Genomic DNA, 144,179 nt, shown 5'->3' on the forward strand with positions numbered 1-144,179 from the left:
AGTTTGGTGTAATTTTGTGCCTGACAGTACTATCATGCAATAAATCATAACGAGTTCAAAAAGAGACTGATTCAATTGATAGACTTTTCTCATTTTCTCACTGTAATTGCCATTATAAGTAAGCACGCTGCAGTATGACAGCTACATAAATGTGAACATTACTATTATTTCTCCAGAAAATATATGGCTGTCACACCCAATTGTACTGCTTGACACGATGGTAATGGCCACCATAACCCTTGTCTCTTTCATCATGGCTTCCAGCTTGTCCGTCTTCCCATATTTTCTTGTACGATATTTTCAGTCTGTTTCTTGACAAATTTACCGTCCACAATAGAGAATTCCTACAACTTTTTTTTACTCATTTGCTACCAATGACAAAGCTAGACGTCCAAAAGAACGTTACTCCTACTTCAAAGTGATTGGATATCACCAAGTGATAAAATCATTTAAATTCACAGCTGAAATGACTAGATGCTCCTTGAATGGACTTTATGTTTATTTAACTTTTTCAAATCAAGACTTTATAAAACCACTAGCAACTACATTTTTGCAGTGGTGGACTGTCAGGGCCTGCAAGGCCTTCTCTGGTGGCCTAAAAATGTTTGAATCACAGACTGATGTTAATGATATTATGCACATGAATACTTATTTAATAATTCCAAATTGTCTGTCAGCTTCCTTTAATTGATTTTCCCCTGGTTGCGCTGTTTACAGATGTGTGTTTTCATATTGAAGCATTTAACCAATCACATTTCAGCCATTATTTGTTGCCAGGGTCAAAAATCTGCCTCAAGGCCTTCACAATCAGTTCTGCAGGCTCTGCTGCATAAAACAAGCGTTGATAAAACTGTTGCTTTAACCAATCAAATTTCGAGTTGGTGACACCAATGCCTTCTCGCAGGCGGCGGGATACATCATCACTTTCACCAATTATGAGTGGACTAGTCAGAGTTACCAAACTGTATCTGGAATGAGCTGCACAAGCAAATATATTGTTGTGTTGATTTAATAGCGGTTTTGTCAACCCACAATGGCTGAAGGAGGAGAAGAAATGGATTTGTTTGCAGATTTACTGTCAAAGCCATTTTCAAGACGGACTTTTCAATAAAAAAAACTCCGGAGCAAGCAAACCTGTCACAACCGGGAACAAACATTTTCAGCACTAAATTGAATAACAACTTATGCCATAAGTACGACAGGACAGGCTCGACTTTCAACATTAGCTTCGATAGCGATAGAAAAGAAAGAGGAAAGAAAGGAGGCTGGATTTTGTGTACAGATAAAAAGGATTTTTGGTGAGTAAAATATGGCTATATTCCTAAATAATATTTCAATTGTATGAGGTTATTATTGATGCTTTTTTTATGTGTCACAGCTGCAGTAAAGATTTTACAGCCATAAAATAGTTTTGGAGGGTTAGATTGATTCAGATATAGAATTGAAGGCGTCGCTTTGAAATTCACGGCCCGCCGCTGCATTTTTGCATGTGTTTTGCGTTGTTAAAATAACAAAAACAAGAGTAAACATCCCAAGAGTGCATTCTTCTCATTGGCTTCCATTGGCGGACCCCTTTTATCGAACGATGCTTTCCTCACAGTCTTTTCCTTGGCTTCTTTGCAGCTCCCCCTCATCAGTCAGACTTTGTATCATCAAAATCACTGCCTCTCCTCCATTATCACCCTTGAAGGTATCTCTGCCCGTTCTTTCTGTTTATCCGCTTCCTAATATTCTGCCATCAATCCATCTTTCCCTCTGCCTTTTTTCTCCATGATGTCTGAGTAGATTAGGAGGCGGCGAGACCATTCCATTACTGTAGGGTTACACTTTCCATCTCGCCGTCAGACATCGTGTCCTTGGAAAAGATGCCAAACGCATACACGATAAATGCCATCCATCTGCATGAGATTTGATTTCACCCTTCAACCGAAATCCAAATTCTACATGTCAACATTTGGACATTCTCTATGGAAATGTACCTGAATATGATACAGTAAACACTTTTTTTTCAGTTTTTGCAGTCTTCACATTCAACCTCTAGCATTTCAATGTAATGCATTTGTACAAGGCTAGTCAATGATCAAGCATCCCATCAAGGTTTAACCTGTCGACAGTCAATATTACAATAATTCCCAGAAAAGCATCAAAATGTCAATGTGACATTTGCAGAGGTCAGACCTGAAAACCAGAACTGAAATTACGTTACACTCAGCAATGATGACCTTACATGATTTGTTCAATGGGAGAAAATTGCAGTCGTTTCAATGCGTGTAGTCACAATTTGGATCATTCTTGTCCAAAATGGAAAAACCCTTAGAAAAACTGAAAATCTGTCAGTTTGTAGCAGCATTTTTTTCTCAGATGACAATTGGAAATAATCTCAGGTTATGGATTTAAAAGAATCCCATAAATGATAACAATATAAACTAACTTAGAGTTTTGGGCTTATCAGCAGATCTTAGGACACATTTATGCTAAAAAAAATCTGAAGAAAAAAATGCAAAGTTTTCATGTTGCTTTTATTTTAACCCTTCAAAGCCCAAAGCGCTGAATATTCAGTTTTGTATAGATCTAAAACACTGTTTATTTTAGCTTTTTTTTAAATATATTTTTAGATTTTACAAAATGTTTTTTAACTAAAAACAGAAAAAAAATATTAAAAAATTACAATTATTGATTTAAAAGGCAGAAAGTCAGGAAATTTAATATCTATCCATACTCTTGATTTTAATTTGATCCTAAAACAGAAAGTCAGCACTCATGATTTACTTACTCGGGCCGCACAAAATGATGCGGCGGGCCAGATTTGGCCCCCGGGCCGCCACTTTGACACCTGTGCCCTGTTTTGTAAAAAAAAATCTGTAAAATTTAAACTCTGAGAAAACGAATGCTCTTAATACCAATTCTACAGCATTGTCTGAAAAGTTAAACTTAAGCCGAGTGTGAAATTTCCAAGCAACCATCAACGTAGTGGCCAAGTTTCTTTGAAAGTATTTTTATTGTTTTAATATTTATGTTCCTATATATGTATACTTTATTTCTATAAACACCTGCAGGACCAATGTTGGCCTTGCGTGCGTGCATAGCAATATCCTTCTGGCTGACTTTATCAGGTCTAGAAACCCACTTGAAGACAAAAGGTGACAAGAGTCACCCCCTGCTGCTCCCTCTTGTCATTTGTCGGCGAGATAGCCCACCACAAAGCGAGTGACTTTTGCAACGAGAAAAAAAATCGCTGCTCCGGAACGGAGGTCACCCTTTTGTTTTCTCACGCGTGTTTATGGTTCCCGTGAAAGAAGCCAGGAAATAGCGACATGAATAAAACATGTGCAGGCGCAGTTGTGTCGAAGGCTGCCGGGCCAGTGTATGCTGGCTTATTATTTTGGGAAGTGATTGACACATGTTAATGACATGTGTTACATCAGCGGTTTGATGTTCTGCACTCGTTTGATGTTTAAAAAAAAAATAGAACAAGCATAAGGAAAAACATGGAGTCAACAAAAGTTCTGCTTTTTGGTTTCAACTTTTTGAGAGATGTTCAAAGAGTGGCTTCAGGGTCACATGGTGACTAAAAGATGATCCAATAAAGTGAATTCAGAATCGAAAAACTAGATAGTACTTTCTGAAAATGATGTTGATGATGGATGTCCAATCATGTGTCTCCATAGCTCGGATTTTTGTGGGTCTTTTAATGATTAAAAAATTATCCAAGATTGCTAATTAGGTGAGCGCCCGGCGGCTTCATAGCTCTAGGGTCCCGGGTTCAAATCCAGGTCGGTCCATCTGTGTGGGATTTGCATGTTCTCGCGGGGCCTGCGTGGGGTTTCTCTGGGTACTCCAATTTCCTCCCACATTCCAAAAACATTCATGGGAGGCTGATTGGACACTCTAGATTGCCCTTAGGTATGAGTGTGAGCGTGAATGGTTGTTTGTCTCCTCGTGCCCTGTGATTGGCTGGCCACCGATTCAGGGTGTCCCCCGCCTCGTGCCTGGAGTCAGCTAGGATGGGCTCCAGCACCCCCCGCGACCAATGTTCCCTCTAATTTTTTGTTTGTCTGGGCAGAAAGACAACCTCCCTGAGCACACAACATCATCATTGCTCGCTATGGGTACACACCAGTATCACACCTGACATAAGCAGGTGCATGTCTACTACACATAAATGATTTAGTAATAATAAAATGTAATGATTAATATCTATGAATGGGCAGCCCAGCGGATGAGTGGTCCGTGCATCGGCCTCACAGCTAATATATATATATATATATATATGGGATTTTATTGTGTGCGCTCCATATGATTTGCTGTGCGCAGAGAAGACGAGAGTAGTGCGCAATTGCGCATGCGCGCAGCTTAGAGGGAACTTAGCGACCCTAGTGAGGATAAAGAGGTTCAGAAAATGAGATGAGATGATGTCAATGACAGCTAGCGAGTAACCTCTCCTCTATATAAAGTACTCTTAACAAAACCGCCTTCCTCGCCTGAGCTGGGATAGGCTCCAGCACCCCCCGCGAGCCAAGGGAAGAAAATGAATGAATTAACTAATCAAGTAATAAAACCAGTAGAAAACCAAAAGGCACTATAATAGAACCTCTATGTTTTTTTCCGCTCAAACCAAATCAATATATTTTTTTGTCTTTGGCTTTTTTGAGTATTTTTTGTGAGTCATGATTGATTTTCAAAAATTGTCAGAAAGTAGCCACCAGCAACAGCATGTTCACAAATTAGTACTTCCAACAAAATAGCAGGCTATTTCTCTTTAGGGATGGTTTCCTATGGTGTTTGTTTCACATTAAATTGAATGTTATGATGTTGAAGTGGATTTGGAAGCTGAATTTTTAAAGGTTTCCGGACCTCTAAGTACAAAAACAGTTTCAAATGGCTGTTTCAATTTTATAGTCTTCTGAGGTTTGTTTTGTGGATCTAACAAAGATTAACATTCACTCATTTGTTCATTTTCTGTGCCACTTATCAGGCGGGGGAGCTGGAGCATAGCCAACTGTGAGCAGGTGGAGGACACCTTGAATTGGTGTCCAGCCAATCGCAGAGCACAAAAGGACAAACGACAAACAACCAGGCACGCTCACTCTGATACCTAGAGACAATTTAGAAGGTTCATTCAGCCTACCATGCTTTGTTTTGATCTTTTTATGTGAGTGGAAACCGTGGAAGAACACGCATAAATCCACAAAGGAAAGTCGGGACCCTCACTCTCCTGATTGACAAGCCCAATCTCATGTTACTGTGTCCAACCAGATGAACTTTCAAAAAATTCAGGACTTCTTAGTGTAAAAAATAAGCTTTAAGAAGCTGTTTTAAGTCAAAATTGAAGATTTGATGCTTTTCAGCATAAGATTTTTTTTTGGTTTTATAGTAGGTGTCAGGGGTACTCGGACGTTTCGTCGAAAGACTTTTGGTCCCCGGACGTTTGGTCCCTGGACGTTTGGTCCCTGGACGTTTGGTCGACCGGACGTTTTGTAGAACGGACGTTTGGTAGAATGGACGTTTGGTAGAACGGACGTTTGGTCGCCGGGTTGTTACTGTTGAAACCAGCTCTCAAAATTATAATCATGAGAGAGAGAGTGAGTTTAATATCTAAATATCTAATATCAAAATATCAACAGTAAACTCTCTGACCTGATTTGACAGCGAGCGAACCCGGCGACCAAACGTCCGTTCTACCAAACGTCCGTTCGACCAAACGTCCGTTCGACCAAACGTCCGTTCGACCAAACGTCCGTTCGACCAAACGTCCGTTCGACCAAACGTCCGGTCGACCAAACGTCCGGTCGACCAAACGTCCGGGGACCAAACGTCCGGTCACGGGTGTCAGGAGCAGCTCGTTTGTCCCTCCTGGCTTGCCGTTAGGTTCAAGCAGCTGCAAGTGATTCATGATTACTTCCGGATGTTTGTATTTAAACACCACGGAAGTGGTATTCATTGTCGGATCGCATTGCGTGATACTGCATACATCGCTGCAAAGGTACTGTCCTCCATGCTCCGGTTTTGTTTCGTTTTGGGATGTACAAGTCCTTGTTATTTTGTAACGCTTTTTGAGTCATTAAAGTTATTATCATGAGCACAGTTCGTCTCGTCCCCTTCTGCTTCCCTGCTACTGGGTCCAAATCCCTCCGATCGCCCCACAACGTCTCGGCGCGATCATAACAGTAGGTCTACTTATAATAAACATCCTTACCAAATTCTACATGACTAACTTAATCTGGACTTGGGGGTTAAAATATTAAAAAACAAAAAAACTATAGTAAATGATAATGTCACGTTTTAGCAGCACACTTAATGGAAAATTTTACTTATTGGCCAGCTTTTCATTTATAACAATCAAGTCGATAGAGTTTTGAGTCAAGAGTGTAGCCACTGAATGAATTCATGTCGTAAATCAACTATAGTTTCCGTTCCATAATTTCCCGTGGGAATTTTTCCTTCACTTCTCAGTTCCTCGGCTGATCTTGATGCATTCGTCTCTCTAATGCCTCCAAACACGGCCCTCTTGGGAAATGTGTTTTTTTCCCCTGCCTCCTTTTAATATTTTGCCAAGTCATAAACAACGCCATTCTCTGAGTGCAACTGGCCTCTATAACGTTTATTAGTAGTGCTAAGTCTTTCATTTTTTCACCCCTCCTAGACCAAATTAATTGTGTCTAGCACCGTGAACGGCACTAAAAGATGAGAATTCACAGCCACTCCCCCCAGTGAAAATTAACTGGATGTCAATCATTGTCAATATCAGTTAATTTTAGGTATTTTCCTGTCAGCTTTGGTCTCACTTCTTGTTTATTTCGGGTGTGCCAGTTCTGGGTCACTTTCTATTGATTTTAGGTCACTTCCTTTTCATTTTGAGAAACTTCAATGTCTTTCTGTTGATTATAGATCACTTCTTATTCATTTTGACGCATTTCTGGGTCACTTTCTTTTGTTTTATTGTTCAAAAATGAACCACCAATGGACATTTCATTAAAAATTGTATTTATTTTAGTTTCATTCAATCTCCCAGTTCCACATCTGTCAACCTCGGCCAATTGCTCCCCGTATTAATGATTGCAATTCCCCTTATTAAGTGATAATAAACCCTACAAGTGTTTGTTTGGTGTTAAATTGAATATTATGATGTGAAAGTGGATTTGGAAGCTGAATTTTTCCTTTGTTTTTTATGCAATAACTTCGGGGTGTGCAATAACAATGTGCAATATCTTAGATGGTGCAATATTTTAGAATTAACCTTGCCCCGACGTGACTTTTTATATTTTTATATTACTTATTTATGTTTTTAGGGGGAAAACGCACTTTGTGGAGTAGCACCACCAATTTCGTTATACGCAGCTGTGTATAATTGTCAGGAGCAGCTCGTTTGTCCCTCCTGGCTTGCTGTTAGGCTAGAGCAGCTGTGAGTGATTCTTGATTACTTCCTGATGTGGGTATTTAAGCACCACGGAAGTGGTAGTCATTGTCGGATCGTCCTGCGTGACACTGCATACATCGCTGCAAAGGTACTGTCGTCCATGCTCCGGTTTTGTTTCGTTTTGGGATGTACAAGTCCTTGTTATTTTGTAAAGCTTTTTGAGTCATCAAAGTTACTGTCATGAGCACAGTTTGTCTCGCCTCCTCCTGCTTCCCAGCTACTGGGTCCAAATCCCTCCAATCGTGCCACGACGTCTCGGTGCGATCGTAACAATAATGACCATAAAGGCTTTTGAGTTGATTTGTTTAAAAGTCTAAAATTTTCCCCAAAGTGGACCTAGTGCCCAATCAGTCGGTGAGCTTTTTTCATGCACTAAATTTTACTGTATTTTCTGTAGATGTCGCTGTATGGGGCTAATAGCTTGACGCTGCGGTTACATTGCTTGTTGACGCGTTGTGTGGAGGCATGACAAGATTAGCAGTCGACTTTGACGTTTTTCTTTTGGTTTTACAAAAAAACAGACTTTAAAAAAAAATTACGCCATACAAAAGTTGTTATACAACACACCCAATTTGAAATGATAAAAACAAAACATATACAATTTGAGAAAACCTCAACTAAGTTAACCGGTTTGCTTTTCAAATGTATTATTGTCGATTACTGAAATATAATCAATCACAACCCCCCCCAAAAAGTATTTGTCGTTTACTCCGGTTATTTTGTCTGACATTTTTATGTTACATTTGACCATTAAAGTGGAGGAAAAAATTCACACATACACATATTTGAGTACTTGTTATAGCTATTCTTTGATGCCTGATGCTCTTAGGGGGTCCCATGAGTCTTCGCATGCATCGGCTTTGACAGACATGCAGTTTATCCCGGGAGGATTATGACATGGAAAGTTCTAGACATGACAAGCACACGCACATGAAGCCACCCCAGAGGGATTAGAATACTGACAGACCTGCAAGTGACATCACATTTACCTCAGTGACCACATTGAAAGTGGCCCCTTCCTGACAAATCCTATTAAAAAAGAAGAAACGGTTGCAAGGTCTAATCCCCCTTCTTCCGATTGGAGCTTCACTGCATGATGACCCAAGTCGGAAACACATACATGACGGAAAGTTAACGCGTTTATAATCTTTGATCACGTGTTGGACAGAAAAGTCACTCAGTTGAAAGCACGTTGCATTATGTATGTATGTAATTAAAAAGATCCTAAATTGATTTATAGACATACAATTTACATGTAAACATTCAGATTCCATCTTGGGTGCTAATTTGAATCACGATTAATCATAATTAATGGATTGTATTGGATTGGATAACTTTATTCAACCCATATTCGGGAAATTTAATTGTCACAGTAGCAAGAGGGTGAGAATACAGACACAGGAAAATACATTTTAGACATAAATAGATGGGTAATAAATAAGTTAATAAATAAATAAATAAGTGTGTTGCTGATATATATATATATATATATATATATATATATATATATATATACATATATATATATATATATATATATATATATATATATATACATATATATATATATATATATATATACATATATATATATATATATATATATATATATATATATATATATATATATATATATATATATATATATATATATATACATATATATATATATATATATATATATATATATATATATACATTATATATATACATATATACATATATACATATATACATATATACATATACATATACCTATACATACATATTTATGTGTATGTATATTTATGTATATGTATATTTATGTATATGTATATAGTATATATGTATGCAACATGCTAATTTATTCATATATTTATTCATCTATTTATATATTCATTTATGCATGTATTTATTATTTATTAATTAACTTATTTATTACCTATCTATTTATGTCTAAAATGTGCTTGCATTCTCACCCTCTTGCTACTGTGACAATGAAATTTACCGAATACGGGATGAATAAAGTTATCCAATCCAATCCAATCAATTCACCAAATCATTAGATACATGATTGGACGTCCATCTTTGTCAATGGCACTTAATGACTTAATACCTGCTCTGCACCACTTTCAAACTATTTCCATCCAAATTCTCTTCAAAGAACAGAACGCAAGCTTCCCCCAGTGGAATGCTACTTTCGACTCAGATGGGTTAATTGGGGATAAAGATGATCAAAATCTTGATTAGACCGAATTAACACCTCAGTACAAAGGATTTTGGAAGAGGGTGATCAAATAAATAAATCCCCCCTTAGTCAACGTTTACTTTTCGAAGAAAGCCCGCTGAACAGAAGCTACATTCAGCTCACCCTGCAAAATAAATCCTGAATTTGTGTCTAGTAAAACATATCTCATCACAGTGAAAGTAAGATAGAATCCCGAAAAAAAGTAGAGTTTTTACTTTATTAGATTTTTGTTTGACTTGCTATGAGCAAAGAAAAGCTTCTTTTCTTCATTTTTTGAAGTGACATTTTTTCCAGTGAAGAAATCTTAAAGAGGCAGCCCGGTGGAGCGAGTGGTTAGCGTGTCGGCCTCACAGCTCAGGGATCCTGGGTTCGAATCCAGGTCGGTCCACCTGTGTGGAGTTTGCATGTTCCCCCTGGGCCTGCGTGGGTTTCCTCTGGGTATTCTGGTTTCCTCCTACATTACAAAAACATGCATGGTAGGCTGATTGGACACTAGAAAATTGTCCCTAGGTATGAGTGTGAGTGAATGGTCACCGATTCAGTGTCCCCCAGCCTAAGTAAGCTGGAATAGGCTCCAGCACCCCCGTAACCCTAGTGAGGATAATTTGGGTCAATTCCTATTGATTTAGGGGCTCTTCTGGGTCACTTTATGTTGATTTTGAGTTGCCTCCTGTTAAGGGTCACTTCCAACTATCGTGTTTTTCGCACTATAAGACGCACCTTCAATGATTGGCCTCAAAATTAACGTTCGTTTCCTATGCTATAAGGTGTGCCGGATAATTAGATGCAGTAGTAGGAGTACTGGCAGTAGTAGTATTAGGGGAGTGTGTTATACATCCACTAGATGGAGATGTGGTAGTAGAGGGTTGTGCTATACAGCCACTAGATGGAGCTGTAGCAGTACCACCTTGTGGACTTCCTGTGTGTGGCTCCTGTTTTTTACCTAGGTCTACAATGTCTTGTGTGTCTTGTGTCTGTCTTGCTACTAAAACCAAGACATTTCCTGAGTACGGGATAAAATAAAGTTCTAACCTAACCTAAACTAGTAGTAGTAGTAGTAGTAGTAGTAAGGGTTGCTGTGCTAAAGGGAATTTCGTAAAAAATAAATAAATAAGAAAAACGAATAATTTGAACTTTTAATAAATATGTATTGTTAGTCTTGTAGCAGAACTTATTATATTACATTAACAAACACTGAGACATCAATGCAATTCATGAAGAAATTTCTGTGTTCTTTAGATTAGTATTTTTTTTCCAATTCACATTGGAATTGACAAATATGTCTGTCAATTGCATTTTAAGAAACACAAAAACTGCAGATAAACTACGCAAACTGAAAAAAAAGAAAAACAAGAATGCTGTATATCAAATTTTGGCCAAACAATACATTTTTTCAAACACAAAATATGTGGTAAAAAATGTGGGTTGCCTTCCTTTCCTGTTTTTTTAATACTATTATATCAAGCGCATTATAATTGTAGGATTGTAGAAAAAAATGTTCACTAGGAAATTTCAAAGATGAACTGTTTTGTAATTAAAAATGAACGTTGCCATTATTTTCGTACCCGTTAAGATCAGGGCAAAGTTGAAAGAGCCCCTGCGAGACTTCTCATATACAATTTGACGCTATCACCGTTTTAATTCAGTTTCAGGTCTCAGTCACACTTCATCAAGCTAAATCCTGTCTGGTGCGGCAATGTAAGACAGAACAAATTAATACGACTACAAAGGAAATAGAGGCCTGTTGTAAGCCAAAACCAGCGATGCAAAAAAAGAAAGACGGAATTAACAAGAAAATTCCATTTCTGACACTAGGTCACATGGTCTTGAACTCATTGGCTGCCATTTACGCCACTAGACGTCCGCGTTAACGTCAACTCGATTTCACGTGGGCCGGACCATTTTAGATATAATATTTAGATTTTTTATAAATGGATTAAAAGAGCTGGATTAAAAGCCCTGAATATTAAGTTTTTTATAGATCTAAAACAATGTTTATTTTAGCTTTTTATAAATATATTTTTAGATTTTACAAAATGATTTTTGAACTAAAAACACAGAGAAAAATGATTAAAAAATTACAATCATTGATTTAAAAGGGGGAAAATCAGGAAATGTAATATACATCTATACTCTTCATTTTAATTTGATCCTAAAACAGAAAGTCGGCACTCATGATTTACTTTCCCGGGCCACACAAAATGATGCGGCGGGCCAGATTTGGCCCCCGGGCCGCCACTTTAACACATGTGGACTAGACCGTGTGACTCTTTTGAACATCTAAATTGGCTGTTTGGCACGCCAAAAAAAAGTAGCCAGAAAAAAATACAAATATTTTCAAAGGATCCTGACAGTGAAGGCATTTTTAAGCCTAAAGCACATGCAAAAAAAAAGGAAATAAAGAATTAATAGGTTGCTGCTCTCCCCTCGTAACATCAGCGTCTCTTGCCCGGCCAACCAAGTAACATCAATTACCATAAGAATGTCTAAAAAGCGTCCTGTAATTACCATTTTTTGAATGAGCAAAAAGTCTGTGAGATATTTGAAGTGAAGCCTGCTCGTTGCTTCTTTGTGTTCTATTTGTTCTGTGCAGTGAATCACAAAATGGGAAATTGGCTGTGTATGCAAATGAGCCACGTTGTTAATATAAAGTAAATGCACTTTTTCATCTCTATAAAAGTGACACGGATCCCATTTTGAGGCCTCAACTTGCATTAACTTCTGAACGCCTGAATTTACATTTAAAAAATATACAGCCATATCAAAAGAATACATACCTATGTACTACATGAGTATTGTATTCATAGAACAAAATAATAATTACACATCGTCAAATTCAAAATACATATAATTTCAAAATAATTTCTAGGTTTTTAAAATTTAAAAATAACTATAGAGTGTAGAATAACTCTAAATTCCATTAAGAAAAATACTATTGATTTTTAAAAATTAAAAAGGAGAATCTCATAAAAAGTTTTTTCTTGTTAAGTCTTATTTTCTATACTTTGCTCTATTTTTTAACCTTTTTTTAAGTTGGGTTTTTAATTTTGGGGGTTGTATATTTAAAATATAATGTATATAAATATAATGCACATGAATGTATATAAATCTAATTTACATGAAAACAACAGTAAAAATCATTAAAGAAAAATTCATTAATGATTTTTAATGCTGTTTTCATGTACATTATTAGCTCAGTGCTTTATTAAATATGTATATTTGTTCTCTAATACACTGCCATCCCAGTTACATGTATAGCATTCACAGACTGTGTTGTGGTAGTTAGTAAAAGTAGAATTAGATGTAAATTAAAAATTTGCCTTGACCACCGTCTAATTCTAGGCGTGCAAACCATTTTCACTTTCAAATAGATTGGACGTCTAGTGCCATCAATCAGTATATAATGAGTTAGTAAATGTAAATTCAGCCATCAAGAGGTTAAAACTCAGCATCTGACTGTCGTTCAATAGCTGAGAATTCCCATTTAACTGCAAAACTCCTTACAGACGTGAACAGAATAGTGGTTGGCATTAAGTGTGTAAATATATTTGTTTGTGACGCGGCTAGCATGAATTATTTAGCAGCTAGTATATCGAATAAAAGACATTATACAACCGTTAAAGAGACAGAGTCCTCTTGAAAGTGCGGCCTGGATTTGGAGGGATAAAATGTATGATATTTTCTGATTTATCCTTATTTACACCACTTGTGTGGGCCGCAGAAGTAAATCATGTGCATCGACTTTTATTTTTGCAAAACAAATGTAACATGGAATTTTTGTGATCCTCAATGAAAGATGGAAAACTACTTTTTTTTAAATTAAATGAACAATAACAGAAAATAATGTTTTTTCCTTTTTTAATTAAAAAAGGATAAACAATGAATAACACTTGAAACACATCCAATAAAACAAATCTAAATAAAAATGTAAATAAATGCAAAGAAAGAATAGTTGTTGTTTTTTTTAATAAAAAAAAAAATAAGTAGGAAAATAACTGCAACTAATAGGGTCATTAAAACAATAGGAACATTTCCAGTTGAAAAAAAACATTTTTCTTCATCTAGGTCACAAGTGTCAAAGTGGCGGCCCGGGGGCCAAATCTGGCCCGCCGCATCATTTTATGTGGCCCGTCGAAAGTCAATCATGAGTGCCGACTTTCTGTTTTAAGATCAAATTAAAATGAAGAGTATACATGTATATTACATTTCCTGATTTTCCCCCTTTTAAATCAATAATTGTAATTTTTTAATATTTTTTTTTCAGTTTTTAGTTCAAAAATCATTTTGTAAAATCTAAAAATATATTTTAAAAAAGCTAAAATAAACATTGTTTTAGATCTATAAAAAACGAAATATTCAGGGCTTTTAATCCAGTTCTTTTAATACATTTATATAAAAAAATCTAAATATCTAAAATGGTCCGGCCCACGTGAAATCACGTTGACGTTAAAGCAGCCCGCGAACCAACCCGAGTCTGACACCCTTGATCTAGGTCTTGCTTCCCAAAAGATTTAATTATCTAGTCTCTATTTTTTTTTAAAAATCTGTGTTCACTCCCCAAAATCTTGCTGTTAATTTCCTTTTGATTTTACTTGTACTTCATCTCATCTCATCTCATTTTCTGACCCGCTTTATCCTGACTAGGGTCGCGGGGGGTGCTGGAGCCCATCCCACCTGACTTCGGGCCAGAGGTGGGGGACACTCTGAATCAGTGGCCAGCCAATCACAGGGCACAAGGAGACAAACAACCATTCACACTCATACCTAAGGGCAATTTAGAGTGTTCAATCAGCCTACCATGCATGTTTTTTGGAATGTGGGAGGAATCCGGAGTACCCGCAGAAAACCCACGCAGGCCTGGGGTGATCATGCAAACTCCACACAGGTGGATCAACCTGGATTTGAGCCCAGGTCCCCCCACTGTGAGGCCGAGTCAGCCTTCGAAATTTAAAATATAAATTAGAATTAATACATTTTGTTGTCAATTCTAAAGAGCAAAAGCTGCATTATCGTCTGCAAAATTGCTGGCACTTGTGCGAGAAGGTAGAGTGCGACTCATTACCCATCAATTGTGTCATAAAATGCCAAGGAGCCACGTCGGCGCATTCAGGTCACGCCATTTGACGCTGAAGAAACCCAACGTCTCCGCGGCGATTCATTACCAGACGCGAATGCTCATTGGTCATGCATTAATGGCTTTCTTAGCATTTGCTCTGATTGCTTGATGAATCACCTGAAGTGGGACCACATTCATCCTTGTTGGAATGTGCGATAATTAGAGTCGGATCACAATTTGACCTCGCCACGAACTCCGGCAATCACCTACATTGAAAGTGCCGGCATTCAATCTTGTTCTAATCAGATATTTTGATTATAAGATATTATTACTACGTGGCTGGGTGCAATTGCTATGTTGTTATTTGTGATAACGGCGTACAGAGGTCACAAACACGAAGATTAAATTATTCACTCACCAATGGTTTGGTCAATTTATGTCACTGATAAAGCGCTGTTGTTACCGCATTGCAAATTGTTAGATTTGCATTAGAGAAAATAATTGGTTCCATAATCAGTTATTTGAATGGATTGTTTCATTAAAGCACACTTGAAAATGCAGCAATACCCAATGATTGATTTGGATTTAAGCGGGTGGTTATGGGTGTGAATTGAATTCCTATCTTTATTTACCTACACATGTTAAACATTTTCAATTTCATTTCTATTGTAAAATTATAAAATTTCATTATTTTTCACTTCATTTTCGAATCCTCCAAAGGTTCGCAGGGGGTGCTGGAGCCTAATCGGTGGCCAGCCAATAGCATGGCACGAGGAGACGGACAACCATTCATGCTCACATTCTTACCTAGCGGCCATTTAGAGCGTAAAACCACCCTACCATGCATGTTTTAGGAATGTGGGAGCAAAACGGAGTACCCGCAGAAAACCCACGTAAGCCCGGGGAGAGACGGACAACCATTCACGCCCACATTCTTACCTAGGGGCCATTTAAAGCGTAAAACCACCCTACCATGCATGTTTTAGGAATGTGGGAGGAAAAATGGAGTACCCTCAGAAAACCCACGCAAGCCCGGGGAGAGATGGACAACCATTCACACTCAGAATCTTACCTATGGGCCATTTAGAGCGTAAAACCACCCTACCATGCATGTTTTAGGAATGTGGGAGGAAAACGGAGTACCCGCAGAAAACCCACGCAAGCCCAGGGAGAGACGGACAATCATTCACGCTCACATTTCTTACCTAGGGGCCATTTAGAGCATAAAACCACCCTACTATGCATGTTTTAGGAATGTAGGAGGAAACTGAGTACCCGCAGAAAACCCACGCAAGCCTGGGGAGAGACGGACAACCATTCACGCTCACATTTCTTACCTAGGGGCCATTTAGAGCGTAAAACCACCCTGCCATGCATGTTTTAGGAATGTGGAAGGAAAACGGAGTACCCGAAGAAAACCCATGCAAGCCCGGGGAGAGACGGACAATCTTTCATGCTCACATTTCTTACCTAGGGGGCATTTATAGCGTAAAACCACCCTACCATGCATGTTTTAGGAATGTGGGAGGAAAACAGAGTACCCGCAGAAAACCCACGCAAGCCCGGAGAGAACATGCAAACTCCACTCATTGTGGACCGACCTGGGATTGACCATAGGACTGTAAAGCCAACACGCTAACCACTCCGCTGCAAATTTTCAAAATGCAATTTGTCCCGCAGTTTTTGTCAATTTCACATAATTTACACATAAAACAAAATCAAGGCGCACAAAGGACATTCAGTTCCGTCAAAGTTCGACAAACATTTCCCCCAAATATTTTCAATCGCAACTTTCATTCATTTAACTCACACACACAAAAATTGCATTCACCCGCATTGGTTTTGATGCAAAAATAATCTTAACCTGTGTCATTTTTTTAACAAAAATAAAAACATATTAGAAGAATGCACCAAAGCTTTACGTGTGTAAATATATTTGTTGTTTCCATTCACCCGCATTGGTTTTCATGCAAAAAAATAATCTTTACCTGTGGTCATTTTTTTTACAAAAATATAAACATATTTGAAGAATGCACCAAAGCCTTAAGTGTGTAAATATATTTGTTGTTTCCATTCACCCGCATTGGTTTTCATGCAAAAATAATCTTTACCTGTGGTCATTTTTTTAACAAAAATAAAAAAAGAATGCAGCAAAATCCAAAAAAGTGACTCAAATTCAATAGAAAATGCCCTTTGAATGCCCAAAAATTTATAGAAAGTGACGCAAAATTAACAAAAATTGACCAAAAATTTACTTAGTGCCTGCCACTGACAACAATAGACATCCAATGCATTTAATCCCGTATGACTGGCCTTTAATGCTTATATTTTCTATGCTTCCAAAATAATATCCATGATTATACATCACAAAACATTCAAGGCAGCTCAGCCTTTCTTCTGCTCATTTGCTCCGAAGAAATAACCTAATTTTTTCCATCACTTCACAGGTTTGAGGTTTGAGGCTTCATAGACGCTTTAATTTGTTTTTTTTGGTCTTTACTCTCAATGCTATGTTTTGAGGCTATTCATAAAACATTTTACTCTATTGTTTTGAACAACTTTTATCCAGCATTTTGCTTTATACTTTTTATTGTTTTGAACTCACTCTCTTAATAGTTGAATGCAGTTTGTGAAGATAGTTATGGTAACTGTCAAATGTCATGTGTAGTCAAGTTGGTGTTTTACAATTTGACGCCATAACTAAATTAAACTTTCTACAGACATTTTACATGCCTATCGCCAGAAATAAAACTGTTCCTGCAATGTACATTTTGGCCCAATTTTCGCTGATTACATTTTGGGATTATATATGCCATTGTAGTACGACCAATCAGCCTCAAAATGTCCCCAACTCCACTCAGCAGTTGGCAAATTCAACCACGTGTGAGTAATGCAATAAGACAATTGAAAGTACATCTTCTTATGAGATGAATTGTTTGCAGGTGTTTTTTTCCTAACTTGGATTTTTCATCTCAATATTTATTCCCACGCTTCAACTGTGAAGTCAAACGCAAAACTCACCTGTCACCAATTTTTCAGTTTTCACAAAACATTTTATTATGTAGGTCATGACACTCGTCTGAAACTTAAGACGAGCACAAGTTGCCATCAGAAAACTGATTTGCATTCATATCACACTCACTGTCGAGCGTGTCTATATAATTGGACGGTTAAGCAACAACGCCAGCTTCCCGAAAAGGAAACTGCCATGGCATTTCATGCTGATTTTTAACCCTTTCAGTCCACATAATATGCTTATCTCATGACGCCAAAGGGGCAGAATTCTTCTGTGTTTATTCTTAGTTGTTTTCATTTTCTGCCTTGAAAGTTCATTTTGTTCAAAGTGATGTATTAACAGTGGCGGGCTATCAGGGCCTTCAAGGCCTTCTCTGCTGGCCTAAGAAATATCTGAATCATATATTATATTTTGTCCATCAATACTTATGTCTGTTAGCTTCCTTAATTGCTTTTCCCCCTGGTTGCACTGCTTTCAGATGTGTTTTCATATTGAAGCATTTAACCAATCACATTTCAGCCATTATTTGTTGCCAGGGTCAGAAATCTGCCTCTAGGCCTTCACAATCAGTTCTGCAGGCTCTGCTGCATTAAACAAGCGTTGATAAGACTGTTGCTTTAACCAATCAGATTTCGAGTTGGCAACACCACAATGCCTTGTCGCAGGCATAGGGAGACGTCATTGCCTTCTCACAGGCGTAGGGATACGTCATCGCTTTCACCGACTATGATTGGCTAGTGATTAGCCAGAGCTACCAAACTGTATCTGGAGCGAGCTGCACAAGCAAACATATTGTTGTGTTGATTTAAAGCCATTTTCAAGGCAGACTATGCCAGAAATACGACAGGACAGGCTCGACTTTGAGCATTAGCTTCGATGTGTACAGTTAAAAAGGTTTTTGGTGAGTAAAATGTGGCTATATTCCTAAATAATATTTCAATTGTGGGCCTGGTTCTGATATCTGAAAAGCTTCAGTGTTTGTATTTAATCACTAAATGCTGCTAGAAAGTGGATTTTACCCGATTTTCGGGCAATGTTTGCCGGTATGCCATTGACGTTCATCGCTGTCTTTTCCCGGGAACATCACCCCCCTGGCCCGGTTGTAATGTTTGAAAAGCTCCAGTATTTGTATTTAATCAATAAATGCTGCTAGGAAGTGGATTTTACCCCATTTTTGTGCATTGATTTATTGATTATTTTTTATGTGTCGCAGCTGTAGCTGCAGTAGAGGTTTTATAGCCATAAAATAGTTTTTGAGGGTTGGATTGATTCGTTGAAGGCGCTAGAAGAAAATGCACGGACCGCCACTGTGTATTAACATATTTCGTGCTTTGACAACAGGATAGATGTCGAATTTTTTTTAACTGTAAGGACTGGCTGTTTTAGTGGCAATGAGAGTGCTAAACGTCCAATCCATTTTGAGTTATGGTCAAAACGGATTGGACGTCTACCACGGTCATTGTCAGCGAATGAGTTTATACAGAGCTGCTATGGCTAGCATTCAAAAAAATGAAAATATTTACATTTAGTTTCTGTTTAAAATATACATTTTTTGTTAGATCAAAATATGGAAAAAATATCAAAAATGTAAATATATAAAAATAGGTCAATAAGATTTTTTTTACATTGTATTCTTTGGTTTTTTTAAAAATACATATATCTTGACAAATAAAAAATATTGTTTTTCCATTTTATTCATCTTCCATACTGCTTATTCTCACAAGGTCGTGGGGGTGCTGGAGCCTATCCCAGCCAACCACATGGGACATCCTGAATTCATTGTTAGCCAATCAAAGGGCACTTTGAAACAGACAACCACTCACATTGACAATCACACTTCCACCAAGTGGGATTCGAACCCAGAACCCAGCACCATCCCTTTTTTTTAATGAAAATTAAAAAACATTTTAAAAATAATTGGAGAACATATAATCAATATGTTGACAATGATGCCCCTCTAATCCATTTTAAAAACACGCTTTCATCAATTAATATTTTACACGACTGAAGTATGTCATGCTTAATAATAATAATAATAATATGAAGAGAAACAACACGGTGAAAAATAAAAAAAATAAAAAAATTCACAAACATTGGCTCTATATGGATTTGGATTCATTGCTGCCTTACAGCCACAAAGCAATTAAACTGTAAAACAATCCTTTTCGTGTCCTATGTGGGAAGAAAAAAGTGTTCTGTATGCAAATTAAAGTTAGAGAATTTGTAGTACTGCCATCAAAGTGTTGCAAACAATTTTCAAAATTGTCCCCGTTTCTCTAGACACCTTGAGATCAATTATCTGTGAGTGCTTCACTGAAGGTCAAGAAACCCTCAACAAGCTTATTTCTTTTCTTTTTTTTTGTGCCCCCGCATCTCGCTGCTCATGCATTTAATCCCACCTCTTAAACGGCATCCTTAATCCTCCTTTAAAAACACCAGATGCTTGAATACAAATTCCTCAACACGACTTGTGGAGATGATTTGGTGCTTACTTTTAATGCAAAGTCAAGCGCAAGACTAGGCCAGAACGGAGTTGTCTCAAGTGTATGATCAACAAAACGATTGATTGTATTTGTTTTTCATCTTTAAAAACCTTAAAAGCCTTGTACAGTGGTACCTCGACATACAAGTGCCCCGACATACGAACAATTTGAGACATGAGTAAAATTTCGGGCAAATATTTATCTTGAGATATGAGACAAATTCTGATATACGAGTATACAGTGGACGCGAGAGGCTGCTCATAAGAACATTATGGGCACTGTCTTCTGGTCGCAATTCCCTCGTGTAATGTCTCTGCGAGCACTGGGCGGAGCGTTGCATTTTTTCAGTGTTTTTTTCCCATTAGTCAGTGCGAATGGCGGAGCTTGTTCGCTAATACGAGAGGAGTATATACTACTTCTCATTGGCAAGTGGTCGTTCGTTATCCTATTGTGAGGACATTTGTGTGCATCATTTTGGCAATATTTTGAAGGGAAGACAAAAGCAAACAACCCTCGATAGGTTGCATCTGAAAGTCAAGGTGGAGGCGGGGCAAATAGAGCCAACCTGGGAGAAGAAACATATCAAAATTTCAAATAAAATTAGAATGAAGTTTAGTGTAAGGTTAGATTAAACTTATTTTTGAGTGTCTGCATCGTAATCCAAGTTCATTTAAATTTGTTTTTGTTATGTTACGAGCGCATTGCCATGCAAAAAGATCCCCCCCCTCCCCTCTGTGAAATCCGTCTAATTTTAGTACTATTACACACATTTTAGTACTATTAAACCACTAGTTATTTTTTACTTTGTTAATGGCGAATTAGAACAAATAAAAATGTTTTTCCAATCCAATATCCTGTTTTTGGTGTTTTTTCAGATATTTGGAACGAATTAATTTGTTTCTAGTTCATTTCTATGGGAAACGTTCGCTTGAGTTACGAGTAAATCGACATACGAGCTCAGTCCCGGAACGAATTAAGCTCGTATCTCGAGGTACCAATGTGTATAAATTGGTTAAATTGGTTTAAATTGACTATAAAATCGTTATAGGAATTACATTTTCAGACAGTACATTTAATACCGATGGGAATACATTATGATTCACCGATAATGGCACTGAATGTGTCAACCTGACAGGCTATTAAACTAACTCTGCTTTAATATCTTTAGAAGTGACTGCTGGATTTTTATGAAATTTGGACTCATCATTTTTATTTTTGTAGTAATTTTACAGCCATCACAAGGATGCTTTTTTACCCCCCGGAAGGTTGGTGCAAACTCTGCCAATTCTGTGTATTTGGCCCACAATGGCTGTGCCAATTAGGAATGGCGAGAAAGCATTAAAAGAAATGTCTTCATTGGAAAAACGCGTAAAATTTGGCTTTTCTGGGAAACAGAGAAGTTTGACTTTGACACACAGTGCGGCAGGAAATGAAAACAATGATGACATCTTTTGCAAGATTTAAGGCTGGCAGAGCAAAGAAGTGACAAAACGTCAGTCATTCCTCAAATAACATTGCATTGGAAATGTGCCTGAAAGGAAGGTGAAATGGGAAAATTTCTCAAAAACTTCAGAGGCCTGAGCAAAATGTCTTTGATAGGCATGTTTCACCGCCATTGATGACTCATTAAATTCAATTTTGAAAAGGTTTTTATTGAGCTGAATCAACTTTTTATTTTTATTTGCCCTAAAAAAAAATAATCAACAATTTTTGCTCTATGATTATTGGTCTTTATTGAATATTATAGAGCTTTCAAATGTATTATTTTTTAAATAAAATTCCTTAATAGTTTTTTAGTATATATTTTTATTTGAATGCATTTTCTTTCGGTAATGTAAATGTGGTGTAATAATTTATAATCAAGGAATAAATAACTATTATTTTCTTATTTCTTTTTTTGTGAGCAAGTCTGTTTCACATATTTAATTTTTCAATTTGTTTTAAATATAGTTTAGATTTGTTACCAGTTTTTGAAAGTTCATTTGACCAAAAAGTACAATTTTCATCATTTTTATTGTGTAACTCAAACCAAAAAGACGTTAGAAAAATATCATTCTTAATATTAGATTAGATTAGATTAAAACCATACTCGGGAAATTCTCTTGGTTGCATTAGCAAGATAGTATCAAGCACAGACACAGAAGACATTGTAGACCTAGATAATAAAAAACTGGAGCCACACACATGAAGCTAATAGAACAAAAAAAGTTTTCGAAACATTAAGGTAAAAAGAAAAACATAAAGTACAAGTGGACAAACGATTATTTTTTTGTTCAATGCAAAGAAAAGGCTGTTTGTCTCACCTGTCAAGAGACGGTGGCGGTATTCAAAGAATACAATCTTCGCTGACACTATGAATCCCGTCACAAAGACAAGTACGACAGCTTGCAAGGCCAAATACGAGCAGACAAACTCTCAAAGCTAAAAAGTGGACTACTACCTCAGCAGAATACATTTGTACGCCAAGCTCAGCTGAACCAGGCATCCGTTCGGGCCAGCTTTCGAGTTGCTAAACTGATAGCAAGCAACGGTAAGCCTTTCACTGACGGGGAGTTTGTTAAGAAATGTATGGATGCTGTCGCGGAGGAGGTATGTCCCGAGAAGAAAGATGCATTTAATGCCGTAAGTCTGTCGGCGAGTACAATCACCAGACGCGTTGAAGAAATTGGGAGTAATGTATATGCCCAGCTGCAGCAGAAGACAAAAGAATTTGACTTTTTTTCATTAGCACTGGATGAAAGCACGGACGTGCAAGACACAGCGCAACTGCTCATTTTTATTTTTATTTTATGTTCCATGGCTTTTTTTTCTATGAAGAACCCAGAGAGAGTTATTTAGTTATTATTTATTTCATAAATAGGGTTATTTATTTCCAGTTTTTCTGTGAATAACTCTGAGAGGGTTATTTAGTTATTATTTATTTCATTAATGGTGTTATTTGTTTCCTGACTTTTTTTCTGTAAAGAACCTGGAAAGGGTTATTTGGTTATGTGTGGCTTTCTGGAAAACAATAAGAAATTTAAGCTCCCCTACGATCGTCACACTTTTTCTGTTACAAACTGACACCGGCCCCCCATCAGAGAAGGGAAAAGTTATGTGGCCCTCACAGGAAAAAGTTTGGGGACCCCTGCTTTAGGTCATTTGGAAAGACTTACATTGACAGAATGTACTCTTCTACTCGACTTTGTTGCCTTGTGTTGTTCCATCGGAATCATTAGAATTATTTATGCACCCCTGGGATTGCTAATGCACAACTATGGAGCCACTCAATAATTAAAACCTCATATTGATTGTGCTACTACAATAGTTGTGTTAAGACACATTAGTCAGAGCACCGCTTGATAACAACTCTGCCCATAAATGTGACTTAAGTGAGCCCAGAGCTTTGACGTTTCACATAAATTCAGTGATAATTTTATACACAGAAAAACGGCCCATCTGCCGTGAATAATTACGTGGACAATGGATAATTATCTGTTTGTTGTTTTGTTTAAACACAGAACTCAAGCTAATTAAATATTGATTGGGGTTTTTTGTTTTTTTGGGGGTGCCCACATAGCAAGATTTTTGTAGCTGTCCAATTAAAAATGTATGGCGAGAGACACAACACATTGCCAATGAGTCAACGTAAAGTTTTTGGTCAGCTTTTAGTGAATTGGCGGCCATTGACAGCGTTACGTGTCAAATCCGTTTTTCATTTCTGCTCAAAACTGATTGGACATCTGTCGTCGTCAATGGCAGCCAATGATTTAACAGATAAATAGCCCATTATTAACATAAAGTGAACAAGAAATGCCCCACAAGTGATGGAAAATCAACAGTAAGTGAGCCAGAAATGTCCCCAAAGCAACATGAAGTGACCCAAATTCCCTAAAATTAAAAGAAAAATGCCCCAACATCATTTGTTTGTTTGCCTCTCCCAATCAAATTCGATTGGATGTCCATGAGTTAAGAAAACTACAGTTGTACCTTGAAATATGAGCTTAATGCGTTCCGAGACTGAGCTCGTATGTCGATTTTCTTGTAACTCAAACGAACGTTTCCCATAGAAATGAACTAAAAACAAATTAATTCCTTCCAACCCTCTGAAAAAACACCTGAAACAGGATATTGGATTGGAAAAACATTTTTGTTTGTTCTAATTCACCATCTATTAACAAAGTAACAAATAACTAGTGGTTTAATAGTGCTAAAATGTGTTTAATAGTACTAAAATTAGACGGATTTTGCGGAGAGGAGAGAGATGGATGGGAGGGTGACTTTTTGCATGGCAACGGGCTCGTAACATAACATAAACAAATGTAAATGAACTTGGATTACGATGCAGACACACTCAAAAATATTTTTTTTCTAACCTTACACTAAACTCAATTCAAATTTTGTTTAAAATTTTGATGCCTTTCTTCTCCCGGGTTGGCTCTATTTGCCCCGCCTCCACCCTGACTTTCAGATGCAACCTATCGAGGGTTGTTTGATTTTGTATTCCCTTCAAAATATTCCCAAAATGATGCACACAAATGTCCTCACCATAGGATAACGCATGACTACTTGCCAACGAGAAGTAGTATATACGCCATTCGCACTGACTAATGGGAAAAAAACACAGAAAAAAATGCAACTCTCCGCCCAGTGCTTGTAGACAAATTACACGAGGGAGTTGCGACCAGAAAGACAGTGGCCATGATGTTTTTATGAGCAGCCTCTTGCGTCCGCTGTATGCTCGTATATCAAAATTTGTCTCGTATCTCAAAATTTTACTCATATCTCAAATTACTCGTATGTCGAGGTACCACTGTATTTCCAAAAATCCATACTACATTCAGTTACAGTCTATGAAATGAATGAATTACTGACTCGTTTTTACTCTGTTGCTTCCCGCATTATTACAAATTTCAATCTAATTCATATTTTTTTGAAATGGTTTTCAAAACAGCTCTGTAGACTTATGAGTTCATGGTTCGGTGGTGATTAGATAAGCCAATCTACGGACATTATTCCAAGCCGCATTTTGGTGTCCAGGGACACAACCTCAAAATTGAAATGGGGATTTGCCACAAACACTCAGGCTTGACATTTAACAAATGCCTTATTGGGATTCTTCTGCCGATTAAAGATGATTGGGAAACAACTGCAGACATGATTGCAAATCAATAAACAATTACTAGGACTGACGTGTTTTTTTATGTATGTCAATTCACATGCATATGTTGGATAGCTCAGACTATTGGAATCTAATGCTATGATAGTTTTTCATTGGAATTTTATCTTCATGATCACTGCGGAGATTTGAAATTTAGGCCAAAACAGACTGAGATTGTGGATTGGCGGGAGTGTCGCAATTAAAAAACATATACTAAAGAGAAATAAATAAATAAATCCATAAGTCAAGTCAAACGCCAACAGCTGGGTATAACGAAATTAGTGGTGCTACTCCACAAAGTGTGTTTCAATAATAATATAAATAAGTCATTTAAAAAGTCACCTCCAGGCAAGGTAATTCTAAAATATTATACAAACTAAGATATTGCACATTGTTATTGCTCAAACTGGAGAGCAAAGAGCCGCTGCACCAGTGCGCGCCGCCATCTTGTGTATATTTATGTATCTAGTGATACTGTGACTCAAAATCTACAGGAAGTGACCCATGGATACCCAATGTTAACAGGTATTGTTATGTAATTTTTTTTTAACAGGAAATGATATACAATCAAGAGGAAGTAACCCACAGGAATTCACTGACCAGCAAAGCATCCCCGCATAATTTCTCCAGAAATTGCATTTTCTAGTAACAAAAGAAAATCATTCGATTTGGGTCAGGGGTAGGGAACCTATGGCTCGGGAGCCAAATGCGGCTCTTTTGATGGGTGCATGAGGCTCTCGGCTAACCCGTGAGCTAAAATATGGAAACCGCTGAGTCCCAAACACACCAATAGGAGCGTTACGGTGGCGTTAACATGACCTTTTTAATCGTTTTTTTCTTATTAAACAACCGTCATTGAAACTCTTTGATTCGTAACGTCATAACAATGTTGTCAAAAGAATTCAGAGTCTTTTAGTACATTAAAAGTGGGGAAATGGCTAAAAAATGCACACATTTTCATGTATTTTGACTTTTCAATTTGGAGTATCAAGGAAGAATATTTGAAAATATGAATTGTTGATGGCGAAGCTTCTTTTTCATGACAAATGGCAGTCATCAGAAAATTATTTCCATAAAATTGTCAACATAGTGCTGGGGAAAGAAACACAAACCAAACATGACTTGATTCTCATTTCTCTTGTGTTTTTCCAAGACAAAAATAATATGGTTGTCTTGACTGTGTACTGCCAGTAATGGCGTGCCGGTGGCAATGTCTGTTATGGTAAAGCAATCATTGCACTGTAAATCTCATCCAATTGCACTCTTTTTCTCTCCCTCTCTTTTTCGCTCTCTTGTTATCCTTCTTTTTGTCGTAATGGTCATGTGGAAAAAAATCAGCTGAGACCCAAAGAAAAAGCTGAGGAAATCGTTTCCATTTTTTTTTTTGCTGTGGCAGAAAATCCAAGCTGATGTCACCTTTTGTGGTTTGTCCTGTGAAAACCGTTCCAGCAAACCAATTCACTTCCTATTGTGTCCCTTGACAGTTTCTGGGTAAGAGTTTTGCTTTCACTGAGATTTAAGGAGATACTGCTTGAAGTTATCTCAAGAGAAATGATTGATATCGCCACTATAAAGATGTGCACTTTATAGCAGGGGTAGAACCAATGGCTGGGAGCCATATGTGACTCTTTTGATGGGTGCATATGGCAGAGTAATAATGTTATGAAAAGAATTCTGAGAGTTTTCGGACTTTAAAAGTGGTGAAATGACTAAAAAAGACACCCATTCTCATGTATTTTTAGTTTTAAATACTGAGTATGGCTCTCAATGATTAACATTTGAAAAAATGAATTGTTTTGTAGTAAAAAACATCTGAAAAAATATTGAAAAAAATAAATAAAAAAACTTGGGAAAACGTATGTTTTTTTATTTTATTTTATTTGTTATTCTATTGCTAAATTGCCCCTGCATATGAGTCTAAGCATCAATTATTGTGCATCTGCTTGTCCCCTGCTCACAGTTGGCTGGGATAAGATCCAGCACCCCCGCAACCCTTGTGAGAATAAGCAGTCCGAAAAATGAACGAATGATTGAAAGTGCTTCTATTATTTTATTTATCATAAATAAATCATTTCATTCATTCATTCAGCCAATTGCAAGGCACAAGGATATATATATATATATATATATATATATATATATATATATATATATATATATATATATATATATATATATATATATATATATATAAATAAATCTACACAAAGTGACACGAGAGAGCAAATCATCTCTGCATAATTTCTCAAAAAGTTACAATATATTTAAAACTTACTTACTTACTATAACTTACTTATTATACGCTCTAGTCTCAAACGTTAACGTTCAAGAATATGATTGAACAATAAGAACCTGGCCTGAAAGATTGTCTCTTCTTTGCCAAACTTACCATTTTACCCTTCTTCTCCCTTCAACATTTATTCTTAACCTCCCTTTTTGGCTTCTTTTGTTTCTCATCATTGTCAATGAACTCGACATGATCTGAATCGCTGATATAAGTGTTGTTTGGAAGCCCCCCCGAGACCTATTGATTCCTCTTCAGCAAGGGGATCTAGAGTTAATCCACATGGCAAACAGAATTTTACACGCTGACACAAAGTGTGCAATATTACACGTGCGAGTATATCGATTCGTGTTTGGTATGTTTGCACATCGACCCAACTATGATACAATTACTGTATGGCAGTGGCGGTGCGTGCATTTTCTCGTAGCACCTTCAACGAATCAATCCAACCCTCAAAAACTATTTTATGGCTATAAAACCTATACTGCAGCTACAGCTGTGACACCTAAAAAATCGTTAATAATAACCTCATACAATTGAAATATTATTTAGGAATATAGCCATATTTTACTCACCAAAAATCATTTTTAACTGTACACAATATCCATCCTCCTTTCTTTCCTCCTTCTTTTCTATCGCCATCGAAGCTAATGCTGAAAGTCGAGCCTGTCCTGACGTATTTCTGGCATACGTTTTTATTCGATCTAGTGCTGAAAATGTTCATTCCCGGCTGCGACAGACTTGCTTGCTTTGGAGGTATCTGACCTTTCTTAATGATGTCCAGCTTTTTTTTCTTGAGAAGTCCGTTTTGAAAATGGCTTTGCCAGCAAATCTGCAACCAAATCCATTTGTTTTCCTCCGTCTACTCTGGCTTTGGCTTGCCTACTCTATCACTAGCCAATCATAGTTGGTGAAAGCGATGACGTATCCCTACGACTGCGAGAAGGCAATGACGTATCCCTACGCCTGCGAGAAGGCCTGGTGTCACCAAATCTAATTCAGATTGGTTAAAGCAACAGTCTTATCGACGCTTGTTTAATGCAGCAGAGCCTGCAGAACTGATTGTGAAGGCCTTGAGGCAGATTTCTGACCCTGGCAACAAATAATGGCTGAAATGTGATTGGTTAAATGCTTCAATATGAAAAGAGACATCTGGAAGCAGTGCAACCAGGGGGAAAGCAATGAAAGGAAGCTAACACACAATTTGGAATTATTTAATAAGTATTGATGGACAAAATATAATATATGATTCAGATATTTCTTAGGCCAGCAGAGAAGGCCTTGAAGGCCCTGACGGCCCGCCACTGCTGTATAGCAAGCGTGCCTTTTTTTTCATGGTCCACATTGAAATTATGAGTTCCTTTGGAGGGCCAATATATCTGCCACAATGAATTGAAAATAACAGCTAATTATAATTTAAATATATTCAAATAATAGTATAAATTGTGAATAAATACAAAATATAAATTTAATTCAAATAAAGTAATCTATTCATTGTTTTTTATGTTTTTTTTGTCTAATCAAATTATAAAATTAATAAAAACAGGAGCATCTTTAATGCTTTTCCCACACATTTTTCAATAAAAAGGGCAATTAAAAGATTTGAACAGTATACTACAATGTCTTTAAACGATTCAATGACAACTAAAATAGCTGTTCATTCATTTAAGCAATCCTAATTGGCAAACATAATCCTCCACCTTCCACCTTCCAAATTTGTCAAAGCAAAACTGGTCTCGAGTGCACAACACTAGCGCTTTCGACGAATCATTTCCCCCTAAGTTAGGCGACTGATGTAAATAGGTCGCTGAATTATTCAGGAGTTAAAAGCGCCACACGATTTTTGAAGTCCTTTTTAAGAACAAGATTGCCATAAAATATCAAGTTGTTTGCAAAGACCAAAGACACAGAAGAGAAGGATACAAATGGAGATAGGAGTAAATGACAGAGAAGGCAAGATGTGAAGATTCCGTTGGCGTGTTTAACTTCTCCCGCTGATGTTTTATTCAACAAACAAACTAACACTACGTTCAATCAAAGGCAACAAATATGTTGAAGCTTTTCAAGCACCCAAAATTACTAAACTCTAGAGCTTTTATTCAAAGGTGTTTTAAGGTCATTTTGATGATTTTCTACTAAATATATGAAATCTGTTGGAAAATATCAACGCAAGCTGAGAACAAGTGAGTTCTGAATCTCGGAGTCAAGGGCAGAAACCGTTTTGGTCAGATTTTTTTACATGTTTGTTTTAGGCAGGTATTAAATTGTGTGTGTAAACATACCAAACACTAATCGATATACTTGTATCTGCATTGTCACCCTCTTGCTACTGTGACAATGAAATTTCCCAAATACGGGATGTATAAAGTTATCTAATCCAATATAGACTAATGCGCAATGCATTCTTTTAGTTGCACATTATAGTGCGGAAGATTCAGTACTTTAAAAAAAAATCATTTTATTCATTCAATTCATTGTTGGGTCATTCCAAAATGATTGGTTTAGTGAATAATGGAAGCGACCGATTAATTCTGGAATGCCAATGTCTGCCACTTTAAAAAAATGAATCCATGTCTGATCACTTCAACCAAAAATTCTGAGACATTGATGAATGAGGAATTGCATAAATCGTGTTTATTTTTGGGCCCTTATCTCTTTCCTTGCCATTAAAGATGCTAGACGTCCCAAAAAATTGAACTGTGAGGGTTGGCAGCAAATATGTTTCAGCTGTTTTTTTTACAATCAATTGTTATTGTAATGTAATTAGTAAATATTGTAACTCATTCACTGCCATTGACAGTGATAGTTTTCAAATCGGTTTTAACTGAGATGGCTTACACTGAATGCTCATTGACGGCAATAGATGTCCAATCCATTTGAAATGAAAAATTGGTTTCATATAGAGTAGTGTCCACCGCATTCTTTTAGTTGCGCATTATAGTGCGGAAAATGCGGTACTTTATACTTTTTTTTTCATTCAAATTTTTGGGGATTGTCCAAAATGAATTTGGTTTAATGAATAATGGAAGCGACCAATTAATTCTGCTACTTTTTATAAATTAATCCATGTCTGATCACTTCAACCAAAAATTCTGAGACATTGATGAATGAGGAATTGCATAAATCGTGTTTATTTTTGGGCCCTTATCTCTTTCCTTGCCATTAAAGATGCTAGACGTCCCAAAAAATTGAACTGTGAGGGTTGGCAGCAAATATGTTTCAGCTGTTTTTTTTTACAATCAATTGTTATTGTAATGTAATTAGTAAATATTGTAACTCATTCACTGCCATTGACAGTGATAGTTTTCAAATCGGTTTTAATTGAGATGGCTTACACTGAATGCTCATTGACGGCAATAGATGTCCAATCCATTTGAAATAAAAAATTGGTTTCATATAGAGTAGTGTGCACCGCATTCTTTTAGTTGCGCATTATAGTGCGGAAAATGCAGTACTTTTTTTAAATTTATTTATTCAAATTCGTTGGGACTGTCCAAAATGAGTTTGGTTTAGTGAATAATGGAAGCGACCAATTAATTCTGCTACTTTTTATAAATTAATCCATGACTGATCACTTCAACCAACAACTTGCATTCGGAGACATTGATGAATGAGGAATTGAATAAATCATGTTTATTTTTGGGCCCTTATCTCTTTCCTTGTCATTAATGGTGCTGGACGTCCCAAAAAATTGAACTGTGAGGGTTGGCAGCAAACATGTTTCAGCTGTTTTTTTTTTACAATCAATTGTTACCGTATTGCTATGTTATTATAATGTAATCAGTACATATTATAACTCATTCACTGCCATTGACAGTGACAGTTTCCAAATCTGTTTTAACTGAGATGGCTAACACTGAACGCTCCTTGACAGCAATAGATGTCCAATCCATTCGAAATAAAGAAAAAAGTTCTCATTGAATAGCTGCCAGTCTAAATCTATCGCTCTCTTAAAAGTATCACACTGTGAGAAGACCATGCAGCCTTACCAAACTCCATTTGGAAATAAGCAAATTTAACACTTGTTACCAGAACATGTCAGTCCGAATAAATTGGCCGTCTACCGCCAATTGGCTCAATTACACCAACATAGAAGTCTTTTTGTATCTTCATGAAGGAATAGCAAGTATTTCAGATGACAGGATAAAAAATACGGATGAACGAACTGCACATTTGAATAGACTTTAACTAAAATCAATCACCATATCAGACTGTAAACTGAGTGTTAAGCTCCACGTCACATTGCAAAGTACCGGAAGAAATGCAGGCTAACACGTGTTTTTTTTATGTACATTTCAATTAGAAACACCTTCATCAAAGGCAGATGCACCATTTATAGAGCACGCGAGTGCTAAGCAACCAATTTTGCGGATAATGCAGACCAGACATGGCCGCGATAATCAAAAAGCGCGAAATAGGATCACCCCTATTATTACTACCATACTATATGATTCCGTCCCTATACAAAAAACAAGTACAATCATCAAAAAGTGTATTTATTCAATGTTACAGTTATTGGCATATGAAAATGTGTTATAACCTTAGTCTAGGATAGTTTTGACCGTCTTGGCTTTTTCCCTTTTTAACTCTTGAAAGTCGAAGTCAGTTCACACTGTACATACAAAGTTAATGCATTTTTTTTCGACACTGGCGCTGTAAAACTACAATTTTGTGAGTTTTGTGATGGAGTACGAGCAGTCATATTCGTTCTTTCTCTCCCTGCACTCAAAATTGTGTCATTAATGGAGTTAACAACCTTAAAATGCACCAAATCCAACAAGCAGTAACCTATAAATGCCTGAAAATCAGCAGGAAGTGATCAACACAAATGAAGTACCCTGGAAATTCCTACAAAATCAATAGGAAATTATCCAAAATTTACAGAAATTGACCTGTAACTGGTCTAAAATGACAAGGCAGTGACATAAAATTGACTGGCATTGAGAACACTACATGTCAAATTAACTTAAACTGGCTGTGGATGCTCGTCTTTCAGTACCAGTGACAGCGCTAGACGTCCAATTCATTTCCACTGGGAGGGAATGAATATTCATTATGTTCCCTTGTATACGTATTTATATATATATATATATATATATATATATATATATATATATATATATATGTATATATAGAGGTTTTATAGCCATAAAATAGTTTTTGTTGAAGGCGTCACTAGGAAATGCATGGACCGCCACCGATATATATATATATATATATATATATATATATATATATATATATATATATATATATATATATATATATATATATATACTTACAGGTCACTTTCTGTAAATTTGGGGTAATTTCCTATTGATTTTGTGGGAATTTCCAGGGTAATTCATGTGTGTTGATCACTTTCAGGCATTTCTAGCATCTTAAGGTTGTTAACTCCATTAACGGCACAATTTTGACTGCAGGGGGAGAAAGAACGAATATGACTGCTCGCACTCCATCACAAAATTGTAGTTTTACAGCGCCAGTGTTGAAAAAATTTCAGCAACTCACGTATTTATTTATTTATATATTTATTTACTTACTTATTACCTTTCTATTTATGTCTAAAATGCCTTTCCTTTATCTGTATTCTCACCCTCTTGCTACTGTGACAATGAAATTTCCCGAATATGGGATGAATAAAGTTATCCAATCCAATCCAATGGTAAAAAAAATAAATAATAAAACTTGTTCTCAAAGAACTTGGACTACTGTCAGTTCCTGCTTTGCTTGGTTTAGGTTTTGAGTCACAAAACTCTTGGTAATTATTAAGACTACTTTTTTCTATGTCTTAACTATTAATATTGCTTTTATACTGCCTCCACAAATCCACTACATACCAAGCTCAGGCTCATAACAGGAATGGAAGTACATAAACCTCATCTTTTTTTCTCCTTCCATATAAGTTCATCCATTCAACACTCGATTAACAACCATGATGGGAAAAGAGTGAACTGCAGACTCCTTTAGACCAGCAGGTATCTTGTACTTAGAGGAATCGTGGGAGTTAGATGGCCAATTAAGCACTGCTGCAAGCTTTATTCCGAGCGTGAGAAGGTCTACTTGAGTGCTCTGGTCCTCGCTTATCTGTGAAAGTCGGGTTGGGTGACTTAATACAGCGGTTACTCCTCCCGTGGCGTGCTCGCCCTGATAAGCTTCAAGTGTCCAACAACCACTCAGTCAGTCGTAGCTGGAAGGAGCTTCAAAATGACTGATTTAAATGCAGGGTGAGTTTACGAGTAGTAGAAAGGAGAATGGATATTCTGCATCTATTTGTTTTGTTTCTTTATTTTTTTTTAGGGATGGAGGCGATGCCAAGAAAAGTAAAAAAAATCCGAAGAAGCAAGAAAAGTGGAAAGCGGAGAGCCCACAAGATTTGTTCGAAAAGGTCTGTGAAAAAAGCAATCCAATGCTGTCTTGGTGATTTCACTCAAATGGAGGTCTTTTTTTTTGTATCTCAGTTGGATTCTTTACCCGAAAGAAAGCAGCAGGAGATCCAAAGGGCCCTCCATCTTTTCTCTTTCGGACAAAGCATGCCAACGACGCTGCAGCAGGCCGTCAGACGAGACTACAAGTTCTGGCACATGCAGCCAGTCCCCAAACTAGGTCCCAAAAACTAGTACTTTGTTTCTTTCCAATTAGGAATAATATCAGAATTAATAGACTATTCACAATGCAGATAAACCGCTAACCGCTAAAAAATCTCCAGTTCTTTTCACATTATACAAATATTAATATATTTTCATTCATTCATTTTACGTACCGCTTACCTCGCAAGGGTCGCGGGGGGTGCTGGAGCCTATCCCAGCCAAATGTAACTTTTTGGATTGAAAAATCTTTTTTAATTTATCAGAAAAATATCGTTTTAAAAAGTTACATTTAATATTCTAAGCAGCCCAGCGGAAGAGTGGTTAGCGCGTCGGCCTCACAGTCCCTGGGTTGTGGGTTTGATCCCGGTACTCACTGTGTAGTGATTGCATGTTCTCCCTGGGCTTGCGTGGGTTTTCTCCGGGTACTCCGGTTTTCTCCCACATCTCAAAAACATGCAAAGTAGGCTGGTTGAACACTCTAAATTGCCCATAGGCATGAATTTGAGCGTGAATGGTTGTCCGTATCATTCTCCCCTGTGATTGGCTGGCCACTGATTCAAGGGTGTCCCTCACCTGGGGTCCGTAATCGCCTGGGATAGCCTCCAACACCCCCCTGCGACCCTTTATATAAGTGATTCAGTAAATGAATGAATGAATAAACACTAAAATTGTGTAATACAAACACAGACTTAAGTGATTAGGTCAATCAGATCATGGAAAAAGTCAACTGTAATATAAGTACACTATCTAAATAACCTTTTGTGACAGCATTAATTACCATCATACTGACTAATTATGGTCTTTACTGGAAAAAGGTGAAGTGGTCATAAGCCACGGGCAAATTACGGAAGGCGACGACAACGCTCGGAAGGAACCTTACTCGCTGCCTCCGGGCTTCTCGTGGGACAACCTGAATCTCAGCAGTCCCGCACTGGTATAATTCTCCCTGAAAGTACGCGTCAGTTTCACGACACAGTTGCAATCTCATCACTTTTTTTCCGATGTCTTCAGCTGCAAGAACTGCGCACCTTCCTCAACGGAAACTACACCGAAGACGACGACAACACGGTCACGTACGACTTCTCTGAGGATTATCTGCGGTGGTAAAGCAAATTCTTTGTCCCAACTTTCTTGGTCTTGTTTGAATAATGTCAATTAGGGCTGCCAAAACAGATTATTTTTGAAAGTTTTTGGAGGTTAGCCCGTCGGACTGACAGTTCTGAGATCTCATCTCATTTTCTGAACCGCTTTATCCTCACTAGGGTTGCGGGGGGTGCTGGAGCCTATCCCAGGCGAGGGACACCCTAGGTTGGTGTCCAGCCAAACGCAGGGCATAATGAGACAAACAACAATCCACGCTCACATTCATACCTAAGAGCAATTTGGAGTGTTCAATCAGTCGGTACACGGTTGATTGGTCGCCGGTCTTTTGGTCGCCGATCTTTTGTTCGCCGGTCTTTTGGTCGCCCAGAAGGTTATTGATAATTACCATTTAAATCGTTGCTCAAATTCCCTAAATACAAACTGCGAATTACTATTTAGTCATACTTAATGCCCTAGTAATTATTAGGCTAAAGAAAAGCTCCAAATTTCCCGGACTTTTATTGTTTTTTGTTGGAGAACTTGTTAAGACCCTGACTGACGTAGCTTCTTAAAGGGACAACGCATGTACATACAAACTCTTATACACTCACATGTCGGCTCAGTGAAACTGCCATGGCCATTGTTGGCTTTTATTGATGCGTAGACCGTGTTGTTTTACCTTGTTTTGTTCGCCGGTCTTTTGGTCGTCCGGGCGACCAAAAGACCGCGACCAATAGACCGGCGACCAAAAGACGGCGACCAAAAGACCGGCGACCAATCGACCGCACACGAATCAGCCTACCATGCATGTTTTTTGGAATGTGGGAGGAAACCGAAGTACCTGGAGAAAACCCATGCAGGCCCGGGCAGAAAATGCAAACTCCACACCGGTGGACCGACCTGGATTTGAACCCAGGTCTCCCGCTGAGCCGCCCAGTTCTGAGATTAAGGGCTATAACGAGTTTCCATGTTCTCTCAAAGTGTGGCTTTTCTCCGGGTACTCCAGTTTCCTCTCATATCTCAGAAACACGATTGATAGGCTGGTGGCGTAGTTGGCTGGGATAGGCAACAGAACTCCCATGTTCATGTACATAAAATATAAAAATGAGTAACAGGTTAAAAAAAAAGCAAATTATTGTCGGGATCTCCGTGGATAGTAATAATATCTTAGATTAGGCAATATTTTAGTATTTACCTTAACAGGATGCGAATCTTATATTTCTATATTACTTATTTGTGGTCTTTTGCTGGGAAAGCGCACTTTGTGGAGTAGCACCACCAATTTCGTCATACGCAGCTGTGTATGATGACAATAGGCTTTTTTTGATGATTCGATGATAATGATAAAGCCTATGTCTGAACATTAATACTAATTTTTGAACATTTGTAATTACAATAACAGAGTAATAATTATGTGTAGATAATCTAGTTTTGATAGACTATAAAAACAGTTTTTTTCTCATTTGAGAATTGATTGCTTGTCAATTGTGGCAGTCATAAAATTTATTGCACTTAACATTTACCCCATCCGTTCTGCGTAATACATATTTCATTCATCAGGAGCCATCTTGCCACTTGACCCGCGTTTGCCCCCTCCTCTAATCTTTATAAATGCTATGGACCCCTACTGGGAGTACTTACACCCAAAGCATAGTATCACTTAATTTAAAATGAATAATTAACATTCCTGAAAGTGTCGCGCTACTCCACCCCGGGGTCAAACTTAAATTCATTCCGCCTTCAAAGGCGGAGCGATGTGGAGCTGCCCTAAACGTTTATTCACATTCATATTGCAAAATGTCTTCTGGGTTTACCACGTCAGGGTCTTGCAGCCTCCGAATTGGCGGGCTCAGTGGCACTGCGGCGTCAGAGTGGATTCCAGTAAAAAGCTGGTGGGCTTCATTGCCGCCGTTCCTGGAGATGTGTGCGTATACCACATGTGAGTATCGTGAATAATTATGGATATTATACTCAATTGAAGGATGATTTTGAATTCCTTGTCTTTTATTGATGGTGATAGATGAACTATTTTTGTTTTTGAGTACATTGACCATCAGTAACTTTGACCTAAGCCTTTAGTCTCAATTCCTATTTGTGACAGCAATAGATGTCCAATCTATTAGAACTGAGAGGGTTGGCAGTGTAGGAGTTTCCTTGTGAGTTAGCTCAATGTGTTAACTTATAATTAAGTCATTGAGTGAACTCAAAAAGCTAGCTCATTGACTGCCATTTACAGCAATAGTCTTCGACCACATAAAATGGATTGGACGCCTATCGCCGTCAATCGCATAAAAGCATGACGAGTTAAGTCACCGAATGGTTGGATTGGTAGAATTGGTTGGTTGGTTGGAACGAACTTTATTTCATCTCGTATTCAGGAAATTTCTTGGTTACAGTAGTAAGACAGACATAAGACACACAAGACATTGTAGACCTAGTTAAAAAACTGGAGCCACACACAGGAAGTCCACAAGGTGGGGACATTCTGCAGACTGAGACTGTGGTTACCGCACAGTCCCTCAGTAGTCTGGAGGTTTTAAAGATCATCTTCCTTGCCTAGATCCTCCTAAGCTGGACTCACTGAATGCAAGTAGTGGTAGTGAAAGAGTTAGTGACACAACTGAGTTAACACATTTCTGTTGACGGCAATGAACTTCCAATGCATTTGCATTTAGACTTTAGTTGTGAATTGGGTTACTCACTTTGATAAGTGAGTGAGTTAATAGCTTGTTGCCTTCGAGATAGCACATTTGTTGCAATTTACAGTGTTAGATGTCCAATTCTTTATGACTTGGAGAACTGGCAGGGAATGCATTAACTCAGAGTTAATTCAGCAAGTCAATTTAGTAAATTAGGTTAGGTTAGAACTTTATTTCATCCTGTATTCGGGAAATTTCTTGGTTGCAGTAGCAAGACAGACAGACACAAGACACACAAGACATTGTAGACGTAGGTAAAAAATAATAATTAATGATGCTCAATCCATTCAGATTTGGAGACCTAACAGTGAATGAGTTAACTTAATTAGTGAGCACACTGTTGCGATAGATGTCCAATCTATTTGAAGTCAAAATGGATTGGACATTTATTGCCAGTCACAAAGTGTGCTAATTCTTTGATAATAATAATAATAATAATAATAATAATAATAATAATAATGATGATGATGATGATGATGATGATGATGATGATGATGATGATGATGATGATGATGATGATGATGATGATGATGATGATGATGATGATGATGATGATGATGATGATGATGATGATGAGGAGGAGGAGGAGGAGGAGGAGGAGGAGGAGGAGGAGGAGGAGGAGGATGATGATGATGATGATGATGATGATGATGATGATGATGATGATGATGATGATGATGATGATGATGATGATGATGATGATGATGATGATGATGATGATGATGATGATGATGATGATGATGATGATGATGATGATGATGATGATGATGATGATGATGATGATGATGATGATGATGATGATGATGATGATGATGATGATGATGATGATGATGATGATGATGACGACGACGATGATGATGACGATGATAATGATGATGATGATAATGATAGTAATGATAATAATAATAATAATAATAATAATAATAATGATAATGATAATGATAATGATAATAATAATGATAATAATAATGATGATAATAATAATAATAATGATGATAATAATAATAATAATAATAATAACAATAACAATCATTATAACAATAATAATAACAATAATACCAATGATAATATAGTAATAATAATAATAAGTTACAAAACAAGATTTTTCTTTGCCATGAATTGACATCATCACCATTTGCCATCAAATCAGTTTCCAACTATGTTTAACAACATTTTTTTTTAAAAATTGTGTCACTCTCCAAAAACTTTTATTTTACACTTGTCCAGACTACTGTATGTGTAGTATTCTCGAACAATGTGATTCGATAGTTTGCAAAAGTGTGTGTGTTGTGGCAAAAGTTGAAATTCACCGCCAGGAAGCATCCGACTTATTGCATTTAAATTTATGGCATCAGCAGGCATAACTTTAGAGGCGTCAATAAAAAAGCTAGCAGTTTGTCAGAAGTGCGTATAAAAGCGGAAAATGCGGTCCCGCAGGGAGAAGCGGATGGTGCAGATCAAACTTCTTTGCGTTCACAAGAAGCTGCGCCTCAAGCGAATGACCCCGGTTTTGATCCGTGAGCTGGCCAGACGGGTCCGCCGACAGGGGGTCGTTCAGGCAGTGTACACCGCCCCAGTAGTGCTCCCCACGCCCATCAGTTCCTCCAGGTACGTGCTCACTCATCATTTTCACTAGCATTGATGAAAATAGACGTCCTTTTCATTACAATTGTGATTTTACAAAGTTTAATTTGTCCTTAACGAAACAGTGATAGGTTAGAAATTTAAACATGGAGCGGGCTAGGGTTATGTTCAAGAAATGATATTCAAATCTATGATATAAGTCAAGGGTGTCAGACTCGGGTTGGCTCGCGGGCCGCTTTAACGTCAACTTGATTTCACGTGGGCCGGACCATTTTAAATATGATATTTTTTATAAATTGATTAAAAGAACTGGATTAAAATCCCTGAATATTCAGTTTTTATAGATCTAAGACAATCTTTATTTTAGCTTTTTTAAATACTTTTAGATTTTACAAAATGATTTTTGAACTAAAAACACAGAAAAATGGATTAAAAAATTACAATTATTGCTTTAAAAGGGGGAAAATCAGGAAATGTAATATACATCTATACTCTTTATTTTAATTTGATCCTAAAACAGAAAGTCGGCACTCATCATTTACTTTCCCGGGCCACATAATATGATGCGGCGGGCCAGATTTGGCCCCCGGGCCGCCACTTTGACACATGTGATATAAGTAATTCAAAGATAACTGAAATGTAAAAATAACTAAATAAAAAGTGAATAATTATATGAATAAGGGTTAAATTCCCGAGTTTTTTTTGAAAAAATGAATGCTTTTCCGTCTCCAATTGGCCGGCCACCAATTCAGGGTGTCGCCCACCTTGGCTGGGAGAGGCTCCAGCACCCCCTGCCACCCTTGGAAGGGTAAACGGTAGGGAAAATGAATAAATACCAATTTTATGTAAAAAAAAAAACAATAATACGATAAACTCATTGGCAGTCAGTGACGGAAAAAAAAACATCCAATCTATTAAACTGGAAAAGCTGATAGTGAATGATCATTTTTCAAGTCAAGTACTATTTAGGTCACATGTGTCAAAGTGGCGGCCCGGGGGCCAAATCTGGCCCGCCGCATCATTTTGTGTGGCCCGGGAAAGTAAATCATGAGTGGCGACTTTCTGTTTTAGGATCAAATTAAAATGAAGAGTATAGATGTATATTAGATTTCATGATTTTCCCCCTTTTAAATCAATAATTGTAATTTTTTAATCCATTTTTTCTGTGTTTTTAGTTCAAAAATCATTTTGTAAAATCTAAAAATATATATAAAAAAAGCTAAAATAAACATTGTTTTATATCTATAAAAAAACTGAATATTCAGGACTTTTAATCCAGTTCTTTTAATCCATGTATAAATAATAATAAAAATCTAAATATTATATCTAAAATGGTCCGGCCCACATAAAATCGAGTTGACGAACCAACCCGAGTCTGACACCCTTGATTTAGGGCATCAGTTGCAGCCAATGAGTTTAAAATGATTATATTATACTGTCTTTTATTGGCCGTACTTTAATGTATCCATCAATACTTGATTTGACCTTGTTAGAATAATAGAGGTGAAAAAGTGTCAAATGATTTTTTTGCGTTTTTGGTATGTGGATCAAAAAATATACAAGAGCTTTCACTGTTTTTTTCTTCTAAAATATTATAAGATTGTGGCATCGACCTTTAAACCTTCGCAAGCTGACTGACCTCCAGTATCCGGGCATTCGAGGAGACATTCCTTTGCAGCGGGCTCTCAAATTCTACCGAATCCCTGAGGTTGGTGGATGCTGCCATCCATAGGAAAACCCTTTTTATCACCATAAAAGTTGTATTCCTTGGATTATTGCACATGTTTCCTAACTTACTTTCTCATCTTTAAGGACACCAAGAAGCCAGGTTTGCGCCTCATGACCAAAAATGACATTGAGAAGATGCGAGAGTTTCTCCAAGCAAATCTCAGCAAGTTCCAGCTCAAAGCCAATTGGTCCTCGGAGGAGGTTGAGCACTGGTTCTTACCCAGGAAGGATGTGATTGACACCTATGTGGTGGAGGTCTGGAAATAACAGTATAGTGGGATGATAAGCATAATACAAATGTGGCTTCAGAGTACTTTCTCACATTGGCAGACTGATGGAACCCTGACAGATGTGGTGAGCTTTTATGGAATAAACTTTAAGGTTCTCAACCACCAGCTTCACAGCAACATGAAGGCAGCGTATCTCTTCTATGTGGCGTCAAATGGCAGTGGTGACCTTGTCCAACTTGTGGAGGACATCCTGGTCTTGGCGAAATCTGTGAGTGCATAACTTGATAGTACTTTAAAATAACCCAATGTTATTGTTCTTTAACTGGCACATGAATGTATTGGCATGAAATATTTTGCCATTCATTTAGGGGTGTCAAATTTAGGACAATTTGGAGGTATGGTTTCCATTATGGCAACCAAACCAGATAAATATTGAAATTTGCTGCTATTGAGGCACTGACGACAATCATTTGGTTTTGACGCAGTGATAATATTATAATTTTAATTCAAGTTTTATTGTATTGTATTTATTTTATATCAATGTGTATATTTTTTTAACAAAACAGTAAATATTGAGCTTTTTTTTAAATTACCCATCATATTTTTTATTAGTTTTATTTTTAATAAAAAAATAAAAATGAAAAATAAGGGTAAGTAAATACTGTCTTTTTAGGTTATTATTTTGATGCTATTGTTCATTGTAAAAAAAAATCCATATTTTATTTATTACTATTTTAAAAACATGTTTATGTATTTAAAATCATTTATAAAAGGGAGTAAGAATTTATGTAGTCCTCGTTCATTCATTGCAGACTATAGAAGTTTTATAACTCATTTGAGTTTAAAAAAAATAAGTCACTACTTGCCTTTAATTTACTGTATTTACTTGCATATAAGCCGCCTGCCCATATAAGCCATACACTCGATTCAGTCATAATTTTTTTTATCCGACAAAAGCGGCTTATATGCGAGTAAATACGGTACTTTGGTGGTTAAATCCATTTCAACTGGGAAAGGTGGCATTGAGGAATTATATTTTCCTGCCATAGACAGCGATAAATGTCTAATCCAATTTGTCTGACACCCTTTAACATACCGCCCCTCCCCAACAGAAAGGCTTTGACATCTTCATCGCTGGCGACGTGATGGATAACAAGCATTTCCTGGAGACGCTCAAGTTCAGCTTCAGCGGCAAACTGCTTCATTACTACTTGTACAACTGGAGGTGCCCCAGACTTAGTCCAGATAAAGTCGGCCTAGTCCTACCCAACTAAATTCCAGTGGCGGTCTGTGCATTTTCTCGTAGCGCCTTCAACGAATCAATCCAACCCTCAAAAACTATTTTATGGCTATAAAACCTCTACTGCAGCTACAGCTGCGACAAATAAAAAATAATCAATAATAACCTCATACAATTGAAATATTATTTAGGAATATAGCCATATTTTACTCACCAAAAATCATTTTTAACTGTACACAATATCAATCCTCCTTTCTTTCCTCCTTCTTTTCTATCGCCATTGAAGCTAATGCTGAAAGTCGAGCCTGTCCTGTCGTATTTCTGGCATGTGTTTTTATTCGATTTAGTGCTGAAAATGTTCGTTCCCGGTTGCAACAGGGTTGCTTGCTTTGGAGGTATCCGACCTTTCTTAATGATGTCCAGCTTTTTTTCTGGAAAAGTCCGTCTTGAAAATGGCTTTGCCAGCAAATCTGAAACCAAATCCATTTGTTTTACTCTGTCGGCCATTGTGGGTTGAGTTTGCTCACTCTGACTGGCTCACTCTGGCTTTGGCCCGCCTACTCTATCACTAGCCAATCATAGTTGGTGAAAGCGATGACGTATCCCTACGCCTGCGAGAAGGCCTGGTGTCACCAAATCGAATTCTGATTGGTTAAAGCAACAGTCTCATCGACCCTTGTTTAATGCAGCAGAGCCTGCAGAACTGATTGTGAAGGCCTTGAGGCAGATTTCTGACCCTGGCAACAAATAATGGCTGAAATGTGATTGGTTAAATGCTTCAATATGAAAACACACATCTGGAAGCAGTGCAACCAGGGGGGAAAGCAATGAAAGGAAGCTAACAGACAATTTTGAATTATTTGATAAGTATTGATGGACAAAATATAATATATGATTCAGATATTTCTTAGGCCAGCAGAGAAGGCCTTGAAGGCCCTGACGGCCCGCCACTGCTAAATTCCCAAAATGGAGACAAGAACGCGTGTGGTTACGTAATCAGCCAGTCTGCAAACATGGGGAATCAATAAAGTAAATAAAGCTCAAATTTCATTAACAAATGTATTTGTCGTGTCATACCATTTATCTTGTGGTCAGATAGCAAAAGATTGTCTTGCTAGAAAATTTAATCAACACAGTTCGATGGACATCACATCGCTCAACTCTTTCAGTGCCATTGACAATGATGGACGTCCAATCATGTGGCGTGAAATGCTTTTGCTGTTAATTTTAATGTGTTTATCGCTAGTAGACAATGTTTATTTACTCACTGCCAGCCCTCGTACTTTGATACCTGTGATCTTTGACTTTTGACCCTATCAACTGGTTACTACTTCTCATTACATTAAAATATACCTTTTCATTTTGCCTATTGCAATCAATAGCGCCCAATGAAATAATGGCAATTATTTTCCTCATTTGTTTTTAATGTGGATTTTTTAAAGAAAAAAAGGGGATTTTGAATCTCTTCATTTACTTTTACCTTTTTAAAGGAAAATAGATTAATATTCTGTGTATCATTAATTTATCAATTTAGGTTTCTTCATTTTATACAGTATTTACATTGAAAAAAGTGTGTGGTAAAAATCCTGTCTTTCTTTTCATCATTTGACAAATATTCATTACAACAAAAAATATTTATATTACAGCAAGCAATACACCCATTTTATAAAGGGATGCCATCATGAACTCATTGGCTGCCATTGACAACAATAAACGTCCAATTCATTTAAATTGATCAGATAAGGATTTTAAATGCTGATCGTTACCGGTCCACAGTCAAATTGGATTGATTTGAGTTGTCTAATTTAAGGCAAAGACAATATGATTCATTAGTAGAGATAATTTGCATTTGCAGCTACTAATGTACTTCCTCAAAGCAAACAGGTGATGTCGCTGTAAACCCACATTTTTCTGTCAACCCCCAATGGGCCGCCTGAGCCACATTAAAATCGCTTGACCTGTTTTGCATGGAGGTTTGCTTTAATTTTTGAAATGTATGTTATTTAATTGTGTGTGTGCATGGGTGTGTAACAGTAATTTACATCTCCTTCTGTTTAGTAGAAAGGTATTCATAGCTGTAGCTAATTTAAATGTATCTGTATATTTATTGTATATTCTATGTGTATAGAGATATTATATCTGCCTTTTTAACATGCAGGAAAAAATATTTTTTCCCAATTGTATTCATTGTTTATGTCTGAAAAGACGCACACAAATTCAAATATATAAACAAATACAATAGTAATACATATACAAATAATACAAATTCAAAAATGGAGCAGCCAATGGGTTCAAAATTATGATAAATTATTTGGGGGGGAAAATGCCGTTCTATGCCAATTCCTGTAAATATTTGTATAATAATGTGTCAATCAATACTTGGAAAACTCACCTTAGTTATGAACTTTACGTGACGAACGTGAATGCAACAAAAGGACGAGTTAAACATGATTGTTTTTAAAATTCCTAATCATTTTCCTCGTCATGAATCCATTGATAGTTGAAACAACCACAGTGGTTGTCATCTTTACGTGACGTTTGCAAACGCAACGCAGGCCCCCAGCAGAGAGAGCCAATCAGAAGCGAGCATGCGATTTAACTTGGAGATGAGTGCAGTACAGGAGACAGTCGAACCGACACTTCTCCTTGTCTCTTTTATTCGACGTCACCACGCTGAACTCGGAGTTCGGACCGGGGTGGGCGACACACCACCCAAACATTTCATTTTGAATTTCAACACTTTTTAACCAAGATAAACGCCGTGCTTCACTCGTGTTTGCATCGCTTCTATCAGTCAGTCGCGTGGTTCCTACTGAACCGTCTTCCAAACAGCTTGCTTTAAATTCTCCAGTTTTTAGACACTAGTTTGCCAAAAAGTTCAATCATGTGTCAGTCGACGTGTTGTGTCTGACAGCTGTAAACAAACGCAACGACCTTCATTGCAGGTAGGTTACTTTATCATGTGTTATGTCTGTTTGAAACAAGCTTGTAAATTCTTTCTGACTGGTTGATTTGTTTGTTTTAAATATTGTTTTGTGTTGGAGGAGTTGGAGTTCAGATTAGTGTCGAAATGTAATGCACTGACTCAACCAGTTGCATGAGTTTCCTTCCTTAATCAACATTCTCTGCACGTTACGGTAGCAAACGCAACAATATGGACATTTTTACCGTAATCTCCAGTGTAAAATGCCGACATTATTTTTTTGTGGTAATTTATTTTATTATTATTTACTATGATAATATGGAAAATTTTACCTCATGATATTGACATGCCACAGTTTAATGTATTTTTAATTAATTAAATGATGAAGAAAATATACAAAAATGATAACTTTTTCCTCCACTCAGTTTGTATTTCAATTGTTAAATATATCAAGTAGTGCTGCAACCTAAAACTATCCAGTTTAATTTGTACAAGCACAGGAGCATGCATATTTTTGCTCCAATGTTAAGATATCTAATTATTTACTCATACTCATGAGTAGTGGTTTTGACATTTAGGAACAAAAAAAAAAATCATTAATATTGCCAAACCGATGTATGGGCAATTATTAGTCCTGTTACTGCAATGAATATTATGACCAGATGATGCACAGTTTGTGCTGACGTGCTCATAATATATGTTAACTTAATATACAAGTGTTGAAAGTCAAAATCACAACTCCGATGTATTAGATAATTAGATATCTTTACATTTGAGCAAAAACATATGCTACTGTGCTGCCTCTGTTTATATTATATTGTTTTAGGTTTCAGTCTTGATACATTTAATATCTATTGCATGGCAATTTAAAGTCAATTAAAAATATACTGTCATAATTGTTAAGTAATTTTTCACCAAATTAGAAAAACAATATATACTCTATAGATATCATTATACGAATTTGCCCCCATATAGCACAGCAGTACTTACTCATTTTGTGATGATTTTTTGCTGGTTATACTTGGGTAAACATGGTAACACACTTTGAGTGATTTTTAAGGGGGTTGTCGGTCTCATGGGGGGAATCCTGCCGGTGGGGTTCCCCTCAGCTGTCGGGTGTCCAGCATGCCGAGCAGATACCATCTGGCTGGATGGAATGCAAGTGAGTAGTGGATTGAAAGGTTACGGGGTCCCCACCCTGTGGGGGAGCGGGTTTAGAGCTTAGAGATGTACAGCCATTAACTACTTACTTAATGGCAGACTTACTCTACGATGCAAAAAGAGATTTAAATACACGCTTCACATTTGAAATGGGCTCACCATGCATAAATCCTTACGCCCATTTATTTTACGGCAACATCCGCTACGCACATGAAAGCAATAAAATCATGGTAGACACGCGTAGGAGACTTTTTCCTATAAACAGCCCGGCTTTGAATTAACCATTTGATGCTTAGTAATTTTGCATTTAACTCTTTCAGTGCCATTGACAATGTTGGATGTCTAATCATGTGGAGTCCATTCATCCTTCTGCTGGGAATTACATTTATCTTTTCACTAGGATTTGTCCAATCTATTTGGGAGAATGTTCATTCCCTGCTAACCCTCCCATTTGAAATTGATTGGACGTCTATTGCCTTCAATGGCTGCCATTGAGTTAATAGGTGGAAAACTTTAATACACAAAGAATAGCACTGATTTAAAAAATATATATAGACAATTTTTTCCTTAAAAATAAGTAAATGAGAAGGAAATAATGTATTGAAACATTTATAGAGTCAAAGAGTAAAGAGGGCTCTCCGTGACCACAGTTTGATTCTGTTAAAAAAATAAAAATTAAATGGAATGGGTCCATTCTTAACTCATTGACAGTGATAGACGTCCAGTCCCCCTTCTGCTGTGAATTCAAGAGTTTTTCACTATTCCCTTGTAGACAACCAAGCCTTTTCAAGCATGCTTGTGCCAGCGAATCAACGAATTTTCACCCACCCACTTTAAAGGAATTGGACGTCTATTGGCGTCAATGGCAGCCAATGAGCTTATAGCAAGCCAAGTTGATAAACATGGCTTTCACTGTTGTCTACAAAGTCCTGCTATTACTAACATTGTCACGTCCCCTCTTCATTGTTTAAATATTTATGCTTCTCGCCAGTGCAGTCCAACATCCAACTCGCAAGTGTGCCGACAACTCCCCACCAGACGCAGTTGGAATTTCAATGATCTATTGAGACATGGAATTAAGAGGTCGACACTTGAGTTTTACAGCCTAAAAATGCGCATCTATCACTTTGGAGCTGAGCAACGCAACATTAGCTTCTTTCTAACAGTGACAACACTGGATTCGTTTTTTGCTGAAATAAAGGGACATGGGAGGTGCTGGAGCCTATTCCAGCAAACTACAGGCAGTAGGTGAATTGAATTGGTTGCCAGCCAATCATAGGGCACAAGGGGCAATTTAGAGTGTCCAACCATGCATGTTTTTGCGATGTGGGAGGAAACCGGACCGTGCGCAGAAAACCCGCATAGGTCCAGTGAGATCATACAAACACCATACACGCAGGGGTGTCAGAATCGGGTTGGTTCGCGGGCCGCTTTAACGTCAATTTGATTTCACGTGGGTCCGAACATTTTAGATATAATATTTAGATTTTTTTTTAAATAAATGGATTAGAAGAACTGGATTAAAAGCCCTAAATATTCAGTTTTTATAGATCTAAAACAATGTTTATTTTAGCTTTTTTAAAATATATTTTTAGATTTTACAAAATGATTTTTGAACTAAAAACACAGAAAAAATAGATTAAAAAAATAAAATTATTGATTTAAAAGGGGGAAAATCAGGAAATGTAATATACATTTATACTCTTCATTTTAATTTGATCCTATGACAGAAAGTCGGCACTCATGATTTACTTTCCCGGGCCACACAAAATGATGTGGCGGGCCAGATTTGGCCCCCGGGCCGCCACTTTGACACATGTGCCATACAGGAAGGTCGGATCCCACTGGGGATCTAGCCCTCGATCTCAGACCTGTTAGGCGGATGTGCTAACCACTCTTCCAAAGGCTGTCGATGTTAATTCATGGGAGAGCATTAAAGTAAGATGTTAATGTTTTTCCTTGGTTTGAGAGTATTAAGTGGGAAGATGCCAGAATTAGTGTGTGCTATGTATTTTTTTTTTAAAAGAGCCAACGTTAATGGCAGCCAATGAGTTAACTGCAGCCACTACAGAAATCCAGTGAAGCAGAATGCATGTGCGAGTCCACACGCGATCTCCCGGTGTGATAAAGCCTCATCAACCCCACCCTTTCCCATATACACACTCAGCAGTCTTCCCCGCTTTCCTCAGTGTGCTTTTCCGCAGGCTGTTCGCAGCCTTTCAACGTGTCGTCTTTTAACATAAATGCGATTGCGCCCCAGCTTTCCCGTCCGATGCTTTTAATGGTGCCTTTCAATGCAGGGAACAGAAGGCCGGAAACTGTGGACAAAGAAGACAGTGTGTAAAAATAGAGCAAAACACACTGTCGTCTGTGTGAACCCGCAGGGCTCGATTGACTTTTGAATCAACGATTTTAAACGATAGAATCGGCGCCTCAGGTTATGTTATTTATAGGAAATGTTAGAGAGGCCAGAAAAAGGTATTTTTGAGATAACTTAAAATCGAGTAAAGGGATTGTTTGTTATCAAACTTGCAGGATTCTTTTAACTGATTGGCATATTTTGACATGGATTAACATCCAATCCGCACTCACAATTAAACTGGGGGAATCAAACCAGCGCCTGCTTGCGCTTTAACGTCAACTCGATTTCATGTGGGCCGGACCATTTTAGATAAATTTAGATAGACTTTTTATAAATGGATTAAAAGAACTGGATTAAAAGCCCTGAATATTTAGTTTTTCATAGATCTAAAACAATGTTTATTTTAGCTTTTTTTATATATATTTTTAGATTTTACAAAATGATTTTTGAACTAAAAACACAGAAAAAAATGATTTAAAAAATTACAATTATTGATTTAAAAGGGGGAAAATCAGGAAATTTAATATACATCTATACTCTTCATTTTAATTTGATCCTAAAACAGAAAGTCGACACTCATGATTTACTTTCCCAGGCCACACAAAATGATGCGGCGGGCCAAATTTGGCCCGCCACTTTGACACGTGTGCTGTACACCATCAGGCGGCCTGTAAAAAACATAAATAAATCAAATATTGAAATATAATAGGCTTAGTTTAAATTGATCAGACACCCAATGCTGTCAATAGCAGAGATTAAGTACATAAATGGCATTTTCAATAGATGACTGATAGAAAAGTTGAATAAATATTAATTGAATTAATTTCAAGCCACGTTCAAAATAATGGCAGCCTGACGGCTCAGTGGTTAGCGCATCGGTCTCGCGGTTCTGGGGTCCTGGGTTCAATCCTAGGTCGGTCCTCCTGTTAGCATGTTTTCTCTGGGCTTGTGTGGGTTTTCTCTGGGTACTCCGGTTTCTTCCCACATTCCAAAGACGTGCATTATAGCCTGGTCGAACACTCGAATTTGTTAGGTATGAATGTGACCGTGAATGGTGATCCGTCTCCTCGTGCCCTGTGATTGGCTGGCCATCACTTTAAGGTGTCTCAAGCCTGTTGCCCGAAGTCAGCTAGGATTGGCTCCAGCACCCCCTGTGACGCTTGTGAGGATAAGCAGTTCAGAAAATGAATGAATGAATGATACATTAAATTATCACAAATTCTAATTAATGAACAAATAAAAGTTAAAATGAATAATCTGAAAGAAATAACTGCATTGTAGGAGTATATCTTTAAATATTTACTGCAAAATGATTGGATGGCCATCACTGTCAATAAATAAGAATTTAGTTTTAGAAACGGATGGTTACAGAACCTTCATGAATAACTACGCTGTAACAAGACAAGATGCAACAGGTTTTCAAGAATTTTAGATAAGAGTTATTATCTATGCACAGCTTGTCAGGGCTGGTCTCAGACTATTTCCGAATAAACCACTGTGAGGTACAAAAGAAGAAAAACACAAATAAGCGTCCAAACGATTAGGTTCAGTCAGTCAGTGTGGACACAACAGCCTTAAACTTTGGTTTCTCTCACTATGTGGAGATTGTAGTTCTATTTTGCTAACAAAGATCCCCCGTTGACATTACTGGGGGTACTTGGCAAGGTATCGAGGCACTCCAGCTAGTGTTTGCAAATACAAAAGGCCCAGACATCTGTCCAAAATGTTAAAGTTGACCACATATTTTTCTCTCTCCACGTTACACATGTCCACACAGGAGGACAGAAGGAATGTGGGTCACGCCCAACTCGTAAACTGTGGCTTTGTTTGAGGAAAAAGGGATATTTTCTATAAAAAAATATATATATATACACCAGGTGTTTTACTTCTAATGAGCAAGAATATGAAAAACTGTTCTTTGAAAACAAAGGTTGAGTGATGTCACAGTTTCAAGAACGGCAGCTGAAATGGATCCCGTGTATTCAGTTCTGGGTGATATTGTTCCCCAATGCTCCAGTAGCAAATAATTATGCCCATTAACACTTTTATTTATGTACCATATGTTTGCTTTGTGTGGTTAATTATCGCATCCATGGTATAAGGATATCTGGTGGTCTCTCCCCATAATAGAGTTACATAATGGTATAGTATATAAGTTTATTGTAGTATAGTGTATTTTCATACTACTGTATTTTTTTTTATTATACATCGCACCAGCTAAAAATACAAAATGAATAGGAAAAGCCAACTATTTTTGCATTGCATTTGTTGGGCAAGCATTATATATTGTAGTAATAACAATAAAATGGAAACAGGCTAAATACTGTAGATCATAGGTGTCAAAGTGGCGGCCCGGGGCCAAATCTGGCCCGCCGCATCATTTTGTGTGGCCCGGGAAAGTAAATCATGAGTGCCGACTTTCTGTTTTAGGACCAAATTAAAATGAAGAGTATAGATGTATATTAAATTTCCTGATTTTCCCCCTTTTAAATCAATAATTGTAATTTTTAATTCATTTTTCTGTGTTTTTAGTTCAAAAATCATTTTGTAAAATCTAAAAATATATTTAAAAAGCTAAAATAAACATTGTTTTAGATCTATAAAAAACGGAATATTCAGGGCTTTTAATCCATTTCTAAAAAAAAATCTAAATATTATATCTAAAATGGTCCGGCCCACGTGAAATCAAGTTGACGTTAAAGCGGCCCACGAACCAACCCGAGTCTGACACCCCTGCTGTAGATGGTGTTTAGTACGTGACTCATTCACTGCCGGGGTGGCTGGGTGGTTGAGTGGTTAGCGCGCCAGTCTCACAGTTCGGAGGTCCTGGGTTAGAACCCAGTTCGGTCCTCCTATGTGGAGTTTGTGTGCGTTTTCTCAGGGTACTCCTTTTTCCTCCGACATTCCAAAAAACATGCAGGGTAGACTGGTTGAACACTCTAAATTGCCCCGCCTCATGCCCGAAGTCAGCTGGAATAGGCTCCAGCACCCCTTGCGAACCTTGTGAGGATAAGGCCGATTCATTCACTGCCGTTGACACTAATAGACATTAAATCCATTTCAACTAGGATGGTTGGTATCATGTGATCATCTTTCCCTGCCATTGACAACAATAGACGTCCAATCCAAATTTGCCTCAGTGGTTGGCAGCCATACAAAGATTATCAGCCCACACAATTTGTGGCATTTTCTAGAAAATTCAGCAAAAAAACACCACCAGGTCCTAACACATTCCTCCTGGAAGGAAACGCATGGAAAATTACATTTTTTTTGTTGCTGTGAAGATCAAAACTAGCGCACAGAATGAAGGAAAGCCAGACAAAATGGTTGTCCATTTGTAAAATGGCATAAACAAAGCAACCAAGGGGGGGAAAGGGGGGTGGTCCTGTCCCATTTTTTTAAGCCACCCTCTAACAACAATCAACCTCATGCTGAGGGGCCAATGTGTTTCGCATTAAAAAGCAATCACGATGCACATCCAGTATTTCAGTATCCGACCTACTCGCTTTTAGTATCAACAGCCGGGTGGGACGCTTCATCCTGTTGAAATGCAAGCACACAAATCCATTGCTTCAAATGGGTGTTTGTTCAAATTCCCCTCAATCACATGACTCACCTCTTTCCTGGCTTTTGGAGATGAACTTAGAGTCCCAGAGAAAGGAAGGAAGGAAGGAAGGAAGGAAGAAAGTACTCAATGTTAGATGGCATGCTACATGAAGAGAACACAGACACCTTTGTGGGGTGAACATGTGACGCCATATATGTCTCCAGGGTGACTGAGATGACCGGAAGAGATGGAGCAACGCAGGCCAAGACCATAATGCACGGACTTAAACGCGCTAAAATCCATTTGAACGGACCGAGGGCAGTCAGTCGTAAAACTGGTTGACAGAACGAGGGTCTGCTTACTCATTCATTCCTGCGTCCTGCTTTGTCTTAGGAAGTGACACTGTCAAAACACAGCTGACCCGATTTCTTCCCCCCGTGCCGCCATTGTCGCTAGAAGAGAGGGTGACGCAGCCCTGGATTAAAGCAGACTTCATAGAGGGGTCAGATGGAGAGTATTTGGTATTTAGTATTGCTGTTAATGGGTTTTTTCATGATTGAATAGAGCAGGGGTGTCAGACTCGGGTTGTTTCGTGGGCAGCTTTAATGTCAACTTGATTTCACGTGGGCCGGACCATTTTAGATATAATATTTTGATTTTTTTTTATAAATTGATTAAAAGAACTGGAATAAAAGCCCTGAATATTCATTTTTTTTATAGATCTAAAACAATGTTTATTTTAGCTTTTTATATATATATTTTTAGATTTTACAAAATGATTTTTGAACTAAAAACACAGAAAAAAATGATTAAAAAATTACAATTATTTATTTAAAAGGGGGAAAATCAGGAAATTTAATATAAATCTATACTCTTCATTTTAATTTGATCCTAAAACAGAAAGTCGGCACTCATGATTGACTTTCCCGGGCCACACAAAATGATGCGGCGGGCCAGATTTGGCCCCCAGGCCGCCACTTTGACACATGTGGAATAGAGGATAAAAAGTCCCTTTTAAATCCCTTCATCAAGTTTTTCAGGGCCCAGCATATGATTGTGTAATGTGCGCCTCAGGGGACGCAAGGTGCAGGAAACAGGCAGACAAAAGGGAAGTGCTGGTGCCCAACTTAAAGTTTAATGTTAAAATGAAACATAAAAAACTTCAAGCTGGGAAGAACTAAAAAAGAAAAAAAACTCAACTGGAAAAAATGAAGATCAGGGAGACATAATAAATGACAGAAATTCTTGCACATGGATACACAAAAACACGGGGTTTAAATATACACTCAGGGGTTGATGACAATCACAAAAACCTGGGTCACACAAGAGGAGAGCGAGAAAAGACACCAGCCAATCACGTGGACAGGACACACAAAGAAACACACTCAACCACCAAATCCCCAGCAAAACTTGACAGATAGATGCCCAACTATTTGGCATCCAATCATCCATCTGTGAATTTAAATGCATTCATCAATAGTAGACCTCCAAACCATTTTGGCAGTAAATGAAGATTTGCCCTCCCAGTTTAAATTGTATTTCCCTCTTTAGCTGTCAACGGCAGTGAAATGTTCAGTTTTAAAGTACTTATTCCCGACATCCCACTTGAACTTCCAAGTGTGTGTTTGTCAAACTCCCCTTATCACTCCCGTTGTGTAAGTATGCGAACATTTTCCAACTTCACGTGTCTAGACATTTCTTTCTTCAATTGGAACATGTCTTTTGTTGAAACAGCCTATGAACTGCCTTGATTTGATTTGATATCTCAAAAAGCTTTGGGGCTACTTAAGCCATTGAAAATAAGAATTTGAAATAAAATACATATATAATTGAAAAAGATGACTAAAAGCTACATCTATCTAGTATATATATATTTTATGTATTGTAGCGGTTACATGCGTATGTAAGGAACAGTTGCTAGCTCGAGTTGTTCTGGGACCGAAGGGTCTGTTGCTCAATTCTTCGTGCCGAAATGCCCTTGTGCAAGGCACCGAACCCTGATTTGCTCCTAGTTAGTTGGCAGCGCTTTGCATCATGACAACAGCACCATTGGTGTGTGTGTGAGGCAATTTAAAGCGCAAACAAACAAAAATGTGCAGATAAATGTTTACGTAGAATGTAAGGGAATGACGACACACACTATAGAGCACATGTGTCAAAGTGGTGGCCCGGGGGCCAAATCTGGCCCGCCGCATCATTTTGTGTGGCCCGGGAAAGTAAATCATGAGTGCCGACTTTCTGTTTTAGGATCAAATTAAAATTAAGAGTATAGATGTATATTAAATGTCCTGATTTTCCCCTTTTTAAATCAATAATTGTAATTTTTTTAATATTTTTTTTCTGTGTTTTTAGTTCAAAAATCATTTTGTAAAATCTAAAAATATATTTTAAAAAAGCTAAAATAAACATTGTTTTAGAGCTATAAAAAAGTGAATATTCAGAGCTTTTAATCCAGTTCGTTTAATCCATTTATATAAAAAAAAATCTAAATATAATATCTAAAATGGCCCACATGAAATCGAGTTGACGTTAACGCAGCCTTCGAACCAACCCGAGTCTGACACCCCTGTCACAAAGGTTTTATTAAAATAATTATTAAAAAGTGATCTTCCCGACTGAGCCAGTCTGATGGCGGAGTGGACAAAAGTATGTTAATATATGACCCCCGTGACTGGAAACCGATGGCTCTGTTTGTTTGTATGCCCTAGAGGAGCAGAAATAAAGCAGTCTTTCTCAATTTGCTGGTAAAACCAGTATAACAGCATACCTACCAACCAAGGTGGTGGAACAAAAGTAGAGCAACTGTCGCACTTGTTTTTGAATTCTGTCAAAAATGACTCACTTCTAATGCCTGTCGCTTGAAATAACAGTACCACTTTCCAAACAAAGTAGTTTTGGTTTTCCCCGTGTGCTGTTTTACGCTCCTTTTTTAGGAAGTAGTAATCTAGGTGTCTTACGTAAGCTTGTGCCTACTCTTGAAATCAACAGGGGATCATTTTGCCTTCTTAAGGCAATTCTCAAGGTAGGATTGACATGGGAGGTCTTCCAAACATTGAGCTATGTAAAACTGTACTATTTTGCTTTTATTTTGTCATTTTGCGATGATGCATTACCTCAAATTAAACTAAAAACGCCATATTAGGTGATGAAAGTATGACCAAAAGGTGCCGTTTTTTATGCATTCAAATATTGGTGAAGTCATTTGGACAAAATGTTTTTACATTGAGATCCTGGGAGAATAGCATTTTATCTATACAGACGCTCCCCTACTTACGAACATTCGAGTTACGAACAACGGTACATACGAACATGTCTGCGCATATGGCATATGTCGAAAAATGTTCGGAAAGAGATGCTGTAAGTTAGATTTCGCATTGCGCGCCTTTTTCCGAGTAGTGCTTCTTTCCGCCGCTAATACCGATCTTCTGCCCAGTTTGTTGCAGTGCGCAAGTGCGTGAACGTATCTCCAGTGCGCAAAGAACTTTTTTCATTTTTATCATTAAATATCTCGTGCATCCATTATTCAATATGGTTGGTGAAAAGCGAAAGGCTTCTAGTGAGGGTGGTAGTGCAAGGAAGAGGCAAGCCATTTCATTTGAAATGAAAGTGGCAATAATAAAGAAGCTTCATGCGGGTGAGAAAATAGTGAGCGTTGCACGGGCATACAACTTGAATCGTTCAACCGTCGGTAGTATGTATACAGTACTGTACGTATTCTCTCCATTTTATTAAATGTTTTTTTCAGTACAAACCAATGCAGGTTACTTATACAAGCCTTAAACATATAAATGCACTTATATAAACCTTCAATATAATTCTATAGGCCTTAAACATAAATTATAATACAAAATATAGCACTGAGGCAACTTACGAACAAATTCACCTACGAACAATCGTTCGGAACGTAACTCGTTCGTAAGTTGGGGAGCATCTGTATTTGCTAGTGTTGTAAACCCAAGACCATGTTGAGGTACCACTGTACGATGTTTGAATTTCTTTTGTATCTCGAGACAAAATTTCCCGATTGAGGCGTTTTGCAACCTGAATACCACTGTTTAGAGACTATATAGTATCTGTCTCCGACAAACAAACAAACAAAGAGGTAGAGCATGGAGCACTGCAGTCATCATGTACAGAAAGCCTGCCGAACTGAGCAGAGCCAAAAAAAAACAACCTAAACATTGCATATGATAATTTCTATGTTTTCTTCTCAGTTTCCTCAATTATATTTTCAGCCGAGTGTTTTCAACTTAGGTCTCGGGTGGAAGAGAACGAGGGGTGAAGAGAGGTCAGCGTACCGTTGAAGTGGAATCAATTAGCTTACTTCTAGAACATTTTCTGTTTTGATCCAAGTGGAGCTTGAAGAAACCTCAGAGGCTTTCGCTCTGACTCATGACCACCTGCTGGGCAGTGAAAACAAGCCAGAATCAGGTTTCTCTCGCGCTCTCTGAAGAGTAATAATAATAAGAAATATTACAGTGTTCAGCCTGACCTCTTGTAATCCTCCCCCACTTGATAAAACACTGCAAGGATAAAGTGGAAGCCCTTTCGCACAGTTTCTGCAAAATCGGCAAAGCAGAGATGGAACAGTAAAGTTAAGATAAATCTAACGTGTTGCTATTTGTTGAATCTTGGAAGCTTAGTGGGGGTTTCCAATTCACGATGGCGTCATTTAGAGCTGGTCTTTTCTAGTATTTTTCGGAAATTGCTCCTGTTTGGTGATCTGACTATCTCACAGATTTTACTGGTATTTTATGCACTGCCCCATATATTTTTGCGCTGAATTCCATTGTTGCTTGATGCTGTAAATTTGACTACAGAGAATGAACGACAACTGGATTAGGGTTCAGGTTTGGGAAATCCTTTTCATGTGTTTCTAACTGGTGGTTTTTATACAATTGGATTAACCATTGTATGGTAGTGTTAAGTCAGCTGGTACTCCAAAAGATTTTATTTTGAGACACAACAAATGGAAAATGTTCTCATTGTGTGTCTTTTGTGGTACAGTTTAATAAATAAACTACTTGAGAACGATTACTATTTCCTTTTTTTGAGGAACCGTTGAAAATTTGTCAAACTAATCACTTTATACAGTGGTACCTTGACATACGAGTGCCCCGACATACGAGCAATTTGAGATACGAGTAAAATTTCGGGCAAATATGTATCTTGTGATACGAGACAAATGTTGATATACGAGCATACAGCGGACGCAAGAGGCTGCTCATAAGAACACCATGGGCACTGTCTTTCTCCCCGCAACTCCCTCGTGTAATGTCTCTACGAGCACTGGGCGGAGCGTTGAAAATTTTCAGTGTTTTTTTCCCGTTAGTCAGTTATCGATCGCTAATACAAGAGGAGTATATACTGCTTCTCGTTGGCAAGTGGTCGTGCGTTATCCTATTGTGAGGACATTTGTGTACATCATTTTCAGAATATTTTGAAGGGAATACAAAAGCAAACAACCCACGATAGGTTGCATCTGAAAGTCAGGGTGGAGGTGGGACAAATAGAGCCAACTCGGGAGAAGAAAGGTATCAAAATTTAAAACAAAATTAGAATTAAGTTTAGTGTAAGGTTAGAATAAACTTATTTTTGAGTGTGTCTGCATCGTAATCCAAGTTCATTTAAATTTGTTTGTTATGTTACGAGCGTGTTGCCCTGCAAAAAGTCCCACCCCTCTCTCTCTACCCTCCGCGAAATCCGTCTAATTTTAGTATACTATTAAACACATTTTAGTACTATTAAACCACTAGTTATTTGTTACTTTGTTAATAGATGGCGAATTAGAACAAATAAAAATGTTTTTCCAATCCAATATCCTATTTTGGGTGTTTTTTCAGAGGGTTAGAACGAATTAATTCATTTTTAGTTCATTTCTATGGGAAACGTTCATTTGAGTTACGAGTAAATCGACATACGAGCTCAGTCCCGGAACGAATTACGCTCGTATCTCGAGGTACCACTGTAATTTGATTTCCTGACCAATTTTTCAATAATTTTTGTAACACCGTATCGCGCTATGATCGTTATGGTGAGGTTGCATCACAGACAGTTCTCGTATTGCAAGTAACCCAGAGGTTCCCACCCTTACTGGCTATGGCTAGCCTGTCCAAAATCCTTACTTTCAAGGTGTTTCCTTGCATCATTTTGACACCAAAAGACTTGTGAAAATGTTTCAATTACCGAAATTCGAGAGCATCCCTACCCTAAACCCTCTAAAGCTTACTTCTGCTAGAAGTACGTAGAAGAGTGTGGAAAAGCAACCCCCCTTCCACCGCTGGTGTGGAACAAACTGAAGGTTTTCAGCGTTGTCGCCTGATGTGCGGTTTTCAGTGCTTGAAATATTCAGTGGAACAAAAATGATCTCATCACAGCTTTCTAATTCGTTTGTCCGCATTTTTTGGTGAAGCCGTCAAAATCTTATTGAATATTCCACAAAATATCAAACTGAAATCATTTTCACAGTTAAGCATTTTACAGGAGTTGTTTATTGTGCCACGTTAACCAGCTAAGTAAGATATGCAAAAACGTGCTAATTTTGCCCAATAAGTATCCAAATTTCCTCATCCCAAATGTGTTAGTCGTAAAAGCAAAGGCCTCATGTGGTTTGGCTAATTTTTAAGAAGTGATTAACAACCCCAATTTGGTGGGAAGTATTTAAACCTATTCACTGCAACTGACAGCAATAATGACTAATAACTGAGAGCTGCCATTAAATGCTCATCTTTTAGTACCGCCGATGGCAATAAATGTCCTATCCATTTGGACTGGGACATTAAATTGACTAATGTTTGCATAGTTTTCTCACTGTGTTTTACTTTGAACACATCGCCTGCCATTGACAGCGGTAGACGTCCAATGCATTATGGATTACTGTCTGTTGCGAAGGGAATTTAATTTAAAAAAATGTTTTCACATTGGTCATTTTGCAGATACGAACATGTCTTTATGTCTGTGATGGCACCATGTTGTTATTATTTTTATTTAGGGGATCGCCAAGAGTTACAGTATTGCCATTGGGCTCATCACAACAACAATACGCATTTTAAACACGGTTAAAACATTTGTTTTAAATAGAATTTATGTCTATCCCTGTCAATGAATCAAAACTGCATCTATTGCATTAATGTCACCCAAAGAAAAAACATTCAAGTCTTAATGGTGATAGAAAGTTATGTCTGTGAGTCATAAGTGCTTATATGTATGCCAAAGTTCTGTGTGCCCAATATAAAAATAGCTCATTTTTAGAGCAATTTGTTCATCCATCACTGCCATTGGCAGCCAATGAGTTAATTATGCTTCTGGACTTGGCTTGGGGATGCAATGGAGTCTCTATGCAAGCTGAGATAGCTGACATCATTCTCACGGGGGGCCGTGAGCTGACTCAAAGGGTTGAACCCAAAGTGCCACAGCTGAGCAAACTGTGGCCACTTCCCTCGGAACACTGGCATTGCACTGCATGTCCTTTCAAATCAAGTTTGACAACTACAAAATGCACCATTAATGACGTCTATCGTTTTGTTTTTTGTTTCTTTTTTGCAGTGCCATCACTTTGATGGATTAGGACCACGTATCGTAACTCAGGAATCTACTTCTTCATCGTCAAAAAGCAAAATGGATGCCGTTGACACCTTACAGAGCTCGGCCCCAGAAACCAAAGCCGAACGGATCGCCCGCTACAAAGCCGAGCGAAGGAGAGAGTTGGCTGAGCGCTACGGCGCCCCCGACGAATTCACCTCCAAGTATGTCCGCAGTCGGGACAGGAAATTAGCCGATTCATCCAAAAAAGAAAATTGCGAGGATAATGGGTCCGAGCAAACGTACACCAAGAGAGCCCTGAAGAGTAAAGTTGAGTTGGACGCCGATGACGATTGCAGAATGGAGAAAATAAATCACTTTAAACTGGAAATGGAAGCTCCGCCTCCTGTCAAGACTTCCAATATAAGGTAAGGTGCAATCAGAGATGACCGATTCCCCCGCTTTCTCCAACATTCAAATAAAATTTCTCATAAAGTGCCTTGCCATTAATGACACCTTAGCCACACCTCTAGAAGCTTGTTTGGTACTTAGTACCAACTTAGTTCTACTTTGGGCAAGTGCTCGTCTTGTGCGATATAATGAGACTAATGACCAAAACAATATAAAATGTTCTGTTCTATTTTCTTGTCTATTGTCATCATCACGAGAAATATTCATATTCTTACTATATACACCTTTTAGCCAGCTGATATGGCCTAATTTACGCTGACTTGCTCTACTGATAGGATTCCATATGCCATAATAGCACCATCAATAGTCAACAACTCAATAGCTAGCCAATTGGTTCACACTGCCAACCAGATGTGAATAATGCATGTAAGACAAATGGAAATAGCAACACATATAATACATGCAGCACACAAACACTTCATTCCAATATAAATATTCATTTATTATTGATATTATGCTAACTCATTATACAGTACACTTAAAAGTAAAAACTATTTGAGACAAGACGAGTAAATAAGTAGAATGTTTTACATTTGAGCAAAAATATGGATCCAACAGTTTACACTGGATAGTTTTAGTCAGTCAGTTTAATGCAAATTAAAAATAAAGTGAGTGGGTGACCTGTTATAATTGTTGTATAAGTGATCACCAAATGATTATAAATGTATATCCTACTATATTGATGTAAAATGGCATCATGAAAGATTCCGTTTCAATATTGCACAGCACCATACTTGGGATACGAGGCCAATATGCGTTCATTGATTGGCAATTGTAGCCCTCAATAAAGCTCTCATCTGCCATAATTTGGCGGTTATTTAAGACGATTGCTGCGCGGCTAAATTGCCTAACGGCCTGAAAATAAGTGGGAAAGTGCTCTCTCTTCCAGCAGAATGTGACTCAGTGGAACTGTTAAGTTCAAACCAATGAAGAGGGAAGTATTAGGCCTTGATGTAAACACATCTGCAAGCCTTTCCTAAAGTGGCCATGTGTGCAGAGCTTTATTTATTTTGCTACGGACAGTTTTCCTGTATGGACATGCGAGACGCTTCTTTTATTCGACTTCAATGTCCAGCCAGGGATGCCACTTGTGAAAGAATTCTTATTTTATTAGCTGCCATTTACGGCGATAGACGTCCATTTGTATTGGTAGGCGCTTCTTTACATAATGATAGAATACAAAGAAAGATGCTCAAAAATAAACTAGCATGGCAAAATAATGAATATACATGTCATTTAAATTTTAGAAACAATAATAGACAGCTTGTGAGCCATAGTTGCTTTGATACCTTCCTTGTGTTGCTGTGTGAATTTCTTTATTGTATTGTGTATTATTTTGTTTTAGATTTTAAATTTACTGATTATTTACAATTTGGGCTTCCTTTTTTTTTAGACATAGGCTTATTTCTTATTTCAATTAAAAGTAGAAATACTCTTGATAGTGTTGGACAATGTCAATATATATATATATATATATATATATATATATATATATATATATATATATATATATCTATATATATATATATATTGCCAAATTGGTACAAAACTTTCTATCGACATTTTCCGTATGTATTATCATTATCGCCTTAAATAGACCTTCTATTACAATTTCCATTTAGGTCATCATATAGCGCCCAATTTTCGCTGACTTGACAAAAAATAGAGTGGATGAGAAGCTGTCACAATTGTTGTATTTATTTTTCACAAAATATAGATAAAAATATTGTGTAATGAGATATTAATATAATGATTTAAAAAAAAATGCATATCGTACAGCACTTTAGTTTCTTTGGTTTCCATTGCACATTCTATAAAACTAAGATTGGAAGAAAAAAAACACCCAAAAAAAACAACGGAACTCAGGATTTAAAAAAATAAATAAATAAATAATGACTGCTAATATTTGGAGCCCTATTGAATAATTTGAGTGTTTTCATCTAATGCAATGTTGGTGGGATGACTTAAACATGTTCAGTCTCATCGTCTGTGAGTGTTAGAGTACTAATCAAGCTGAGATTCTACAAAGAAGTGACTTGTCTGATCCTGACTTAAAAAAACAGCCTAGAGGAAGAAATGAGAGTCAGAAAAGTTGATGATACATATTTTCGGGCTCACGAGCTGGGAGGCATTGCAACTATGCCAAGTAGTTAACACATTCTCTGCCATTGACGGCGATTGGATGCCCGATCCATTCGAATTGGGCAGGCTAGCAGCGAAATGAACCAATGTCATTTCTCAGCCAACCTCACAGTTCAAATAAGAATATGGAATTTTGGGTTAATTAGGCCATAGGTCAAAGGTCAAGGAGGTCAAAAAGGAAATTCACTATAATTTAAGATTGTATCAAAGGGATTATTACCCAACTTCCAGGATATATTTGTAACATGAAGAGGTCATTCAATTTGAAGATGATGTAATATTTTGTGATGACACAAGAATGGAATAAAGGGACTATTATGTTTATAACTCCTCCTGTTCAGATGGATTGGACGTCAATGGCCCCGAAAAGAGTTAAAAAGAGCTCTACAGTAAATGTTCATAGCTACATATGAAGTACAAATAATATGATATCTTTGTTATTCTTGTCAGTCAGTTACAGTAGATTAGCTCATGTTTTTAGACGCTATATCGCGTGCAACGTTGCCCCCTGGATGACTCGTGTCTTCATTTTGTATGACAGTGATGCACATAATTACTGGGCCTTGTATGGTGAGATGTTTGCAGGCTTCTGCGTCAGAAATAGCACAAAGGAAACAAGCGCTCAGTCGCCCTAGTGATAATTTAGACTGACAGCTAACAGGTTTATCTGACCCAAACAGGAATTCTTGCCTGGAGAACAACACCGTGCACAGGGACACTGGAGTTATACTCTAAAACATGTGTCAAAGTGGCGGCCCGGGGGCCAAATCTGGCCCGCCGCATCATTTTGTGTGGCCCGGGAAAGTAAATCATGAGTGCCGACTTTCTGTTTTAGGATCAAATTAAAATGAAGAGTATAGATGTATATTAAATTTGCTGATTTCCCCCTTTTAAATCAATAATTGTAATTTTTTTAATCCATTTTTTCTGTGTTTTTAGTTCAAAAATCATTTTGTAAAATCTAAAAATATATATATATAAAATCTAAAATAAACATTGTTTTAGATCTATAAAAACGGATATTCAGGGCTTTTAATCCAGTTCTTTTAATCCATTTATGTAAAAAAAATCTAAATATTAAATCTAAAATGGTCCGGCCCATGTGAAATCAAGTTGACGTTAAAGCAGCCCGCGAACCCAAAACGTGAACTTGTAGACTCCTAGACGTCACTCCCATTTTTCCTGAGATGTCCAAAATAATTGTCAACATAACCAACAAATTCTCTGGTTAATTTTCACGTATATTTTCACAACTATACTATTTTTAGAAGGAATATTTTCCTATGCTTTTAACCAAATGTCAGCCCTACTTCGATTTTCCTTGGCAACCTTTGACCCCGCCCAGCTGCCTGCCACCACCACTGCGCTGTGTCCCCTCCTCCTGTTACATCACTTCTGCCCCCCCAGCACCAGCTGCTGTCTCCATCCATATTTAACATGCGTTTCTCAAAGACGAATCCTGCATTCGAGCATCTTTTGGTCGGACGCACTGCTTTTTTGAGGGGCGAATATCCATCATCACAGCTAGCGTGACTTCATGTGTATTTTTTCTTTCTTTCCGCTAGGTGTCTGCCAGCTGATGACAACTACCAGTCCAAGGGTAAGGCTTCATTTAACTCATTTACTGCCAACAGCTCATTTGGCTCCATCAGACATGTGTTTATGTCATTACTTTATATCCAAAACAATAATTCGGAGGTGTTTTGGTTTTGGTTGGCGCCAATTCTAGGTAATAAACTCCTTTATTAGCTAGTCTACCTTTGGCAGCGCAAATTATAAACAAAATTGGGGGCTAATAACAAAAGCAGTGCAAAATTTGAACATAGGTAGCAAAAATAACTTTTCTGTGTATACTTTTGTATACTTTTTTCTGCAACAGCAAAATTAAACTTTAAATAGCTTTCTTTCATAATTGAACACTATATATGCAGCATAGTTGTCAAATCCAATGCCAAATATTTACCTTTTTTTCTTTATAAAAATTGAAAAAATAAACATTTTAATAACTGACAGTTGCTTGCTTTATTTGATGTATCCTCTTAAATGTAAAAAAATGAATAATAGAGTACGTATTTAGTTTTTTCCAAATAATCTGAATAATAAATCTATATCAAATGATATTTTAAAAAAATACATAAACATTCATTCATTTTATGTACAGCTTATCCTCATAAGGGTTGTGGGGGGTGCTGGAGCCTATCCCAGCTAACTACGGGCACCAAGCGGGGGAATACCCTTAATCAGTGGCCAGCCAATCGCAGGGCAGAATGATACGGACAGCCATTCATGCTCACACTCATACCTAGGGGCAATTTAGAGTGTTCAACCAGCATACGCTGCATATTTTTGGGATGCGGGAGGAAACCGGAGTACCCGGAGAAATCCCACGCAGGCCCGGGGAAAACATGCAAACTCCACACAGGTGGACTGACCTGGAATCGAACCCATGACCCGAGAAGTATGTGGCCGATGCGCTAAACACTCATCCGCCAGGCTGCATAGATAAACCTGTATCAATAAAAATAAATCATTTTTTTTTAAAAAGATAAATTTTTATTCATTTTATGCACAGCTTATCCTCCCTCACAAGGGTTGTGGGGGTGTTGGAGGCTATCCCAGATGACGTTGGGGACACCCCAAATTGGTGTTTTTAGAGATAAAAAAATACAATATTTACAGTTTCCCCCCTTATTAAAATTATTAACAAATAATAATAGTAACACAGAATAAGAAACACATGATAAGCCTGCTACAGTATAAGAAATTCAGGTCTCCATAACGTCATGGTAGGTGGAAGTAGGTCAAGCAGTAGGAAGTAGATGAATGGCTAAGGAAGGAAACAGTGAAGTCTCTTTTGGCCGGGTGACTTAGTCTGAAAGATTATAGATGACATCAGTGGCATTCAGTCGCTAAATCACCATCCAGACCAGAGACAGTGGGAATGATTGAAAGCGTCATTTCAAACTACTGGAGCGCAACGTTAAGTGGAATTTGATTTTTTTTGCCTTTCACTAGTGCTTATTCCCGAGCGCTTTCTTTGGAACAAACCAATGCCAGTGAAATGTCACCCTTTCAAACAATAAAGAATTCAAAGTGAGAAAACCACTTCTTGGTTGTTGACGTCCCCATCCCCTCTTTCATCAAAAATCATTGCAACATTTAGATTTTGCATTCATACCAGCTTGCGTCATCCGTTTAGTAGCTCGTAACCATTTTTATTAATTACCCTTTGAGGTTCTGTGTTTACAAACAGCCACTGCTTATTTGACCATGTTTGGTCTGAGCAGCTTCCATTTGTGTTCTGCTTTGATCAAAAATGCTAAATGAATGTCCTATCTTTGCAGTTCTTTGCTATATAGGAAAAGTCTCCTATCTAGATATAGGCAATTTTATACTACAGAATCGCGATATGACAATATCTTATATTTTTAATTATTTGGTCAATAATTTTGACACTCACTTTATTTTCGAATAGGCATATAACTGACATCCTACAAATGTTAACTGCATAAAGTAGTGCTGCAACCTAAAACTATCCAGTGAATCCAGAAGCAGCACAGTAGCATATATATTTTTGTACAAATCCGGTTTATTTAAGGCGCTAATGATGGAGACGTAAAATTTCGGTAGAAAGTTTTTTCTTATCGTCATTTTACACAGCAGTATTTTCTTGGATGAAAATCTGCTCTCAAACAATAAAAAAACTAGTTTTTTTTCTTGCAGTTGACCAGAAGACTTTGGACAAACAAGATTACACTGCCAAGATGTCTCTTAAGGTAGTGTATTTTGGATTGTTTTTTCTATTGCTTTAGTTCATTCAGTAATTAATTTAAAAAAATGTTTATTCTTTTGATCAGTTGTCATGGGTTTAATCTTTTTTAATCATGTTTGTTGGAGTAAAATCATGTGGGCTCCATTCCTCATTTGTAGAGTTCCTGCAGTGCCATCAAACTTGTATCTGGCATTTATTAAACTCAATAGCATTGACAGTGCTAGACATCCAACCCATTACTCCAAGTCAAATGGTTGGTCAACTTGCACCGTCAATGGCACTGAAACATTTTCATTCAAAACATGGCCTCAGTTCAAATTAATAAATCAATTTGAGAGTATTATTAATAGCTATAACAAAAGTCTAGTTGTGTTTTCATTCATTTTAATAGTAGGTTAGGTTAGAACTTTATTTCATCCCGTATTTGGGAAATTTCTTGGTTGCAGTAGCAAGACAGACACAAGACACACAAGACATTGTAGACCTAGCTAAAAAAACTGGAGCCACACACAGGAAGTCCACAAGATGTGGAGCTTCTGCAGACTGAGACTGAGGTTACCGCACAGTAATTCGTTTTTCCTCGCATTTACGTCATTACTCAAAATAATAATTAATAATGAAAAAAATAAATATAATTATGATTAAGATCTGGTTTCATACAACAAAAAACATTTACCAAAAAAATGGCTGAGTGTTAAGGCCTACCGTATGTATACATGTACATCTGTGTGTATGTATGTGTATGTATATATACGTTTATATATAGGTATGTGTGTATGTATATATACCTTTTATATATAGGTGTGTATCTATGTGTATGTATATATACCTTTATATATAGGTATGTGTATGTATATATACGTTTATAGGTATATAGGTATGTATGTGTATGTATGCGTGTATATATGTATATGTATGTATGCGTGTATATGTATATATATATATATATGTATGTATGTATATGTATGTGTATTTATGTATATGTATGTATGTGTATGTATGCGTGTATATGTGTGTGTATGTAGATGTATATGTGTATATATATATATGTATATATATATATATATTTCAGCAACACGCTTATTTATTTATATATTTATTCATGTATTTATTTTATCTATTAACTTACTTATTACCTATCTATTTATGTCTAAAATGCCTTTCCTATATCTGCATTCTCACCCTCTTGCTACTGTGACAACGGAATTTCCCGAATACGGGATGAATAAAGTTATCCAATCCAACATACATATCAACATCACATTTTGGGTCCAGTTAGAAACTGTGTTAATATTTCACAATAAGTGTTAATATTGTTTCCTACATGAGCCAAAATATGTTGGCCACATTGTGTATGTGGACACCAGCTTTTTATGGGGTCACATTGTTTTTTAATTTTCCAAAAATACATAGTCACTTGCCATGTAAAGTGTTCAAGTGCCATTGAAAGATATTAAACTTTGTCTAGCCGAAACTGGATATTATGATGCTCAAGACACCTTTAGGTGTTTAATTAAAACCTACTAGCTCTGAAAAGTACCAGACTTGAAAACAGAGCACCTAAACAATCAGGAAGGAGTGATTTAATGCGTTCTCAACAACTTGTGATTAATTACTGGCAGTTGGCAAGATATTTTCCTGACAGCCTTTTCCGCTGCAACCTAAAAAATCGCTTCATTTAGAGCAAATCGTGCAATTCCATATGGCTCTGAGGTTTGCTGCACCTGGTCAAAGTCATGACACAACCCTATCCGTGGAGGTCGGAGATGCCAAGATGGGGAAATTAACACGGGTGGACAAAACGCTACAGAAAAAGTGCTTTAAAAAAACGTACGATTCAGAGATTTGGGGTTTTCCCAGGCTGCTTATGTTTCAAAAGTAGACGTAAATGGCTGTTCTCGTTTGCCCTTCACCGACAGGGAGCCGTGCCAAGCTTGGCCAAGTGAAGCCAGATGGGAGTTTAAAAAAAAAATCACCTCCTGGGAAAACTGAAGACTGTCGGAATACCCTCCGATCGTTTATGTCTGCGATTCTCACCTGCAAGTCATCCAAAAAATAAAACACTTAATCTGTCTTTTTATCGTTCGTCTACTGCAACGTCTCACTTGACAGCTGGAGATCAAAATCCTTGAAACAGATCATCAAGTGTCTAAAAACAACAGATGATAAATTTTTCAGTTCGGAAAAAAACGACACAGATTGTCGAGTATTAGCTTTACAATATGTACTCAAGGTTGTAACCCACTCTGCTCATAAATCACAATCTTTTGCTTTGAACTCTGATCAACAAGGGCAACCCACTACCTCACTCTAAAGAAGGGGCAGGGCCTCACCCGTGCAACTCCATTATCAGGATTTTAACAACAACCATTTGTATTTGCATGTTGGAGACAGTAGTGTGCTGACGGTAAGGATTTTCTTTTTCGTTTTGAAGGTTCAGGAGGATGGAAACGACGATCACGGAGCGAACAAGGAATTGAAAGATCGACCCATCGACAGTGACGAATTGGAAACTTCGACAAGGTAACTTTAAAATATCAGGTATCTTATGAATTTTTTTTTTACATGTGAAAATGTTGTTTGTTGTTTGGCTTGAAAACTAGTGTAGTGCTAAACTTAAAGGATTGTCGGAATTATCCCATTTCACTGCCATTGACTATATTAATGTAGCCAATGAGTAAACCATGACATTTTTTACCTAGGTCTACAAAGTCTTGTGTGTCTTGTGTCTGTCTTGCTACTGCAACCAAGAAATTTCCTGAATACGGGATGAAATAAAGTTCTAACCTAACCTAAATTCTAACCATAAACTAACACTGGAACACTTTTGACGGTGCATAACTATCTGTTTGAACAAAATTCTTCTAGAAATCTGTCTGGATAACTTTTGATATATTAAGCATTCATAGGGCACTCTGTGAATTGGCTCTGATTGGCAGTGCTGGACGTCCAATCCATTTTGGAGAGGGCGAATTAGTTAAAGTTCATTAACCCCATCTCAGTCAAATTGGATTGGACGTCTAGTGTCATCAATGGGATTGAAAGAAAAGCAGTCACTGCCAACCCTTCCAATTTTAATGATTTGGATTTAGATTAGATTAGATAACTTTATTAATCCCGTATTCGGGAAATTTCATTGTCACAGTAGCAAGAGGGTGAGAATACAGACACAGCAAAATACATTTTAGACATAAATAAATAGGTAATAAATAAGTTAATAAATAAATGAATATATATAGATAAGCAAATATATAAAAAAATATATCTAAATAAGTAAATAAATAAATATAAATAGGTAAATAAATAAATATAAATAAATAAATATAAAAAAGTAAATAAATAAATACAAATATAAATAAGTAAATAAATAAATATACATAAATAAGTGTGTTGCCTATGAGTGTCTAATGTGGGCAATGAGTTTATTTTGTGTCTTTTTTATTTTAGGGTGCCTAGGGTTCTCTTTCTGTTGCTTTTGTATCACTTTGTGTACATTTTCGGGCATTCTGAGGTATAATTTGGATTATTTCCTGTTTAATGGTCACTTAACTGTTGATATTGGGGATTTCTCAATGGTCTTGCTCACTTATGGTTAATTGTTGATAATTTTGGATAATTTCTTGTTAATTTTAAAGCATTTCTGAGTCAATTGTTGCCGTGGGACCTCCGACAAAGTAAACAGCCCGCAGACTCTTACACGTTTAAGCAACCTGAGTGCTTAATAACGTTTTTTAGTCATGCTGAACGAAACTGGAAAGTCAAAATAAAGTTAAATGCAAGACAGGTTCAATTGTTCAACCAGTATTCATGAAAATCAGCCCACTTGGTTTTACATATTGTTGCCAAAGGGAACAATATCTTTTGCAGAAGTAACCGGACAGACCTGTAGAGCGTCTTTTCATGCCAGGCTCTCATTTCATCGGACTTTATTGCCGTGGTGAGCCAAATTTGAATGGCGGGCAAAGCTTTAGTACTATGACCTTTACCATGTGTTCCTCTTTATATGAAGGAACATATTCTGGACCAGAAAGTGACATTTCCACATACAACACATGTAGGAACGTCCGTGTATTTATTTTATTTTAATTTTTTTTACATCAAAGGGTCTTAAAATTATGTGCTGAAGAGTTAATTGTACTAGTATTACATTGCATTTTTCTTTCGGGAATAAAATATTTGTTAATCATTTTCAATAAAAAGGAAATTATTACATTTGAAAATAAATTCCTTCCTGTGTAGAGTTTCCATGTTCTCCCCAGACCTGCGTGGGTTTTCTCCGGGTGCTATGGTTTTCTCCCACATACCCCATACTAAAAACATGGATTCTAGGCTGGTTGAACACTCTAAATTGCCCCTAGGTATGAGTATGAGCCTGAATGGTCATCCCTCTCATTGTGCCCTGCGATTGGTTGACCACCAATTCGGAGTGTCCCCAGCCTGGTGCCCATAGTTGCTGGGATGGGCTCCAGCACCCCCCACAATCCTTGAGGATAAGCAGTGCAGAAAATAAATGAATAAATAAATAGAATCACAAACATATTTTTAAAAAGCATTGGCATTATATTTTTTTCTAAATGTAAAAAAAATAATGAAATTAAAAAATGAATGACACCACATCATTTACATAGATGGGGTTATTTTTTGCCTCATTCAGCCTAACATTGGGCTAATGATAACTTTTGGGGGTGTTTTTACCATTTAGACACATTTAATTAACAACCATCGCCCCTTTTAGGGGATTTTATTGAAGCGTAGGACATTTATAATATAAATGATGTCTAAAAAGCTCCAGTATTTGTATTTAATCAATAAATGCTGTTTTCGGCTGGATTTTACCCCATTTTCGGGCAATGTTTGCCGGTACGCCATTGACGTTCTGGCCCGGTTGTAATGTCTGAAAAGCTACAGTATTTCTATTTAATCATTAAATGCTGCTAGGAAGTGGATGTTACCCCATTTTTGTACATTGATTTATTGATTATTTTTATGTGTTGCAGCTGTAGCTGCAGTAGATGTTTTATAGCCATAAAACAGTTTTTGAGGGTTGGATTGATTCGTTGAAGGCGCTACAAGAAAATGCACGGACCGCCACTGATTTATATTATATATAGTTGGACATATAATATTATATATATCCAAATGGATTGGACGTGGTTTAGATTGCCGCAACTATAGTTATTAACCAATTTTGAGATTGGACTGTACTGGTTTACAATATTTTCCTATTCATTTCATCTTTTCTGACTTGAGAAATTCTCCAAAATACTGCAACGGTTACGAGCCGGGCCGTATGCCAACATTATGGTGGTGTTCTCGCCCTCATTAGGACTGTTTATGGTCGTAGCGGTCCCTGGCTGACATTGCGGAGTGCCTATTACTAAAGTGATTCATTAGAGAAGTCAAATGAAACACTTTTGTAAGCCCAGAGGAAAGTGTAATAACAGATAACACATGCCTTTTTCCCTTTGGTGGCTTCAAGTCTAGCTTGGATTCTTCCGTTTTAAAATGCAAAGCATGAAACCTAACATGTTTCCATGTGAATTTTCTCAACAGCAAAATAATGGAAGAGAAGGAAATGATAGAAGAAGCCTCATTGAAAGAGCAACGAGAAGAGACGCACGTAAGTTTAGCATTTTCTTCAAAGTTTATAGACAATCTTGTAAAGTTTGCACGCGACCGTGATTAAAGGTCACATGGTTTTTATCGCAAAATAACTCAGCAGATTCTGTTTTTAATTGGCCCACTGTCTGCCGTGTAATTTATCGCAAGGATGTGTCATTTGGAAGAGTGGAGCATTCTTTCAAAGTGAAATCATCACAAAAATGAACTTTGCGAGACCACCCGCTACTTTTTGCACTTTCACACCTGGGTCTTGATCCTTGAATTCCAGCTGCTTCCAACCAAAGCCGATCGAAAACATGTTATTTCAAATTGGTTATTATCTTTAATTTTGTGGTATTGCTGGAAACTATGATGATATTTATTGGCATATAAGTCATCAGTAATTCAATTTTTTTAATCAATTAGGCATTTTAAATATCACTAAGGTCATAATCCAGTCTTCTTTTTTTTCATTTTAATCCATGCAAATGGATTGAATGTCGTTTGCTTCCAATATAATCGGACATAGGCCCTGTCGTCATCATCAACAACAAAAAAAGCCTAATTGTCATCACACCCAGAAACTGCGTATGAGGAAATTGGTAGTGCTTCTCCATAAGGTGCGTTTTTTCGGCAAAAGACCTAATAAGTTATATAAGTTATAGATTCGGACTCGTAATTTGGCATTCTGCCGTTATGGGTACATCGCATCACCCCCCGAGCGGATCACTTACCTCTTACTGTCTTTCACTTACCTTCAGTCAGCCAGTAGGAGGCAGATCACCACCCAAACATCTTTTCATATTACCTCACCCCGAAGTTATTACACAGAAAGGATTGTGTGTTGTTTTACCGAAGCCTATTTGTCCGTACTTTGTGGGACCTATAGCGTCTGCCAGAGGGCAGCAGCTGGAACAGATTGTGACCAGGGTGGTATGGGTCCCCGATGATGTTCCTGGCTCTGCAGAAACCGAATGCCAGCTCATGAGTTAAAAAGGATATTTGCCCTATCCAGTTTCTCCAAAAGTGGCATTTCCTAACTAAATCTGTTCGTTCGCAGGCCCCCGCATTGCAGCGACAGGATTCCGAGCCAAGGGGCATTAAGGGAATCCTAAAGAAGAGCCGCTCAACTAGCGTGGAGTCCGACTACAGCGAAGAGTGCACGCTGGTTCGGCAGAGCAGTCACGTTGAAAGCGAAGATGCCGGGGATAACGATGAGGCAGACCCGGAGGAGGACGACCAGCCGTTTCTCGACGAGGTCCAAGATGAGGGCGACTTGAGCCCACGCCGGCACAGCGAGCGCAGCAGTGGCAGCAGCTGCAGTCGCGGAAGTTTGGACGAAAGTCTGGAAATGACCTCCACCGTGTCTGAGGACACCGAGGAGATGGACAGCTTGGATGGAAGCCATTCCTCCATTAAACACAGGTTTTTGAATTTTTGTTACACTGCCATTCAAGCAGATACGACAATACTTTTTGGGGGGTTTCCATTTTTCAGGCTTGCAGAGTTCACTAGCGGCGACAGCGACAAGAGAGAATGGACAAAGAAGTCCAAACCGGCGGATTCGATTCAGACGTCAATCTCCGATCGCTTTAGTCAGCTTCACGAGGCGGAGAATGCCTGGAAGAAAAAGGTGGGTTATTTCCCTCATTATTAACACTTTCATTGTCATTGACGGCAATAAATGTCCAAGTATGGGGCATGTAGTCAACTATCCCGATTCGTTTATCACTAGTAGATATCCAATTCATTTGAACTGGCGTCAGCGTGGTGGAAGGAAAATTACTGTGTAAACTTTTGCTGTATTTCACTTTGCGTTCGTTTGTTATCCTGCTGAATCCGCTTTGTTGTCGAGTTACTTCCAGAACAGTGAGAGATTAATTGGACTTTGTTGCCCAAACAAAAGCGTCCATCTGCAAGTCTTTCAAAAGTCACGCGAGCTTCCCGTTGCTTTTGCCCTCGACATTACTCGACGCCACAACGTCAAAGAATGCTCTCTGAAAACAAGATACAAAAAAAAAAGTACAGAAAAAAAATCACTTACACATAATAAGTATGTATCGGTTTATGTAAATATAGCTTTTTGCTGTCTCGGGGGGAAAACATTCAGCAGCGGATACTTGTGTCACTTTATTATATCCTAAGCTGCTTTTACGCATATTTTATTCTAATATTACCGGGTCACGGAATCTCAGGGTTTTCAGACATATGGCAATATTCTGGCACATTACCAGCTCAGCCGCTTTGTACTAGAGGGAAATATAGCAGTACTTATCCAGCCTCGCAGCTTTTACATGTACAGTGAGTGAGTGGTACCTCGAGATACGAGCTTAATGCGTTCCGGGACTGAGCACGTATGTCGATTTACTCGTAACTCAAATGAACGTTTCCCATAGAAATGAACTAAATACAAATTAATTCGTTCCAACCCTCTGAAAAAACACCAAAAACAGGATATTGGAATGGAAAAACATTTTTATTTGTTCTAATTCGCCATCTATTAACAAAGTAACAAATAACTAGTGGTTTAATACTACTAAAATGTGTTTAATGTTATTAAAATTAGACGGATTTCGCGGAGGGGAGAGAGACGGACAGAGAGAGAGGGGCGGTGACTTTTACACGGCAACGTGCTCGTAACATAACATAAACAAATTTAAATGAACTTGGATTACGATGCAGACACACTAAAAAATACTGTAGTGTACGTCTCAGGCAAGACGTCATGCCTGCCAACTTTTAAAGGAAAGATTTTGTTTACATAATGTACCGATCAGACGCATTCACTTGTCAGAGACCAGACTGAGCAATGACATGTCCTCCTTCAACCACAATGTTTGTAAAATAGTGTCCCATTCAAGATGTAAGTCTCTCCAAAGCACTAAGATCAGTTTTCTGATCTAGTACGTATTTTCCAAACAAGATACAGTGAATAATTTCCCTGTTTGCTGATTCTCAAGTGTTATTTTGTCTGGAGGTGAAGAAAAAAAGAGGATAGCAGTGAAGCGTGCTATTGTCACATGATGGCTAATGTACATAGCTCTGCGCTCTTAAGCGGAATATTACCGGCTGCAAATTAGCTTTTCTTAGTCTTAGTGGGATGGAAAGAAATGCTTTTCACTCAGGTTGAAGTTTTTTGACTTTGACAAGGGTTTATAGGCGATAGACATGCAATCCAGTTGAAGTAGAAGGTCTGGCAGCGAATGAACAAACGTTCATTCAATGTAACGCTCCCACTCTAATGTATTGGACGTCTACTAGTGGTAAACTCATTTAAATTCGTAGAAGAAGAATGAAAAGAGACGCGTGATTGGACGTCAGTCATCGTCACTGGTATTGAAATAGTTCACGTTTAGGACATGAACATTAGTTAGGTCGGGATTTCAGGATCGACTCATTGGCTGCCAATGACAGCAACAAACATCCAATCAGGTTTGAATGTCTGCCACCGTCAATGGCACTAAAACATGAGCCCGTCATCCTAAAGCAGCTCCAGATGTTTCTTGTTAACTCCATAAAATACTCTGGAACATTGTAAAACATAATCATAACTTTGGATTCATCATTAGAAAACCAACATCAAATTCATTATTAATGACTCACTCTGACTATTAGCATTCGGCATAGGCTTCAAGAGATCAATTCTTCAAGCTGGGAAACTGATTTAAAAAGCGAATTCAAACCATGTGCTGGAGTACACAAAATTCCTTCAAGATCTCCCAGTTTTTTAGTGTAAGTATGACTCAGTCTGTCCAAATATTGTCAGTCCACTTCACACTCCCACCCGGTCTGATAACGGTCCCAGGAGACAAACCCTCCGCTGGAAAGTGAACACAATGTTGTTTCATTGTTGATTTTTATTTTTTGGGGGGGAAATCATTCATTTTCTCCTGATGACATCCTTGTCTTGTTTCATTCTAATCTTTTCCTGTCTTAACTCCCACTTTTCCTCTCATTACCTTTCCTTCCTTACATTTGTAGTTCCCTCCGTCCAGATTCTTCCTCTTAATATGCCTTTGACTCTTCCTGCTTGTCAACCTTTCCTTGTCTCTCCAGGTGAGTGTGCAACCAAGTTATCTCTTAGCAGCTAAGTGAACAGTTATATCAGCACTTTGCAAAGGAAAAATCGGGCTGTCCATCAAAGTTTTAATCGGGATTAATCGCATTTACCCATAGCCAACTCGAAATTAAACACACCTTTGTTTTTATTGTTGATGCAAATCTTTTTTTTAAATTTACTATTACATTATTTTTACCACATTCTTAACTCATGATTAATCGCAAATAAATGGCTTTTTTAATATATATTTAACTCACAATCAATTTAAAAAGCCAAATAGCTGGTCAACTTATGCCATACTTAACTCGCCTTTTTTCCGAATGAACACACATTGATAGGTTCATTAATATATATACTTTAATAAAAGGAAAGACATCGGAGACATAATCCAGCGTTAACTTGCAAGTGAGAATCCATCCTGACTCGTCCCCGTCACGGATTATTCTAAAGGACCTAATTCTCTCCTGCCCATTTAAGACATCGAATCAAAACAATAAGGCATCGGGCACATCTCCAGTGTTATCTTATTCAAACAATTGCACAAGCTAACCGAATAACACAATTAAGGTCATAAAACAACTGCAACAACAATTGCATATTAGGTCGGAAACCAAAAACAACTGCGTAAGAATTTGCACAAGCAAAACAATTTCCATAAAAAGTGAAACGAGCAACACTATTTTAAAACAATATGCGAGTATTTTCGGAAGTTGATTCGTTTATCGCCATCTGCTCCGGAATCCAAGTCAAAGCAATTTAAGAGTCCTTCACAGATCTTCATTGCGAACTCAGATCAACAGTCCTCGGCCCGGGACTGGGTGATCTGTCAGGTCAATAGTCCTCTGAATAGGGCAAAACAATTAAATGTCCTCGGGGCCAGCTGCAGGGGGAAGTGTCCTTGGTAAACATTATACTGAGCTTTCGTCTGCTTATAATGATTAATGTTTCACATATGCTTATAATGATTAGTATTCCACACATACATATAATGATGAATATTCCACACATACATAATGATTAATGCGCACATATATAATAATATCCCAGAATAACCCCAACAATATCGTGATTAATCGCATTTACCTGTAGCCAACTCGAAATTAAACGCACCTTTGTTTTTATTGTTAACGCAAATCTTTTTGTTAAATTTACTATTACATTATTTTTACCACATTCTTAACTCATAATTAATCGCAAATAAATTGCATTTTTTTATTTTATATTTAACTCGCAATCAATTTAAAAAACCAAATAGCTGGTCAATTTATGCAATACTTAACTCGCCTTTTTTCCGAATTAACACATATGTAATCCCAAATCATTTGGATTTCTCATCTATAACTGAATTGGATTTGCCCAGGAAAAATCGGGCTGTCAATCAAAGTTTTAATCGTGATTAATCGCATTTACCCGTAGCAACTCAAAATTAAACACACCTTTGTTTTTATTGTTAACGTAAATCTTTTTTAAAATTTACTATTAGATTATTTTTACCACATTCTTAACTCATGATTGCAAATAAATTGCATTTTTTTATATTTAACTCACAATCAATTTAAAAAAACAAATGGCTGGTCAATGTATGCCAATAGAGTTCCATACTTAACTCACCTTTTTTCCGAATGAACACACATGTAATCCCAAATCATTTGGATTTCTCATCTTTAACTGAATTGGATTGAGCTCAAAATGAGTCAACTCACGATACGCAGTTTCCCATGTTAAAATGCTACTCCCTCTTTTTGCGCAATAAAATACATACAAGTTGCTGCCTAAAAAGAAAAAAATACTTTGGATGAGTACTGGTGTCATGACCACCTTAACTCATTGAGTGCTGAGTCCCACCAGAAAGGCCCGCAATTATGAAAGATTCTTTCCTGTGGGAGAGTGAAGCTTTTTGGTCCACTCTCTGGGGTCCTTTTCAGGATTATGGTGGATTTCCCCCTTTTGATTGGCTCCAGAGATCCGTTTTGCCACTCTGTGAGAACCTTGCGGTGGACGTCATGTGGCTGCAAAGCTCATCAAAACCGTACAAAAGGCCGAGATTTCTCAAATATGCTTTTCATGCAGAAAGTGCTCACAACAGCAAGAATGACTCACTTTGATGCGAAGGTCAAGTGTGTGCTAACCGTATGCGCCGCAATGCAACATGTTTGGCAGCCGTCCCAAAAATCTGTTTCTACTTTTACCTTTTTTTGCCATGGCAGCATTTTAACATCATATCAGATCACGCTGGAGCATTTTTTCAGTGTTTCTAAAGCCGATTTATTGAATGACCCGTGCGGCGGATGGAAGCCACATTAATGGCGGCTTATCAGAAATTAATGAGCGGAGGTCAGGTGGCTTACGCACGGAAACGGTAAATATATATTGTGACTTGCTGATGGCTGCCAAAATGTAACTTTTGACCTTCCAGCTGCAAATACACACTCACTCACTCTGTCATCTTCTATCGTCTACATCAGGTTAAGAGTGCAAATATTTTGTTCTTGAAAGTTTAGCATGCCGGTCACATTTGGTGATAACACGCCAATCCATTTGTCTGGAAATCTGTCTGATCCGAGTTATTTTTAAAGTATCAACCCTTTGTAGGGATTCATAGACATCAAATCCCATTTTTGACTGAGGCTTTCCCAGTTTAGATTAAATGGATGCATATTGTTGTCCATGGTAGGCAATTAATTTTTTACCTAGGTCTACAATGTCTTCTGTGTCTGTATTGCTACTGCAACCAAGGAAATTTCCCAAATACGGGATGAAATAAAGTTCTAATCTAACTTTGTTTCACTTACTGTACATTTTGTATAATTTTCTGTTAAATTTAGGGATTTTCCAGCTTGCTTCTGATAGATTTTGGGGTATTTCCAGGTCACTTCTTGTTGGTTTTGGGACATTTATATCAATAGCCGGCAATATGTCATTGATAGATATTGTTGTTGTTTTTTACAATTTTTCTAAAAACAGTTTTTTTTTACTTTTGTATAAAACTGAATAAAATAAAAAAACAGAACAGAAAATATTCTGTTTTTTAAATTGGGGTTGAATAAATATAAAACTCCAAATGGTCTCTATTTATCTTAAGTGAGCATTCATTTTTGTATTCTGTTTTTATTAGCATTATTATAGCACAAGTGTTTTTAGAAATGTACTAAAATCGTTACTCCCCATTAATTGAGAGCCAGTGAATTAAAAGCAAAATTATGCAATTGGTTTCCCTCCGACAACGTCTTTTAGTAAGCCAAGTAGACATATACATCCATTTAACGTCAGATCGACAAACTCGGCTAATTTTTCTGTGGTGAAACGTACCCTAATCTAATGCCACATTGACATCGACTTGGCTGCTGTTCACCGCAGATTTTTTTTTCCCCCATTGGAAGAAATGCAGACATCTGTATATGCTTAACTCGGCTCGTCTGGCACGTTATATGCTAAAGATGGTTTACAAGTTGTACGCCAGCAAACGTCTTTCATTAATGTCACTTCCATCAATAAATCAATTCACATTCTGTAATGTAAGAACAGTTCAATTACAGTCATGTGGCATGTTGGTAAAGGTTCACTCCATCTGCGATTTTGTCTTAGTGGAAAAAATAAAGTTGTATTTGCCTGTAAGTGTATTTAAAAAGGTGGATAACTGGATTATTTGTTAGCACAACGGCGCTACGGGAGTCCAGTCGGGAGTCGTGATAAATGACTGTTTAGTAGTGCAGGTGCAGAAACGGCATAAAACGCCTGCGGGGATTGCGGCCATCCGCAGCATTCCTCATGAGATGCTTGAAATGAACACTGTTGTTTTTGGAAGGCCACAATAGTATTAAGAAACTGAACTGGGTATTTGTAATAGTGGTGTAACATTTCCCCGGTTAGAAGTTTTTCACAAATTAAGCAATTCCTCACACCGGTAGCTGCTTTGTTGTGTTATAATAATTCACTTACTGCAGTTTCTGGACTATAAATTGTACTTTTTTTCATAGTTCGCCTACCCTGCAACCTGTATTCAGATGTCATTTATAGTCTAAACAATATGCTAATTTTGTATTTGTAATAGTGATGTGTTCAAAACAAGGAACAGCCTGAAATCATTCATCTAAATTCAAATCCAGATTTTTGGACTCAAAATCAAGACGGAGTCTATTGGGAATCAAGCCCAAGACCAGACTTAGACGTTCAAATTTTTCTTTGAACAAGACCGGTTTTGTTTCCATAAGTGATTTTAATTAAATCCTCCTACACCACCCCCAAAACCATTTTAACAGAAATCTAGTGTGGATGCCTCGCCCAAGGTGTCCCTGGCTGACAGAATGAAGGTCCTCAAGGACAAAGAAGAGCAGTGGAAGGGAAAAGGCAAAGGAGCAGCTAACGATTCCATTCAATTCACCGTCGCCGGACGCATGGCCAAGAAAGGTGACATAGCGCCAGTCAGGCAACAAGATGATGCTAAACCAGTATTTTTATTGACCATTGGGGTTTACCAGGTCTTGTATCAGACGTGGGGAAGGGGGAGTCCCGTCATACCCCAAAGAAGTTGGATGCCACTCCTGTAAAGCCTCTAGAAGGTAATCAACACTCTTCTTCTCATGCAAATCTCATAAAGATCTTGAAAACATATCATACCTCTGCTCTGAAGAAATCTCCAGTAGAACTGATATCAAGGTGGAAGGAGACAACCGGCTTGACAAACTCGAGTCTTTTCTTGACAAACTACACAGCAAAGGTAGGGTTTTCCAATTCGATTCGATCCCATAAGCGAGATTGACGTCATACATTCTTTAAGGGGTGAGCAAAGCCAAGACGTCCACCATCGAAGTGACAGCAGAGGCAGAGAAAGAAGTGATGACCTTGGATGACGAGGAAACCTTCGGCAACTTCTACAAATCCGTGTCACCCTCAGTGTTCCAAGATGTGGTGATGACCGAGGAGGACTTGAGCCAGATCCTGGCCAACACACCCAAGTGGGTCCATTTCTAATGTGAAACTGAACTAAAACCGGAATCCAATAACAAATAAAACTTTCTTCCTCAGACTCACTTCATCCGTGGCCAAGCATAAGCTCGCGGTGCGACCAAACAGGAGGAATCAGGGTTCCAGAAACCCTTTGAGAGCGTTGGCTGCACGCAACGACCTTCGACAGGCCTACACCGAACAGAGGCTAAACATAGCCAAACTGGAGACCAAGAGGATCCAAGTAGAACGCAGTAAGTGACGTACTTCCAAGTACTCGTGCCCATGACGTGACCGGTTTTAGAACAGCTTTGACCGTGTGTCCTAGTGGCCAAACACTCCAACCTGGCTGATGTGGCGTTGGCCGGCTTGGCTAGCAAGGAGAACTTCCGCAAGGTCAACCTACGCAGCGTCAAGTCCACCGACGTGGTAACCAACAACAGCGCGCTGCCCTTCAAAAAGCTCATGCTGATACGAGTTAAAGGTCCGCCTTTTGTTCCGTTCATTCCCGGTTTGCCCATCTTCGTTCTCGTAGAATGTTATTTTTGTTCCCGCAGGCCGAAGGCACATACAAGTGCGACTGGTGGAACCCACGTCCAAATCCCTTAACAGTGGCGACTGCTTCCTGCTTATCACCCCGAAGCATTGTTTCATGTGGAGCGGCGAGTTCGCTAACGTCATCGAGAAAGCTAAGGTACGGTAACTCGTCGCAGAAAGGTTTTCATTGACGGGGTCAGTTGACACTGTGGCCGGCAGGCGTCGGAGATGGCATCCTTTGTCCAGGCCAAGCGGGACCTCGGATGCAAAGCCTGCCAAGTGACGGTGCTGGAGGAGGGTATCAACACTGACAGCAAGTGGGCCAAAGAGTTCTGGACTCTGCTTGGAGGGAAAAGTCCATATGAAGGTATGAGTCACATGACTTGACCTGAGTCGGACTTATGCCTGACTCGGATGAAGAATTTTTCGGCTGGTTGTTCCACAGGTCGGAATGTGTCAGATATGTACAAGATAAAGTGTGCAAGGATTACAGTTTTCTGTCATAGCGACGGAAATCCGTCACTGGGGGGTCACTAGAGGTCAGGATGTACACCTGCTGGAAACCCCTCGGTTACCTTTCCCTCCAATGTATTTATTGCGATTAGTTTTAAAGCACTGTTGCAATTGCTTTGCACCAGCACTTTTTGTTTATTACTCTTACTACTTATTAACTATTGTTTTGGATTGGGGGTTTTTTACAGTGAAAAGTTAATTTAAATTTTCCAATTATAATAAAAACTTAACTGAATGAAGTACCTCAGCAACACACCTCAATGTCTCAGCAATGTTTAAAAATAAAAAACAAACGTTCAAATTACGACCTCTCGATTGATTGATCAAGATAAGAATTAGAATTTCATGCACATTAGCCTTCTCGTGTGCACGCCTATTTCCCCCTCACAAAATATACTAACTGAATAAATAACAAGAAAACATTAGTTTTGCATTTTTGCTATTTCTAACTAATCCTGTATTAATCTACTGTCATGTCATCCAGTTTAATTCATAACATGGAGAGGTATGTTTTAAACTGTGACTAACTCCAAGTAATGAGTTGCTTAAACCCAAGTAGGAATTTGACTTGCTCAATCCTTAAGACTGACTAATGACTTACGCATTTGTGAGTTTACTCCTACCCTTGTGGATATTATCAGTTCTTAGCATTTTGGCTTCACGCTGGCCTTCCTGACCCAGTGACTCGTCAGACTTGTTGCCCCCCTGCAGCTCTACACATATGCTCACTACTCTCCCTTCGCTTTGGATGAATTCCAGGGGCAGGCGAGCCAGAGGAGGACGAGCTGTACGAGAGCGGCGTGATGGATTCCATCGGGGTCTACAAACTCCAGGGAGATAAACTGGTGCCCCATGAAGATGCATGGGCATCCATTCCGAGTGTCAGTTTGCTCAGTTCACAAGAGGTATGTAAAAGGAAGCTCTCGATGTCTTTTTTGTTTTTATAGACGGGTACTCATTATTGTTTCTGCAGGTATTGGTGTTTGATTTTGGCGGTGAGGTGTACGTCTGGACCGGCAAGGATGTGCCTTTGGCGGACAGAAAAGTTGCAGTCAAACTGGGCAAACAGCTTTACAGTGGCAGCTACGACTACAGCGACTGCAGGGTCAACCCTTTGGATCCCTCCTGCTCAAGTAGTGACGTGCCACAGTGAGTGAAGGATTATCAAAAAAGTATTTATTTGGAAAAGTATCAATTCTTGTTAGGAGCAACCTGCTATTGGTTTTCCCACTCTCGTTTGTCTCTCCTGCCTTGCCGTTGTGTTCGCGCAGCTGCGCATGATTCATAACTAGTCCCTGATTTGTGTATTTAAACCCCACTGAGTTTAGTGTCATTGTCGGATCATCTGCGTAAATTCCCTTACCATGCAGCCATGCTACCTTGCTCCTCGATTCCACGTGTTTTCCCTAGTCCCTAGTCCTTGTTATTTTGTACGGTCCCTCCTAAGTTATTAAAGTTTTGGTTATGAGCACAATTTACCTCGTCCTCACCTGCTTCCCCGCGATTGGGTCCTTATCCCTCCTACCTCGCCACGACGTCTCCCGTGGACGTAACAATTCTCAGCTATTTATTTGGGTTTATAATGGTCTTGTCATGGGATCAATTCTATTTTACACTTCTTATAGTAATGAAGGATACTTTTGTATTTGCATTTCTTATCTCATTGGTCCGCTGGCATCCTTTTACTTCAAATGGAGTGGATGTCAACTAATGAAAACTCATTTGATGAGTTTAATTTAGTTTTAAGAGATATCCAGTTAAACATTTTCGTATCGTGACAAGAGTATTGTTATTTATTAGTGGTATTGCAGTACCACAGCAGAATAAATGTGATTTGGGCATTGTTTAGTCTGGCATCCAGATTTTTAGCCCATCCAGATTGAAAGTGGGGGGCTCCTTTGTAGTGTAAGCAATCACAAAACACAGGAATCCCATTTTTTGTGAGACCATTGGAACCACATACGGTAGTTTGATACCCCTTCTCAGTCTGAGCAGGCCCAGATCCAATTTGGACACTTAAAAATAGTGCAGGGTTTTCCAAACTATTCCGCAAAGAACTGCAGTGGGTGCAAATTTTTGTTCCAATTGATCCAGCAGAGACAGTTTAACCAATGAGGTTTCTTCTGAAGCCAGCAGTAGCTGACGGCAATCAACTGATTACACTTAGAAGACATCAGATTGGTGAAAATGTATCGTCTTCTTCGGTTGGATTGAAAACCTGCACCCACTGCGGTTTGGACACTCATGAAATAGAGTGAACAATCATCCCTAAATGTCGTATTTGAGGAGGAATCCAATGTGCCTTCTAAACACAACCTTATTATTCAACTACTGTTCAGGCAAGGTGAAGGTCGCCCAAGCTGGACTTTGTTCGGGCGGTTGTCAGAACACAACGAGACGGCTCTGTTCAGAGAGAAGTTCCTGGACTGGGCCGAGAGGAAGAAGGAGGAAGCGTCTCCCACGGAGGAACTCAAAGTGAGCGAGAATTTCCTTCAACTCTTTCAAACGGTGAAGAATAACTTGCATCTGTCTGCTCAGAGTCCGATCCGCTCCTATGCCGGGCCCCTGCCTGACCTGGAACTCCAGCCGTGCGACGCAAACACGTTGCTGGACAACGAGCCGCCGATGGTCCAGACGGTCTTGGAGGGCGTGGACGTCCAGCGGGGCCACGGCGTGGTGAGGACAGAGGATGGCAGGCAGGCGGAGTTGTCCATGCTGGCCGTGGACGCCTGGCATATTAAGGAGTACGGGGAGGAGGAGTTGCCCCGGGAGAGCCTGGGACAGCTCCACGAAGGAGACGCTTACATCATCCGATGGAAGTACTCCATCACCACACTCGGTAAGAATGACAAATACGTCGAAGTACAACTAGGAAATTACATTTTGCGGGGGAAATTGACCTTTTTGCAAAAGTTTTGCACCCTGTTAGTCATGGTTGCAAAACACCAGGCTTTGTGACTCCAGATGTAAATTGGAATGTTTGGAATTATTTATTTTGGAGCAGTGTGCAACATCCTCCAAATTGAGGGTTTTCAAAATTGAATTGAATGCTTTTATTGTCATTATACATGTGTAATGAGATTTTAAGCTTTCACCACGTAGTGCATAAATAACAACAACAAACAAACAGACAAATAAATCATCAATAAGTAATAAATAAATAAAAAGTACTCCAAGTGAGATCAGCAGAGCAGAGCGGTCTTGTTCCATCTGAAGTCCAGGACACATAGATAATCAATATAAAGTGATGATAAATAAATAATCAATAAATAGTTATAGATGAATAAGTGGTCAACATAATAAATATGTAGTATAAGTAGTAGTCAACATGGGTAAGTGGTAGGTAAGTATTAGGTTCTAGGTGCAGAACTCGAGTTGAGGATGGTCAGCTCTTGGGAAGAAACTGTCCTTGAGTCTGTTTGTCTTGGCTGTTATGGCTTTGTAGCGCCATCCAGAGGACAGCACCTTAAAGTGGTGGAAGCCTTCTAAGGCACCAGGATTTGTAGATGCTGGCAATATGCAGTGGAGGCAAAAATTAAAGACCACCAATTGATTTTTTTTTTGTTGATCTGATGGAAACAATTGTAAATGAGTGTTTTCATCAAATCTTGGTGCAAGTGTAAAGGTGAATGAATGAATGAATGTTTTAGCCAAAAACTGAATACAAATGTTGTTTAACATTATTTTGTGATTATTTTTTCTATGTGAATGATGGGAATCAGATAAAGTGGTTCTAGATACAATTTGCAAATCTCTTTCATTTTTTTTTGTCCAAAAGCCCCTGTGTGTGATTTAAATTTTGTGTTTTTATAGTTGGAAAACGCCAAAAACCAGGAGAGCTAAGTGCCGGTGTGGCGGGACGGGAGAGGACTGCTTGCTTCTTCTGGCAGGGCCTTCACTCCAGCGTCAGCGAGAAGGGAACTTCGGCACTCAAGACGGTGGAGTTGGGCAACTTCAGGGGCGCGCAAGTGCGTTAAAAAGTTTGAATATGGTAAAATTAATAAATGAATAAAGCAACTTATGAAATGCGCTTGATGGCAGGTGTTGGTGAGTCAAGGGAAAGAACCTCCGTGCTTTCTGCAGCTTTTCCAAGGTGCTTTGATCATCCATAAGGGAAGTCGAGATGACTCGCTCAAAAATTCAGGTAAGAAAAACACCGCACTGGGCGGATTGATAAAATTTGGCCTACTTTTGACAAAGTTTAGTGGCTTTAAAAAGGAACCATTTTGATTAGGTTGAACAATTACATTCATTTTTCTAACACCTTCCAGTTTGGCTCTATTGCTTTCCAATGGCAGCATTTTCTTAGTTCTAATTACATTGTCATTTTAGGACCCACAATACATGGTTTTGTGAACTGAATGTCATTTCTGATTTGGTAAAATACAACAAACTAATCCTAAAAAAAGCGGCTGTATAATTAAGCAAAAATAAACAATATAGATAATCATTATAAAAATGACATTAGAATCGATATTATATTTAGAATCATTTCAATTGTTTTATTAATGATTATTTTTTAATTTGTGTTTGTTTTTTATTGGTTTTATATATTCATTCATTCATTTTTTGAACCGCTTATCCTCACAATGTTCTCACGGGGTGCTGGAACATATCCCAGCTAACTACAGACACCAGGTGAGGGACACCCTGAATCGGTGGCCAGCCAATCACAGGGCACAAAGAGACAAACGACAACCATTCGCACTCACACTCATACCTCTTGGCTATTTAGTGTTCAACCAGCCTACCATGCATGTTTTTGTCATCTGGGAGGAAATCGGAGTACCCATAGAAAACCCACTCACGCCTGAGGAGAACATGCAAACTCCACACAGTGAGGACCAACCTGGGATCGAACCCATGACCCCAAAACTGTGTGCCCGACGCCCTAACCACTCAGCCAGATTTTTTTAAATTGATCCGTCATTATTATTCATGTTATATTAAATCATGTATCTATATATTTTTGTTATTGCCATTGTACAATTCATGCAGGCAACACTGATACTACAACTACATGTCAAATGAGGGAAGCAAAGTACTGCCCTGCATGCAATAAAAATAGTTTTGGGAATATTTTGTGTTTGGAATGGTGTAACTAGAAATGCTAGACGTTGTCAGATTACCCATTTTTGCCTTTCCCCAGGGGGTTGGAAGATGTTCTGCGTCCGCGGCGAATTGGAAGCTGAGGCCACGCTGGTGGAGGTGGAGTGCCAAGGCGCTAGCCTGCGCTCGCGTGGTGTCCTCGTGCTGCTCCACTCCGGGGAACGCCGTCTCTATGTGTGGCACGGCTGCAAAGCGCAGCTCGGCGCCACGCAGGTAGCCGAAAGGGCCGTAGAGCGACTGATCCGAGGGTAAGACACTTGGAGGGCACCCGCGCTTCCATAGGGCAAAGCGACCACGTCTACGATCTCTTCAAGGTGTCCGTCGGAGTTGGGGCTGAGCGCCGACGACGATGTGAAAGTCGAGAAGGTGGCTGAAGGAAGCGAGCCTGAGGAATTCAAGAAGGTTTTGGGCTTGAGGGATAGGAAGTCGTACGACTGCATGCTTCAAGGTTCGTGCATACCTAATTTACTCTCGACCATTGACGGTGATAAGACCTCAAATCCTTTTGAATTGGAAAATCTGGTATTGAGTGATAATGTATTTGTGTCATTGACAGCAATAGATGTCCAATCCATTTGGACTGGAACTGTTTTTTTTTAAATAATTAGGAATTTTATAGAAGGTGTATTTACCATTTTAAATTTGTGGCTGTTTGTATAGGTCTAAATTCATTTCAAGTTAACATTTTAAAAAATCATACTGTTACTAACCTCATTTAAAACATTCAAAATAAGATTATAATAGTAGATTTTGTAAATCAAGAGAAATTTCCTTCTCGTTTTTTATTTTAAAAATATAATTAACAAAAAATTGAAAAAGCTTCCTATGTACAGTTTTTACTGTACTGTATATCCATATATACTCCAGATTAAATTTTTTTAATATTAAAAATACTATGCAGTTACTTATAAAAAATGGTGAATTTTTTTTTAAACGTTTTTAAATGTTTTAATTTAAGAAGAAATGCAGGGTAGGTGAAAAATATTTTGAAAAATTCTTTTTTAAATTATAAAAACATTTATTCATTCATTCATTTTTCTGAATCGCTTATCTAAAGGGTCGCGGGGGTTGCTGGAGCCTATTCCAGCTAACAACGGGCGGGGATAATCTGAATTAGTGGCCAGCCAATCGCAGGGCACCAGGTGACAGAGCACCATTCACACTCGCATTCACACCTAGCGGCAATTTAGATTGTTCAACCAGTTTACCCTGCATGGTAGGAACCGGACTACCCGGAGAAAACCCACACAAACCCGGGGAGAACATGCAAACTCCACACAGTGAGGGCCGACCTGGAATCCAACCCTCAACCCCGGGATGCAAAAAACAAACGGAAAAGAAAATATCAAAATAATATTTACTATCAACTCATTGGCCTCTTATTATTGGCCACTCCCCACTACTACAGATGAACTGGACGTCAATCACCGTCAATGGCAGCCAATGAAATCAAAGCAGAGTTTTGTAATCTTGTCACAAAAAGTGTTAAACTCATTTACTGCTATTCAGACCCCGGCAAGTACAATTTCACGCCCCGGCTGTTCCGACTGAGCGCCAGTTCAGGTGTGTTTGAGGGGGAGGAGCACTTGTACCCCGCCAGGGTGGCGGAGGGCATCATGGCCATGCCCTTCCTTCAAGAAAACCTCTACTCGGCGCAACAGCCTGGTAAGTGCTAACAACGTAAGCCAGGGGGTCTTCAAACCGCTCTTCAAGGGCCGCTTTGGGTCCTGGTTTTTGTTCCAGCTACTGTGTTTTCTCGCATATACTCTGTATTTGTCGCTCAAAAAAGGATGACTGAATTGAGGGTACGGCTTATATGCGCACAAATTAGACTTGACATGAATGAAACTGCAAGGTGACAAGGGCGAAATGCCATAACGCAAGACAATGCGGTTGATACGGTTATTTATTTTATAATAGAGAAAAGATAAACAGATAAAATGCTGAACAAAATTAATTTTGACGTCTATGAATGAAATTTAGGAAAAAAGTAAACTGTGCATAAAACGTGAAAAAATTTGTGCCTTCCATTTCAGCAGACGATCCTTTCGATTGATACAGTATCTCAGAAATACAACGTGTGATGATTTTTCTTAAGATTTTCCTTTCAAAGTAACACATTTGTACTCCCTATTAAAACCATGAATATGGAAGTGAAAATTGGGAATCAGAGGCCGTCTTATACGAGAGAGATTTTAAGGCAATTTTAAGGGTACGGCTTATACGCGGAGGCGGTTAATATGCTGGAAGATAAGGTAAGCATGTGACTGGATTACGCTTATAAAACAGCAGATTAGTGAAAATATGTCATCTTGTTTGGTTGGAATGAAATCATGCAGCCACTGCGGCCCTTTGTGGAATAAACCGTAGGCCAAGGGTGTCAGACTCGGATTGGTTCGTGGGCCGCTTCAACGTCAACTTGATTTCACGTGGGCCGGACCATTTTAGATATAATATTTAGTTTTTTTTTTTAAATAAATGGATTAAAAGAACTAGATTTAAAGCCCTGAATATTCAGTTTTTTATCGATCTAAAACAATGTTTATTTTAGCTTTTTTTAAATATATTTTTAGATTTTACAAAATGATTTTGGAACTAAAAACACATAAAAAATGATTTAAAATTACATGTATTGATTTAAAAGGGGGAAAATCAGGAAATTTAATATACATCTATACTCTTCATTTTAATTTGATCCTAAAACAGAAAGTCGGCACTCATGATTTACTTTCCCGGGCCACACAAAATGATGCGGCGGGCCAGATTTGGCACGGGGTTCTTGACGAAGTTTTCCACTCTTTCCAGCGCTGTTCCTGCTGGACAACCGCATGGAGGTGTACCTGTGGCAGGGCTGGCGGCCGCAAGACGACCAGTGCACGGGCTCGGCCAAGATGCGCTGGGACAATGAGAGGAAGTGCGCCATGGAAACCGCGCTGCAGTATTGTAAAGGTCAGCTAAACACAAATGACTGCTTTTATTTTCTTCCCTTTTACAGACAGTCCAAATGTTTTTCCCCCATTCAGCCCCTGATACCTTGATTTATATTTAACAAAAATTCCCAGAGCCTTTGAGAAATCCTTAAATACATAACTATAGTATTATTAAATAGTAGCTATAGAAATTTGAATTGAAAAAATACAGCATAGTGATTGGCCGGCAACCAGTTCTGGGTGTATCCCGCCTCCTTCCCATTGTTAGCTGGAATAAGATCCAGCACCCCCGTGACCCTGCTGAGCATAAACCATTAAGATGAATGAATGAAATACAGCTTAACATTAGGAAACTCATGTAAAAAATAATCGGAAATATAATAGAAAACTAGTATTTAAATTAAATTGTTGTTTAACTCACATTTTACACATGCAAAGAAAAATTAAACTTCATTTTTCAATACTTTTTCAATTGGATTGATTATTTCATTAAGTTTAGTGAACACTTATGTATCACCATTAGCTTTTTAATGTTTTTATGATTAAATCATCGTCCAATCTACTTACTGGAGGCAGGGCAGCGATGTAGGAGTGGGGAACCTACAGCTCGCGAGCCACATGTGGCTCTTTTGATAGGTGCATAGGGCTCTCCGCTAAGCTAAAATGTCCCTCTAGTGCTGCTGTAATCATATATTTTTCTCTCTCTCATTGATACTCATTGAGCATCAACAGCATCAACATGTTGTCAAAAGAATTCTGACACTTTTTGTACTTTAAAAGTTGAAATGACGGGGGAAAAAGTCACACCATTATGGCTCTCAAGGAATAACATTTAAAAATATGAATTAATTCAGGCTCTCTCTATCAAAAAGTTTCCTGACCCCTGTTCTAATACCTTCTCTACTTGCAGAAAAGAACTCTCGGCGCCCTCCTCAGGCTTATTTAATCACGGCAGGCTGTGAGCCGCTCACCTTTACCAACATCTTCCCTTATTGGACAAAAGACCCCAGCATTGCCTCCAAGGTAAACAATTGTGACTTTTTTTTCTGCATGCCGTATTTTCACGACTATACGGCGCATCGTATTTTTAGCCGCAGTGTCAATAATGGGTGCTATTTCTATATTTTACACACACAAAGGACGCACCGTTTTTATAGACGCAGCCAGGCATGGCAAAACATACAACAGCTTAAACATACACGCTACACCCACACGCTAAAAACACCTTTTTAAAAAGGCAACGGAAGCAAAACTGAGTTCGGTTGTACTTTATTTAGCCATTTTACAATGTACTCACATCATCATCACCCACAAATCCATCAAAGTCCTAATTTTCTGTGTCTGAAGTTTTATACGTTCGTCCAGGCGGCCACAATCCATTCGCAAATAGTAGCTAACGTAATTAGCCCGGCGCTGCCTGTCACCCTTCGTAAAGCTGTGTTGATGTCGATGTATACAGGCCACAATCCATTCGCAAATAGTAGCTAGCTAGTAGCTAGCGTAACTTTTCCAACGCTGCTTTCCATGCTTCGTCAAGCTGTGTTGATGTCGATGTATACAGGCCACAATGCATTCGCAAATAGTAGCTAGCTAGTAGGTAGCGTAACTAGCCCGGCGGTGCCTGCCACCCTTCGTAAAGCTGTGTTGATGTCGATGTATACAGGCCACAATCCATTGGGTGTATTGACGAAAGAACTACATATCCCAGCAGTCACTGCGCAGTACTTTTTCTACGGGGAAAATAGTAGAGTCGGGGGCTGTTTGCCGTAGTTGTGAGAGTTGTAGAGGATGGTGTACCCTATCGACTGATTTATTTTATTTTATCGTGATAACAATTTTAGTATTGGTTCATATATAAAGCGCACTGGATTATAAGGCGCCCTGTCTATTTTGGAGAAAATTTAAGACTTTTATGTGCGCCTTATAGTCGTGAAAATACGGTAAATGGAAATTTTAACACCCACTGCCGGCTCACGTTCACCTTCAGGTCTCCAAAAACAAAGTGACCTTAGTGAAGGAGGTTTTGTCAGAGCTGAGAAAACTACAATACTCCATCGAGGAGCTTACAGGCTCGCCCCTACCCGACGGCGTGGACCCTCTACGCCTGGAGGATTATCTTTCCGAAGCCGACTTCAAGGTAGAATCCTTGAGAGAGAAAAAAATCTACAAAAATTTGGCTCTGATACGCTTATAATGTCCTGTTTTTTTTCTTCCTAGAAACTTTTGGAGATGAGTCGGGTGGAGTTCAACGCACTGCCCAATTGGAAGCAGAAAAATCTGAAGAAAAATAAGGGGCTTTTTTAAAAAGGAGTTAAAAGGGTTTTATATTTTTCTTAAAAACTCGTTTTGTAAAACAAATGTACAATTTTGTATTATAGTCTTGTAGCCAATTGTCACTGTGCAATTCGCAATTAACTGTTTATCTTGTTTCATGTACTAATATTATTTTTAACCCCCTCAGGCTCTGGACTATTTTCACCATTGCAACTTCGAAACATTCCAAAAATTCTCACATTCTTATATTTACAGTTGCCCCAGAAAGTGTTGTTTTTTTAATTTAAAAAAAAATGCCCTATTCATTTCCAATAGCAAAAAACTCTAATTTTCAAAATGCTACTTGTCCTTTATTTTTTTGTCAGAAAATTCGCACAAAAATTATAGCAAAACTGTAATTCTGCCGGAAAATGACCCAAAAAAATTAATGTCCAACAGCACATTCAACTCCATAAAAAAAGCTTACATTCACCTCTATTTATTTTTTAACTCTGCCTGGAAAAAAACACTTTTTTCACTGAATAAGTGCCATAAAATCACATTTTAAAATTAGTCATTAGAACTCCGTTTCATTACTTCTTTCTTTGTCCTATATTTTTTTCACTAAAGGCCTTTCAAATAGCAAATACACATACAAAAATGACAATACACTTTTTATATTGTTTCACTTGGTGGTAAATAATAATCATGAGCAACTTATACGCTTACTTGAAACCAAATCAAGACTTTTATTTTACCTTGCCAACAGTGTTTTTATAAAAGTATTCAATGTGTGAGTGTTTATATGGAAGTGAGCTCTTTTAATCATTGGCTGCCATTAACAGCAATAGATGTCCAATCCATTTGAAGCGGGAGGGTGGCAGCAAATGATATATTTTTTTCCATTCACTACCATCCTTCCTAGTTTAAATAGATGGGTCATCTATTAGTGATTAATCTGTTTAAATTCATGAGCCACATTTGGACATCTATCATCCTCAAGAGCATTAAAAGGTCATTTTGCATGACTTCTTAACTACTGTCTTATTTTTATTGAAAAAAATGGATGGCTGTTTTTTTGTTATTTTTGGCACATAAAAAGATACATGAATTAAATGTTTATTTTGGAGAAAAAAAGTAGTAAATTAGTTGTAACGTTGCCTCCTGTCCACTAGGGGGTAGTGTCCGGTCTTCATGTTTCAGTAGCAATAATGGAAATTACTCTTGTTTTAGGAGGTTTGGGTTAGTTTCAAAAATCTAAAAGATGTTGCTGCAGAATATTGCAATTTTTTATATATTTTTTCCAGATTTTTTATTGGCATCAATTCCACCAAATGAAAGAAAAACATCCTTCACACAGAAAAAAAAAAGTTAACTTTATCTCCTTTCATTCTTTAGTTGCCAGAAGTAGAGCATTGCATGGTTTAACTTGGTTTACATATTCTTTATCATTTATTGTGTTTGATAATTGACTTTTAACATAATTGAAGCATATTCCTTGTACTGGCAAGCCGGTATGGGGATGCACAACAACTCATATTCCACATAAAAGTAATAGAAGATGTAAACAACAAAAGATAAGTCAAATCTACTCATTTATGACCTTCCATCATTTGAAAAATCGCCATTTTTTGAATCAACGAGTGGGCTAAACTAATACTTTGGCTTTAGCGGTGTTTTGTGAGGCTAGTTCCAAAGCATGCCACAAGGGGGCACGCGGGGTCAGAATCACGAAAAGGTAATAATGTATCCGCGGCCCCAGCTGTGTAGCGAAAAATGGCGTTTTAGCAAGTGCCCAATGTTTGGGTGTAAAACAGCGATGAACTTCCTAGATTTTACGCTTTTACTGTGGACCAAATGCGGGTTAATCTACGCGGAGGGCCGCTGTGAAACCCACATTCTCAGGTGAAACGTAACTTTTGATTTTTAGCACAAAATGTGGCACCGTGAGACGTATTGACTGACGCAAAACCCCCTGAAATGCAAAGTAAAAAGTAAGCTATAGTGTTTTGGTGAGTTTAATCATTTTGTGCATTTTTTTAAATTATTAAATATTCAACAAATTATTTTATTGTAGTATATATGTATATATATTGTTGTATGCCTACTGATAATATAACGTATGTTAGTGATGTCCCTAATCACGTGATCAGAAATCGGGCCCATGTATTTCTCAGGGCGATGTATCTGGTTTTTAAAAAATCAATTAGAAATCGTGTTTAAAATCTTGAAAAATCGTCAACAAATTAATGTTAAAGTACAAAGTTTTTTACAAAAAAATCTTTCTTCTGAGTCCTATGACTTTGTTGGCATTATCCATCACTTGCGTCTTTAACGCGCTTTTAAAAAAATAAACACTTTCACATCTGCCATCAACATGAATCAAAAGTGTGGATTTCAAACTCTCTCTCTTGTTTTTATGTTACTAGTAAACAAGTTTGTGTGAAAATTGGCTGTTTACCGCGCCAACTGGCCATAGTTATAATTGTTATGGACTCCAGCACCCTCTTGACACTCATGAAGATGAATGAGTTAATAAACTTAAAATAAGGTGAGACTTGGGAAAATGTGGAATTAGTTATTATTAGTTAGAGTTTTGTGCAAATAGCTCTTTACCTCAATCCAATTTGGGAGTCTTTTTCAATTGTGCCTGTCCCAAAATTTTGAAAATGAAGGTGGGCGGGAGGTCAGGGCAAATGCAGAACCACTTATTCACTTTGTTTTTTTTTGTTTCTGCGGTGTAGGTGTTTCTACTGTGACGTAAATGAGGAGAAGAAAGTGGCGCAGATGGAGGATGATAAACAGGGCGCAATGACGGATGAGAGGTACGTTTTGAGGTTTCAATCAATTTGTCATCTGCAGGAAGTCGAGTTGACCTCGTGCATATGTGCGCTCGTTTGTTGACCGGTACAGCTGCTGCGTGCTGTGCACTTTTGCCAATGCGGTCGCCTTGGGAATTGTGCACGTCACTTTCATTATGCGCAGCCGGTGAAGGTTGAAAATGTGACATGCAGAGCAAACGTAGCATTAATGCTTCTTTAAAGATGGTCAATAGTTAGTGCTGGATTATCTCAGTGCTAATGTGACTAAAAACTGGTTGTAAAGGTACGCACACTGAGTTGTGTTGAAAAATCTTGGTTCTGTCAAATGTTTCTCCCACGCAAACTAATGGCCTGTCAAACAAAAAGCTTGTGTTATTAAATAGCAGGAGTATTTCAATGCTAAGAGCGATAAGTAGTGCAAAAATAAAGGATCTTTCTGGTAGCCACTTGTGAGCTTGTAAGCTCTTTATTTTCATTTGATTTTGAGGATTCAGAACAACCTTGAGGTTGCTAAGAAACGGCTTTAGAAGTAGATTGCGCATTGTCTTTTGATGACGTTTCAGAAAAGTGAAGAGAAAACAAACGTATTTTTGAGAAAGGATCAGAAAAGGTTGGAAAGACTTTGTCTTTCTGAATAATCTCAGCTAGAAATCTGTCCCAGCCAGGTAAATATAAGTAACCCTGCTCAAAACCAAGACCGAAATCAGGAGTTTTAAGACCAAGACTGGTACCTGATAGGTTCACCAATAGGCATTCCCAAATGCACGCACAAATAATGGAGACATCAAGACAAAGACCGAAATAAGAACAAGACCAACACTGAAATTAACACAAGATCGAGACTGAAAAAGGACTTCGATACAAAAGACTGAGAAGGATACAAAAACATGGCCACAACAAGACCAAGAACGAAACAAGAACAAGACCCAAACACGACTAAGACCGAAACAAGACCAAGACTCAAACACGACTAAGACTGAGACCAAAAGAAAATTAAAACTAAAACCTATAAAAGACTGAATGAGACGGAATAATAACTGTGACTGAGACCACCACAAACTGACCATGAAGCGTAACCAAACTAGACGTGAAAATGTTTAAATGGTTCTTTTGGCCTTTTCTCATCCAGTCACTTTCAGGTCCATTATTTATTTCACTGCCATCGAAAATCCTAGGCGTCAAATCCATTTGAACCACGATGCATAGCTTTGTATGATTACGTTTTACTGCCATTGACAATGAAAGACATCCAATCCAGTCCAATTTAAGTTAACTCTTGAGTTGAACATACACCTTGAACATTAATATCAAAAAAGTCGCTCAACTGCATCTTTAGTTAATGCACCAAATAATTATAAGTGAATTATATTGAGACATCGATATTCTTACGTAATATGTCCTATATCAGGATAGTTTTTTTTCATTCAGATGTATTTCTTGAATGTTAGTGTGATGTGTAAGACTCCCAATTAAAATGGATTGGACGTCTTTCACCGTCATCGACAGCCAATGAGTTAAACACGGTAAGTTCCTGATCCGTTTTGACTTTTGGGTTTTGCCTTGAGGATTCATGAACTTTCATTTTTCAAGGTAGGTTTATGGTTGGTATTTAATTGTTATGATATGTCATTTTACATATTTGGTCGCCGGACGTTTGGTCGCTCGGGTGAATATAATTTTGAGAGCTGGTTTCAACAGTAGATATTTAGATAGTAAACTCTCTCATGAATATAATTTTGAGAGCTGGTTTCAACAGTAAACTCTCTGTCATGTTGTCAAACGTCCGGCGACCAAACGTCCGGGCGACCAAACGTCCGGGCGACCAAACGTCCGGGCGACCAAACGTCCGGGCGACCAAACGTCCGGGCGACCAAACGTCCGGGCGACCAAACGTCCGGGCGACCAAACGTCCGGGCGACCAAACGTCCGGGCGACCAAACGTCCGGGCGACCAAACGTCCGGGCGACCAAACGTCCGGGCGACCAAACGTCCGGGCGACCAAACGTCCGGGCGACCAAACGTCCGGGCACCCCATGTCATTGCCTGAATGTTAACAGGAGTATTCGTCCCCCTTCTAAAAATCCTATTGACAGTTCTCGTTGATGGTGAGCGACCGAGCGCACACACTTCGGCAATACACTCGCGGCTTTTTTTATTCCCATCTCGCTCAGCTGCATCCATTGTCTGATACTTATCCAATTCGACAAACCGTGTCACGTCTACGTCGACTTACGTTCTAACGGCGCACGCATCTTTGAGAAGCCGGGTCGCGCAACATCAAAACTCCGCTGGCGCTTTTGAAAAATGGATGTGCGGCGGTTCGAATCCTCGGGGAACAAGCCTCGTCAAGTGCACGTCGGTGTGCGTTTACGCTCACTGAGCTGACGCAACGAGAAAAACAAAGATTAACAGAACAAAGGTGGAAAATTCCGTCAAGTCAATGGCTGCCACTGGTGGTGGTGGATAATCCATTTGAAGTGGGAGCTGGCAGCGTAGTGACAAACTCATTACATTTTATTTTATTGGATGCGGCATGATAGAATGTCTATCGCCATCAATGGCACTGAAAATTTAAGTAGCCGACAACGACCTTGGCTTTTTCACAACCTGAAACGTTTGCCAAACCAATATTTCAGTCAGACGTGACCTATATCTTGAATGTTATTGTGAATATAGCGAGTTAACTCACTCAGTAATGAACATGGTTTTAATTTTAAGTGTGCATTTAACATCAGAAAAAGTTCATCGGTCTGGGATTCCGGACAGGTTCAACTCGGTATAAATATGTAATTCATTAGTGGAAATAACCGCGGCAAATCAGCTCATGCATTTCGTAAACCGATTTTTCACTCAAAATGATATATTTCTTGAATGTTATTCTGAATATAGCACGATAACGTCTACTCTGAGTTAACTCATTCAATGAACAAAGTTTATTATTATAACTGTGCATTAACATCAGAAAAGTTCCTCTACTGAATTAGATAACTTTATTCATCCCGTATTTGATATACACATATAAACATATATATACATATATACACATATACACACATATACTTACATATACATACATATACATACATATACATACGTGTGTATATATACGTATATATACATATATATATACATACATATACATACATACATATATACATATATACATACATATATACATACATACATATATACATACATATATATATACATACATATATATCCATATATATATACATATATATACATATATATACATATATATATATACATATATACATATATACATATATATACATGCATATACATACATACACAAATATACATACATATACAATCTGATTCTGGAAAAGTTCAATTAGGTATAGCAATGCGATTAATCTAAATCACTTTGGCAAATGGCCTTTTCACAATCTAAAGCGTTTGCTCAACTAATTTTTCAGTCAAACAACTTTATGAATGTTTTGGGGAATGTAGCAAATAAATGAGTTAACGCTGACTCGACTTACTCATTAATGACCATCTCCAATTATTTTAATCACGCATTAACGTCAGATAGTTACTGGACAGGTTCAATTAAATAAAACAATATTCATTTTCTGAACCGCTTATCCTCGCAAAGTCTGCGGGGGGTGCTGTAGCCTATCCCATGATTAACCTAAATCATAAAGATGAAAAATTTGGTTATCACCCAGTTTTAAATGATCGCTTTTGCGAGCAATATGAACCACTGACTTTGGATTTAAACATTGAAAAGTTGAAACTTGGACAAATGCCACTTTGTCGCACATAATAGCGCATTCGGGAATTGGCTAATCATCTTAAACAAAAGTGATTATGTGACACTTGGACGATTAGCGCGAGCGACGCCATTAAAATCTTGTTAATGTCGATCTATCGGAGTGTCTAAATGGAGCACGCTAATTCGCAGGCAGCCCCCCTCCCCCGAACTGGGAAATGTCATTATGTTGCATCTCCGCAAGGACGCCATGACATGAATAGTGAACATCGCTGTTTGAGTATTCTCCAGCGCATCTCGTGAACTGGACAGGAGCGCGTTTTTGTAGCTCGGGGCTCTGCTGTTACAAGGCCTGCTTAAAAATGGATGAACCAGTAAAGTCAAATGCGCTTTTCTCTGGAAGAGTTATGTTCATGAGCAAGACGGCTGTTCTGTTACACGAAATCAAGCGAAGCAAAACATGGAAACGTATGCTTGAACAATATTGGACGGAATGCTAACACCGAAATTGCTCATTTTTAGGTTTTAATGTGGTATGCTTCTGGTTTGACGTCCTAAGTTTCATGTTAAATTGAAATCCGTTTTTCTATGTAATTTGAAAATGGTCACATTTTAGGAAAAAATTTCAGTTATGAACTAATTATGAGCAAATTTATGCATTTTCCTTAACTAACAGTTTGAGAAAACATCAGTTTTTATTTGAAGTAATGGAAATTGCGGGAATTAAAAAAATGTATGAATTAATTTTTTTAAATAAGTACATTATATAGTCAATGTTTTTATCGCCACCTTAATCAGAAGGCTTGAGCTTTTATTGGGATATTTTTCATATTTAAGATTAAGTAATGTATGAAATTTATGTGGTGATTTTGACATAATTATAAAATTTCACCTTTTAGCTTGCTAGATTTTTTTATGTTATAAAGTTTTAACAAGATCAGTTTTACATGTGACCCTGATAATTTTATTGTAATGTTATAATGATGTTTCATATTTGTAAGATTCTTAATACAATATGACATGATAGGTTTTGCAAATATGCCAATAATAGACTACCATATTTAATGCATTCTTTAGTCTCTTCTACATATTAACTCATTGGATGCCAATGATGGCAAAAGACAGCCAAGCCGTTCTAACTGGGAGGGTTAGCAAGTTCAAATGGATTGGGTGTCCAGCAGTGGTGGGCCGTCAGGGCCTTCAAGGCCTTCTCTGCTGGACTAAGTAATATCTGAATCATATATTATATTTTGTCCATCAATACTTATGAAATAATTCCAAATTGTCTGTTAGCTTCCTTTCATTGCTTTCCCCCCCTGGTTGCACTGCTTCCAGATGTCTGTTTTCATATTGAAGCATTTAACCAATCACATTTCAGCCATTATTTGATGCCAGGGTCAGAAATCTGCCTCAAGGCCTTCAAAATCAGTTCTGCAGGCTCTGCTGCATTAAACAAGACTGTTGCTTTAACCAATCAGATTTCGAGTTGGCAAGACCACAATGTATTGTCGCAGGCGTAGGGATACGTCATCGCTTTCACCAACTATGATTGGCTAGTGATTAGCCATAGCTACCAAACTGTATATGGAGCGAACTGCACACGCAAATATATTGTTGTGTTGATTTAAAGCCATTTTCAAGACTGATTATGCCAGAAATACGACAGGACAGGCTCGACTTTCAGCATTAGCTTCGATGACGATAGAAAAGAAGGAAGAAAGAAAGGAGGATGGATTTTTGTTGAGTAAAATATGGCTACATTCCTAAATAATATTTAAATTGTGGACCTGGTTCTGATATCTGAAAAGCTCTAGTGTTAGTATTTAATCACTAAATGCTGCTAGGAAGTGGATTTTACCCGTTGAAGGCGCTACGAGAAAATGCATGGACCGCCACTGTTGTCCAGTAGTGATAAACTTTTTCAGTTCACAGCAAAATGATCGAAAGGGCCACATGATTGGTTATCTATCATTGTCAATGGTACTGAAAGTGTTAATACTACCAAGCAACAGAAATACTTGCATCAAGCACATAAAACATTGCCTTCCACCCCTTAAAAAAATCAGCATTCAGCTAGCGTGCACCCGTTGGGACCGGGAAAAAAAAGGATTTAATAACCGTGCACGCTGCCACTCTATTGGGAGGACTTTCATTTTTTTTTCTGCCTCGGCAACAAAGTTCACTAAAGTGTTTCTCTGAAAGTCGATTGTACCGTAAACCCAACCGGGGAGAAAATCAATCTCGTTCTACAAAAAAAATAAAAAATACAAATCAACTAGCACTTTCACATCTACTCATGAGCAAAATTGAATAGCACAATTGAACACAAGATCATTCAAAGTGCTTTTCCTGATGTAAAAATCAGTGAGACATAAATATAGAATAAAATAGAAATAAAAATACAAATAAAGGGCTACATATTATGTATGTAACTAGGAACCAACAGGCAACACGGGCACCAATAAGTCCATGTGCTGTGTGCGCATGTGCGCGTGTTAAATCTGTAGTACAGTTAATAACAACAACAACAAAATTAAAAAAGGAAATGACAAAAACAAATAAATTAATAAAAAGCTAATTAGGTATTTGAACAAAAGGGGCAGTTATGAATAAAGTATTGCTAACAATAATCTATTTAGGCCTGATTTAATGGAGTTAACTGTTTCGGCATCGCTCAAATCTTCAGTTGATTCGTTCTAGAAGTAATGAGATAATAATTGAATGCCTAACCTTGCTTGGTTCTTGTAACACACAACAAACTAATTCTAAACAACCTCAGGGTTGAAGATATTTTCTAGGGGTCAAGCAGAAAAAAACTATTATTTTGGTCCAACGCCATTAAGTCCTTTGGGGAGCGACATTAAGATTTTATATTAGCCAGTTAAATGATTTAATAAACGATTATTTGTTAGAACTCTGGCAGCCGCTTTCTCAATTAGCTACAGTTTCCTGACTGTCTTTTTGCTGAGACTGTAAACACACTTCAGTCTCAGTCTGCAGAAGGTCCACACCTTGTGGACTTCCTGTGTGTGGCTCCAGTTTCTTACCTAGATCTACAATGCCTTGTGTGTCTTGTGTCTGTCTTGCTACTGCAACCAAGAAATTTCCCGAATACGGGATGAAATAAAGTTCTAACCTAATTGCAGTGGTGGTCCGTGCATTTTCTCGTAGCACCTTCAACCGGTAAAATCCACTTCCTAGCAGCATTTAATTATTAAATGCAAATACTGGAAATATTATTTCAGAATATGGCCATATTTTACTCACCAAAAATTCTTTTTAACTGTACACAATATCCATCCTCCTTTCTTTCTTCCTTCTTTTCTATCGCCATCGAAGCTAATGATGAAAGTCGAGCCTGTCCTGTCGTATTTCTGGCATAGTCCGTCTTGAAAATGGCTTTAAATCAACACAACAATATATTTGCTTGTGCAGCTAGCTCCAGATACAGTTTGGTAGCCAATCATAGTTGGTGAAAGCGATGACGTATCCCTACACCTGCGACAAGGCAATGACGTATCCCTACGCCTGCGACAATACATTGTGGTGTTGCCAACTCGAAATCTGATTGGTTAAAGCAACAGTCTTATCGACGCTTGTTTAATGCAGCAGAGCCCGCAGAACTGATTGTGAAGGCCTTCAGGCAGATTTCTGACCCTGGCAACAAATAATGGCTGAAATGTGATTGGTTAAATGCTTCAATATGAAAACACACATCTGGAAACAGTGCAAATAGTGGGAAAAGCAATGAAAGGAAGCTAACAGACAATTTGGAATTATTTAATAAGTATTGATGGACAAAATATAATATATGATTCAGATATTTCTCAGGCCAGCAGAGAATGCCTTGAAGGCCCTGACGGCCCGCCACTGCCTAATTGTAACAATCCAATCTACTAACTATTCCCGTTAATTCTGGGGTTTTTCTTTTTTTCATTGGTAACCAGGCTTAGCGATAAACCTTTAAATGGATGTCAGATTTCAGTAATCGAAACACCAGTTTTTGTAGGATGAAAATATTTTCTTGAGCTGTTTTTGTACAGAATGTAAATATGTAGAAGACACAAATGCACACATACACACACACATGTTCATTCATTCAAACGGCATGGCGCTCCCTTTCGGGGTTTACTGTCTGTCATGCTCATCCATGCGAACATGAAACATGCATTTTCCTCTGAGGCAACGCATCCAAACGCACACACACCTGATACCATCCTCTTCTGTCATAAATGAAACATTGCTTCTCTCAGGGTAGTGGTTAGCCGCTAATTGCCTTGACGGACTCGTCAACGGCCGCTTCTTTTGCGTTGATTGACAGCCGTGTTAAGCAGAAGCGGCGCTCAATTGTCCCTGTTAGTTAACTCACCAAATAATTAATAACCTATTATTTCGTGGCATATTGATATTGTGATATAAAATGGCCCCCAAGATTTTTTTTCTTTTTTTCAGTCAGTCTTGACACAGTTAAATCTGAGTTCACTTACTCTACTTCATCCGAGTCTGATTTTGTTCAATTAGGTATAACAATGTGATTTAATCGTGATTAATCGAAATCTTCGTGTAAAATGGCCTTCCACAATGTGAAGCATTTGCTAAACTTATTTTTCAGTCCGACAACGTAATTTTGACTGTTTTTGTTGATATACCAGGTTAAATCTGAGTTAACTTACTCTTTAACTAATTTTTCCAATGGTGTATTGACATCAAAAAAGTCTACTTCATCCGAGTCAGATTTTGTTCAATTAGGTATAACAATGTGATTAATCGTGATTAATCTAAATCTTCGTGTAAAATGGCCTTCCACAATGTGAACTGTTTGCTAAACATATTTTTCAGTCTGACAACGTAATTTTGAATATTTTTGTCAATATAGCAGGTTAATTCTAAGTTACCAAACTCATTGATTACTATTAATTATCATCATAAGTTCAGTCTCCAAATAATTAAAAATGTATTATATAGTGACATATAAACACTCTGATATGAAATGACCTACATCAGGGTTGGTTCGCGGGCCGCTTTAACGTCAACGGACCATTTTAGATATAATATTTAGATTTTTTTTTATAAATGGATTTACTTTCCCGGGCCACACAAAATGATGCGGCGGGCCAGATTTGGCCCCCGGGCCGCCACTTTGACACATGTTACCTACATTATAATAGGATTTTTTTTCTTCTATCGCATAGCACTAGCTGGGTGGGTAGGTAGCGATTGGGCTGAAGGCAATCTCGGCCATGGACGACAATAGACGTCCAATCTGTTCATTCAACCCCAATACATATTAATGGCAAGCAATTCCCTCTAATGAATCGCAATGTGATGATCAGTGTCAACCCACCCTCTCAAACCCAAAGTAATAGTCTAATTCAGTGTTGAAATGAATGAATTTCATGCAGGAGGAAGTCAAAGTACATTAACAGTAAATAAAAATGTGCTTGACTCACTGCATGAAATATGATAATCACAACGATACATTATTAATCAGCAGCTAAAAATTGCGTAATTAAACATATTGTCGACAGTAATAACAGAGCCATAATTAGGAGCAGAAAAGGGCAAAAAAAATATTGGAAATATCTACCTTGCAATGATATTTTGTACTCTTGATGCCTCAACTGTGAGCCCCACTTGCATAAATCAAAAATTGGAGCTTGAAAAAATGACATGCAAATTTCAAGGCATCATTCCTCCCACTCGAAATATTATCATGTTCTACACAACACTTTTAAAGTCCACTTTTTGCATCTCCACCTCGTTTGACGTGAACTAGAAAGCACAAAACACAGTTCAAATAATGCTAACCACGGGAAACTCTCAGCTATGTGGAGGTGCAATTAGACAGACAAGTGGTCGCCGACACCCACGCGCCTCCATTTCTGTTACGTTTCATAACAGGAGAGATCAGCTCCACCATAGCCACTTTGCTTCCGACAAAATCACATCCTCCCCCCACTCGTATGATCTATTAACTCATTCCCTGCCACTGCCAGATCCATTTTGACAATGAACAAAAAATAACAGTGATTTTATTTATCACTATTTTTATTGAGTCATTTTCCAAGCTATTGATGGACACCCAATCATTTGGCTTTTTTGTTAATCCTGCTACTGTGGATTTAACTGAATTGATCACTATGAGATGTCCAATTCATTAGAACTGGGAGGTTGGCACTGAATGGACATTTGTCAAAGTCTCCATGCTAGCTAGATCCACTACATCACAGGTGTCAAAGTGGCGATCCGGGGGCCAAATCTGGCCCGCCGCATCATTATGTGCGGCCCGAGAAAGTAAATCATGAGTGCCGACTTTCTGTTTTAGGATCAAATTCAAATGGTTATAGATGTACATTACATTTCCTGATTTTCTCCTTTTTAAAATCAATCATTGCAATATTTTCAATCCAATTTTATTTCTTTTGTGGTTTTAGTTCAAAGCGCATTTTGTAAGATCAAAAATAAATATATAGATACCGTTTTCCACTTTAATATTGAACTTAATTAAAAAATATATTTTGTTTCCATTTGAAATGAAAAACATGATTAAAAGAAATTTAAGAAAAAAAAGCTCAAATAAACACTGCTTTAGATCTATAAAAACTGACTATTTAGGGCTTTTGATCCAGTTCTTTTAATCCAATTTTTAAAAAAATATCTAAATATTAGATCTAAAATGGTCCGGCCCACATGAAATGGAGTTGACGTTAATGCGGCCCGCGAACCAACCTGAGTTTGACACCCCTGCACTACATGTATACATGTGTACATCTATGTATATTTATATATGTATGTATATATATATGTATATTTAAGCAACATGCTTATTTATTTATATATTTATTTATTTATTACCTATTTATTTATGTCTAAAATGTATTTTCCTGTGTCTGTATTCTAACCCTCTTGCTACTGTGACAATGAAATTTCCCGAATACGGGATGAATAAAGTTATCTAATCTAATCTAATCTAAAATATTTATTGAATATGTCATGTCCGACTAAAAAACTCAGTTCAGGACACTTTATTGCCATCAAACCATCGGTCACTATGATTAATCATCATTAATTGCATTGGTGTACTGAATTGAATCTGTCCAGAATGTCACTCAAATGAAAATGATTTTTTTCTCTGATTTGAATGCACAAATAAAATAATGAATTTCAATGATTGATTTAATTCAGAGTTAGCATGTTAAATTTCTATATTCACAATAGAATTTTTCACTGATGAATTGATTCAACAAATACGATTGATCATGGCTCTTTCACTGCCATTGGCCAATCACCTTTGGGCTGCGACTTGAAATAAGTTTATCAAGAGTATAGCTCCAATCCATTTGAAGTGAGAGTGTGACAGCGATTAAATGTCTATTCCTTTTTCAGTCCTCCCAGTTCAAATGGATTGGACGTCTATCGCTGTTAATGGAAGCCATTAGATTACATCATGTACATTTGGTTGTTTTCGTTAAAATGGAAAATCGAAAAAAGTGCCAATGAGTATTTTTGTTTTGTTTTTTTTGCTACAATCTGGCAAAGTTTTTTTTTTTTTAGAAACTATAAGTATTCTTGGTGAGACATTGATTTTTGGGGGAGTGAATCAGTGTCAAAAACGCCAAATGGAACTTGAACAACCTTTGAGGACAGAGTGTCTTACTTGAGTTTATTTTTTAACTCGGTCTATCTTCAGTAGCGGTCGAGCGCCCAAAAGGCCGCCTTGAAGGTCGTGGGCAGAACAACGAGGCGGACGCTCGTTTGTCAACCGCTGAAAGGGAGCTTGGGAATTTTACGCCACCTGCACACACAAATACACACACGACCTTCCCCTGCAGCGCGGGGATCCGGATCTGATGGTATTAGAGTTGGCTCGAGAGCTCGCTGGCGACTTGATTCGATTAGCGAGGGCAGACAGGAAGAGAGCTGAGTGAGTGACATCAGTGCAATGTCGCCGCCGCAACCGCCTCCTCAAATGCTGTCGAAGGCTCCATCTGCATCCGGACTGTCCATTATTCACGCATGCAAACATGAAGATTAGAAGGGAAATGTCAAGGGTCAAGTCACACTATCATAAGACGACAACATGGTAAAATTCAAATTCACAAAATAAGATCAATTTAGCAATTTGTATCATGTGAAGCTACAATATCAAATGAGACACTGAGGCGTACCATATATTCACACCAATAGAGCGTACTTAAAAGTCTAAAATTTTCTGTAAAATGGACGGGGCGCCCAATCAGTTGGTGCGCCTTGTGTATGCACTAAATTCCAAATTCCGTAGATGTCATTGTATGACACTAACCGCTTTACTTTTTGGGTGCATTTCTTCCCGAAACGCTACTTCTATATGGAGGAAAAGGCCTGACGAAAAAGTGCGTACCAGTAGGGACATATTTAGGCATGCATTTTACGATGTAGAGTTGATGTTAGGTGAAATGTGTAAGGTAATCAGAATATGTTTTGTTATATTTTCCCATTCAGTTTTTTTTATGTGAACTATAGATGTATATTTTTAAATTTAAAACAAATAAGAAATAGGGAAATTATATTTATTCTTTTTAAATTGTTTTTGTATGAAATGCAAATTAATACACTTAAAAAAAGTGGGTGTGTATATATATGTGTGTATATATATATGTATATATATATATATATATATATATATATATATATATATATATATATATATATATATATATTTGAACTAATTACGAAAAATATTTTCTATTTGTTTAGTGAGTTTCCCACTTTTTAGAATGATCTCTATCTGTATCTTTACTTGCTTCTTTGTATTCCTATTTTATAAAGGAAGGGAGACAGAGACCCCGCCCCCTTATGTTTGATTTAATTTGAAACATGTTTAAAAATACATTTACTTCAAATTTCAAAACAAAACATCAGAGAGCATAGTTAACGCCTTCGTTCGATCCCGGCCAGAACTTTCCAACCCAAATGAATTGGAGGCCAATGGCAACCACTGTTAAATTTGCAGATATTACTTTTTATCCGTTTTAAAATGAGCATTGTTGATGTCTTTCTTTATTTTGAGTTTTGTACGCATTAATATGCCCAAATTGGGCTCCATGTAAGAACTGATTATGTTCAAAGAAAATCTGGGTCTTCCATCACCATCAATGTCAGCCAATGCAGTTCCACTTCCACTAGCTTAGCGCCAACACCTGCTCATGGAATTCAAATTTGTCGGCAAACTTCTCGGCAAAAGGTCACGTCGTTCATTTCCCAGTTCGGTACTAACTCGACTTGATAGTCGATGCTTCATCGGAAAATGAAGAGCTCGGCTCGTCCGTCATGATTTGCTGACTGGGAAGTGATAAGCCAGTTATCCGCTAATGAACAGAACTAAAAGTCATGCGTTGTCATTTATCTTCTTGCGCTAGGTCTTGTCACGGCACGCCATCTTAACACGGCGGTCTCGGCCATCCCCAGCCGTCCACCCCTCATGTCAGGATGCCTAATTGTTGTCTAGCATCTGTTTACTGTAATTGGCTCATCATGCTCCGGCGAATGATTTATTATGTTCGTCACGTAACATGGAAGAAACTATGAATATTTGAAAGTCATGTTTGATTCAAGTGCACGGCTAATTTTCTGGGTTTGCCATTATTTTTTTTAAGGTTGAGGAGTTCATTTAATGTAGTTTTTTATTTATTTTAGGTTTCTATTTTGCTGTTTTAAGGGTTCGGAGTCTTATTTCTTGTTTTTATGTTTTGTTTACCTTTGTGGTTTATATTCATGTTTTTTCTTAAGATTGAGGAGTCCAATCAGTTTTTGACTTGATTATTAATGCTTTCTGGGTGGCGGTTAGAGCGTTTGCCTCAACGTTCTGGAGTCGAGGGTTCCATCCCAGGCGGGTATTCACTGTGTGGAGTTTGCATGTTCTTCCCAGGCTTGCATGGGATTTCTTTGGGTACTCCGGTTTCCTCACACATTCCAAAAACATGCATGGTAGACGTGTTAGCCACTCTACGTAAATTAGATTAGATTACCCGTAGTTATGAGTCAGTTATGAGGGTGAATGGTTGTCCGTCTCCTTCTCGTGCCCTGCGATTGGCTGGCCAGCAATTCAGGGTGTCCCCTGATTGGTGCCCATAGTTAGCCAGGATTGGCTCAGGCAAGAAATGACACTAGCGCTTGGATAATAACAGAAATTTACTGGTTTTTTTTCTTCAAAATAACTCAAAACACAGCAATAATTTTGGGCGATGCTGCCATTTCTTCTTTAAAAAAAGTTACCTAAACAGGACATTAGCGCATAATTTATTATTCACAGGAAAGGTGGGCCATGTGTTTGAAACGTGTTTAATTTTAAGCTTGAGAAGTTTAAGGCATTGGTGTTGCATGGTAAATTAGGGTTGGTTACGTTGGTAATGATTTGGGAAAACAGGTTAACGGGTAAAATTGAGGGTGGAAAAACTTTCAATCTACTTTGGCTTGTATCTTTATATGTTTAGGTTTCGTTTTTTTGGTGTTGTTCTTAAGTAGCCATTGACAGAAATAGATTTCCAATCCATGCATGGGACTTCTATTCCCGTCAATTGCATGTCGGTAGTTAAAAAAAACTGTCTTTTAATGGCCACAGCAAGCTCCTACAACGTACCTGGATTGGTGAACCAACAAAGACACGATGCAGCACTAGCAAAAAGTCATTACCATTTCTTCCCAGACTGTAACAAAGACAAGTCGTGCTAAGGTACCGCGACCAGGAGCATAAAGTGTTCATTTAAAAGAAGAAAACAAATGTAATGAAGAACATCAAGGCAAGGTCTCAAGAGGACACAAATCCAATTACGCTACTCATAAAACACCCTCAAGGCTCAGCGGCTTGTCATTTTTCATTGAACCGCAGGGAATTTCCATCAAAATGGATTCTTAGATAAGGCTGGGATTTCACGTACGGGTATCAGATTGGATATATACAGACATGAAATCAAAGCGCAGGTTTCATCAGAAGATTTGCAATCCGATTAAGACCCCAGCGATCCAATGAATATCAACGTAACGTGCCTAACCGTCATCTTATTTTAGAAATAAACGTTGAGCGGTTCTTACCTTGGAACTATGAAGACATCCTGACAGGAATTAGATGACCTTGCGTACCAGCCAAGCATTGATTGTTCATTTCTAGAAAGGTCAATAAACATGTAATTGTGGTCTTCCTGTAATGTTTGCTTTTTTTCAACCTTGTGTTCGATCTCTGTTTTGAGCAATATGTGAATTAGATCACAATTTAACTCCGATATCAATTGTTATCCATGACAGTTATTGGCTTAATTGTGAGTCACTTCCTTGTTAAATTTAACAAGCAGTAACAAGTAGGTTATTTCCTGTTTTGCGTCACAATATTTGGAGTATTCTAGGGACACTTTATGTACATTTTCTGAATGGGGGAGACTTTTTGCACGGCAACGCGCTCGTAACATAACGTAAACAACATTAAATGAACTTGGATTACGATGCAGACACACTCAAAAATAAATTTAATCTAACCTTACACTAAACATGATTCAAATTTTGATACCTTTCTTCTCCCAGGTTGGCTCTATTTGCCACGCCTCCACCCTGACTTTCAGATGCAACCTATCGAGGGTTGTTTGCTTTTGTATTCTCTTCAAAATATTCCGAAAATGATGCACACAAATTGCCTCACAATAGGATAATGCACGACCACTTGCCAACGAAAAGTAGTATAAGGGTTTATTTATTATTATCATTCGCGATCGCTCCGCCATTCGCACAGACTAATGGGGGGGGAAAAACCCTGAAAAAATGCAACGCTCCGCCCAGTGCTCGTAGAGACATTACACGAGGGAGTTGCGACCAGAAGGACAGTGCCCATGATGTTCTTAAGAGCAGCCTTTCGCGTCCGCTGAATACTCGTATCTCAAATTGCTTGTATGTCGGGGCACTCGTATGTCTGGGGTACCACTGTACTTTCTGTTAATATTGGGGCATTTCCAAGTCACTTCCTCTTCATTTTGGGTCACATCCTATCAATTTTGCAGTATTTCCAGGTCGCTTCCTGATGATTTTGGGTCACTTTTTGTACATTTTGGTGCAATCTGGGATCACGGGTAACCAAACTATTTTTCTATGTCTGTGCCATGGATGAAACTCCAAAATTCGTGTTACATGGTGCTATTAACAAAAGTGACAGGAATAGTTCAAAAGTAGAAATTAAAGTTCTAGTATTTTTTTTTGCAATCTGACTCTTCTCAACCCCTCAGTTAATTGGGAAAAACCTTCTGCCTCGCAGACAGGTATCTATTCCTGGCCGCATGCTGAGGTTTCTGTGGGAAATCAATAAAAGCGGAGGGTGATAGAAGCAGTTTTTTTATTATTATCCAGTGGTGGTCCGTGCATTTCCTAGTGACTCCTTCAGCAAAAACTATTTTATGGCTATAAAACCTCTACTGCAGCTACAGCTGCGACACAAAAAATCATCAATAATAACCTCATACAATAAAAATATTTAGGAATATAGCCATATTTTACTCACCAAAAATCCTTTTTAACTGTACACAAGATCCATCCTCCTTTCTTTCTTTTTTATTGCCATCGAAGCTAATGCTGAAAGTCGAGCCTGTCCTTTCGTATTTCTGGCATACGTTTTTATTCGATTAGGTGCTGGAAATGTTCCTTCCCGGTTGTGACAGTCTTGCTTGCTTTGGAGTTGTCCGACCTTTCTTAAGGATGTCCAGCTTTTTTTTCTTGAAAAGTCCGTCTTGAAAATGGCTTTAAATCAACACAACAATATATTTGCTTGTGCAGCTGGCTCCAGATACAGTTTGGTAGCTCTGGCTAGTCCACTCTATCACTAGCCAATCATAGTTGGTGAAAGCGATGACGTTTCCTTACGCCTGCGAGAAGGCAATAACGTATCCCTACGCCTGCGAGAAGGCCTTGGTGTCACCAAATCAAATTCTGATTGGTTAAAGCAACAGTCTTATTTAATGCGTATTAACAGCTTGTTTAATGCAGCAGAGCCTGCAGAACTGATTGTGAAGGCCTGAATGAAAGAAAGCTAACAGACAATTTGGAATTATTGTATAATAATTGAAGTATTGATGGGCAAAATATAATATATGATTCAGATATTTCTTAGGCCAGCAAAGAAGGCCTTGAGGCCCTGACGGCACACCACTGTTATTATCATTATTTATTTTTCGATGATAATACTGCTTCTGTTTTACATCGCCGACCTCCACACGAGTTCAAGAGTCCAAACGGAGAAATCCAAACATGCGAAGTAATATTGATTTGACATGGAGACGCAAATCCTTTGGAGCAATTCCATCTGCCATGCTAATTTAACGCTGGAGAGTTTTAGTCAGTACCTTCTCCTGAATACTGATGAACAGGAAGCTGAGTCACTTAAAGGCTAATGGTCCTTTATTTTAAGGTCGGCGACAAAATGTCAGATCTCATACAACAGAATTGTTACAATAAGTTAAAACGCGCAAATGATATCTCGCTTCCTTGAAAGCAGATGTCTTGAAATCATTCGCAGTGCGAAATAACATATCTATAGGTTTTATTTGATACTCGGCTGTCATAATGTGGCCTAAAAAAATAAAATAAAGACACGCGAGTCAGTCTTTTTCATTTGCTGGAGTGAGCGAATCACTTGAAAACCGTCTCCGAAGGTCACCGGTGCGGCCGAGGACAATATTAGAACTCCGCTTGAAGTTATATTAGCTCCGCTTTAATGGCTTTTGCTTGACCTTCATGGCCGATAAGGACAAAGAAGCAGACACATTAGCAGGTACTCATGTAAAATGCCCAGTCTTGATGACTCAGACGTTACGGTGCAAATGTGCATATGTGTTTATGTAGATTGTAATACCACAACAGATGCTATAATTATAGTGTTGGCGATTTTTGATCATGAACAGCGAGCGCCAAGCAAGAAGCCAGGAGGAGGACGAGCGGCACCGTAATTGCCATTGTCGGAAGGAATTCCGAGGGGATTGGCTGAGTAAATAATGGAGGGTTAATTGATTGGAGCTACTCCAGTCAATTAACCGCAAACGGCGGAATGAACCTTTGTTTGGAGGTCACGGAGAGAAAGAGCAGAAGCATTGTTGTTATCATGTCATTTTTATGTTGATGTTGAAAAATTGAGAGATGGCTAGATTTTTGTTGCCAGACTTGTCGAACGCTTTGCCTGTATTTTGTACAGGATTTATTTTTTATCTCTTTATAAAGTCTCACATTCTGAATTCCATTGATAAGACTTGACAGAAACACAACCACCTATCTATGTTGACTGCTACTTATTTATTATGTTGACTACTTATTTATCTCATCTCATTTTCTGAACCGCTTTATCCTCACTAGGGTCGCGGGGGGTGCTGGAGCCTATCCCAGCTGACTTTGGGCCAGAGGTGGGGGAGATCCAGAATTGGTGGCCAGCCAATCGCAGGGCACAAAGAGACAAACAACCATTCACGCTCACACTCGTACCTAGGGGCAATCTAGAGTGTCCAATAAGTCTACCATGCATGTCTTTGGAATGTGGGAGGAAACCGGAGTACCCGGAGAAAACCCACGCAGGCCCAGGGAGAACATGCAAACTCCACATCGGTGGACTGACCTGGATTTAAACCCAGGTCCCCCACTGCGAAGCCGATGCGCTAACCACTCAGCGGCCGGGCCGCCCTGACTTATTACTTATTTATTGATTATTTATTTATTCATATTATTTATTGGTTATTTATTTATTATAATTTTTTGAGTATTTATTTATTATTATTTAGTGAGTATTTATTTATTATAATGTATTGATTATTTATTTATTATTATTATTTGTTGATTATTTATCTGTTCGTTTATTTGTCGTTGTTATTTCTGCACTTCCCTACTTATTTATGTGGTGACTACTTATTATGTTGACTACTTATGTATCTCTTATTTATTGATTATTTATTATTATTTATTGATAATTTGTTTCTGTTTGTTTGTCGTTGTTATTTGGGCACTTTGTGGTGAAGCTTTAAATCTCATTACACTTATATAATGATCATAAAAGCATTTAATTCATTCAATTTTCTTAGTAAAAAAAGCAAACAAAAGTGTAAAAGGCAGGCTTTTTTGCATGCTGCACCCTCGTATGTTTATTCTCATTGCTGTGGCAGGCAGCATTGTGTTTTTGTGTTTTTTAAACAAAAAATTCAAAATGCATTAGGAAATTGCTCTAGCACTAACACTGCTGAAATGAGCCTCTATTTTTTCCCCCCTTAGACAAAGTGGTCACCCGAGAGAGAAGATTGAGCACATAGAAGCAACTGGACCAGCTGGTATGTAGCCTATTCTGTTTTTCTTTTAATTAAAACATTTTATTGAACACTACTTTGACCAAATGGCAAATGTTTGTTGCCAAGGAAGAATTGTAAACAACATTGGAAGCGAAACAAGGCTTTGTCGGCCAACAACAGTGTTTCTCAATTATTTTTTGTTGCGCCGCAAGGAAGAATTAAATGTTTTAATTTTAGACGTGTAAGGATTTTTTTAAAAATATTAAGGTATATAAATGTATGTGTGTATGTATGTATGTATGTATATATATATATATATATATATATATATATATATATATATATATATAGACACATTATTATACCTTAATATTTTTAAAAAAATCCTTATACGTCTAAAATTAAAACATTTAATTCTTATATATAAATGTATATATGTATGTGTGTGTGTATATATATATATATAAACATGCATATATACACATACATATATATATATGTGTGTATATATGTATGTATATATACGTGTGTGGATGTGTATATATATATGTCTGTATATGTGTATATGTATATATATATATGTATATGTGTACATGTATGTGTGTATGTGTGTATATATACATATATATACACACAGACATATAGACACATATATATATACATATATGTATGTGTGTATATGTGTATATATATGTATGTATATATATATATACATACAGACATATATATATACCTACATATATATACACATCCACATGTGTGTATATATATACATATGTGTGTATATATATATACATATATATATATATATACATACATATATATACACATCCACACATGTATATATACATACATATATACACACATATATATGTATGTGTATATATGTGTGTATATATGAATGTGTGTATATATGTGTGTATATATATTTGTACAACATAACGTGAAACTCATTACAAAGAATTATAAAACGTATCACGCTAAAATTTGATATGAAACACACGTATTACAATGATTTGTGATACTTAGCAATTTAAAACTTCCAACTTATTTCATCGAAAAGTGAAACTTATGTTAAAATCTGAAAAGGGAAACATTGAATTTGTGAAATTTATCCACATCAAATTTGTAACTCATTAGCTTGCCAAAAAGTGAAAATGTACACGTTCAAAAGTCGTGAGTCGCAGTTTTCTTCATTTGCTGTGTACATAACTTTAATTAAATGGAGTGATGCAATACATTCCTCATTTCCACTCTTTCTAATCTTGTTTTTCATAAACAGTTTTTGCAAATAAAGCCCATCTGCGACACGTGCTCCACATTTGTGCACGCTTTCTAAAATAGAATCCTTATTTGCTCAGCTGCTGCATTAGTTTTTTTTATTGCCGGCTTCTCTGCATCGCCGATGGGAAAACCCGAACATGGGGACAAATGTTTCTTTGTGGGAGTTAATTACAAAGCATACCTTGAATTAACTCGAGATGGATTGCACGCACGACTCATTAACAAAGCACGCGTGAATTATGCGCCTGCTTGTTGACTGAAATCATTTGCTGTTGATCTATAGGCTGCATTGCAGATTATTCTGATGGATTACACTCTTTTTGTTCTTCAGGTCATTTTGCACTTTCATTAGACGCAATGGAACACGGGTGAATATTGATTGGTCGCGCTTCTAGTAGAACAGGCAAGGACATGGGTGGAATTGGCGATTTGGATTTCAAGTTCTTGGCCATATTTTTTTCTGTGCTGCTTTTTTCGAGGACAAAAATAAATGTTTTTAGTACCCGGTAAAGAGCAATGCATCGTGGGTAGATTGTCTTCTGAGTCCATTTGTAATTAAATTCCTGAAGTGGCGGTGAGAGGAGGTGCTTAGATTGTTTGGGAGGCCTGAGATCAACATTTTAGGTGGTAGGGAATTGTTTATGACAGATTATCTGCCATTGACGTCAGTAGACGTCCAAATAATAGTCATTTTTCTGACACAGTAAATCTAATCTCTTGCGTCTATAATTGTGAGGGTGATGGATACAGAGCTGCCAACCTCCGTCAGGAGTACCCTGAGTATTTCAGGAGTGAATGCGATTCACACAAAATCGATATAAAATGTAAAAATTAAATAAGCGTAGGACAATTTAAATCAATCACTTATTATCATGTTTTTACATTAATTGAAATATTATGTTTTGGCAAACTATTGAAAAAGTACAGCGAAAGAAAAATACGTTTATCTTTGTGTTTGGGTCATTCTATGTGTGTTTTGCAGTCGGTAATTAATTCTTAATGTGTCATGCTGAAGTCGCACTTGCATGTTGCGCAATGTGCAAATGTCGGTCCTTTTGGAGACGGCTTCAACATGGGATATTTTGTCCAATATGATCCATTAAACTTCTGTCTGGTTTCTTCCAAATTGCCATCCATTTTGCACTTGACCCGAGCAGGCATATTGATAAGAATTACCAGTGCTGTGTACTCCTACTTCCTAAGAACACAGGTGTCAAAGTGCCGGCCCAGGGGGCATATCTGGCCCGCCGCATCATTTTGTGCGGCCCGAGAAAGTAAATCATGAGTGCCGACTTTCTCTTTTAGGATCAAACTAAAATGAAGAGTATAGATGTATATTAAATTTCCTGATTTTACCCCCTTTTAAATCAATGATTGTAATTTTTTAATCCATTTTTTCTGTTTTTAGTTCAAAAATCATTTTGTAAAATCTAAAAATATATCCAAAAAAAGCTAAAATAAACATTGTTTTAGATCTATAAAAAACGGAATATTCAGGGCTTTTAATCCAGTTCTTTTAATCCATTTATTTAAAAAAATGAATATTATATCTTAAATGGTCCGGCCCACATGAAACCGAGTTGACGTTAATGCGGCCCGCAAACCAACCCGAGTCTGACACCCTTGCTTTAGAACAACCCCGGAAATGATAGGATTTGTTTCAAAACAAAAGATTGGTGGTTTAGTCAGCCTTAATAATAACGAAAACCAAAATGTTAAAGCTATAGAGGCTACCTATTCAATCGATTCCGAATCGACTGCCACGTTGAAATCCCACAAGACGAATCATTTGTTAGAAATTGTAACTCGGATGATTCACTACGCACTCGTGTTACTTAATTCTTCCAGTTTACAGTGCAGTTGAATCAAGATGGCGGAAGCCGTAGCGATGGTGTGAACATTTAAATTGGAAATTTGGTACTTTTCCGAAATGTTTGCTTCAAAAAAGTGTACGTTTTGGGGATTTCCAGAGTTTAGGGAGGTTGGCCGAAGTCCCGGAGTTTGCGATGCATTTCTGGAGAAGTTCCTGAAATTCCGGAGTGGTTGGCAGCCCCGTGAATAGGAAGAAAGAGGCCCTCGTTCTTGTCCTTGCCCTACAAAATATGCCAACAGAGTCAGGAAATTTGAATAATTTCCAGGGCGCACAGATCTTTGTTCCTTTTGAAGGTTCTCCAAGTCATCCCAGATGCTTTTGACGGAATCGCTTACTTTGTGAAGGCAAGGATGAAACATTAAAATGAGCATGCGAGGCCATCTGGACCATTTAAGCGATTTCTTGCTTGCTCAAGGTTTTCCAATATTCATGCTTATTTTTACTTCTTTATTTATTTGCGCCGATACCGAAAAGATGAAAACAATTTTGTCAGGGAGGGCAAGCGGGGGAGGAGAATAAACACAAAAAGAGAGCAGTGGCTGGGCTTTGTAATGGAAATTTTTGTCAGCAAAGTCATCAAAAGCGACCTCGCCACTCCTGTGATTTGCTTTTGCTTGTCACAAATTGGATTGGGGATAATAACGATGCAGTGTTTTTCATGCGACTCACGTCGTTCAGATTGGAAACTGGAGAAGTTCCGTGGGTACGCAGGGAAGAAATGTAATGTATCACGTTAAACTGTGATTGTTTTTTTTTTCTCTCCTGAAAAGGTGAGTCGTTGATTTACAAGGTGAAAAATATTGAGTGACAATGTAAAACATGAATTTGGGATTGCTAAAATACACGTCTATTAGCTTTGAAAATAAGTGTATGTGAAAGCCTAATTGTGTGTATTATGTGCAATTAATCGCAGTTCATCTTGAGCTTTTTTAAATTTAATGTTTAAATATATATTTGTAAAAGCTTTTATGATAAAAGGCTAAATCCTACTTAGCATTTCATCATCAAATTACATATGCAGTTTAGGTGATTGATCATTAGATTAGATAACTTTATTCATCCCATATTCGGGAAATTTTATTGTCACGGTAGCAAGAGGGTGAGAATACAGACACAGAAAAAGACATTTTAGACATAAATAAATATAGGTAATAAATAAATAAGCTTGTTGCTGATATATATATATATATACATATATATATATATACATATATACATATAAATATATACATATACATATATACATATATATATATACATAAATACATATATACATACATATATATATGCATCTATATACATATACACATACATATATATGCACCTATATACATACACATACATATATATATATTTATATTTATATATATATACATACATACACATACATATATATGCACCTATATACATCCATACACATACATATATATGCACCTATATACATCCATACACATACATATATATGCACCTATATACATCCATACACATACATATATATATATTTATATATATATATATATACATACATACACACATATATATGCACCTATATACATACATATATATGCACCTGTATACATACATACACATATATATATATGCACCTATATACATGCATACATATATATGCACCTATATACATACATACACAAAGATGTGCATGCATGCATACGGTAGGTCTTAACACTCAGCCATTTGTTTTGTTAAAGAGCCTGACCGCTGATGGGAGGAAGGATAACCTTCACCTAAGAAATTGAACCAGTATTCTTATGTGGCATTATGGAGCTTTCTCAGCCAAGCAAAGATCCAAACGTAAACCCGTAGATTCTGTCCCCAGGCATCTCCGCTGGGTTATTAAAAGATGGATCAAATATTTATCTGACAGAAAGCATACACGCTATCGTAAATAGTATGGCGAGGCATTTGTTCTTTCCCGATATTCATTGGAAGCGCTGGTTCACTGCTCCCCCGTGGCTTTGGAAGAAAGCAAAGTTACAACTTTTCCTGCTTTCCTACTTCCCCTTCCTGTGTTTATTTCGGGCAGTATTGACGCACGGTAATGAAATTACTTTTTGCCTGTGTCGCATCACTTTGGATTAAGAAGGTCGGGATTGCATCAGTAACTGTATCATGTGAGTCAGCGCCTTTATTGGCATTTAAAATGGAGGATTCTGTAGCGCTCCATTCATCAGCTGCTTCCTGGTTTGTTGCAAACACAGAAGAAACTTTGCGCCTCTAAGCGAGGAGTCATTACAGATTAGCACCTGCGGGAATCAGATTCATTTGTTTTTTCTGGTATTGACGGTGCTCGACGTCTAATTATTTTAACTGGGGAGGCGACTTTTTTGCACGGCAACGCGCTCGTAACATAACATACACAAATGTAAATGAATTGGATTATGATGCAGATACACTCAAAAATACATTTAATCTAACTTTACACTGAACTTAATTCTAATTTGGTTTTGAATTTTGATACCTTTCTTCTCCCAGGTTGGCTCTATTTGCCGCGCCAACACCGTGACTTTCAGATGCAAACTATCGAGGGTTGTTTGCTTTTGTATTCCCTTCAAAATATTCCCAAAATGATGCACATAATGTCCTCACAATAGGAAAACGCACGACCACTTGCCAACGAGAAGTAGTATATACTAGTATACTCTCGTATTAGCGATCGATCCGCCATTTGCACTGACTAACGAGGGGAAAAAACACTGAAAAAATGCAACGCTCCGCCAAGTGCTCGTAGAGACATTACACGAGGGACTAGAAACCAGAAACACAGTGGCCATGATGTTCTTATGAGCAGCCTCTCGCGTCGGCTGTATGCTAATATATCAAAATTTATCTCATATCTCAAGATAAATATTTGCCCGAAATTTTACTCGTATCTCAAATTGCTCCTATGTCGGGGCACTCGTATGTTGAGGTACCACTGTAGTAAACTAAAATTGTATATGACTCAAGATAGATTGGACATCATAGGTTTCTATCGTCCCTGGCCAAAAAAGATGATAGTCATTCTCTTAGCAATTCAAACATATATTTGTGATACTTGTAATGTTTTCAAACTGTGAAAAATTGCCTGGGACTCAAAAGAAATGATTGTACGTGCTCGATTATTTTCCCCGGGCAACCTTGAGCGAACACCGCGTGTGCGTCAAAGGCGTAAATAGTCTCGAATCTACGCGGCTTTTCTTTGGACTTTGTACCAGCTTTTATCTGTGACGTCCTTAACGTTCCGCTTCCAGAGTGGAGGTAACCCAAATCGGCCGTTATTCTGCTTTCGCGCTCTAAATAATGTTCGATGCACGTCAATGGCAAGATTATGAAAGCGCCGTTTTTCCATGGGTACAATCAACTTGAACGTGGAGGTGCTGTCATTGCCGCGTGCTGACGAGAGTGGACTGAAAATGTTTGGGGTGTGGAATAAAAAGGTGGAATCCACGTACATAGAAATGAAAAATACCACACTCATCCAACACATTAGCACACTTGCGACTTATTCAAAAGCAAAAAGCAGGTTAACTAAAACACAAATTACTAAAATCCAACCCAAATGTAAACCATATAAACCTTAAAAAAAGGAAATCGTGTGTATTGACCCTTTTTTCCTTATTTTTTAATTACAGATAAAAAAAATAAACAAACATTTTGCTAGTAAATTAAATCAACTGACTGGCTGCCATAAATGAGTGACCCGGAAATACCCTTTAATTTTCAGAAAGTTACCAAAAAGAACCAAAGTGATTTGTAAGAGACTCAATATCAACAGGACTTTAGCCAAAATCAATTAAAAGAGACCTAAAAATTCCACAAAACCAAAAGGAAGTTAACTGGAAGTGCCCTAAAGAGAACGTGAAAATTATCCAAAACGCAAATGAACCCACCATGAAATGCCCCAAAATGTACAAGAACCAAAAATCATTCTCGCTGACTTGTTAACTCATTGGTTGCCATTGACAGCGTGGGATGTCGAATTCATTTGACTAGCAGGAGCAAATAATTTAATGTTCATTCACTGAATTGGACGTCAACCACCGTCAATGGCAAAAAAACAACGCCACTTCATTCCAGTTTAATTGAATTGAACAACAATGGTAATGCGTTAAAAGACAAGCTGTTTTCACCTTTTATTAATTTTATTTTTTTTAAGGAACAAAAATTATTAAAGAAAAAAATCCAGAGCTTTGCCTGTTTTCGTTTTTTTTTCCAATTAAGAAATAGGAAAAAAATAAAATCCTAAATGGAAAATATACTGTGAGAAAGTAACATTCGGTAATCCATTTGAAAGAAACGTGAGTCACATGATTAGACATCTATCATCATCAATGGCACGGATAGAGTTAAGGTTGAGAATGGAATAATAGAAGTCATCCCCCAACATGTCATCCGGTAATAGCCGCCGCATGTTTATTCATGGGGGGCCGCCGACACCTGTAAATGTCTTGTTTTCATGCGCACGGGTCAAAGTTGGACCGGCACGCTAGCGCAAAGCCAAGGACTAATGACGACGTGTTTTCCAGTTTTCTACCTCTTTGCGCTCATTGACTATGGATGAGCATCTGGTCAGCGCGGATGGCTAGTCAGATTGCCGCGCTCCCCTCGAGAGTAAACAACAACGTGTCCGCCCGAGTCGACGCCGTTCCCCGCAATAACGGTGACTCAAGCTCTCGCGGAAAGTGTCGGAAGAACTATGAACCTGCGGAGACGAGGTGTTGATGACTCCGTTGCGTGGGTTTAACGACTCGAAATTTTTTGTCATCGTTTTTTTAAACAAGCAAGCACTAGGCAACATTGCGAACGAACGAGAGGAGTCAATACCCGTCCACCCGCGTCCCCTGGGACCAATTGAGAAAACACTTAAAGAGCACTTGGGAGTGACAAGAACATACGACAGTGTTGAGAGCTCCCTGTAGATTTCGGATTAGAGCTCAAAATGGAAATGAAAAAAAACTATTGAGTTCATAGTGTGGTGCTGAAGACTGCACTATCCAAGACCAAGACTTGCTAGACCAGAGACAAGACTAGTACCTAGCCCAGACTCAGTGGCGGTCCGTGCATTTTCTCGTAGCGCCTTCAACGGGTAAAATCCACTTCCTAGCAGCATTTAATGATTAAATACAAATACTGGAGCTTTTCAGACATTACAACCGGGCCGGGGGGTGATTTCCCCGGGAGAAGACAGCGATGGATGTCAATGGCGAAACGGCAAAAATTGGACTAAAATGGGGTAAAATCCACTTCCTAGCAGCATTTAGTGATTAAATACAAACACTGGAGCTTTTCAGATATCAGAACTTGGCCCACAATTGAAATATTATTTAGCAATATACCCATATTTTACTCACCAAAAATCCTTTTTAAATGTACACAATATCCACCCTCCTTTCTTTCTCACAATTGAAATATTATTTAGCAATATAGCCATATTTTACTCACCAAAAATCCTTTTCAACTGTACACAATATCCATCCATCTTTCTTCTTTCTTTTCTATCGCCATCGAAGCTAATGCTGAAAGTCGAGCCTGTCCTGTCGTATTTCTGGCATAGTCCGTCTTGAAAATGGTTTTAAATCAACACAACAATATATTTGCCTGTGCAGCTAGTTCCAGATACAGTTTGGTAGCTATGGCTAATCACTAGCCAATCATAGTTGGTGAAAGCGATGACGTATCCCTACACCTAAGACAAGGCAATGACGTATCCCTACGCCTGCGACAATGCATTGTGGTGTTGCCAACTCGAAATTTGATTGGTTAAAGCAACAGTCTTATTGACGCTTGTTTAATGCAGCAGAGCCGGCAGAACTGATTGTGAAGGCCTTGAGGCAGTTTTCTGTATTGAGTATTGAAATATAATATATGATTCAGATATTTCTTAGGCCAGCAGAGACGGCCTTGAAGGCCCTGATGGCCAGCCACTGCCCAGACTACACAATTTCACATTGTAGAGAAATGTGGACTGTCGCAGCGAATGTCTTTAAGTGGGGGTCTCAGCGTCTTATGTAATTCACAGATTGCCATTGCAGCCTCACAATGGGGTGTGGCATTATTATTATTTTTTTTAATTGATTGCTATTTATTGGCCAAGTCAGAAACATACTAGAAAATCATTCATAACACATTAGAGGTCATTGATGTTGCTATACGTCCAATTCAATTGGACTGGGATGAAGCTCTTAAATTTGTGTTTTTGTGATTTTTGACTTAAGTTTAAAAAAAAAAAAAAATCATTATTATTTGGAATTCACGGTTATTAGGTTAGGTTTGGACTTTATTTCATCCGGGAAATTTCTTGGTTGCAGTAGCAAGACAGACAAAAGACACAGACATTGTAGACCTAGGTAAAAAAACTGGAGCCACACAAAGGAAGTCCACAAGATGGGGACCTTTTTCAGACTGAGACTGAGGTTTTAAAGATCCTCCTCCTTACCTATAGATTGATTATTGAGAAGAAGGGAAAAAATGAATTTATTTTATCACATTTATTATGATGACAAAGCATTAAATGGCCACAAATTTAGCCACTGGCTTCAAACAGACTATATTGAAATGTCTTATATAAACTAAATATTGACCTAGATAACCATTCGTGAAGAAACAAGCGCCTCATTTGTTTTTTTTAATATAAAACAGCAATGAAAAGAGAAATTCTGCCGATGTAAAATGGCAACGATCAATTCCTCAAGTCCGATATTGTGATAAATTGTCTTCATGGTCTGTTAAATCCATAGTGCATCGGCGCCCTTGCGATTCAACTGCCTCGGGCATCTAAATGTTGACACGCGTTAAAGTGAGAAATAACTTCCCTCCCCCCACCATGACCACCATTTAATATATACAGTACTGTATAAACTTAACTGTAAAAGCAGTCGAGATCTTCCTTTAATATTTCATGCTTGCAGATTTCAGCTGAGTTAAAAAATAAACTGACAACATAGAGCAACTAAATTTTTAAATGCTGATTTTAATATTTTGGCAAGAAATTGCAGGTCACAAAAATGATGTGGTCGCGGGTTTGAAACCAGAGCTGCTCTAAAAAAACAGTTTTTGCATTGAGGACACAATAATTTTGGCATATAATAACACTCAAACTAAGGGAAACATCAAAATTCTTTATGTTGGAACAACTTTAATGTTATTAGCTCAATGGTTGCCATTGATGGGGATTGAAATCCCATTCATTTTGACTGCAAAGGATAGCAACAATTAATCATTACCAGCCTCCCCAGTTTAAATCAATGTGACATCTATCGCTGACAATGGCAAGAAATTATTTGTTATCAAAGTAATATGCCTAGTTTTTAGTTATATCAAGTAAAAACATGCATAAGCAATTGCTTTGGACAGATTTTGCAAAAATGTGAACAATTTTGTCCTCTGTCTTTTTGTCTTCCTGCTTTGACAAATTCACAGTGATTTATCCAAATCAATACAATACACATATACAAGTTGAAATTGTCCACCTGACTTGTGTATCAGTGATTTTTTTGTCTGCAAACCGCGTTTGCTAACCTCGCCGTCGCTCTTTTAAAAAAAAAAAAAAATCTGATATACCAAGGCAACTGATCCTGTGCCGTTAATTGATGTAAAATGCTTTTGACAAATTAAGCTGAAAATGCGCTTTTGCTTGTGAGCGTCAGTGATGTCGAATGGACGGTGGTCTTGTAAGACTTTTCTGTATTAATAAGTGGCAAGAGGTATTCAGTTTACTTTGTTTAGTGGAGGTGACATTGTCAAAAGTGTAAGCTGATAGAAACATTTTTGTAGAGGACTGAACTGCACTGAACTGCCTATTTTGTGTATTTTCTGTACTATAAGGCGTGCTTAAAGGCTTCGCTTTTCTCAAAAGCCACGAGTGCACCTTATATATGGATCATTATTGGTTAATCATTGTACGAAATTCCCTTTATACTTTTCACAGCTCCATCTAGTTGATGTATATAACACAATCCCCTACTACTACCACAAGCACTCCTACTACTGCGTTTTTTTATTCTCTGCCCCTTATATATGAAACTAATTTTAAGATAGGCCATTCATTGAAGTTGCAGCTTATACAGTGGTACCTCGTCATACGAGCAATTGGAGATACCCCGCAATTATGCATCCCCGCATAATTTCTTCTTGTCTTGAAAATACAGTGGTACCTCGACATACGAATGCCCCGACATAGGAGCAATTTGAGATACAAGTAAATTTTCGGGCAAAGTTTTATCTTGAGATATGAGACAAATTTTGATATACGAGCAAACGGCGGATGTGAGAGGCTGCTCATAAGAGCATCATGGGCACTGTCTTTCTGGTCGCAACTCCCTCGTTTAATGTCTCTACGAGCACTGGGCGAAGCGTAGCATTTTTTTCAGTGTTTTTTTTCCCGTTAGTCAGTGCGAATGGCGTATATACTACTTCTCGTTGGCAAGTGGTCGTGCATAATCCTATTGTGAGGACATTTGTGTGCATCATTTCGGGAATGTTTTGAAGGGAAGACAAAAGGAAACAACCCTCGATAGGTTGCATCTGAAAGTCAGGGTGGAGGCGGGGCAAATAGAGCCAACACAGGAGAAGAAAGATATCAACATTTAAAACAAAATTAGAGTTACGTTTAGTGTAAGGTTAGATTAAACTTATTTTTGAGTGTCTGCATCGTAATCCAAGTTTATGTTATGTTACGAGCGCGTTGCCGTGCAAAAAGTCCCCCCCGACTCTGTCCATCTTTCTCTACCCTCCGCGAAATCCGTCTAAATTTTAGTACTATTAAACACATTTTAGTAGTATTAAACAACTAGTTATTTGTTACTTTGTTAATAGATGGCGAATTAGAACAAATAAAAATGTTTTTCCAATCCAATATCCTGTTTTTAGTGTTTTATCAGAGGGTTAGAACGAATTAATTTGTTTTTAGTTCATTTCTATAGGAAATATTCGTTTGAGTTACGGGTAAATTGACATACGAGCTCAGTCCCGGAACGAATTAAGCTCATATCTTGAGGTACCACTGCACTGCGTTTTTTTTTTTAACTCACTGCGCCTTATATATGAAACTCAATTTAAGTTAGGCCATTCATTGAAGTTGCACCTTATAATCCAGTATGCTTTATAGTCCGGAAATTTTTTATTGTGTTTATCTGGTGTCTCTTCAATAGACAACTTTATCATTTTAATAGAGGTTTCAGAAATGTATTTTTACTTTTTTGCTGGTACTTTGCCTTGAGAATTTTTTCAATAAAAAAAGTCTGCCTTGAATTAAAAAAGGTTGAAAAACCTTGCGTTCGAGGTATTACGTGAGCCAAATTTAAAAACGTGTGTGCATTTTTCTACAAAAACTATTGTTGTCGATGGCACAGAAAAGGATACACTTAAATATTTGACCTCCAAACGGAAGAGAAGCAGAAAGGAGAGGTTAGCAAACCACGTTGATGCTTTTTTTAAATAGATAAAGTGTTCTTCATCTGGTTAGAAAGTCTTTGTGGAAAAACAAAGAAGCTCAAGGGCAAAAGGGTGGCGAGCTATCAAAAAGGACTCACAGTAGAAGCGGACGGATGGCTTATTGTCTCTGGAAGAGTAGACGGAAAATAAAAACTGCAAGTAAATTTACAACCAATATCATAGTTATTTATTGTCTGCAATGCCCGTGCGGCGCCTCTGAAGACTTTCACGATACTTCGGATACGCCATAAAGCCTGAATTCATCTCAAAGTTTGTCCTCGGGAGTTAACGGTCTGCGTTCATTCTTCGAAGTTTGGGTGGCAAGTTGTCCTCAGGCCGCCCGCCGATTGGCGGCGGTCTTTGAGATTCGAGATCCTCTGGGTTTCCGTCTAAGGACAAGAGCTGGACTCGCTCCTCTGGCCGGACCCCTTGGCGAACGGCGGGGATGGAACTGGATCGCAGCCTCTGGATGCTCAGCGGCAGGTCACCGGTGCTGGAGGCCTTTCCTCCGGGTAAGGGTGCGTTGGACTTAACGCCCCTCCACATTTGCTCTTCTCTGGTAGAGCTCATACGCTGCAGTTTTCTGGGTAGCCTTCCGGCCTGATCCTCCGCCGGATCCGCCGCGTTATCGGCCGAAAGGAGCCTACCCCTGCAACCCCCTCGGCCACCGTTACCCACCGGCGGGGAGGAAGGCGCGGGAACCACCGCGTGAGGTTTGGGCGAAGTCAGGGATGACTTTTCCTCCTGCTCTTTGACACTGAATGGAGGGGTGGGCACCTCGAACGTGTTGTGAAACTGAGAGTAGTCCACCCTGAAGAAGCCCTCCTCCAAGGACATGACTGGCAGGAAACGATTACCCCACAGGACTTCGTCTTCCGTGTAAGATGTGCGAGCTTGGCACGTCATACCTGCCGTGGGGAAGAAGAACCATAAAGAACAGCGAATATTTTCAATGATAATGACAAGGAAGACTAAATGAGAATGTTGGGTGGAAAATTGGAGCATTAAATTAAAATGACAGCCATGGAATTAAGTGAAAAGTAGGGAATTGCCCCGGGGAAGCAGGGGACAGATATTAAAAAATATATATACTACATGACAGAAATGAAGACGGGCTGGGACCATTGCATTATTTAACGCCATTAATTAAACATTCTTTTAAATATTGAATTTTATGTGAAGGGAAATTGCCTGAGGATAATTCACACATATTATTCTGTGACAACTGCCGTTATTAGGTAGTTGAATATTAGGTTTCCCAAACTTTATCAGTTCAAGACTGTGTGAGTGGGTTCAAATTTCGGTCATCACCACCCTCAAAATCGTTGGATGCAGTCTCCCAAAAAACTATCTGTGGAACAAAGTCCTTAATCCCAATTTCCACCCTTGAACCCACCCGACAGTTTGGGAAACCTTTCTTTAAACCAGAACCCCAAAATAAGTCTGATCTCTAACCAGTGGTCTCCACGATTCCTTCCAGAATGACGACAATCTCGAACTGCTCGTTCATGAGCGAGCGTTGAGACAGGTCGAAGAACGGGCTCTTGCTGTTGATCTCGTGACAGATGGTGAGCGGGGATACCAGGAAGAGCTGGTCGGCGCCAGTACCAAAGCCCACGTCCAGTTCACACTGATCTAGAGGCAGGAACTCGCCTTCTGGTGTCTGGCGGGACTGTGGAAAACAATGGTAAGGAGTAGAAGTTACGGATATATTCACTCTTTTAGTACATGGACTATTTTCTTTCATTGATGGCGATAGACAGCACGATCCATTTGAACCGGGACATGGATCAGCAACCATCTGCTGATCCCAGCAGGTGAAGGTGAGGTGAGGATCTTCAATGCCTCCCCCACCTTCTGAATTTAATAAGGGAAACTAAAGCAGCATGTAATCTCTACTGCTTCCAAAAATCCCTTCACAGCAGTCCCAGATGAGCCTCATTAGACTCGAAAGAAAGACTAAACAAGTGAAGTCATCTTTCATCTCATCTCATTTTCTGAACTACTTTATCCTCACTAGGGTGCTGGAGCCTATCCCAGCTGACTTCTAGCCAGAGGTGGGGGACACCCTGAACTGCTGGCCAGCCAATCACAGGGCACAAGGAGACAAACAACCATTCACCCTCGCACTCATACCTAGGGGTAATTTGGAGTGTCCAATCAGCCTACCATGCATGTCTTTGGAATGTGGGAGGAAACCGGAGTACCCGGAGAAAACCCACATAGGCCCGGGGAGAAAATGCAAACTCCACACAGAAAGGTCCGAACCTGGATTTGAACCCAGATCCCACCACTGTGAGGCCAACACGCTAACCACTCACTCGCGGGGCCGCCCCGTCATCTTTAAGGATCCAATTTAAAATTCTGAGCTACTATTGGATATAAGAAGCTCTTAAACAAATCAAGGTTTTCAATTGGAAAAAACACTACTACATACCTGTCAACTTATACGTTGTTCCCGTATTTATACGTTTTTTTTTAATCATTTCAAATTGTGTAAGCCGTATAACAACTTTTGTACGGGATTTTTTTAAGTACGTTTTTTGTAACACCAATCTCGTTTTACCCATTTCAGATCGTCTCGGTCACTGGTCGCAGACGAAAACCTCGTCGTCGACTGCTAACATTGTCATGCTTTAAGCATAATATCTGCACGTGCATTCCCCTTTCACACGTCCGCCTTTTCACTATATAAATATAGCGCGTCAGCAAGCAATGTATGTACCGAGATGTCAGCGTCATACAGCGACATCTACAGAATCTTTAATTTAGTGCATACTGATTGGGCACCTCGTCCACTTTGGAGAAAATTTTAGACTTAATGTGAGTCAATATGTGCCGCTTTGCATTTGTACGTTTTTTTTGTCGCTAAATAAGGGGGATTGCAATCATTAATAAGGGGAGCAATTGGCTGAGGTTGACAGGTATGCTACTAGGCTAGGAATATGTGGTTTCATAAGGAAACAGTAGAGAACTTTACTTTACCAAATTGCAGTATTTTATCTACAACTCTGTTCTGCACTTGAGATCAAAACAGATTTTAAAGGTCTTGTTCTGGTCTGGAAAGTGGTTCACAAAATCTTAACTTCAAAAAGTCTTGATCTTCAGGTCAGTAATTCCTGATTTTGAGTCTTGGTCAGGTCTCAGTTAAAAGTCATTTGTAAGGTCTGGCCGGGATCTTGGACTTGATTCTTCTGATCCTGATTTTGAGCAAGTCTTAGTCTCGAGCTCTGTCTTGCTTCGATCTTTTCATGACAAAAAAAAGCAAAAAGTCTGGATCTATACTGCATCTTTGTGATTCCTCATTTTGGGCAAGTAGAGGTCAGGCCTCGGTTCAAAACTGTCATGGTCTGGGACTCACAAAAGACTCAGTCTTGGTCTTGTTTTAGTCTTTATCTAGACTCCCACAAGTTTTGAGGTTGAGCCAATCTCAGTGATTTCCTAATTTCTGGCAAATTTTTGCCTGGTCTCACTATGGTTTAAAGCACAACACTGCAATCTTGCAAGGTCTTCTAAAGTGTAGTAAAAAATGGGCACCAAAAAATAATAAAAAGGCAAAATGGAGGGTAGTCAGAGACGTTTTGACTCAGCTTCCTTTTTTTGGGAGTGAGCGGGAACAGATGGCAAACAGGCATTTGTATTCACAGTGATGGAGAGGACAGGAGGGTGCAACATTTCACAGATCCCTAGCTCGCCCTGTCAGCAGAGGCGTCACGACCCAGATGACGAGCTCCTGTTTTCCTGGTCAACTGACTAATTACGGAATCATTTACAAAAAAAATCAGGTAAAAAAAAATGAAGTAGAATTCTCAGACTCTGCATGTTTTGCTTTCTATTAAGCTTTTAGGGAACATTTTCCAAAAGAACAAAAACCCTTCAGAAAGGCTACCAAGCAGAGGTTGACCCACATAAAAAAATATAGCTATACACTACATTTGAATAATCGCGTGATTATTATTAAGGTATAATCATTGGCCCAGTATTTTAGCCCATCACGACAGAGTCTTACCAACTGGTCGTTCTACTCTATCGATTTCTCATATGAATTATCTATTTGACATACATAAAAATAAAAATAAATCAATGTTTTACAGTGGTGGTAATAATATATGGAAAAGAAAAAGTAGGAAGTGGCCCAAAATGTACAAAATGTGACCAAGGTATACCCCAAAATGATCAGAAAGTGACTCGAAAGTAAGAGAAAGTGAGCTGAAAATTCTTCTAAGCCCATCAGACATTACCAGTGAACATGAAGTGACCCAGAAATGCCCTAAAATGGACTGGAAGTGACCCCAAATTAACTCATTGCCCGTATTGGCAACGAAAGAAATCTAATTCATTGAAAACGGGAGGGCTGGATGTTAATGCTCATCTTTCCGTGACATTGATAGCGCTAGACATGCAATCCATTTTGACTGATGAGGGTGAATGAGCATTCCAGACAAAATGGACTGGACGTCTAAGTACTGTCTATAGCCAACAATAAGTTTGGGGGAAATTGCAAAGCATCCCTGCATAATTTCTCCAGAAATGGCATCTTCTTGTCTTGAAAGTACAGTGGTACCTCGACATACGAGTGCCCCGACATAGGAGCAATTTGAGATACGAGTACAATTTCGGGCAAATATTTATCTTGAGATATGAGACAAATTTTGATATACGAGCATACAGCGGACGCGAGAGGCTGCTCATAAGAACATCATGGGCACTGTCTCTCTCCCCGCAACTACCTCGTGTAATGTGTCTACGAGCACTCGGCGGAGTGTTGCATTTTTTCTGTGTTTTTTTTCCCCCATTAGCCAGTGCGAATGGTGTATATACTACTTCTAGTTGGCAAGTGGTCATGCGTTATCCTATTGTGAGGACATTTGTGTGCATCATTTTGGGAATATTTTGAAGGGAATACAAAAGTAAACAACCCTTGATAGGTTGCATCTGAAAGTCAGGGTGGAGGCGGGGCAAATGGTACTCGGACGTTTGGTCGCCGGACGTTTGGTCACCGGACGTTTGGTCGCTCGGACGTTTGGTCGCCCAGACGTTTGGTCGCCGGACGTTTGACAACATGACAGAGAGTTTACTGTTGAAACCAGCTCTCAAAATTATATTCATGAGAGAGAGAGTTTAATATCTAAATATCTACTGTTGAAACCAGCTCTCAAAATTATATTCACCTGGGCGACCAAACGTCCTGGCAACCAAACGTCCGGGCGACCAAACGTCCGGCGACCAAACGTCCGGCGACCAAACGTCCGGTCACGGGGGCAAATAGAGCCAACCCGGGAGAAGGAAGGTTTCAAAATTTAAAACAAAATTAGAATTACGTTTAGTAAAGTGAGATTAAATTTATTATTGAGTGTGTCTGCATCGTAATCCAAGTTCATTTAAATTTGTTTATGTTATGTTACAAGCGTGTTGCCGTGCAAAAAGTCCACCCCTCTCCCTCCCCCGCGAAATCCATCTAATTTTACTTCTATTAAACACATTTTAGTACTATTAAACCACTAGTTATTTGTTACTTTGTTAATAGATGACGAATTACAACAAATAAAAATGTTTTTCCAATCCAATATCCGGTTTTTGATGTTTTTTCAGAGGGTTGGAACGAATTATTTTGTTTTTAGTTCATTTCTAGGGGAAACGTTCGTTTGTGTTACGAGTAAATCGACATACGAGTTCAGTCCCGGAACAAATTAAGCTCGTATCTCGAGGTACCACTGTATTGGAAATACATTGACTCCCTTAGTGTAATATTTTACGTGTGATGATGATGTTGAATGCTAAACGTATATGTTTTACATTGGAAATCGTCGTAATATTTAGTGTTTAATGTTACTGTTGTTAATTCCATTTAATAAGATTCATGCAAGCAATTTCGCCTGATTTTTGCATTTTGGTTCGCTATTCGAATTTTTTTGATTTTATTTTTTTTTGCTTTTTGCTTATTAGTGGTGTCTGAAAAACAAGACTTTCAATACCACTTGCGATCAAGAGTGGACCAGAACCAGGCCATGTCCCTATTGCCTGTGTGTATTTGCAAATTCCATTCTATGTGCAGCATTAGTGCATTTCTGCATTCTCTTGATTTATTAATGAAAGCAGCATTAAGATTAATGACAATTCAAGGGCGGCAAACTTTTTTATGAGAGTAGGCATTATGTGGATGTGCAGTCTAGTCGGGAAGACTAGTATTTGACGGGTAATTAAATTTATAGTACGTACGGGATGTTATATAGTGTCGCTGGAATGGGAAAGTGAATATTTGAGATGAATAAAACAAGAGAAAAGCCCGCTTGTTTGCGAGAAATTCTTTATTGTACGTATTTTGGGGACTATAAGCCGCTATGCTTCGTCCTTAATAATGAAGCAGATCATTTGTGGAATTTTACGAGTTAACTATCATCATGCTTTCTTTGTTTATTTATTTATTTCGCTTAACGACGTGGACTCTGAACACACTATGAGGAATTTTGAAAATACATATTAATGAGGAAAAAAAAAATGTTCATAAATACAGTTGTATATTTCCATGGAACATCTTTGTATATAAATATCCTCTGTAAAATGTGGACACCTGTATGGAATTTAGAGTAGCTGTGACCATAAAAATAAATCTGTTAAATACATAATAAGAAAATATTATTTGAAAACATTGAGTAGTGAGTTGAATCACATTCTACTATCCAATCATGGTCAGGCCTGTATAGCTGAAAGCATTTTATAGATTAATCCATTAACCGACTCGTAAAACCAGGAACAGGCACGTGGGGTAAATTATGGTCCATTTAAACCAGGCATAAGAAGGTGTATAATTAATAAACATCCCGATTTTTCTTTGTCAAAATCCAAAGTAACCACGCCGCACAACGATTTACGAGCCGTGTGTACGCAAGCTGTATCCACACGGCTTGATCACGGCTAGGCACGATTATTAGGAGTTTGGATTTATTGCATTACGCCTCATTTCTCCACCTTGTTACTTAGAAGGACCACCCGCCCGATTGTGACCTTGAGCCGTGTGTTGAAACAAGCTGGGAAGTCAATGCAGTCTTGTTGTTCCTGTCAGGCTAGTTTATTAAACGGAAGCATCATCAATGACCTCTAAACCTTAACGTTAAATGACAGAGTGATACCAAGTTATCTTAAACTATGATTTATGGAAAATGTAGTTTGCGGAGTAAGTCAAACCCCCAAATTTGCTGTTTTTTTGGGGCCAACATTGTACATAATAAACCACCACGAGATGTACGAATGTAAAAATAGGGAATTTATCCTATTGAACCAGTAAATTTGTGATGAAATGTGATATTACAGAGTTACACATTATAACTTCATAAGGGTTGAATACCATGTGAAAATGAGCATATTAAAATATTGAACTTCTAACGTGAAAGCTTGAAACGTATGTACGTATATGTAAAACTTTTCATGAAAAACTTTAATTTAAGTTGAATGGTGAAATTTACAACGTTAAAACTTGAAAGTAATATAACTTGAAACTAAGCATATTAAAACATCTAACATATTGCATTAATATTTTAAACTTGGCATCAATCTTGAATTTAATGGGAAATTCATTTCATAAAGGTGAACTTAAAATGCTAATACATGAAAGCAATGTTAATGATCGTGTTAAAATGCTAAATGTGTAAAGATAATACTTGCGTTTATTGGAAAAATTAGTATGTAAAAATATGAAACATCTAACAAAACTTACCACATTAAAAACCGACTAATTGTTAGCTCAACTCTTGTATCGCATTTTAAAGTACAAACAGAAGTCATCTTTGGAAGGACTCAGATTATACACGTGATATTAAATGAAAATATTTATTCTGAATATCAGTTATTATTATACTACTGTGCCCACTGTTTAAATTCTCTATGACTTTCCTCACTTGAGATCATCACGCTGCTTCGCCAGAAGCAAAGCGCGATTAACTCTCCAGATCAAAACAAAGCGGCAGCATCGCTGACTTATCGGAAAACATTGAGACGACACAAAAAGCATATTTTGATGGGGGATGCTTATTATTCCAAGCATGCAAAGGTGACACTACATCCATAAATAGTAATGCCTTTTTGTAGGGAGCGTCAAAGTCAGGCGTGTCACACCAAACTTTGATCAGGAAATACTTTCTGAAATGAGCCAACAACTGTTTTGATGAATTGTTTAGAGCAGGAGTGCTCATTACGTCGATTGCCAGAAAGTAAGATTTGATTCAGTTTGTTTGTGTCCTTCGGGCGAAACAATGTCTCGTTTGTACTGTTTGTACATCGCAATGTGCCCACCACCATACTCGCACTTTTTATGAACATGCATTATATATATATATATAAATATATATATATATATATATATATATATATATATATATATATGTATATGCATGTATGTGTATGTATATATGTATATGCATGTATGTGTATGTATATGTATGTATGTATATGTATGTTATGTATGTAAATGTATACATATGTGTATATATATGTAATTGTATACATATGTATATGTCTATATATGTTTATACGTGTATGTATATGTATGTTATGTATATGTATGTATATATATGTATATGTAAATGTATACATATGTATAGATATATGTAATTGTATACATATGTATATGTCTATATATGTATATGTAATTGTATACATATGTATATAACTATATATGTTTATACGTGTATGTAGATGTGTGTGTATGTGAATGTGTATGTATGTATGTGTATGAATGTATGTATATGTATGTATATGTATGTTATGTAAATGTAAATGTATACATATGTATATATGTATATGTAAATGTGTATATGTACATGTATACATATGTATATGTCTATATATGTATATACGTGTATGTATATGTATGTTATGTATATGTATGTTATGTATATGTATGTTATGTATATGTATGTTATGTATATGTATGTATATATATGTATATGTAAATGTATATATATGTAATTGTATACATATGTATATGTCTATATATGTTTATACGTGTATGTAGATGTGTGTGTATGTGTATGTATGTGTATGAATGTATGTGTCTGTATGTGTATGTATATATTTGTGTATGTATATATGTGTATGTATATGTGTGTGTATACAGACGCTCCCCTACTTACGAACATACGACTTACGAACAACGGTACATACGAACATGTCTGCAAATTGCGTTTATATGGAAAATTTTTCGTAAGTTCGATTTTGTATTTTTTTCCCGAGTAGTGCTTCTTTCCCCCGCTAATACGCCTGGCGCTGTGAGGGCTCAGCTCACCCAGCATCTACCTTCTTCGTTGCAATGCGGAAGTGCGTGAACATATCTCCAGTGCGCAAAGAACCTTTTTCATTTGTATCATTAAATATCTTGTGCATCCATTAATGAATATGGTTGGTAAAAAGCGAAAGGCTTCTATTGAGAGAGTTGCAAGGAAGAGGCAAGCCATTTCATTTGAAACGAATGGCAATAATAACGAAGCTTGATGCGCGTGAGAGTGGTGAGCGTTTCACATATACAACTTGAATCGTTCGACCGTCAGTACCATTTATAAACAGAAAGATCGAGCAGCAGGACCCAAATATTGAACGTTGCACAAAGTTTGCAAATCAATTGAATGATGCCATACAGTGCTACCGCATCATTTATTATGAAAAAAAGAAGAAAACTGCAATCGTCGTTAGATCGCTTCTTTCGGCCAGTTTCTAATACATAAATCTCTCTCTCTCTATACAGTACTGTACATATTCTCTCCATTTTATTAAATGTTTTTTCAGTACAAACCAATGCGTGTTACTTATACAAGCCTTAAACATACAAATGCACTTATATAAACCTTCAATATACTTATATAGGCCTTAAACATAAATTATAATACAAAATATAGCACTGAATCAACTTACAAACAAATTCATGTTCATAAGTTGAATTTGTTTGTAAGTTGATTCAGTGCTATATTTTGTATTATAATTTATGTTTAAGGCCACATATATATATATATATATATATATATTTCTCCAAATTATTCATGTTTAGAAATTTAAAAAGAGGGGCTGTAACCTCTTAATTATTTTTTTTTAATTTATCTACATGTTATTATTTGTATTTATTAATAGTGTTTTAAATATTTTTTATTAAAAAAAGAGATATATTCTTTTTGCTAATAATACAGGAAATTTTATTTTATTCACACTTAAATTGATCAAGAAACAAAGGGTACAAGGTCCACTTAATACGGGAGTTGGCTGAATTTCCACTTTAATTAATGCATATATAGTAGCCCATCTACATTGTCGCCAGGGGGGCCATCTGTCGAAGATGAGGACATTTAGAGCCCATCTGAATTTGGAATTACTGCCTATTGAAAGCCTTTTTTGCTGACTGAAGAAGAAGCTATAATTGAGACGCCAGATTAGTAGCTCGTAATTGACCGGCGACCAATCCAGGGTGTCGAAAAGAGAGTTCTTCATCTAATGTGCCATGTTGTTCACAATTGAATTCTGGAGATTAATCGAAAGCCAATATGGCCTTGTAGAATGTGCTCATAAACGATAATGAATCATTGTATATGCACAGAGGTGGTAAAAGTAGTTAAGTGGAACTACAGATGTATTTCATACCGTGTGTGAGTGAATGGGTAAATGTACATGAAAGTTGTTTACGCCAAAGGCCAGTAGAGAGCAGTATTTGGATTATTGAACTTTGAAGCGCATGATAAATGTGGGCCACAAATGTTATGTTTAAGCATTACTTTTACATGAAACATTTTACATTTTATTGCAATGATATAAAAGATTTATCCCCAAGTTGCACATTTTTACCTAATTATCCAATTTTATCTTGCTAGGTTTGACACATTACCATGATTATATTCTAATTTGAAAAGCAATACATTTGATAACTTCCAGGTTTTAGTATTAAGTTTCATATTTTAATGTTTTAATGTCATGACTTAAAGGGTTTTAGATGAAAGTTTACATTTTACTGTGATAGTATTCATGTTTGTCGTCATTTAATATTATGCGTTCATTTTCAGTTTATCCTCACAAAGGTCGCTCGCAGGTGGTGCTGGAGCCTATCCCAGTCATTTAACATTACAATTGTCACTATAGTCATTATTGCGATAAGTGTGCCGTTTTATCATGTTGTTTTTCACATGTTAACGCAATACATTTCATTTAATGTTCAAGTTTTAACCTGTGAAGTTTCAGTTTTACATTGATTTTCAACGTGAAAAGTTTTGCAACAAAGTGGCTACTTCAAAAAAAAATAATGAAAATTATTTCCACGTTTAACATGGTTAGGTTGTATGTGTACATTTTCTGTTTATGTATAGACATAAAAATTTAAGTCAAAATCTGAATAGTAATGTAGAAGGAATTGCTTATTTATTTGTTATGGACAAAAGTACAACGTCGTGCGCGTTATATTCAATTTTTTGTAGCAGTTTTTAAGTTTTACATAGATTTTAAACATGAAAAGTTTTGCAACAAAGTGGTAAGTTTAAAAAAAGGAATGGAAATTATTTTCACGTTTTAACATGGTTAGGTTGTATGCGTACATTTTCTGTTTATGTATAGGTATAAAAATGTAAGTCCAAATCTGAATAGTAATGTAGAAGGGATTACTTATTTATTTGTTATGGACAAAAGTACAAAGTTGCACGCGTTATATTCAACTTTTTGTCGCAGTTTTTAAGTTTTACATAGATTTAAACATGAAAAGTTTTGCAACAAAGTGGCTACTTTAAAAATAATAGTGACAAGTATTTTCACATGTTAACATGGTTAGGTTGTATGTGTACATTTTCTGTTTATGTATAGACATAAAAATTGAAGTCAAAATCTGAATAGTAATGTAGAAGGAATTACTTATTTATTTGTTATGGACAAAAGTACAAAGTCGTGCGCGTTATATTCAATTTTTTGTCGCAGTTTTTAAGTTTTACATAAATTTTAAACATGAAAAGTTTTGCAAAAAAGTGGTAAGTTTTTTTTGTTTTGTTTTTGTCGCAGTTTTATTGAGAAAGAGCATTTGTTCCTCACCTTGATGAGCTTGCATCTGATCTGCGCAGACACCATGTGGCTGTTCCTGAGGTTCCCCACCCTGAACATGAGGCAAAGGCGACCGTCCCGTTGCGAGATGACCGCATCCTGGCTGAACATGAGCGTCTCGGCGCGCTTCTTGGGCTGGGACATCTTGATGAACATGCATCCGATGAGAAAGGCGTCCACGATGGAGCCCAGGAGCGACTGGAAGAGGAAGAGGATGATGCCTTCTGGACACTTCTCGGTGATGTAGCGGTACCCATAGCCGATGGTGGCCTCGGTCTCGATGAAGAAGAGGAAGGCGGATGGGAAGTTGTAGACGTTGGCCACGCACGGGGTATAGGACGCGTCGTGACCCCCACGGGCGTGCTGCTGGAGGTCCCCCCGGATGAGGGCGATCAGCCACCACATGGACGCCATCACCAGCCAGGCCACCGTGTAGGTGAGGATGAAGATGAGAAGGTTCCAGCGCCACTTGAGGTCCACCAGAGTGGTGAAGAGGTCCGAGATGTAGCGGCTGGTCTCGCCGCCCAGGTTGCCGTGCTGGACGTTGCAGCGACCGTTCTTCTCCACGAAGCGCTGCCGCTTTCGCTTGGCCACCGTGTTCACCGCCTGGTAGTCCTCGCCGAATTTGCGCCGCACGGCCGCCATGGTGCCTGGCTGCGATCCCTCGACGACACCCGGCCGACCCCCGCAGCAGTTTGCGCGCAGCCCCAAGCTCGCATCTTCCGAGGCGCGGAACTGCAAATGCGCACCCCGCGCGTCTGCGCGCACGCGCAGTGCTGCCAACTTGCCCTGGGTGACGAGCGCAGTGCGCACCCTTGCCAAAGAAAGACACTTGGGCTCGTTACATTGTTCATGAGCTACTTAGTTGGCGTATAAATAAGGTGAAAAGAAAAGTGTACTTTTAGAAAAGCACCGTCAGCAAAGAAGAAAAGCCTAAAAGCTGATTATTGTTGGAAAAAGTCATTGCCTCGGTCTTAAAACAGCCACATGCCGTTTATTAAGGGGGTGTGCACACTTGTCCAACTGTATTCTGAACTTTTTCCGTTTCTTTTCATCCTTCTGTTGTTGCGAATTTATATTCAATGAACCCTTGGCTGGCACCAAATGAACGAATGTAATACCATCCAAATCAATTGGACGTGATGTCACCTTCAAAGGCATTTAAAACATTATAAATGTATGTATATATATCAGGCAGATAGGTGTAAAATGTATATATAGATAATAATCTGGGTATGATGACAATTAGGCTTTTTGTCGAGTCAATGATGATGACAAAGCCTATGTCCGATTATAATTATTATTATTACAAAATAGGATGATAAAGAAAAATACAATTAAAAGAAAAGTTAAAATAATGGAATAAGATATAGTTAACAATCAACATTCAAAAATAATGATTGTAACATAAATTTAAATAAATACTAAAATTGCACCCAAGGATGAAGATTAAATCATCAATTTATTTTTTCTTTAACATAACCAGGATCCTCCACACACACAAAAAAGGCTGTTTTTAATTCAGTTCTGACGACCCTCCCAGTCCAAATAGATAGGACGTCCACCTCTGTCAATGACTCTGAAACATGATCATTTACTATTATTATATTGTTTCTTAGAGAAGGCATTTCGTCCATTGAAGGCAATTTAGCTCTCCCTAGTGTTCAAACAGGAGAATGACGCGTCATGTCAATTTACCCCCCCAAAAAAGCTCCCATGTCCGCTCATCTTACTTTTATGACTTCGATTCGCAGGACGATCCAATAGTTGTCCCGCCGGGATACATTAGCTCAGATTGTTTCGGTTTTATATACAAAAAAAGCAATTGACTTGTATTGTGCTTCTTTCCCTGAGTGAAAATGAGCAGGATGCTGATTCACGTCGCATTCCCCTCGGAAATGTTCAGATAAATCTCGCTATTGTTGTCGAAACTAGCGCAACTATTGAAAAGGAGTATGAATCATCCATTCTGTGCCAGGAAACTGCAGGTGTACTGCAAGTATTTCTTGGATGGCCAATGTGGGGTTTTTTTTAAAGTAGAAACTATTATAATTAGCTTAGTAATAACGCTTCTAGAAGTACATATTTAGTTTGATATTCTGTTACTGTGATTTTTTTCCCAGTTTAAATTTCAAAAAAAATGTCAAATTTACCTGGGTTTCATGCAACAGTTAAATGATAACTATATGCAATTGTTAGCAAACCAGGGTTTTTAATTCACACTGAAACAAATTGTGCTTATTTCATCAGATCAGGGGTGGCTCTCGAGCCACATGCGGCTCCCGGCGAAAATGAATGCGGCTCTTTGCTTGGGTAAATATCACAATGGATTCATTTTCAATTAATCATTGTAGCCCAACACTAATTTGATGTATCTTATCTCAACAGTTGCCATTGACGGCAAAATACATCCAATCCATTTTGCCTGGATAGCCTGGAAGTGACGTCTATTCCCATCAATGGCACTGAAACGTTGTAAGTCACGTGTCAAAGTGGCGGCCCGGGGGCCAAATCTGGCCCGCCGCCTCATTTTGTGTGGCCCGGGAAAGTAAATCATTACGACTTTCTGTTTTAGGATCAAATTAAAATGAAGAGTATAGATAGATGTATATTACATTTCCTGATTTCCCCCTTTTAAATCAATAATTGTAATTATTTAATCAAAATTTTCAGTTTTTAGTTCAAAAATCATTTTGTAATATCTAAAAAAAAATATTTAAAAAAAAGCTAAAATAAACATTGTTTTAGATCTATAAAAACTGAAAATTCAGGGCTTTTAATCCAGTTCTTTTAATCCATTTATATATAAAAATCTAAATATTACGTATATCTAAAGTCTGACACCCCTGTTGTAAGTACTTGTAGACTTGTTATATTGGACGTTTATTGTTGTCAATGGCAGCTAATTAGTTAAATTGGGAGAGCGGGAGTGGGGGGCTCACCGATCACCCCCATTTTTGTTAACTCTAAATTACACCGTTACTTCTACACATTTTATATATAGTTGTTATACATGTTGCGCTTTTATGCAAATCCAAATTTAGTCAATTGAGTGACTTGAGTCATGACGCGGCTGTCTCCTCTCACGACCCGTCCGCCTGCACCCATAATCCCCCGCGCCACGACAAGATGGAAGAAAGCAGCGGCCGCCGGAGAACAATGTTTTGGCAATAAAACCCTCCCCAGCCGCGATTACGGAGGCACCACGGGCACCTTCCAAGCCGTCTGCGGTCATGTTTAGGTAAGCGACCATCCCAGCCAGCCACCAAGTCCCGGTTCGGTCCGAGCTCCGTCGAGATCCGATTGACGCCAGGCTGCGACCGCGGCGGAAGATGTACCGAACGGGCAGCATCATTGTTTGGCGATGCGCGGGCCGTAATGCGGCTTTTCGCTGCTAGGCGTTAGCAGCCAGCTAGTTAGCTCGTGGCTAAGCTTCATTGCGATAAACACAGCTGCGTGGAAAGCCCATAACTCGCTTTTTATTTCGCTTTAAAGCCCGGTACGAGGTCATTGGAGCCGGAGTCTACGTGGAACCGAAATAGCCCGGAGAACGTTTTTCCTCCCCCCGGCTCCTCCTCCTTCTCCTCCGCCTCGCAACCACACGCACGTTCGGTAATCATTATCCTAGTAGTAGTCGCTTGCCCATTTTTAAATAGCCCAAAAGATGCCTGAATCAAACTTGAACGTTTTTACCACGCGAGGCTAATTTTGTGCTTATTTACATAAATAAAAAACATTAAACCCCATAATGAAACTATTTTAACTGTATTGGGTGTTTCTCGGAGCATTTTCTGGAAGGTTTTGAGGTCGAACTCGACGATGCGTCGTCGGGCTCATTGTGGCGAGTCGGCTGCTAGGCTAACTAGCTGGCTAACTATTATGTATGACAAAAGCTCATCTGCAGTGCGTTCAATGGACGTGTCGCATACTCGCCAAATGGTCGCCCGTGGTTGGGGGCTCGATTAAAACAAAACAAAAAGTGGTCGAAGCATTCGAGAGCTTCGTTTGGTGACATGCGTGACTTGGTTAAAGTGCTCGAATGTCAAGGAGCGTTTGACCTAAATAGCGCTTGTTTAGGCACGTCTGGCCAACTGGCTATTTAGTCATGTTGTAGTTAAATATTTGCGTTAACATTAAAGATGCGAATGTGCCAAAGTATTCTAAAAGAGCTTCAAAATGTTTCATTTTGGAACTGCGTTACATTGAGTTCTGTTAAAAATCTATACAAGTTGGACTTTTATTGACTGAATTTGGTCAAATCAGACATTTGTTTTCAATGTTGTATTTCACTCTTTTATTGTTATTGTTAATGGTAGTTTGAACGTCTAGCACCATCAATGGCAGTTAATCTCCAGGTAAAATGTGTCTTTACATGAATAAATGGAAATATTTGAATTGTATACACTGTAATGTCAACATTCATCAGCCATTTTATTCGTTTACGTACTGTGGGCTGTGCATTTACAGTCTAACCAAATTTTCTAGACTCAGACAAAAGCTGGCTAGTTTTAGTAATGCGGTAATATATAGTAAAATATGCATTACATGGTTAAGACAAAATTTTCATTCAGTTTTACTTGAAATTTCTTTCTGGGATGCTGACAGTTATGTTATTCTTGTATAACATAGTGGCAAAAGAGTGTTATAACATTAGCTAAATATGTCCAAAGTTTACATTTTGCATCCCAGGTATTGGTGGCTTCGTATTGATTTCAAACATAGGCAAATAATCCCCAATTTCAATGCTGTTAATGGTATCAGCCATCTTTTTTTCCTAGTTGCTATAGGTTTTGGTCATTCCAGTCAAATGACTGTCACCTACAAAATAGTCACCTGACACACTGAAACCAAAACTTGTAATGGCAGTTCAATTTCCATAATGTGTACTTGAGTTCAGATCTTGAAGGTTTGCATGTTTCCTCTTTTTCAGGGTCTTCTCCCGCGTTCCTCTTTAGAATTTTTTAGGCCCGTGCCGCACCCGCACACAGCAATACTACCAGCATGAGTATTATCCAAGACAAAATCGGCAATGAATTTTTGCGCAACGGTGGCATGGACCCCAACTTTGCCCCCGGCATGC

The 144,179-nt window shown here is 38.0% G+C and overlaps 4 protein-coding genes and 1 long non-coding RNA gene across 7 annotated transcripts in view; 4 read left to right on the plus strand and 1 right to left on the minus strand.

Annotated features, from left to right (window-relative positions):
- Positions 1–33,784: 33,784 nt before the first annotated feature.
- On the plus strand, positions 33,785–44,740 carry LOC144092751 (glycylpeptide N-tetradecanoyltransferase 2-like). Its single transcript, XM_077625821.1, has 11 exons — positions 33,785–33,850; positions 33,924–34,011; positions 34,085–34,229; positions 35,029–35,147; positions 35,225–35,316; positions 37,119–37,235; positions 39,433–39,603; positions 41,179–41,287; positions 41,392–41,562; positions 41,638–41,805; positions 42,650–44,740. Exons 1-11 carry the CDS (start codon positions 33,831–33,833, stop codon positions 42,809–42,811), a joined length of 1,362 nt encoding a protein of 453 aa, XP_077481947.1. The 5' UTR covers positions 33,785–33,830; the 3' UTR covers positions 42,812–44,740.
- Positions 44,741–45,393: 653 nt separating this feature from the next.
- svild (supervillin d) lies at positions 45,394–93,663 on the plus strand. 2 transcript variants are annotated; one of them, XM_077625835.1, is made up of 29 exons: positions 45,394–45,722; positions 60,316–60,719; positions 64,470–64,504; positions 66,628–66,680; positions 69,111–69,199; positions 72,230–72,296; positions 73,338–73,702; positions 73,775–73,910; positions 80,597–80,744; positions 80,816–80,896; positions 80,968–81,054; positions 81,115–81,292; positions 81,363–81,535; positions 81,610–81,765; positions 81,839–81,975; positions 82,038–82,185; positions 83,091–83,236; positions 83,305–83,480; positions 84,671–84,806; positions 84,870–85,170; positions 86,145–86,299; positions 86,373–86,475; positions 87,481–87,688; positions 87,755–87,888; positions 88,950–89,105; positions 90,246–90,389; positions 91,281–91,393; positions 92,358–92,507; positions 92,588–93,663. In XM_077625835.1, the coding sequence occupies exons 2-29, from the start codon at positions 60,388–60,390 to the stop codon at positions 92,672–92,674; spliced, it is 4,194 nt and encodes a 1,397-aa protein (XP_077481961.1). In that variant the 5' UTR covers positions 45,394–45,722; positions 60,316–60,387; the 3' UTR covers positions 92,675–93,663. The 2 variants fall into 2 exon arrangements, with proteins under 2 accessions (XP_077481961.1, XP_077481960.1); XM_077625834.1 differs by having other exon boundaries at positions 84,671–85,170.
- Positions 93,664–94,302: 639 nt separating this feature from the next.
- Positions 94,303–114,498, plus strand: LOC144093333 (uncharacterized). The gene is made up of 3 exons (XR_013306262.1): positions 94,303–94,635; positions 95,368–95,448; positions 114,443–114,498. It is a non-coding gene; the product is annotated as an uncharacterized LOC144093333 (long non-coding RNA).
- Positions 114,499–126,351: 11,853 nt separating this feature from the next.
- Positions 126,352–139,872, minus strand: LOC144093052 (G protein-activated inward rectifier potassium channel 1-like). Its single transcript, XM_077626310.1, has 3 exons — positions 139,091–139,872; positions 128,501–128,717; positions 126,352–127,953 (listed from the first exon to the last, which is right to left on the minus strand). The coding sequence occupies exons 1-3, from the start codon at positions 139,742–139,744 to the stop codon at positions 127,331–127,333; spliced, it is 1,494 nt and encodes a 497-aa protein (XP_077482436.1). The 5' UTR covers positions 139,745–139,872; the 3' UTR covers positions 126,352–127,330.
- A 2,301-nt stretch (positions 139,873–142,173) lies between these two features.
- znf281b (zinc finger protein 281b) overlaps positions 142,174–144,179 on the plus strand; it is a 9,321-nt gene continuing 7,315 nt past the window's right edge. For both annotated transcript variants that reach the window (XM_077625677.1, XM_077625676.1), the window contains exons 1-2: positions 142,174–142,340; positions 144,030–144,179. The exon at positions 144,030–144,179 is cut by the window's right edge and continues 374 nt beyond it. In XM_077625677.1, coding sequence (XP_077481803.1) covers positions 144,101–144,179 — 79 coding nt within the window. In that variant the 5' untranslated portion in view covers positions 142,174–142,340; positions 144,030–144,100. The remainder of the gene's footprint in view (positions 142,341–144,029) is intronic.

Source organism: Stigmatopora argus, chromosome 18 (genome assembly GCF_051989625.1).
Source record: "Stigmatopora argus isolate UIUO_Sarg chromosome 18, RoL_Sarg_1.0, whole genome shotgun sequence".
Classification (NCBI taxonomy): Eukaryota; Metazoa; Chordata; class Actinopteri; order Syngnathiformes; family Syngnathidae; genus Stigmatopora; species Stigmatopora argus.

What these genes read in the sequence shown, in the direction of transcription:
- LOC144092751 (XM_077625821.1), top strand. Translation starts at nt 33,831, where the DNA reads ATGACTGATTTAAATGCAGG. An exon ending in TCTGAGGATTATCTGCGGTG is followed by an intron (nt 35,317 to 37,118) that starts GTAAAGCAAATT and finishes TTACCACGTCAG; the next exon opens with GGTCTTGCAGCCTCCGAATT. An exon ending in GATGTGTGCGTATACCACAT is followed by an intron (nt 37,236 to 39,432) that starts GTGAGTATCGTG and finishes GCGGTCCCGCAG; the next exon opens with GGAGAAGCGGATGGTGCAGA.
- svild (XM_077625834.1), top strand. Translation starts at nt 60,388, where the DNA reads ATGGATGCCGTTGACACCTTACAGAGCTCGGCCCCAGAAACCAAAGCC. An exon ending in GAATTGGAAACTTCGACAAG is followed by an intron (nt 69,200 to 72,229) that starts GTAACTTTAAAA and finishes TTTTCTCAACAG; the next exon opens with CAAAATAATGGAAGAGAAGG. An exon ending in AGAATGCCTGGAAGAAAAAG is followed by an intron (nt 73,911 to 80,596) that starts GTGGGTTATTTC and finishes CCATTTTAACAG; the next exon opens with AAATCTAGTGTGGATGCCTC.
- LOC144093052 (XM_077626310.1), bottom strand. Translation starts at nt 139,744, where the DNA reads ATGGCGGCCGTGCGGCGCAAATTCGGCGAGGACTACCAGGCGGTGAAC. An exon ending in TCAGATGCAAGCTCATCAAG is followed by an intron (nt 128,718 to 139,090) that starts GTGAGGAACAAA and finishes TGTTTTCCACAG; the next exon opens with TCCCGCCAGACACCAGAAGG. An exon ending in AGGAATCGTGGAGACCACTG is followed by an intron (nt 127,954 to 128,500) that starts GTTAGAGATCAG and finishes TCCCCACGGCAG; the next exon opens with GTATGACGTGCCAAGCTCGC.